Genomic DNA, 144,179 nt, shown 5'->3' with positions numbered 1-144,179 from the left:
CGGCAGGAACAACATAAGCATAAGGGTGCACCAGACGAATAGAGCACTCCGACACAATGGGCTACATGCAGATCATCTTCCGCCAGAGCCAGGACACAGCTGTGGAGACTGCCATAGAGCTGGACCGCACACACAGAGTGGGCTGTGAGGGATAAAAATCCAATTCCCCCTATATTAGCAGTATTAGCCATATCCATATATTGTGTTAGCATGATGTATCTATATATTGTGTTTTATATGCATAATGCCTAACCTATATCTGTTTTAGCTAGTTGATAAGGGTATATGCTGTTTGTGTGTTCTGGTTACATTGAGTAGGCAAAGAATCATACAGACGCCATCTTTTCTCTGCCTGTGCCAGGCCCGAGCAGTGATCACGTGCTACTCTCCAATAGTTGTCAGGCCCCAATTCAGTTGAGTTACTGAGAGCAGCTGAATGCACACCATTCTTCCTCTGTCCTGGGACTCAAGGTCGCATCTGGCTTTAGGTGTGATAAGCGCATTCCTGAAGGCGCCGTGCCTGCACTCCCGAGCACCGGGACGAAAGGGAGTCACCCCTCCTGACCTCCCCAATAATAACTAAGCAGAGCTTTGAACTAATCATGTGTGCCATATATGGTCCTTCCTCGAGGCCCAAGAGCCAAGTAGGGTTTTTCCATTCATGGTGACTTCATGTACTGTGCTCAAAGTATATATGTGCTGTTTTGAATGTAAGCCAGCAGTCTTCTCCGTGCACCTGATGGGTGAGGGTTGGAGAGGCTTCTCTATAGAGTATTTTGCATAATAAACGATTGAACTTTCTTCACTGCCAACTGACTGGTTATTTGGTAATTGGTATTGGGGCTAATGGTAGGTATAGCTCCTTATGTTATTTTTATGGTACTTCTGTTGGCGACTCTGGTGGGACTCCGCGTTGGGGTCGTCCTCCCGTAACCGGGTAAAAATGACAAAGAAAGGGGAGCCCTGTTCGAGTGGGTGGACTGACCAGAGATTCTGACTTACTCTGCTCTCTCGATCAGTGCCCAGCTGCTAGTGACCCTTTGCCGGAGTCCTACGGGCGTAACCCAGGAGCTGACCATGTTGGTCTTCAGGAGTTGGCAGTGGAGAATACGCAATTGTACCTGTGTGCACTAGGTGAGTGAATTGTTATTGGTGTTTTTGGGAACGCGCTGTTGAGTAGTGCTTTCAAGCAGTTAACTGTATTGGATTTAGTGGTCGGTGTACCACGAAGAACTTTGGGGGTCTGACACGGGCAGATGCTCCACTGACTTGTTTGGTGAATAATAGAGACACCGATCGGATGCCTTGGTGCGGCTTGTGTGGTACACACCCGGCCGGACTGCTCTCGGAAAAGCCTGTGGTTGTACCTGGGTAGACTTTTGGACACATCTGAAGCGACGCTAAGGCAGCGGGCTTAGTCAGAAAAGTCCTGAGGGTGAACCAGGAGGATTACGGATGGTCTGTAGGACGGTCTGTGGTTAACCCCTGTCCGACGGTCTCTTGGTAGTCTCTAGACTGCCTGATTTTGGTATCTGTTGGTCTGCAAAATCTGAATTGATTAGTTCTCCATGAACGGGAGTCGGCGGGCTCCGTTCTTCTGTTTTGAAAAAGACATGTCATTTTGAAACTTTCTTTTTGAATATACTTATGTATTGTCTTGTCTGTATTTTTGATCTCAAATGATGAATGGATTGTTGAGAATGTATGAACATGGCCATGTTTGAAAGATCGTTTTTCTGAATGAGATTGAACTGTCAGTGAATAAGGATGCCGTGTTTTAGTAAATTATGTTTTGGATGTTGTTGCCGTGAAAAGGCATGCGATTGTATGAAAGTCAGCCTGCCTGCCAGAGGGAGCCCGAGCTATGATATGTATGTTAAACATGGTATTTCACCTATTTTGTTTAATGCGCTGTGGCATGAATATACTAAAGACAATGTGGAACTGCAATGGCCCTTAACCGGGTCTTTTGATGAGAAAAAGATACATTACTTGCAGGATCGATTATTTTCCAAATGTAGTCGACAGGCAATGTTTGATTCTTTAAATATGTGGCAAAAAGAAGCAAGGCATAGACGCATTAGGGAGGAGAAGTTATGTAAGATGAAAGGAGGTCAGACGATTACACAGAAAGCTATAGCTTAATATAAAGATCCGACTGAGAAAAATATTGATTGCAGGAATAGACAATTCAGGTTGCAGGTGGATAAAAGCTATGTAACTAGGACTAGGCCAAAGGATAAAATAGAGGATTTATTAGATGTGCGTCCACCTCCCCCTTATGCCCCCAACGCATATATCCTGCAGTCCCTCTGACTCCAGCTTCGGCTCCAATGGCTTTGGTACCCATTGTATCCTCTTTCCCCGCCCCTTCGGGAACTTCTTCTGTTTTGTCTCCCTCAGCAATTGGATTGGCTACTTTAATGCCTGATGCATTGTCCTCTCACCAATATGTCCACAGTTGTTTTGTTTTCCCCAACTCCAGCTTGGGCTTCTCAGTCTTCGAGCACGACCCCCACCCTAGCTGACCCAACTCCCTCTCGTGTTCTGGGGAATATTGGCGCACGACGGTTGTATACTCGATCAGCAGTAGGGCTAGATGAGAAACAGATGGTTGCGGATCATGCGTCACAATGGATGCGGAATGCGGTATATACTATAACTGATATATGGAGTAGTCTTAGAGATTATGAGCCTGTTATGAAGCAACACACCCTGGAGCATATGGCTACACGTCTTATTTCCTTATAGGAACAGTGTTTCCCAGACGGATGAGCCCCTCAAGTGATGTATGATATTCTGGACCGGGCTCATAAATTTGAACTTGGATTGGAAGATGTGTACAGGAATGTCGAGACTTTAGTGAAATATCGAGGGCGGCTGCACTTGAAATGTCCAAATTGGGATTCCCAGCATCCTATGCGTGAAGTTTTTCCTATTTATCATCCCGAAATACCAGAATTAAGAAATGATCAGGATCAAGTAACTAGAGCTCGTGTGGAGGCACAATTTCAGGAGCAATGGGTCTACACCCCTTGGAAAAGGAGTGAGGTCCTTTCCCTGAAGTCGTTACCTACCTCACCCCCGTAAAAATCCTACTGCTTACTATAATGAGCTCACCGCGGGTGCCTCTTCGGCCGTTAAGACCCTGGCTGACATAGAGTTATTTTTGGGTTTACTAGTCCCTTTTGATGTGTGGCATCAGGTGCATGACCAGCATTGTGCCACAGAGTTGGGAGGGACTTGGGATCAGATTAAAGAATGGGACAAGGACCGAAAGTCTGGTGATGAACCTAAACCTGAAATATTGGCTTTGCCAGGTCGGATTATTACTTACATGCATTCCTTAATTCCGCCCCGTAAGGTGGATTGGGAAAAATTGACAGCATGTAAGCAGAAAAAGGACGAGAGTGTTTCGGATTTTTTCACCAGATTTGAAGGTGTGTTTATTGACTTTAGTGGACAGGACTTGTCAGTGGAAGGTGGTACACGATTATTTGTTAATCGTTTTATGACAAATCTGTTACCCGAGATCTCCGCGCGGCTACAAGCTGCTGAGAGTACTTGTACTACTTCCACACCTTTGGTTATACTGAGTATGGCTCAGTATTATGAACATAGGGAAAATGAGAGCAAGGATAAGCAAGTAAAGAAAGCAAAAGATCTTAAGACACGAGTATTGCTACAGCTAGTTATCAGGGTACGAGGCAGAGATAGAGGCAGTATACGGTTCGTCCCGAGGAGGGCGGGAACAGGACGAGGCGGTGGTCCAGCTGTTGCTTTGAGAATAAACCAATGCACGTACTGTAAACAGGAAGGACATTGGGGAGCTCAGTGTCCATTGTTGCTGGCTCAGAATGGGGCAGTAAGAGGGAGAGGGAGAGGCCGAGGTGGTGTCGATCGAAGTGATATGCGAAGAGAAGAAGCGACGCAAGGTGAGTCAGAAAATAATTACTTTGATAATCCGAGAGGAAGGCAGTATTACAATGAAGATTGTGTGATTGAGGGGGCCGATGGGTATGTTTAGACAGCCACGGACAGAGCGGGGGCCAGGCGTAGTACCCGTTATTCAGCGAGGGCCTTATTTGAGAGAGCGATTGATGGGGACTTCTGAAAACTTTCTAGTTGATACGGGTGCGATGAATAGCTCTATTGCTCGTTCGCTGGTCCCAGGGACTGCTCTATCCGGGCAGAATAATGTTTCGGTGGGATTTTCTGGAATCCCGGTGGTGAGCCCCATTTCTACACCTATAACGTTTACAATTGGTCCGGTCACAGTGGACTCTCCATTTTTGTTAACTTCGCATTGCGGAGAAAATCTATTAGGGTTGGATTTGCTAAAGCAACTGCATGCAAAGATTCATTGTTCGCCTGATGGTGTTTATTTGACCATACAATCTCCTGGTAAACATACACTGCAATGCTTCGCTAAAAATGAACCCCTCCCTCCGGAGCTCGCTGCTATCCCATCGACCCAGGGGGCGCCCGGGGATACGGATGTTGGTCTATTGAAGATTTCAAATGAAGTAGAGGTTACGCACTCCGCAGTTGGTGATGTGGTTAGGTTGTGGTGTGCACTAGAGCTATCACTCCCCGACAAGGTGTGGTAATCAAATAACAGGTTGCGACACTAGAGGTGAGTGTCGTCTCTCCGAGCACAACCAAATGGACGTAGGCACGTCTTGAAAAATATAATCAAACTTCAGAGGGTCATGATTTCCATCATATTTTATTCCATGTTTCTTCACAGGAAATGATAAATATCATATAGCTGATTGTTGGTTAAACATCTTTAAACTTCCCAAAATTTTCAGAAGACCATTGAGAAATCACCCAATGCATTTCAGACTATTTCAGTCCTTCTTCAGGGGTAGTCTGAAAATAATATAGAAAAAATATATGTAGGATCTTTTCAAGTGTCATATTCCACAAACATACTACACAAATTGAATCACTTCAGTAAATTAATCACATGCTGTCCTAACTCATTGTTGTAAAATAGTTACTAACTCAACCAAGTTTGTGTTCAAAAGTAAAGTTATACAACACCAAGATATGAAACCCCATGAAAGAGAGTAAGTCGATATTCCCTGGAAATCCTAAACAAGAGTAAACCATGAATGTATCACATTAACCAAAATTTTGGAAAGCAAATGTCAGAAAATACAAGTGACTCAAGATTAAAACGTGAATTAAGAACAAAAGAAACTGCGTGCCGTAATCATAATAGCCAGGTGGAATACTATGTCTAGAAAAGATATACCAAAAATAGTGCCAAGTTCAACACCCAAGAACGAGCGTGAGCCCAGATGAATTCAGACGGATATAGCATGTGAAACAGTGCAGTCAGTTAGCTGAACGCGCAAGCGGCGAGTGCATAAAACTTACTTGATTACTCAGAAACGAACAGCGTGTAGGCGCGGTTCGGCGATCTTTGCACCATGGCGTGTATTCGTGTGAAAGAAATAAAGAACGGTGAAAAGTATTAGAAGAGTGAATCTAGAAAGACGACACATATAATGGTGGCCATCTTGTAACGGTGTATCCAAGAAAGTGAATGACAAGTGACGAAAATTGATTAATAACATGCAGTAATGTAAAATGTTTATAAAGAAATAAAAAAAAGTCTGAAAACAGTAACTAAGAAGCAGATATGCAGAAATACAGATCAAGCATAATTTCATAAGTAGCACAAAAATTCCATCCTATCATTTAAACCCAAAGGTTTAGACGATTGCAAAAATGTTATCCAGTAGTTTTCCCTTTGCAAAAGAAAATTGTTATTGTCTCTATCATCGCGCTTAGGCACCACTTCAACAGCAGCAAATCTTAATTGACTAATGTTGTGTCTGAGTTCTTTAAAATGAGCTGCTAGAGAAGATTTAAGATTTTGAGGCCTGATGTTGCTTTTGTGTTCATTGATGCGTATCTTGAGTTTGCGAGAAGTTTTGCCTGTGTAAATCAATCCACAAGGACATTTTATAATGTACACCAGGTTTTCTGTGTCACAAGTGGCATTGAGTTTCAATTTAATGTCTGTGCCTTTCATGGGATGTTTCAAGATTGGCCCTCTGATAATGTTGTTGCAATTTTAACAATTAAAACAAGATTGATTGCCTTTGTAAGTAGAAGCAGTTTCTTGTTTCGGTTGGTGATGATTTCTTTGAGATTATGATCTCTTGTGTGGGCAAATAGTGGTGGACCTTGGAAAATCTGTTTGAAATCAGGTTCAGTACCTATGATAGACCAATGTTTGAGTATAGATGTTTTATATGATCTCGAGTTAACTGAATATTTCGATACCTGGCTCTTCGAGAGACCCCCTACTTGATGCAATAGAACCTGCACCCCCCCCCACCCCTAGCGCCTTGAGACCCTTACGGGTGAGTATTCGCGCTTTAACAAACCCCTGATTGATTGATTGATACGACTACAGGTCTCTTGCTGGTGTCTTTGTTTTTTACGGTCAATGTCTCCTGGCGACTCAATTTGTCGCAACGTTCTTTGGCATTTTGAAGAATGGTTTGTGGATAGCCTCTTTTCTCAAACCGTCTGATCATAGTGGTTGTCTGTTCTTCAAACTTGGTAGTCTCAGAGACTATTTGTTTAACCCGAAGCAATTGGGAAAATGGTACGTGGTTTTTCAGAGCCGTCTGGTAAAAAGATTTATAATGCAACGTGTTATTTTTATCAGTGGCTTTTCGGTATAGGTCAGTTTCCAGATGATCTTTAACACGAATAATTTTGACATCAAGGAAGGTGATGGTTTCCTGGTTGACTTCATGGGTGAATTGAATGCGATCATTGATCTGATTCAGTTGCAACAAATCATTATTCAAAGATTCATGGTCTCCTTGCCACAAGACAAAGATATCATCAATTGAAACTCAATGCCACTTGTGACACAGAAAACCTGGTGTACATTATAAAATGTCCTTGTGGATTGATTTACACAGGCAAAACTTCTCGCAAACTCAAGATACGCATCAATGAACACAAAAGCAACATCAGGACTCAAAATCTTAAATCTTCTGTAGCAGCTCATTTTAAAGAACTCAGACACAACATTAGTCAATTAAGATTTGCTGCTGTTGAAGTGGTGCCTAAGCGCGATGATAGAGACAATAACAATTTTCTTTTGCAAAGGGAAAACTACTGGATAACATTTTTGCAATCGTCTAAACCTTTGGGTTTAAATGATAGGATGGAATTTTTGTGCTACTTATGAAATTATGCTTGATCTGTATTTCTGCATATCTGCTTCTTAGTTACTGTTTTCAGACGTTTTTTTATTTCTTTATATACATTTTACATTACTGCATGTTATTAATCAATTTTCGTCACTTGTCATTCACTTTCTTGGATACACCGTTACAAGATGGCCGCCATTATATGTGTCCTCTTTCTAGATTCACTCTTCTAATACTTTTCACCGTTCTTTATTTCTTTCACACGAATACACTCCATGGTGCAAAGATATCCGAACCGCGCCTACACGCTGTTCGTTTCTGAGTATTCAAGTAAGTTTTATGCACTCGCCGCTTGGGCGTTCATCTAACTGACTGCACTGTTTCACACGCTATATCCGTCTGAATTCATCTGGGCTCACGCTCGTTCTTGCGTTTTGAACTTGGCACTATTTTTGGTATATCTTTTCTTGACATAGTATTCCACCTGGCTATTATGATTACGGCACACAGTTTCTTTTGTTCTTAATTCACGTTTTAATCTTGAGTCACTTGTATTTTCTGACATTTGCTTTCCAAAATTTTGGTTAATGTGATACATTCATGGTTTACTCTTGTTTAGGAGTTCCAGGGAATATCGACTTACTCTCTTTCATGGGGTTTCATATCTTGGTGTTGTATAACTTTACTTTTGAACACAAACTTGGTTGAGTTAGTAACTATTTTACAACAATGAGTTAGCACAGCATGTGATTAATTTACTGCAGTGATTCAATTTGTGTAGTATGTTTGTGGAATATGACACTTGAAAAGATCCTACATATATTTTTTCTATATTATTTTCAGACTACCCCTGAAGAAGGACTGAAATAGTCCGAAATGCATTGGGTGATTTCTCAATGGTCTTCTGAAAATTTTGGGAAGTTTAAAGATGTTTAACTAACAATCAGCTATATGATATTTATCATTTCCTGTGAAGAAACATGGAATAAAATATGATGGAAATCATGACCCTCTGAAGTTTGATTATATTTTTCAAGACGTGCCTACGTCCATTTGGTTGTGCTCGGAGAGACGACACTCACCTCTAGTGTCGCAACCTGCTATTGAAGATTTCGCCTGTTTCTATTACTCTGAAACCAAATGTTCGTTTACCACCTATACATCAGTGCAAAATTTCACAGGCTGGTGAAAGGGCTCTGCTCGCTATTATCCAGGACCTGATTGATAAGGGCGTAGTGGAAGAAACGGCTGCCAATGTATGTAATAGTCCTATATTGTCGATTTTGAAAAAGGCCCCTGTTGGAAGTGATCCTGCCCATGTTGATACTTACCGTTTTGTAATTGACCTGAGATAAATTAATAAAATAGTTGTGCTGCAGTACCCTGTGGTTTCTGACATCATTACTATTCTCGCTATGATTCCTCCCACTGCCAAGTATTTCTCAGTTATTGATCTAAAGAATGCTTTCTTTAGCATTCCGATCCATCCTGATAGCCGTCATATTTTCGGCTTCTCCTTATCTGGGCGCAGCTTCCGGTTGTGTCGCGCCCCCCAAGGGTACACTGAGAGTCCTAGCATTTATAGCCAAGCTTTGAAAGCAGTATTGGAAGATTTGATCCTGTCCCCTGGTAATGTACTTCTCCAGTAAGTAGACGATCTGTTGGTGGCTTCTGATACTGAGGAAGGTTGCAAGGAAGCCACTGTTAAATTGTTGTATGACTTGGCAGCCAATGGTAATAAGGTATCCCTCTCCAAATTCCAATATTGTCGACAGGAGGTGACTTATCTTGGTCATCTACTGTTGAAAGAGGGGAGGAGAGTAACCCCTGAACATGTGACTACCATCTCTAAAGTGTCTGTACCTTGTACTCAGCATGATGTTCGTGCATTTCTTGGTATAACCTCTTACTGTCGCCAATGGATTCCTAATTTTTCTCTTCTGACTAAACCTCTCTTGTGCTTAACCACTAAAGATGTGCATGAACCTCTACCCTGGACTGATGAATGCCAGGAAGCTTTTGACTCTTTAAAAGCTGCGCTTTGTTCTGCACCCGTCTTGGGTACTCCTGACTACCGAAAACCTTTTGTGCTTTATGTACACGAGGTGGACGGTTGTTCGCTTTCTGTGTTAACACAAGGATTTGGTGGTAAGCAAAAACCTTGTGCTTATTTCTCGGCGGTGTTGGATAACGTTGCCAGAGCACTTCCTAGCTGTTTAAGGGCTGCTGCTGCAGTTGCGGGGGCCATTCAACAGTCGGAAGGGCTCGTTCTGAATACTGACCTTACAGTGATGGTACCGCACGCTGTGGATACATTATTGAACAAAACGAAGACCCAGCACCTTACGAGTGCGCGTCTTACTGGATTCGAATTGACTTTGTTTGCTCCCCATATTACTATTAAGCGGTGTGCCACTCTGAAACCTGCCACGTTACTACCCCTCCCTTCGGACAAGAAAAATAATGATGTACATGATTGTATATTTCGGACCGAAGAAGAGACGAAGGGACGGGTAGATCTCACAGACATTCCTCTATCTGACCCCCAAGGGGAATTGTATGTGGATGGCTCTTGTTTCAAGTTACCAGATGGCACGACAACAGCTGCATATGCAATTACGACCCTCCACACTGTAGTTGAGGCTTCTCGAGTACCCTATCAGTCAGCACAGGCAGCTGAGTTAGTGGCATTGCTACGGGCCTGTGAGTTGAGTGAAGGATTGAGAGTAAACATTTCCACAGATAGCCAATACGCCTTCGGCATGGCTCATAGGTTCGGCCGGCTGTGGGCGGAGAGGGGTTTTCTCACTACCCTGGTCAAAGGATACAACATGGCCCTTTGATTTTACGATTACTAACAGCATTGACATTACCAGAGAAGTTGGCTGTAGTTAAATGGAGTGCACATAAGGCAGTAGTAGATGCAGTAGGTGAGGGAAATGCTTTTGCTGATCAGGTAGCGAAGGAAACTGCCAAATCCAAAATGTCTTCAATGTTTGTAACTACCTCTGCCAGGTGGGTTGCAGAAACAGAGATGTTTGACAATACTATGGAGAGTGTCCGAGAGATACAGAAAGAAGCTAGTCCCGCTGAACTGGTTCACTGGGAAAAGGAAGCGGGGAGTTTAGATGAAAACGATTGTTCTGTCGATTTGACGGAAAAACAGAGATGGTTGTTGCCCAATGCATTGCTTAATGCTGTAGTAACCATGGCACATGGTTCAGCACACATCGGGGCAAAAGGCATTTGTGCACTTTTGGATCCTGTGTGGAATAATCCTAATATCCCAAAGACTGCTGCCCATTTGGTTCAATATTGCATGGTTTGTTTACGACACAATCCTGGAGGCAGGGAACCTGTTCTCAGTGGGAACTTTACACCACCATCTTTGCCTTTTGAGGTGCTCCAAATCGATTATATCCAACTGGAGCGTGTGAATAATCTAAAGTATGTCCGGGTCGTGGTGTGCACCTTTAGTAAATGGGTGGAGGCCTACCCAACCAAAGAAAACACTGCTCTGGCAACAGCAAAAGCTTTGATAAAGGAGTTCTTCCCACGTTATGGATTACCTCGGGTGATCTGGACAGATAACGGGCGACACTTTAATGCAGATCTTATCTGTCATGTTTTTAAGGGGTTGCAAATTAAGCAGAAGTTTCATGCTGCACGACACCCCAGGTCTGCTAGATTGGTTGAGAAGTATAATGGAATACTGAAATTGAAATTGGCCAAAATTCAAGAGGGTACTGGGCTGAAGTGGCCCGATGCCCTACCATTAGCATTGATGTCTTTACGAGTTATCCCACATTTCCGATCTGGCTTGTCACCATCTGAGGTCGTCTTTGGACGACCAGCCAATGTTTGGGGTGTCCCGAGACCCAGAACGTTTTGTGATATTGATTATCCTATGATGACAGATTATCTGTATGCTTTGACTGAAGATCTCCGTTCATTCATCAACAGGTATCAGCAGTGTTACAGCCTCTGCCGGAGGGTCCCGGACATCATTTGGAGCCAGGACAGTGGGTCCTGGTCCGCAACTATCAGTGAAAATCCAGCTTGGACCCTCGGTGGTCCAAGCCATACCAGATTCTTTTGGCCACACGGACGGTAGTGAAGGTGGACGGCAAGAGACATTGGATCCATGTCGCCCACGTTAAAAAGTTGCCTCTCCCGCTTCCTCATGATCAGCGGAACCAGGAAGGAATTTTGACCCAGGAGAGTGAACAAGCCCCTCGCTTTGTCCCTTTTTCTGATGCCCTGGAAGTTGGAGAAGGGCAAGGAGAAGGAGCAGTGGGCTTGGAAGGGGATTTGTCATCTGCACCAGTAATTGCCCCGGATTCTGTTGCCCCTACAGTTGAAGGAAAGGTTCATGATATTCCTGTTGCAACGGATGTACCCTCCTCTGTTTTGTTCTCAGATCAGGAAACGCCTGGCCATGTTCAATACAATCTGCGGCCCAGAAAACAAAACGGTGCACCAGATGAAGATGGAAGAGATAGGGAAAGACTTGAGTAATAGGGTTTGTCAGAAACCTTCCTGGGGTACTGAGCGAGACACTGGACTGAACACGCTGAGAGCCTGGAACATTTTGTTTGCTCTGTTCAGAAAGAAAGACTGAATTTCTGGAAAAAGGGGCCCAGGTTGTGTTTTCTTCATGAGTTGTGTGAAAACCTAACTCCAACGCGAGGATCTGTTTTGGTTTCCTTTGTGATGAACAATAGGAGCCTACCTGTGAGGCTCTAGACGGACACAGGAAAGAAGAACCCTCTGGCAGGTTGGACTGCATTGCCCGAGTTTAGTTTTGGACTTTTAGCTAGCATGTACCCTTCTGCCCGTTTTGTTCCGAAGAGGAACGCCCTCTTGCACCCCGCTATTACCCTACATATATGCCTATTTTTCCTAGTTGGACCTTGCGTGTCAAAGTAGCCTTTGTGGTCACAATAGCGATTTTGTTAATAATATTAATGAGTGTGTTTGTATATTTGAACATCTATTTTATACTTTAGCCCCGCATAAAGAAAGGCACCGTCAGACTTATACTAAAAATGTATTTTTTGAAAAGCGTCATCAAACACATAGTGCTATGAATACAACAAACTGTTGGGTTTGCGGCCTTCTGCCCTCTGTAATGCACAAACATGATCTATTTATCTCTCTGACATTATCATATTTAGGAAGTTGTGAAGCTTGGTTTATGTTGTCATCTATGATGTACATGCATTATACTGTAGATACTAAACGATATTCCGAAAAAGACTATGAGATGATCCTAGCATACATAGAAGTACATCAAGGTTTTGACCCGCAGGGAAATGAAGGGGAAGGGTCATTAGATCCAAATGCCTGTATGAATTTATATACCGAACACTAAAATGTTACCTGGTTGAAAAATGAAATATTCGACTTTGAAGAGTTTAATTTTACCCAGTATTTTCAGCAATTCCTGGAAAGAAATGCTACAGATGAAAAAGCAATCCCAGTGCCCATTTTAAACAGTACTTCAGCATTCTGTGTTCAGGGAGCAGGATGCATTTCAGTAGAAGAAAGTCGCTGTAATTATACCTATCGGCTGCGCACCTTCAGTAGTCCTCCATTGTTGACTCCCCCTAATTTATATTTCGTCTGTGGAGAAAGTGCCAATACATGGCTTTCCCGTGGTTGGGCTGGCCGTTGTTATTTGTTTTTTTTGTATCCTCCAGTATACATAGCCCCCTCTAATTATCATAAGGATCATCGATTAGATAAACGGAGTCTGCCACTTGTCAGAGATAAGAGAGAGATTGATACCACCAGCATAGATCAGACAGATACTCCTGAGCAGCATTTTATTGACATTGCGAAGGGGGTGTTTCCTATTTGGGGTCCCATCATTACCAGTAAGGAAGTAAGGCGTCTGTCTAGAATAGTTGAAAGAATGATCAATACCACTGCAGGTACATTGACCAATCTACCCATAGAGCTTCAAGCGACGAGACTCGTCTCGCTTCAGAATCGAATGGTTTTAGATGTCATCCTGGCCGACCGAGGAGGAGCATACCGCGTGATCGGCAGCTCCTGTTGTGTATATATCCCTGACTCCACTCCCTCTGTTCATCTGGCCATTCAAAAATGGATGTATGATGTTACAACGCGGTTAAAATGATCGCGGTACATCATAACGCATCTTTTAAAACGCAAGTCGTTACCGCGACTTGCGCTGTAGGGTGCTGGACTTAAGAATAGTAAGATTTACTATTCCAACTCCAGCCTACGTACAGTAGGGAAGGTGTTGGAATAGTAAATCTACTATTCCTTAGTCTAGAGCGCCCTCCAGCGCAAGTCGTGGTAACGACTTGCGTTATAAAAGATGCGTCGTAATGGCACCGCGGTGTTTTGACCGCGTTGTGAAGGATGTTTACCGTCAGAAATTAATATTTGGCCTCCGAAGTGCATGCAGATACTGGTACCCGGTCCTTATTTGGTTGGTTTTGGGGTCTGATGGAAAATGTTGATGGTACTAGCCGGTATAGCTGGTATCATATTCACCTGCTGTCTCTGCATACATTATGGGCCTGCTTGTTGCTCTTACTGTGCTGCTAAGCTCGCCTCTTCTGTGACTAGTCCTTCTCCAGCAGCAGTAAAAGCTCAATTAGTTCAGCAGGAAATAAAGGATATCATGCAGATTGATGAAGGGATTTTTGAAGACTGACTTCCCTTTTAATTAGCTACATCATGCTAAAAGGGCGGTTCTGAGGGATAAACATACAATTCCCCCTATATTAGCAGTATTAGTCATATCCATATATTGTGTTAGCATGATGTATCTATATACTATTTGCGTTTTATATGCATAATGCCTAACCTATATCTGTTTTAGCTAGTTGATAAGGGTATATGCTGTTTGTGTATTCTGTTTACATCGAGTAGGCCGAGAACCATACAGACGCCATCTTTTCTCTGCCTTTGCCAGGCCCGAGCAGTTATCACGTGTTATTCTCCAATAGTTGTCAGGCCCAATTTCAGTTGAGTTACTGAGAGCAGCTAAATGCACACCATTCTTCCTCTGTCCTGGGACTCAAGGTCGCATCTGACTTTGGGTGTGATAAGCGCATTCCTGAAGGCGCCGTACTGGGACGAAAGGGAGTCACCCCTCCTGACCTCCCCAATAATAACTAAGCAGAGCTTTGAACTAATCATGTGTGCCATATATGGTCCTTCCTCGAGGCCCAAGAGCCCAGTAGTGTTTTTCCATTTACGGTGACTTCATGTACTGTGCTGAAAGTATATATGTGCTGTTTTGAATGCAAGCCAGCAGTCTTCTCCGCGCACCTGATGGGTGAGGGTTGGAGAGGCTCCTCTATAGAGTATTTTACATAATAAACAATTGAACTTTCTTCACTGCCAACTGATTGGTTATTTGGTAATTGGTATTGGGGCTATTGGTAGGTATAGCTCCTTATGTTATTTTTATGGTAGTTCAGCTGTGCAAATACCAGCGGGTGATGTCCCCCAGACATCCTCACATGCATCCATAACTTCCAACTCAAAGAAGCTATTCTCTTGAAACTGAGGGATGCTCATCTAGTCCAATTTCAAAGCCATGAGCTTGCTCTGTTCTCGGCTCTGACACTGCAGAAATCAAGGGAATTTCGACCCGTCACGGAACAATTCAGAAACAAAGGCATATCCTACAGCTGGAGCCACCCGTTCCGCATCATCTTCCGCTGGGACAACAAGCTTCACTAAATCAAAACCCTGGGTATCATAATCAACTATGGATCTGCACTGTCAGTGTTAATGAGGTTAACTATAATTACAATCACACTGCTAATTTACCATTCAGGTTGAGCGGCTGCTTGGAAAGTGTGGCAGAGTCATTACAGAATCATTGACAGCGCTAATGAATAAATAAATAAGCCTGGCATAAATGTCAATGTTTTGGCCAGTGCTCAACAGTATTACGGCAGCAGGGATGGGACCTTCCCTACCAGATGCGTTTGTCTCTGATTGGGAGAATGCCAACGTTCGCTTTGTCCCTACTGCCGTAAAGTGGTTGATCATGACACCCTACTTATACACACCACTTAATTCTGTCTATAGCACCAGTGCGCCTTTAAGTACCTGCTAATTGCCCTGTTTCAGAACTATAGCCTTCTCTATAGATTCATAAGCTCTATTCGGAGCACGCTCATATCCGCGCATCCTCGGATCCAGGGTAATTGGTGCTTTTTCTGCTTTAAAGCTCGCCCTTGCTCGTGTTCAGGTCTGCTACCTCTAATTATCACAGGTAAGCTCTCAAGCCACTCTCGTGGAGGGAGTGTAGTAGTGCGCCTCAGCCAGGCCTACCAGTGCTAGGGGTTCTCCCTTCTCTGCACAGAGTCCTCAGACCATAGAATAGAAGTTGACACAGAACCTGGAATAGAAAAAAAAGTATTTATTAAACCTCATGAGGTGGAATTACATTCACACAACATCCTTCGGTAATGCATGAAGTAGCACACTGACTGGAAGGAGCTGGGTCCTTTTATACCCACACAGGGGCTCAAAAGAAGGCGGTACAAGTACAAGCTGCTGTTCTTAGGCACATACAAGGTCATACAGATAATGCACAGTCGACAAGTGGGAGGAGCTAACAGTTAGCTAGTTGACATGCAAAGCGGGCCCCAAACCGCTCGCTATCGCCTACAAGCTGTCGCTAACTGCTGTTAGCGACAGCTTGCTAATAGGGCGATAGTATTATTGAAAATTGCCTATCGCCCCCCTTGATAATATGCCCCTAAGTTATAATTTCAAAGTGTATTTTAGGGTTTGTTTTTTGACCACATGGAAGAACGAATAAAAAAATTGACCTTTGTGGTTCAAAAGATATCCCAGTGATGAGTTAATCTAATAAGGGCGTGACCTTTTCAATGTCGAGTCCTACTGTGAATTCGTTTACAAAAGCAATGCAATTAATTTATGCGCTTGGTGAACTCCAGGTGAGAGCTGAAGGGGGTCCGGAGACCAATGTGTTTGAACAAGGTAGCAAACGAACACCACATTACCTGTTATAATACTGACAATTTAAACATTCACAACGAATACAACTGCAAACTGAATTAACTCGTGTACTAATTGTACCACTCCCAGCGAGATTAAGGGCTGAGGGCTGAGTTGGATGCCAGTATCTCAATGGCAATCTTGCCCGCAGGGGGGCAGATTGCACAGACATTCGTGCATTTGTGACATTTCAACATTGCTTTCAATACCATTGGACTTGTTCAAATAAACCAACAGAATAAAATTGATAGACAAAATCAACAACAAACAGAGGTTACCATTATAATGCTGCAATACAAATTGCAGTTGTACAGGTCTAAAAAAGAAACAGAACACAAGTAGGCCACTGATATATCTCTATAAATTAACAAAACTGAAAGAAATATGGTAGATTTCAACTTGGCAGCCATCAAGGGTACAAGGAAAGTTGTTCTTAACAAAGTTCAGCTGAAACTAATTGAGCTGTACACCATATAACACAAGTCTGTTAATATGCACACCTGATTTTCAGGACATTATTGTTCATTTTCTTGCACATTGTTGTCAGTGAGAGAAACACTTGTCGGGGCTTTTCTTCATCCTTTCCTGTCTCTCTCCATTCTCCGGTCCTATGGGGCCATGCCACTTTACACTCGTCCTTCCTTCAGCGCTGCAAGATTTCTCCCAAACAAGCTCCCTTTGGGCCTCATTTATGAGAAATGACGCATCGCTGCGTGAAAGCAGCGATGCGTCACTTCTCGGTGCGCACTTCTTGCGATATGATTGATACGTCATATTTATAATATGACGCATCATGTCGCAAGGAGTTACAGATAGGTCAGTATTTCTGACGCATCTGTAGGCGCAAAAGTGACCATTGCTGGAGTGTGTCACAAAAGTAACGCAACTCCAGCAATGTGCACTTTCACACGGGCAAGTCCCGTGTCGTTTGTGCCTGCGTCAGTCTTACGCCTGCCATGAAGCAGGCGTAAGATTTTGACGCATTAGCGGCCATGAAATGGCGCAGTGAAATCTTATAGATTTCACTGCGTCACTTCCATAAGTTCAAGTTCAAAGTTCAAGTTCGGGCATTTATATAGCGCACTACTCACCCAGAGGGTCTCAAGGCGCTAGAGGGAGGGGTTCACTATTTGTCGAATAGCCAGGTTTTCAGTTCTTTCCTGAAGGAAATGTGGTTCTGAGTAAGGCGAAGGTGGGTGGGGAGTGAGTTCCAGGTCTTGGCAGCCAGGAAGGAGAATGATCTGCCACTCATGGTGGTTTTACGGATGCGCGGGACTGCGGCGAGGGCTTAGTTGGCGGGTGGGAATGTAGAAGGACAGTCGGGTGTTGAGGCATTCGGGTCCCTGATTATAAAGGGCCTTGTGTGCGTGGGTAAGAAGGCGGAAAGTAATTCTCTTGTTGACGGGAAGCCAGTGGAGGTTTTTTAGGTGTCCGGTGATGTGCTCTTGGCGCGGGATGTCTAATATGAGTCTCGCTGACGCGTTTTGGATACGCTGGAGCTTTTTCTGCAATTTTGTTGTAATTCCGGCGTAAAGTGTGTTGCCATAGTCAAGTCGACTCGTGACCAGTGCATGGGTGACCGTCTTTCTTGTCTCGAGGGGGATCCAGCGGAAGATCTTTTTGAGAATGCGAAGGACGTTGAAGCAAGAGGACGATACGGCGTTGACTTGTCTGGACATTGAGAGAGAGGAGTCTAGAATGAAGCCAAGGTTACGTGCATGGTCTGTGGGTGTGGGTGCTGATCCCAAAGCGGAAGGCCACCAAGAGTCGTCCCAAGCTGAGGGGGAGGATCCTAGGATGAGCACCTCCGTTTTGTCTGAGTTGAGTTTTAGGCGGCTCTGTTTCATCCATTCGGCTACTTCTTTCATACCTTCGTGAAGATTGGTTTTGGCGGTGTTGGGGTCTTTGGTGAGGGAAAGGATTAACTGGGTATCGTCGGCGTAGGAGATGATGTTGAGGTTGTGTTGACGTGCGATGGAGGCGAGAGGACTCATGTAGACGTTGAAGAGGGTGGGACTGAGTGAGGAACCTTGAGGTACGCCGCAGATGACTTCGGTGGGCTCTGAGTAGAAAGGGGGGAGTCGGACTCTCTGTGTTCTCCCGGCTAGGAACAAGATGATCCAGTCCAAGGCTTTTCCTTGTATGCCGATGTTGTTGAGGCGTTGTATGAGGGTGCTGTGACAGACAGTGTCGAAGGCGACGGAGAGGTCGAGTAGGATGAGGGCAACTGTTTCTCCGTTGTCTAGGAGTGCTCGGATGTCGTCGGTCGCCGCAATGAGGGCGGTTTCGGTGCTGTGTTTGGCTCGAAAGCCGTTCTGTGAGGGATCCAGGGAGTTGTTGGATTCAAGGAAGGCGGCGAGTTGGCTGTTGACGGCTTTCTCGATGACTTTGGCCGGGAAAGGGAGGAGGGATATGGGTCGGTAGTTTTTCAGTTCGGAGGGGTCTGCTGTGGGTTTTTTCAGAAGGGCGCTGAGTTCGGCGTGTTTCCAGATATCTGGAAAGGTGGCAGAGTTGACATCGCGGAGTTGGGGAGCAATGATGGAGTCCATGACCCTTTCTTGCGTCACAACGCCCCCCTTGCATACATTATACCTGGCGCAGGTATAATGTGGCACAGGGGTTTATAAAGTGATGCATCTACCTAGATGTGTCACTTTGTAAATATGGCGCAACAAGACGCATTTTTTATGCCACCGGAGGCGTAAAAGTGAAGCATGGCCTCATAAATGAGGCCCTTTGTACTTAATGGCCACTGGGTCCCCCTACCATTACCTCAATGCCTTGCCTCATTGGGCTCCAGCTTTACCCATACTTTTTCACAACCGTTCTGGGTGTGAAAACACAGACAAATTCAACAGAACTCTGTTCATCTAGAACAGAGGCAGATGGGGTGGGGCGGGCAGAAAGTTCACTCAACTGTGAAAAAGTCAAAGTCCTGCTTTTTTTAAGTCTCGCTTAAGCCCCTCTGTGTGTATTATAGAACACTCATGTCCCATTTCATGACTCATGAGGATGCTTGTGTTTTCACAATGTTGATGTTTGATACTGCTGTCAGGTGTGAGGCCACCCTGGCTTTTTAGTCCTTTGCAATCTCCTTCTTTTATGCCTACATTTTAAATTAAAACCAGTTACGCATTCATAATGAGAACTACTAATATAGAAACATCAAATGTGCAATTCATACCTGTATTGATTCAGTTTTTTATTGCAGGGTGGTTTTTTTCTCCATTTTAATGTTATGTCTGTGTCCATTCTGGGTGTTTTTCATAGGCATTGTATAGCTCTATTGAGAAAGAGAATTGGGGGGTTCAGGATTTGGAATATGTGTAATTCTGAATGCCCAGTCCTGTGCCAAACATGAGCAGTTGATCCAGTCCTTGGCAATTTTTTGTCTTCCTGTGCTTGCAGTTTAGCTCATCTTTTATAAGCATGATACTTTGAGGGCTGATAGGGTGGGTTATGTATTGCACCTTGCAAAATATCTTTAGCCTTTTTGTAGGGTATTCTGTGAGTGTGACAAATACCTTGTATTTCAAGTATTCCAATAGAAAGTGGGTAATGTATGTGTATTAAATGCGCTGCTGAGGCCCCTGCCCAGAGATTCACCTTTTTTTAGACCTCGCAAGAATGCATCTTTTTATTTTCTTTACTGAGATTGTGTGCGTGTGTGTGTGTTTTTTAAACCCCTTTGCCGCAGCCGCGATTTAGCTGCAGTGCGGCACTTCCGCAAAATGGGCCGGGCCGCGTTGGGCAACGGCGAACGGCAGCACGCAAGGGGTTAAGAAACAGAGCGTCCCTTTTGTTGGTACAGTGACGGGCCATGTGGTGCTGGGTGGTCTGCAGGCTGTGCCCCCCGAACTCTACTAGGATGTCCCCACATAAGGTCAACGCCTCTCCCTCCACTGTGGGTATAAAGTCGAACCTCTCTGTAGTTGGGTGTACCGTGGTTCTATCCAGTATAATTAAGAATTGTTGTGCTACTGCGGTACCAGTAAATTGTTTTTCATTTAAGTACCATATTCCTAGAGCATTCTCACTATGTGTCAAACATCTATAATGTTTCTTAACTCACACAACTCTAAACAGTAGTATTGACTGAGCTGTTCTTCGCACCTTCTGGTTTGCTTAAAAATTAACCATTTGCCTGTTCTTTTTTTCAAAATTTTCACCGGGGGAAGAACTCACTCGCTCGCCGCAGTGAAGTACAATTGTTTTATGCCTCAGCACTTTGAAATGTCACCAGCCGCCACTGCTAAAGACAGACCTAAGATATCACAAACACACCAGGAATCTCCCCTGGTGTCTTTTGACTTTTGGTTTAACAGCATTATGGGAGCATTATGGGAGAAGTGGGGAAGACGAGAGGTTTTTAAATTGCACGGCAGGTACGCTAAGAAAATAGAATCTTTTGTGTGATAATTATCGGTGATAATATGGGGATTATAGTCAACGCTGATTTTCTGGGTGGATAGACAGCACTAGTTAAAACAAGCATTTACAATGCAATGGTTTCGCCTTTAGAAAAGTTAGAGCTATTGGCATTGTAAATGACAAAATTTGTATTTATGTGTTGGTTTTGAAAACAGATAAATAAATGGCATTGTCATTTACATTGCCATTAGCTTAATCTCTCGCAAATGTGAGACCTATTGTACCCTACGGACGAGCTCAGCAGACAGCAATTACTACCACACACACACACCCAAAGCCACACACACACACCCAGAGCCAGCCACACACACCCAGAGCCAGCCACACACACACCCAGAGCCACACACACACACCCAGAGCTACTTGGATAGGCCCCACCCCTTTAAGAGGTTTGCCCAGCCTCTTTTAGAGCACCCCCAGTTTTTTCCCCCCACTTAAAGCCCTGGATAGAGAGATGGGAACGCTGTCAGACAGACCATGGATGAACGACTGAAAGACAAACAAGCAAACATACTGGTTAGCAGGCAGAATGATATGCAGAATTACACAGACGGACAGAAAGACAGGCAGGCTAGATGACAGACAGAAATTCAGACTATTACCAGATTGGCATGTTGGAAGACGCTGACACGTGCGATGACAGGTTGATTGACAGGTGGATGGATTTACCTACCAGTAGAAAAGCAGACTTATAGAGAGACAGAGTGACGAGTAGACTGACATGTCGTGTGACAGAGAGACCAATAAGCAAACAGTCCTGCAAGTAGCGAAACAGGCCGCCCATGAGAAGGATGACCGAGTGACTGGCAGACAGGCGATTTGACAGGAGAGAGAACAGCATATTGGCGGACAGCGAGACAAGCATTCACGGGGGTGAGGGGACAGTCTGGCCGACATATAGAGAGAGGCCAGTGAACTGACAGACCGGCACGCACACAGACAAATAGCCAAGTAAAAATGTAGGTACATTTAGTTACTTACAGGCGGACAACTAGAGCCAAATTTCGGGGGCAGGGGGGTATAGGGGCTGAAAATGTTTTTGGGGGGAGGGGGGTATAGGGGCTGAAAAAGTTTTCGGGGGGGGAGATGGTAGTGGGGTACGCGTGATTAGCTGCACTGCTAGAGAGAGGGATGGATATTGGTAGCGTGAGCTGGGCAGGAGGCGCGGCAGGGTTCTGGGGTGGGTTATCTAAGAGAGGACAGGAGTCTGGAATGCTGAACCTAAATACCCCATTTGCCAGTTGGCCCGACAGACAGGGGAATGCAGGCCGACAATGGGCAGATTCCCTGGCCCGCTCCCGCCAGGTTAAGGGGAAGGAGGCCGCCCGGGGAGTGCAACCAACGGCCCGCTATTGCCAAAACAAACAGTGCTCTTTGGAGGAGAGAGAACAGCATGCCGGCCATACCTTTACTGTTTACACAACACACGTGGGCCGAGCCTAACTAGGACACGCGGTGACGGTTGACTGGGGCGCGTGTGCTCTGCTGGGACTCTTTTAGTGTGGAAATCCGTGCTGCTTTAAATAAGCATTCATCCTTAAGGAAAAAACTTCAAACAAACGACACTGTGGGACCAGGAATGTTGGTGTGGCAGTGAAAGAATCTCGTGGGCCCACATGCAAGCAAAGAACATTAGTTATATTGCATGGATTTGTAGTAAAAAATAAACAAGCGGCACTTCAAACGATCGGGAAAGCGATCACATTGTAAAACAAGAAACACGGACAGCTGGGGGGGGCGGGAACAGACAGCGGGAGGGGGGCGGGAAGGCAAAGAAAAACAAGCACTCACCTGGACTTCCTCCGGCGGCGGTCGGCCGCGGAATGGCCAAAACAAACCTGGAGGCAAAAACAAAATAAACCCCGCCCACCGCCGCACTGACGTCCTAAAAGGGGCTGGATGATAAAAACATCCCAGGAACGCCCACGAATCGCCTCGGTGAATGACGGACGCCTCTGTCTTCCAATGGCTAGCCTCCATTTATGGAGCTAGCCAATGGAAGAGAGAGGCTGAACTAAAGCACACAGTGTAAGACATAAGATTTCGCCCTGGGCGGAGCACTGCTTTGCAGTGTCCGGCCAGGGCGAAACCTAAACAAGGAGTGTTTGAATACTGAAAGCATGAGGGATATACAAGGTGCTCATGAATACAGGTTGTCACTAACATAGTAATAGTCTGAGGGGTTCTATCAGTGTTCGTACGGAGTCAGTGATTTAAATGTCATTATGAAGTGGGTCGAGGGGAAAGTGGTGAAGGATGGTAATGGGGAATGGAGGGAAATGCAGGTATAACGCTCAGAGCAAAGGTTGGATTAGAACCAGGTGAAACGATTGATGAATCTGGTCAATAGAGTTAAATGGGAATGTTTTTTTGATTAGCACGTGTCACATTGCATATATGGAACCCTGTTAAAATACCAATAGTAACTCATGTGATGATTGCTTCTTTTTATAAAATGTGCCATTTGAGATCAGATAAATAATTGGCAAATAATTTATAATTTCTAGTGACCCCCGAAGAAGGGCTCTGCGTAGCCCGAAATGCATTGGGTTTTGAACGAATAAACGCTGCCTGTGATGAGCCTTGCATCAATCGTATTTATTCAAGCGGTCCGGAGGGGCACAGTTTAAATATAAGAAATTTGAAAATAGGCGACATATTCCGCATGTTGATTTGAATAACAAGAAAAGGAGAAAAGGATTAAAGATGAATTAAGTGGATTGTTTAAAATGAACATTTGGACCAAATTGATATACCTTTGACGACGCTGTGCATTGGGTTGGGGCATAAACATGTCCCATTTACAGTAATCATCGTCTTTTGACTTTTACCAATATGCTGTTTTATTTACACATTGTGAATTCCTTTAATTTGTTTGGTTATAGTCCTTCTCATTTGAGGTTCTGTTGAACAACTCTCTCACTACTCACTTGACCATGTAGGAGTTTTCTGTTGTGTATATTACTAATGGTCTTTTGAAAAGTCAATTCAGACTTTTAAATTGATTAATATACTGGATGACTCAGTAATTTCATGCTAAGATTCACTCTTAATGCTTTTGTCAAGACTAAGGATTCTCCAATATTGATTAATTCAGCATAGGGGTTCCCTGTTGTACAATATTGTTCCTCTAAATGAGTTCCATGTGAATGCCTGTTACAAGTTTATACTTGATACCCATGTTCACATAGACATTTGGATTGCTCTTATCCCTTTAAAATGATAATAATAATAAAGGTCAAAGGAAAGTGCATTATACAGAACATGATCCAGCTCATACGGGCCCAACTATGGTGTGGTGGCGCCCTATGAATGCACCCCTATCCATACAGGGATGCCATTGTAGGAGCCAAAGGAAATCCCGCTGACATCAGGCATTGCTGCCGCTGTGCGGCCTACAAAATGGTGGCGTCCACAGTAGACAATTGAATACATCTTCCACCCATCAGAGACTACAGTGGGGGCCCAGAGAATACAGGACTGCTGTGTGACGAGCCTGCCCATCCCTCTTGCTGTTTGCTCATCAGTGAGTAGAAGATCGGGTGCAGCTGAATGGTGGGACCCCAATGACAGGGGCCGTGTTTGCAGCATTCAGGACTGAGCAGTGGCGCTGCCTGCTGCAGATGAGATGAGCTGAGTGCTGTGGATGTGCGGTTTTCAAAGCAGCAGGAGTGGCGCCACTGAAACCCTGCTGGCTGCAAAGGCCACTGGTACAGGAAATATTGTTGTCCCCTTGGGCCCCGGGCCTGGCGGTGAGTGGGTAACCACATAATGCTGTGGTATCATGGGGGAATAGCTGGCCGGCACCCCCTAGGTTCAAATTACAAGTAAGGGGCATTGCTGGAACACAATACGCCTGAGAGCACTGGGCAACTCTCCAATCACCCTGCTTTGGACCTTATCGCACCATCCTCCGTGCCTCCAGATTTGTGCACCTGGACCCACAAAATACCTGGCCTACCCTAGAGAGGTAGAGCAGCCCATAAAGGCCATTCTGGAGACTTCTGGGGTGCTCTGCATGCCGCTGTTTGTACTTTGTGGACCCCCCTGCAAGGGACTGTAACTGGCTGAGAAGGTCTCCATGCCTGTACCTGCCCCTTGAGAGACCACTAGGGTGTTGACTCCTTGTAGGACATTGGTCATCTGGATGTCACTGGCCTGGAGGGTGAAGTGAGGAGCCTTGTTCCTTGCCAACTAGACCTGCTGGTGCTGGAAGTATGTTCGCACTCCAGATACAAGGGGCCCTAGGGAGGTGTTCGGTCTCTGATGGGTCTATCTGCTACTACTGAGATGGATGACAGCTCAACCTACACTAAAAAAGACTCCTCGACTATGTTCGACTTCATTTTGGCAGCCATAAAAGACTCCAGGGAGGCCCTGGAACACAAATTGGATACTGTGGTGAAAGACTTGGGCATTCTTAGAGATGACCATCATAAGCTGTCTGAGTGCCTGGAGACAACGGAGTGCATTGTTGTTGGCATACAGCCTGTGGTGGGGGGCCTTACACACCAGATGTCCGAGGTGTTGGAGCAGATTTGAGTCCTGGAACCCAGAACCAAGGATGTGGAGTGTAGGACACACCAGAACAATATCTGTCTTGTGAGTCTCCAAGAAAGAATGGAGGGACATGACATGGTTTCCTTCCTGGAGGGTTGGCTCTGCTCAGAATTGGGGTCTGATGGCCTTTTTCCCCTTTTTTTTGCTGGAGCGTGCACATAGGGTGTCGACGAAATCCCAGCCACCAGGTGCCCCACCGCAAACTGTGGTAGACCGATGGATACACTATTGAGACAGAGACCATATCCTAGAAATTGTATGAGTCAGGGAGACATACTTGTGAGCAATAACAGAGTAGTGATATTCCCAGACTTCACAGTGGCAGCCCAGCGACAATGCTTCTCACTCTTGGATACCAAACCAAGGCTCCGACAGTTGGGGTGACATATGCTATGCTTTTCCTGGCTAACCGTAAAAATTTAGGGGACACTGCAGCGCGGTTTCTCACAGATCTGAAATATGTTTGGACATGGATCGAAGCTCACCCGAAGAACTCAGAAGTGCCTGGCACGATTAGGCGTTTTCCAAGATGACAGAAGAGGACTCGCCCTTCATCCCTCCACTGTCCCTCCCAGGAAAAGGCTCAAGAGGGTCGACTAAGTTCAGTAGCAGTGGTAGCAGACCTTGGGATCTCAACTTCATGGACGCTGGAGCAGGTTCACAGGCCTCATCCTCAGACACGCCTTTGGATTCCATATAGCACCTTACCTCTGAACTTGTGCTATTGAGAATCACCCCTTGTGTGGTTGACAACCTTGGCTGATGGTGTCAAATAGACTGTGGACACTGCTCTTTGGTAACTGCATGGGGAAGGGGGCTTGCATGAACAGCCTGGTTCTTTACTGACTGTGTGCTGGGCAAAATGTATCCTTTCCTAGGAGACCACCACAACCCCACAACTGTTCACTGTGTGATTCATGCACGGTTTCTCTGTTTTCTGTTCTAGTTTGATAGAGTTTGGATGATGAGACTGTTTATTATTTGTGCTGGGGAGGGGGGACAGGTTGCTTGCACCTGTGGGTGTTTTTGGATGCATGCTGGAGCGGGACACGGAAGCCATCGGACGCCCCCTTTTTGAGGCATGTCACCTGAGCTTGTAGCTTGTAATGGCCTGTATGCTGGATGTCTGTAAGGTTATCTCCTGGAATGTTCTGGGGCTTAACAGCATGACTAAATAGTATAAAACTCAGGCTTATCTTAAGAGACGGGGAACACTCATACTGCTGTCCTGCGGGGTGTGGCGTGGCACTGAAGAATTGCTGGTGGGGCACCTAGCATGCACTACATACTCAGCTTTCGCTTGGGGGTTCCTTATAAGGGTCAGCCTAAGAGTACAGTTCCAATTGCTGGAGGAGGTGGACAAACAGGGGCGCCATGCTGAGCTATGTGTAGATTACAACGCGGACGATGTAACATCCGCATTATAACCTAGCGAGTGGAATTTGCTCGCATTGTAAAGAGACATATTCCTGCCACATAGGTTAAAACGGCAAGAAGTTATTAACTAATAAATCCTGATCACACAATGATAGAAATAGCATTCAAAGACTTCCCAGAATGATATTAATAAATCCAACAATATGATATTGCTGAATTTCTACTAAAATGTACAGACAAAAAGTTATAAGTCTTTCTTGTCTGTAAGCCCAGATTCAGCCTTTTTAGTGGTCTGTCCTGATTGGTCAGAGTTAAGTGAATTAGCCAGGCTCCTTTGAAGAGGTGATAAAGAGCCCCTGGGGTTAACCAGCTGTGCTGGGAGGGCAGTGTTCTGTTACATAGGAATGCCGGAGCAGGGGTGAGGGGAAATCGTAAACAATGGACTTCAAGGGAAGGGGAAGACACCAGTGTCATTTACAACTCTACTCTTTTGCACCCAGCCAGATGCTAGGCTTAAGGAAGGAATGAGCAGATGCAAGGGGAGAGACTATGGAGATTAGCCATCCTAGGGTTATGTTTAGGCAGCTCTTCTTTCCCTGCTGGAAAATCAGATACAATGAATTTGGAAGAATTGGTGCACTCTGGAACAAAATAGTACCACACTTTGCAGGATGTGGTCATACCTTTGAGTGGTACCCTGCCTACCGTTGGACAGGAGCGCCCTCCTGCTTGACCCAGAGAACTTGGAATAAGTATCTGAGAGGGGCAGAGCCTCACAGATCTGCTGCTTGCGTCACTTTTATTGGGTTTGCTTGCGACGGAACGCCCACCCTGCATACATTATACCTAACGCAGATATAATGTAGCGCAGGGCTTTACAACGTGACACATCTCACTAGATGCATCACGTTGTAAATATGTTGCATAGTGGTGTATTGTTTACATTGCCGCTGCAGCATAAAAGTGTCAGAAGGGGCTTGTAAATCTGCCTTTAGATGAGCAAACACTAAGGCCTGCACTCTGAATATTGCGCCTTCTGCACCATCTGGAACTACAACCCTGTGGACTACCTTGCTATAAAAGGACTAAAGAGTGGACTCACTGCAAGCTACAGGTTAACAGAGCTCACCCAAAACATCCCCACCAAGAATCCTCAACCTGGAGCACTACCAGTGGATTTGTAAGGGTTTTGTACAAGTGAATTGTGCGAACTGAAGTCCTCAAATTTCAAGGACCATCTTAGAGCTTACAGACCCTTGGTACACTTTGGGACCTTTGGGGAACTTTAGGAAGAAGTTCCAGAAGTTTGGAGCAACTTTGGGAAAATGCTCCATAAGATGACAGACTTAACCTGGCCAGTCACGCCGCCTGCCTTCAACCGTGAGTTGTCCTGCCGAAGAGGTTCGTCCTGCTGAAAAGCTCCGTAGGTCCAACTTCCAGAATTTTGACCAGGAGTAGGAGAAATCTGAGGCCGGCAAACCCTCAATGAATCCTGCCTGGTGAAGAGCACCGAGGGACCGCGCAAGAAAAAGCTCTGTAAACGTTTCTCAGTTTGAATGAAGAAAAGGTGACCAGGAGCAACCCCGAGGGCCAAGCCGCCTGCCTTCAACAGCAAGTCGGCCTGGATCCTTGGTTCATCCTGCTGGAACTCTCCAGAGGTCAGACTTCCATAAGTTTGACAGGAAGCTCATCGCAAGGCAATCCAGCAAACCCTCACTCAATCCGGACTGGCTGAGAGCTTTGAGACACCACAGGAAGAAAAGCTCCAGAGAAGTTTCTAAGTCAGGAGGTAAAAACTTTGACCAAGACCTACCGAGAGGGGTAGTAGGGTGAACAACACTCACAACGCAATTTTTACATCGCAGAGCCTTTACAACGCAACCATTGCAACGCAAAATATTACAACGCATTGCTCTGGGGGGCGCTATAGGATAGGGAATAGGTTAATTTACTATCCAATAACCTTCCCTAGTGTCCACGGGGACTGGAGTTGGAATAGTAAATTAAACTATTCACTATCCAGCACCCCAAAGCACTATGCGTTTGTAATGGACTGCGTTGTAATACTTACGTTGTAAAGGCATGCGATGTAAATGCATGCGTTGTAATGTCATACATCCGGTAGTAGCATAGGGCTACATCGCGGATGGCCTGAAACTTTGACTGTGACCAGGTCAATCGTGACCAGATGTCCTGATAAGGCGCTTTAGGTTTCTATGTGCTAGATAATGCTAAATCTTAAAAAAATCATATCTCCGGTTCCCTACATTGGATTCTTGTGGTTTTGGTGTCATTTTTTTTTGTGTTGAAATTTTTTATTGGAAATTTTCAGATAAAAGTACAGATACAAAAGTTAAAGCAGGATAATATCTTTGACAAGTAAAATAATACAAATGAGGAAAGGTATTACACGAAGTATGATAAATATAAGGACATAAAAATATAGTATATTTCATAATCTTAACCCCTTCGGGGCTGATGACGAGCTGGGCTCGTCATGGCGTAGCCTCCTCGCACGCTCATGACGAGCCCAGCTCGTCATGAGCCCCACCCTCGGGGGAAGCGCCAGCGCTCCCCCCGAGTCAGCCCGATTTTTTTAGTTTCTGCGGGGATGGCAGGGGAAGACCTTCCCCTGCCTCCCCCCGCCCTCCCCGCCCGCGTCATCAATGACGTCAGCGCGCGAGGCGCGCTGACGTCACCGGAGGCTCCATTTGTTTACCGACGCGCAGGGAAGCCATTTGCTTCCTGCGCGTCGGATGGTAAACAGGTTAGTTTTGCGGCTGGGGCGGGGGAGATTTCAGTATTGGTTCTAAGGAGGGAAAGGAAAGGCTTTTCCTTTCCCTCGGTGGCATTTAGAGGTTTCCTGCTGCACGATCGTGCGATCGTGCAGCAGGAATGTTAGGGATTTTTTTTTTTTTTTCATGGATGATCAATTTCGTAGTTCGGGGAGCGGCCCCTTGGGGAAGGGTCGCTCCCCTTGTTGGGGGAACATTATCTATGAAGTCTTCTCTTTGCTGCAATGTTGTTGAAAGGCCGTTTTTTCTACAAAAATGCCGATGGGGGTCATTTATAAAGTAAAATAATAGTGCTCATTGTAATGAAGGATGCAAGTGCCTCTGTCCTTCATTACTTATACTGATGTGTGTTTCTGAAGTGGCTAAAAAACACACCTGTGCTGCCTAGGCAAAGCTCACTAGTGTTTTTGGCCTGATGAATGTTTTTTTTTTGTGTGCTGCTTTTCAAACACATGCTTTGTCTCCAGTGACCATGTGTGTGTTACTATGCCATGTGCGAAGGGGTCCCTTGAGTGAGCTGTCCATCATAGTGGGAAGCTCACAAATGTTTTTGGGCTGTTGATTGTTACCTGAATTTGTGCTGCAACTCTAGCGCCATCTTTGTCTCCATTGACCATGGGTGCGTTACTATGCAACTGCACAAATGTGCGCAGGGGTCCCTTGAGTGGGCTGTCCATCATAGTGGGAAGCTCACAAATTTTTTTGTGTTGATGATTGTTTTCCTGAGTTTGTGCCGCAACTCGAGCGCCATCTTTGTCTCCAGTGTCCATGTGTGCGTTACTATGCAATTGCACAGATGTGCGCAGGGGTCCCTTGTGTGAGCTGTCCATCATAGTGTTTGGGGTATGCACGAAACATGTCGACGATAGGAGTTGATAGGTACATCTGGACACATTACGTTTAGGGCAGCCTATCTTTCCACCCCGTTTATTACCACCTAGAGGCAAGAATAAAGTTTATTGTAAACCTACTGGGCAGGTATTTCACACATCACATAGTCCACTCCTCAAATACACATGCACCACACATAGTCTAATAAAGTGCTCCTACGTAACTTTCGCAAGTCGCAGCACGCCCCAGCCCGTAGAGGACTGGGATGGCCCCAATGATGAAGCATGTCACCGTGGGGCAACCCTGGTGAGTGAGGGGACACCTAAAAGAGGAGCATTTCTCCCCTTTTTTGTACACAATACCATATTTTCACAATCGACCCCAGTGTGTGTTGGTTGTTATCTGAATAAACTAGCAACGCTCTTAGGTATCTGGAAGCAGAGACCATTTGTTCATCATAGTGGGAAGTTCACAAATGTTTTTGGGCTGATGATTGCTTTCCTGAGTTTGTGCTGCAACTCGAGCCCCATCTTTGTCTCCAGTGTCCATGTGTGCGTTACTATGCAATTGCACAGATGTGCGCAGGGGTCCCTTGTGTGAGCTGTGAATCATAGTGGGAAGGTCACAAATGTTTTTGGGCTGATGAATGTTTTTCTGAATTTGTGCTGCAACTCGAGCGCTTGCTTTGTCTCCAGTGTCCGTGTGTGTTACTATGCCATCGCACCAATGTGTGCACAGGTCCCTTGAGTGAGCTGTCCATCATAGTGGGTAAATTTAGGAAAGATGGTGCACTCCGCTAGTTGGTGGGCGTTGCCAATAGGGGATCTTCTGTGTGAGTTCACATGCCTCTTATGTGTATAAATGGTCAGAGACTGTTGAGAGCAGCAGATGGGGAGAAAGAAGCTCCTGGTCATAGGAACTGTTTTAGGATTGCGCTTGTGAAAATCAAGGATGCAAGTGCCTCTGTCCAGCATCGCAGTTAACCACAGTAATTCTGTTGTCCCCCTCCCCATGAGAATCCCTGATGATGTCAGCGCGCACAGCACGCGCCAACATCTTCAGGGATTCCCAGGCGGTCGGGAAGCCATTTGCTTCCTGCGCCTGGAGGTGTTAGGTTGGTTTTGAGATATTTGGGGGGGTTTGCAAAGAGGCTTCAGGGGAGAGGTAAGTGATTTTCCTCTCTTCTGATGTCTCTTTGCAGGGCATTTCTGGCTCACGGTCGCGCACAGCATTGCGATTGTGCGGTGGAAATGCCCTCACTAGCACCAGGGATTTTATTTTAGATTGTAGGAAGTGACCCATTGTGCAAGGGTCGCTTTCAGGTGGGTCGGATTTTAAATTTAGATGTTCTGGCCCCCCCCCCCCGGTGGGCAAATCAACCCGTACTTTTGTCCGTTTTGCCCTTTTTGATGGCCCATCTGTGTGGATGTGATTTTGGGGGTACATTTGTGTATTGTTTATTCATTTGTTATGTTGTTTGTGAAATGTAGTATTAAATTATTTTTTTTCTTCTTTGTTTTTGATCCAGGCTTTTGCTGTTTGTATTGGTGTAGGTTGTGGTTCGGTTAATGCTGGTTTTGCAGCTTGTGTAGTTGCATGTGCTTGGTAAGTAAATGTTTTTTGTACTATTTTTCCTAGATAAATGTGTTGTTATGAAAAGTGAAGTTATTGCTGTTTGTGTGGCTTTGTGTTTCTTGATTGTTAACTTTTTTTTTGTATTGCTGCTTGATGTGTACTTTGTCTAATCTATACTTGTTTTTTTTTCTTTCCAGTGGGATTTCCTTTCTTTTTGCTGTGTTTCAGCAGAGTAGGTGCTGGTGAGTCTTCTTATATTTGGTTAGATTTGAATTGTTTTTGAGTGTATTGATTTTTGTGTGAAGACTCTACCTTGTTTACTTCTTCCTTTGCACAGTGTAGGTTGTTGTTCACTTGTGTGTGTAGTCTTCTTGATTTGTAAGGATAATGGCTGCTCGCAGGATTACTGCTAAGCAGGTTGTTAGTTTGCTTTTTGAGTCTTCCTCTGACCATGGTCCAGACACTGACTCCGATTCGGAGCTTGAGTTAGGTGCAGAAGATTCAGGCAGTGAGTTTTCTCTTCGCATGGTATCATCGGATGATGATTCTTCTTCTAGTGCTGATGAAGTGCCTGTGGTAGAGAGGGACATTGATGTGCCGGTAGAGAGGGAAGAGCCATGTGAGCGGCAGCCTAGGTCCTCAAGGTTTCCCTTTTTTTCTCGTCAGGAACAGGCAAGTGTGGTAAAGGCTGCGCCCAAAAGGTTTCACATTGCTGTGGTGCGCCAAAGGTTATCTGGTGCTGCTAGTCTTCCTGTTGTTGAGCAGCATGAGGCATCTGGTGCTGCTAGTCTTTCTGTTGTTGTTGAGCAGCAAGTGGCATCTGGGGATGCGAGTTCTTCTGTTGATGTTGAGATGCAAGAGGCAGCTGGGGATGTGAGTTCGTCTGTTGGTGAAGAGATGCAAAATGTATCTGGGGATGCTAGTATTCCTGTTGGTGTAGTGAGGCAAGAGGCATCTGGGGATGCTAGTGTTCCCATTGATGTAGTGCAGCAAGAGGCATCTGGCCTGCAGGCTAGGGTGGCTTCTTCTCCTCATGTTAGTGATGACGTCTGGGTTGCCCCTGGCATGGTGCAGCCGGAATTGCCAGACTTCACTGGTGGTCCAGGGTGTAGAGTGGATACTGACAATTTTTTGCCAATTCAATATTTTCAATTGTTTTTTGACGATGAGTTTTTGCAGGAGATTGTGGAGCAAACTAATTTGTATGCAGAGCAGTATTTGAGGGACCACAGTGCCAGCCTTAAGCCCCATTCCAGAGCTACCCATTGGTCTCCCACATATGTTGAAGAGATGAAGAAGTTTTTGGGATTAACTTTTTTGATGGGCTTGCTAAGGAAGCCATCAATGTCTTCTTATTGGTCCACTAGTCCCTTGATGGCAACATCTATATTTCCAGCACTTATGACTCGTGATCGATATATGCTTCTTCTTCGCATGATGCATTTTGTTGATAATGATTTAGCGTTGCCACGCGATCACCCTGATTGTGACCGTCTTTTTAAGATTCGGCCTGTCCTTGATCACTTTGTTGATCGTTTTCCTGAGATGTTTGCACCTGGAAGAGAAATAGCTGTGGACGAGTCTTTGGTGTTGTTCAAGGGCCGCTTGGTTTTTAGGCAATACATTCCTAGTAAGAGGGCACGCTATGGCATCAAACTGTATATGCTGTGTGACAGTGAGACTGGATATGTTTATAATTTCAGGGTGTACACCGGTAAGGATTCCAGCATTAACACTTCTGCTTGTCCGTCCACTTTTGGAGTGACTGAGAAAATTGTGTGGGAACTAGGTAGACGATTATTTAACAAAGGCCACCATTTATATGTAGATAACTTCTACACTAGTGTGCGTTTGTTCAAGGAGTTGGCCAAAGTGGGCACTGTTGCATGTGGCACGATGCGCAGTAACCGGAAAGGTTTTCCAATAGAACTTGTTTGCAAAAGGCTTGTGCGGGGACAGTCTACTGCATTGCGATGTGGGAAGCTTCTAGCTGTGAAGTTTTCAGACAGGAGAGATGTTTACATGCTGACTACTATCCATGACGAAAGCACTGAAGCTCTGCCAGTTCGGGGTGAGACTGCTGAAGTGCGTAAACCTGTGTGCATTTTAGACTATAATAGGCACATGGGTGGTGTTGACAGAGTAGATCAGAGGTTGGAACCTTATGCTGCTCTTCGAAAGGCTTACGTTTGGTACAAGAAGTTGGCTATCCATCTTTTCCACTTGGCATCCTTTAATGCTTTTGTTGTTTTCCAGAAATCTTGTCCTGAGTCAAAGATGCCTTTTGTTAAGTTTCAGGAGACTATAATAGGCAGCCTTGTACTAGTGGAACAGGCAAGTGTGCCAAGATTTGGAGTGGTGGAGGAAGTGGCTAGACTGAAAGATCGCCACTTTCCAGAATACATTCCTCCCACAACTGCAAAAGACAAACCCACTAAAAGATGTAGAGTCTGTTGGCGAAGAGAAGTGCGGAGGGAGTCTCGTATGCACTGTCCTGACTGTCCTTCAAATCCTGGATTGTGTGTGCCAGCTTGTTTTAAATCGTACCACACACAAAAGAAGTTTTGGGAGTTTCATTGAGCTTGTAAGTGTACTGTCTGGTTTGTTTTCTGTAATATTTTTTTGTTTGCTTTTAGGTTTGCATTAGTGCAAAGCATTTAGGTTTTGAATTTGTGTTAGCAGATTTGTAGGTTTCTACATTTGATTTGTGGTATTTCTTTAAAAAATTCTAATTTTGATGGTGGTGTGTGCAGGATTGTGCTTGGATTGTTGGTGTGCGTGGACAGGCGCTTGGCTGGTGGTGTGCGTGGTCTGGTGCTTGGCTGGAATAGTGCATGGATTGGAGTTGTGCTGGGGGGGTTAGTGGATTTTTGCTTGGCTGGCGGAGTGTATGGTTAGGTGCTTGGCTGGCGGTGTGAGTGGAGTGGTGCTTGGCTGGCGGTGTGTGTGGAGTGGTGCTTGGCTGGCGGCGTGTGTGGAGTGGTGCTTGGATGGTGTTGTGTTTGTGGAGTGGCGCTTGGCTGGTGGTGTGCGTGGAGTGATGCTTGGCTGGTGGTGTGTGTGGAGTGGTAGTTGGCTGTCGGTGTGCGCTGAGTGGTGTTTGGCTGGCAGTGTGCATGGTCTGGTGCTTGGATGGTGGTGTGGGTGGACTGGCGCTCGGCAGGCGGTGTGTGAGTAGTTACTTTCTGTTGGTCACTACACACACTGCTAGTTGAGTGACACTCCACACAGTCCATCATTTTGTGTAGTTGCAGTGTCAGAAATGTGGGCGTGTGAAAGTGATGGGCCCTTGAATGGCGCTGTTTGCTGGTGTGAGTGTTGAAATGTGATGGGTCCGCGGCTGGCGGTGTGAATGTTTTGTATGTGTCACGCGTACGAAAGGTGTATGAATGGCCTGTAAAGAGGTTGGTGCCTTGACGTGGCTTTACAGCTCACGAGCTGCGAGTCAGTGGTTCAGTTTATCATACTTTCAATTATACGCAGTGTATTTCATTTTTGATGAAATTACTTGCGTATCCAATTGTATGTACTGAATCATCACTCACCCTCGTGCCAAATCCAACCAGTATGTGTGTGTGCTTGCGGATTAGATGGGTGTGCAGTAATAATTGTTTTTTTTCTAATTTCTGCAGTAGGGTGTACCTTGCCCCTTATTGTGATTGTTGTTATGTGTTGCTTTTCCATTCGGATGGTGTCAATGGTCTGGTTTGTATCAGGTATGAAAGGTGCGTGAATGGCCTGTAAAACGGTTGGTGCCTTGTCGTGGCTTTACAGCTCACGAGTTGCGAGTCACTGGTTCAGTTTTTATGCATTTATTTATTGACAGAGCATTTCATTTTTTTGAAATATCTTGTTAATAAAATTTTATGTACTGAACCATCACTCGCCCTCGTGCCAAATCCAACCTGTATGTGTGTGTCTTTGAGGAATAGATAGCCGTGCTTGAATGTTTGACTTTTGAGTAACTCTGTTAAGGTGTGGTATCCTTTTACTTGGGAGAACAAGGGGAGCGCAGGGTGGTAGGACTTTTTTGCCGGCACGGCGATCCCACGCCAAAATGTTTGGAAAAGTGCTATTTTTACCTATTTTTAAGGTTTGCAAGGAGTTCTGGGTAGGAAAACATTGGTGGACCCACACATGCCATACCTCCCTGGACTCTCCCGGGTGTCTAGTTTTCAGAACTGTTTGGGTTTGCTACTTTCCAAAGAATACCACCCATCCCGGGCCAAAAACTCAGGTGCCTCCCCCCCAAAAAATCAAAGTTATATTGCTTCAGGGTATTTTATATTCACCACTGTTAGATTTGGACCTTTTCCTGTTGCAGCCACTATGGCTACCCACGCAAGTGAGGTACCGTTTTTATCGGGAGACCTGGGGGAATGCTGGGTGGGAGGTAATTTGTGTGAGCCCAGTGATGCCACGCTTTCCCAGACTACAACGTGTGAAAAAATTGATTTTTTTCTGCTAAAATTGAGGTTTGCAAGGGATTCTGGGTAAAGGAACGTTGGCGGATCCACGCAAGCCATACCTCCTTGGAAGCGCCCGGGTGTCTACTTTTCAGAAATGTGTGGGTTTCGTAGGTTTCCATAGATGGCTGTCTCGCACGGGGCCAGAAACCCAGGTAACCCCTAAGTCCACCAGCTTTTGCAAGAGGGGTTACCTGGGTTTTTGGCCCCGTGCGAGACAGCCATCTAGGGAAACCTACCAATCCCACACATTTCTGAAAAGTAGACAACCGGGGGCTTCCAAGGAGGTATGGCTTGCGTGGATCCTCCAACGTTCCTTTACCCAGAATCCCTTGCAAACCTCATTTTTTGCATGGTAAAAAATCAGTTTTTTCACACGTTTTAGTGTGGGAAAGCGTGGCATCACTGGGCACACACAAATTACCTCCCACCCAGCGTTCCCCAAGGTCTCCCGATAAAAATGGTACCTCACTTGCGTGGGTAGGCATAGCGGCTGCTTTAGGAAAAGGCCCAATTCATACTGTGGAGACAAAAACTTTACCTTTAGCCAAATAATCTTATTTTTTGAGGGGGTCACCTGAGCTTTTGGCCCGGGGCTTGGCAGGCATCTTTGGAAACTACCAAACCCAAACAGTTCTGAGAACTAGACACCCAGGGGAGTCCAGGGTGGTATGGCATGCGTGGGTCCCCCAATGTTTTCCTACCCAGAAACCCCTGCAAACCTGAAATTTTGGTCAAAAAACCCACTTTTCCATACTTTTTTGGGTGGGATCTCGCTGCCGGAACAAATGTCCTACCACCCAGTGTTTCCCTTGTTCTCCTGAGTAAAATGATACCTCACTTGTGTGGGTGGGCCAAAGGCATGTGACTTAGGCTGGGGTGCTTAATTTGTAAAACGTAAATATGAGTAAAAACTACTTTTTTCAAAATTCATTTTTGGCGTATTCTGCTTTGGGGCACCCACACAAGTGAGGTATCCTTTTACTCGGGAGAACAAGGGGAACGCAGGGTGGTATGACTTTTTTGCCGACCCGGCGATCCCACGCCAAAAAGTTTGGAAAAGTGCAATTTTTACCTAATTTTAAGGTTTGCAGAGAGTTCTGGGTAGGAAAACATTGGGGGACCCATGCATGCCATACCTCCCTGGAGTCCCCCGGGTGTCTAGTTTTCAGAACTGTTTGGGTTTGCTACTTTGCAAAGAATACCACCGAGCCCCGGGCCACAAACTCAGATGCCCCCCCCCCAAAATCAAGGTAGTTTTGCAATAAGGTAATGTAAATTCACCACCGTACAATTTGAACCGTTTCCTGTTGCAGCCACTATGTTTACCCACGCAAGTGAGGTACCGTTTTTTTCGGGAGACCTGGGGGCACGCTGGGTGGGTGGAAATTTGTTGATCCACGCAGATTCCAGAACTTTCCACCACAGAAATGTGAGGAAAATGTGTTTTTTTGGTCAAATTTTTATGTTTGCAAGGGATTCTGGGTAACAAAACCTGGGGGTAGGCAGGCGAGTCACCCCATCCTGAATTCCCCTGGGTGTCTAGTTTTCAAAAATGTATAGGTTTGCTAGGTTTCCCTAGGTGCTGGCAGAGCTACGGCGCAAAAACAAAAGGTAGTCTTTTTGTCCGAATCGTGCTAAATTTCACTGGGAAATTGAGGTGCGACCATGCTGCGTTTTGCGCTGTTTCATGTCGCAGCCACTATGCCTACCCACGCAAGTGAGGTACCGTTTTTTTCGGGAGACCTGGGGGCACGCTGGGTGGGTGGAAATTTGTTGATCCACGCAGATTCCAGAACTTTCCACCATAGAAATGTGAGGAAAATGTGTTTTTTGGGTCAAATTTTTATGTTTGCAAGGGATTCTGGGTAACAAAACCTGGGGGTAGGCAGGCGAGTCACCCCATCCTGAATTCCCCTGGGTGTCTAGTTTTCAAAAATGTATAGGTTTGCTAGGTTTCCCTAGGTGCTGGCAGAGCTACGGCGCAAAAACAAAAGGTAGTCTTTTTGTCCGAATCGTGCTAAATTTCACTGGGAAATTGAGGTGCGACCATGCTGCGTTTTGCGCTGTTTCATGTCGCAGCCACTATGCCTACCCACGCAAGTGAGGTACCGTTTTTTTCGGGAGACCTGGGGGCACGCTGGGTGGGTGGAAATTTGTTGATCCACGCAGATTCCAGAACTTTCCACCACAGAAATGTGAGGAAAATGTGTTTTTTTGGTCAAATTTTTATGTTTGCAAGGGATTCTGGGTAACAAAACCTGGGGGTAGGCAGGCGAGTCACCCCATCCTGAATTCCCCTGGGTGTCTAGTTTTCAAAAATGTATAGGTTTGCTAGGTTTCCCTAGGTGCTGGCAGAGCTACGGCGCAAAAACAAAAGGTAGTCTTTTTGTCCGAATCGTGCTAAATTTCACTGGGAAATTGAGGTGCGACCATGCTGCGTTTTGCGCTGTTTCATGTCGCAGCCACTATGCCTACCCACGCAAGTGAGGTACCGTTTTTTTCGGGAGACCTGGGGGCACGCTGGGTGGGTGGAAATTTGTTGATCCACGCAGATTCCAGAACTTTCCACCACAGAAATGTGAGGAAAATGTGTTTTTTTGGTCAAATTTTTATGTTTGCAAGGGATTCTGGGTAACAAAACCTGGGGGTAGGCAGGCGAGTCACCCCATCCTGAATTCCCCTGGGTGTCTAGTTTTCAAAAATGTATAGGTTTGCTAGGTTTCCCTAGGTGCTGGCAGAGCTACGGCGCAAAAACAAAAGGTAGTCTTTTTGTCCGAATCGTGCTAAATTTCACTGGGAAATTGAGGTGCGACCATGCTGCGTTTTGCGCTGATTCATGTCGCAGCCACTATGCCTACCCACGCAAGTGAGGTACCGTTTTTTTCGGGAGACCTGGGGGCACGCTGGGTGGGTGGAAATTTGTTGATCCACGCAGATTCCAGAACTTTCCACCACAGAAATGTGAGGAAAATGTGTTTTTTTGGTCAAATTTTTATGTTTGCAAGGGATTCTGGGTAACAAAACCTGGGGGTAGGCAGGCGAGTCACCCCATCCTGAATTCCCCTGGGTGTCTAGTTTTCAAAAATGTATAGGTTTGCTAGGTTTCCCTAGGTGCTGGCAGAGCTACGGCGCAAAAACAAAAGGTAGTCTTTTTGTCCGAATCGTGCTAAATTTCACTGGGAAATTGAGGTGCGACCATGCTGCGTTTTGCGCTGTTTCATGTCGCAGCCACTATGCCTACCCACGCAAGTGAGGTACCGTTTTTTTCGGGAGACCTGGGGGCACGCTGGGTGGGTGGAAATTTGTTGATCCACGCAGATTCCAGAACTTTCCACCACAGAAATGTGAGGAAAATGTGTTTTTTTTGTCAAATTTTTATGTTTGCAAGGGATTCTGGGTAACAAAACCTGGGGGTAGGCAGGCGAGTCACCCCATCCTGAATTCCCCTGGGTGTCTAGTTTTCAAAAATGTATAGGTTTGCTAGGTTTCCCTAGGTGCTGGCAGAGCTACGGCGCAAAAACAAAAGGTAGTCTTTTTGTCCGAATCGTGCTAAATTTCACTGGGAAATTGAGGTGCGACTATGCTGCGTTTTGCGCTGTTTCATGTCGCAGCCACTATGCCTACCCACGCAAGTGAGGTACCGTTTTTTTCGGGAGACCTAGGGGCACGCTGGGTGGGTGGAAATTTGTTGATCCACGCAGATTCCAGAACTTTCCACCACAGAAATGTGAGGAAAATGTGTTTTTTTGGTCAAATTTTTATGTTTGCAAGGGATTCTGGGTAACAAAACCTGGGGGTAGGCAGGCGAGTCACCACATCCTGAATTCCCCTGGGTGTCTAGTTTTCAAAAATGTATAGGTTTGCTAGGTTTCCCTAGGTGCTGGCAGAGCTACGGCGCAAAAACAAAAGGTAGTCTTTTTGTCCGAATCGTGCTAAATTTCACTGGGAAATTGAGGTGCGACCATGCTGCGTTTTGCGCTGTTTCATGTCGCAGCCACTATGCCTACCCACGCAAGTGAGGTACCGTTTTTTTCGGGAGACCTGGGGGCACGCTGGGTGGGTGGAAATTTGTTGATCCACGCAGATTCCAGAACTTTCCACCACAGAAATGTGAGGAAAATGTGTTTTTTTGGTCAAATTTTTATGTTTGCAAGGGATTCTGGGTAACAAAACCTGGGGGTAGGCAGGCGAGTCACCCCATCCTGAATTCCCCTGGGTGTCTAGTTTTCAAAAATGTATAGGTTTGCTAGGTTTCCCTAGGTGCTGGCAGAGCTACGGCGCAAAAACAAAAGGTAGTCTTTTTGTCCGAATCGTGCTAAATTTCACTGGGAAATTGAGGTGCGACCATGCTGCGTTTTGCGCTGTTTCATGTCGCAGCCACTATGCCTACCCACGCAAGTGAGGTACCGTTTTTTTCGGGAGACCTGGGGGCACGCTGGGTGGGTGGAAATTTGTTGATCCACGCAGATTCCAGAACTTTCCACCACAGAAATGTGAGGAAAATGTGTTTTTTTGGTCAAATGTTTATGTTTGCAAGGGATTCTGGGTAACAAAACCTGGGGGTAGGCAGGCGAGTCACCCAATCCTGAATTCCCCTGGGTGTCTAGTTTTCAAAAATGTATAGGTTTGCTAGGTTTCCCTAGGTGCTGGCAGAGCTACGGCGCAAAAACAAAAGGTAGTCTTTTTGTCCGAATCGTGCTAAATTTCACTGGGAAATTGAGGTGCGACCATGCTGCGTTTTGCGCTGTTTCATGTCGCAGCCACTATGCCTACCCACGCAAGTGAGGTACCGTTTTTTTCGGGAGACCTGGGGGCACGCTGGGTGGGTGGAAATTTGTTGATCCACGCAGATTCCAGAACTTTCCACCACAGAAATGTGAGGAAAATGTGTTTTTTTGGTCAAATTTTTATGTTTGCAAGGGATTCTGGGTAACAAAACCTGGGGGTAGGCAGGCGAGTCACCCCATCCTGAATTTCCCTGGGTGTCTAGTTTTCAAAAATGTATAGGTTTGCTAGGTTTCCCTAGGTGCTGGCAGAGCTACGGCGCAAAAACAAAAGGTAGTCTTTTTGTCCGAATCGTGCTAAATTTCACTGGGAAATTGAGGTGCAACCATGCTGCGTTTTGCGCTGTTTCATGTCGCAGCCACTATGCCTACCCACGCAAGTGAGGTACCGTTTTTTTTGGGAGACCTGGGGGCACGCTAGGTGAGTGGAAATTTGTTGATCCACGCAGATTCCAGAACTTTCCACCACAGAAATGTGAGGAAAATGTGTTTTTTTGGTCAAATTTTTATGTTTGCAAGGGATTCTGGGTAACAAAACCTGGGGGTAGGCAGGCGAGTCACCCCATCCTGAATTCCCCTGGGTGTCTAGTTTTCAAAAATGTATAGGTTTGCTAGGTTTCCCTAGATGCTGGCAGAGCTACGGCGCAAAAACAAAAGGTAGTCTTTTTGTCCGAATCGTGCTAAATTTCACTGGGAAATTGAGGTGCGACCATGCTGCGTTTTGCGCTGTTTCATGTCGCAGCCACTATGCCTACCCACGCAAGTGAGGTACCGTTTTTTTCGGGAGACCTGGGGGCACGCTGGGTGGGTGGAAATTTGTTGATCCACGCAGATTCCAGAACTTTCCACCACAGAAATGTGAGGAAAATGTGTTTTTTTGGTCAAATTTTTATGTTTGCAAGGGATTCTGGGTAACAAAACCTGGGGGTAGGCAGGCGAGTCACCCCATCCTGAATTCCCCTGGGTGTCTAGTTTTCAAAAATGTATAGGTTTGCTAGGTTTCCCTAGGTGCTGGCAGAGCTACGGCGCAAAAACAAAAGGTAGTCTTTTTGTCCGAATCGTGCTAAATTTCACTGGGAAATTGAGGTGCGACCATGCTGCGTTTTGCGCTGTTTCATGTCGCAGCCACTATGCCTACCCACGCAAGTGAGGTACCGTTTTTTTCGGGAGACCTGGGGGCACGCTGGGTGGGTGGAAATTTGTTGATCCACGCAGATTCCAGAACTTACCACCACAGAAATGTGAGGAAAATGTGTTTTTTTGGTCAAATTTGTATGTTTGCAAGGGATTCTGGGTAACAAAACCTGGGGATAGGCAGGCGAGTCACCCCATCCTGAATTTCCCTGGGTGTCTAGTTTTCAAAAATGTATAGGTTTGCTAGGTTTCCCTAGGTGCTGGCAGAGCTACGGCGCAAAAACAAAAGGTAGTCTTTTTGTCCGAATCGTGCTAAATTTCACTGGGAAATTGAGGTGCGACCATGCTGCGTTTTGCGCTGTTTCATGTCGCAGCCACTATGCCTACCCACGCAAGTGAGGTACCGTTTTTTTCGGGAGACCTGGGGGCACGCTGGGTGGGTGGAAATTTGTTGATCCACGCAGATTCCAGAACTTTCCACCACAGAAATGTGAGGAAAATGTGTTTATTTTGTGAAAAACTTAGCTTTGCAAGGGATTCTGGGTAACAAAACCTGGTGGTAGGCAGTCGAGTCACCCCATCCTGAATTCCCCTGGGTGTCTACTTTTCAAAAATGTATAGGTTTGCAAGGTTTCCCTAGGTGCCGGCAGAGCTAGGGTGCAAAAACTACAGGTAGGCACTTTGCCAAAAAAGGGTCAATTTGTAACTGCTAAATTTAGGTGTGACCACGTTGCATTTTCCGCCGTTTCCTGTCGCAGGCACAAGGCCGACCCACACAAGTGAGGTACCGTTTTTATCGGGACACTTGGGGTAATTCAGATTTGTAAATCAACTGTTATTACCAATTGAGCTTTCATGCATTTCTCCCTTTGAATGAAAGACATTGAGTAAAAAAAAAATCTTTATGAAAAATGACCAATAATTCTCATGCTAGTATGAGTATTCCCAACTTTGAAAATGTGCAATTATATACTGTTTCTGAAGTCTATAATTTGTACCCAATTCAGAAATACATAGGTGTCTTTCATACAGATTATTCCATGTATACATTTTCCAAGACAAAGTGCACTATACCCAGTAAATGAAAAAATACCATTGCAAGTTGCTGCTTAGTTTTTGGATCTGGGTTCGTCGGGTTCTTGGTGAAACTACAAGTCCTATATATCCCCACAACCAGGAAGGTCTAACGGATGTAACGGTATATTGCTTTCCAAGAGCTGTCAAAATTAGAAAAAGTTATAGGTGAAAACGTTGAGACAAAAGGCTGTTTTTTTCAACAAAATTTCAAATATTCCAATATCTAACTGTTAGTTTCTATAACGAAACCTTCATGGATTTAGACAAATGACCCCTTTCTGAATTCAGAATTTTGTCTACTTTTCGAAAATGTAAAGCTTTCCAGGATCCATTATTGCTTTCAAACTCATTTCTACCATTAACTGGAAGGAGGTGGAAAGCTCTAAAAATAGCAAAAATAGGCTATGTCCCAGAAAAATGCCAAAACTGAGTGAAAAATTTCGGTTCTCTGACAAAAGTCTGTCATTCCCTGAAAGCTGAGAAAATGGAGATTTCAGCCCCACAAACCTTTTTGTGATACCATTTTCAGGGAAACACCCAGAGGCTTTCATTTGCAGCCCGTTTTTCCCATTTTTCTGAAAAAAACAAAAAAATCACTATATTTTGCTAAATTTCTGGGCCCCCTCCAAGGGAATCCACAAACCCAGGGCGCCTTTAGAATCCACATGATGTTGGAAGAAAAGGACGCAAATTTGGCGTGGATACCTTATGTGGTCAAAAAGTTACAAGGGCCTAAGCGCGCACTACTCCAAAACGCCAAAAAAAGCCTCAGCACAGGAGGGGAAAAGGCCTAGCAGCGAAGGGGTTAAATACAATAATAATGAGAAGATAGTAAAATAAGTACATTATAGAAGAAGAATAAAGAAAAGGAAACAGGAGGAAAAGGAAGAAAATGAATAAAAGGAAAAGGAAGAGAAAAAGAAAAGGAAAAGAATAAGCAAGAATCCCAGAGCAACATGAGTAAGCACAAGAGGTAAAGGAGAAAAAATGTAAAACTGAGCAGTACGAAAAAAGAGAACCTAAAAGAAGAGAATTAAGAAGGTGGAACAGTCAAAGGGGAAGGAGGAGTGGAAACAGAGTCACTTTGCACAGTGGCTTCCAAAAAAGGAGACCAGACCTGGAGAAAAATGGAAGTTTGATCCTGCAAATTATAAATTGTACGTTCATGTAGAGCTGTTTGCATCATAGCCACCAACCACTCTTCCTGCGAAGGAGGCAGAGGCGATTTCCAGTGCCGCAGTATACAAATTTTTGCCGTGGCCAAAGCTGTGTGGAGAAGACGAGTTTGCGGCCTAGAAAACTTCGGAAGGCTACGAAAATCATGCAAAATAATATTCAGAGGAGTAAGGGGCAGAGGGAGTGACATGGTATTGCCCAATGTCTCCCGTACAAAACGCCAAAAAGGTGTCGTATGAGGACATTCACAAACAATATGCGTAATATCACAACCAGAAGCTGAACACCTCCAACACAAAGTATGTGATAACAATTTAGCATGATGCAATTTGACTGGAGACCAATGCCATTCATGTATAATTTTGAAAATGCAAAATTTAAGACGGGCTTCACGGACTCCCTTATGCAACCCTTCCAAGATTTGGTCCCATTGAATATTGGAATATGCAACCGATAGGCGAGATTGCCATTTTAACTGGAGAGCTTGCGAGAGAGGCTGTGAAAATAAGGGATGCAAAAAAGTTTTATAAAGACCAGAAGTCACACCTTTAAGATTCCCCCAAGATTGTAGGTAAGACAAAATAGGAGATATAGATATTAAGTCAGGCGGAGAATCTAAATGTTTTGTGAGAACTTGTTGAAGCTGAGTGTATTTGCAGGATTGTGTGGATGGCAGATGAAATTCCTCACAGAGTTGAGAAAAAGATTTAAAAGAGTTATTATGAAATAATTGATCTATAGTCTGAATACCAGCGTCCTGCCATACAGATCAGGACAGAATGCGACCCCCAATACGAACGGCAGAGTTAGTCCATAAAGGGGCTTTAAAATGGATACGTGAATTAGATTTAAGTATACGATGACTTCTCTGCCAGGATTTGTGCATTGCAGATAAGATAGGGTTTTTAGGATCAGAAGAACTGACCCCTTTACCATATAAAAGGGACAAACCAAGACCAGAAGTTAATAAGTGACGTTCAAGGGGGACCCATTGAGGTATGTCTTTAGATTTGGGTAGAAAAAAAACAAGTTGTGAAAGATGAAGAGCGAGCGAGTAATGCTCGATAGAAGGAAGACCCAAACCCCCTTGTAACTGATGGGATTTTAGTTTTGGTGTCATTTTAAAGATAAAAATATTTCCTATTTTTATAAATTGGTGTTGGATTTTTATTGTGCATTGTGTCTTAACTATTTACTGAATTGGTGTTTTTAAATGCTTTACATAACTATATTTGAAGTTAAGCCTGACTGCTCGCAACCAAGCTACCAAGGGTTGAACATAGGAATAATTTTCTAAGACCTATTCTGAGCCCTATGCTGTGTCCATGGCTTTATTGCTAGTGGCAGATTTGCATTTACCCCTACTAGTAATCCACTTTCCAAAACCGTTTCTTTAGAGAACCCATGGCTCAAACATTTTGAGACAACCCTCAAATTACTGGTGTTCCCTTTGAGGAAAACGCGCACACCATAATCCTGTATGTGGATGGTGTTCTAGGGGTGCTTGACAATCCTTTGCATTAATTGCTGGCCTTCATCAAAGAGCTGCGAGGAGGTGTCTGGCTTCAGCATCAACCTCCAGAAGTCACAGGCCCTTAAGCTCTCAACCAGACCTTCTAGCCAGGCACAGCTGGTGGCTCGCTAACACCTGAAGTGTGCCCCATCCTTCATCTCCTGCCTCTGATTGCAGATTACCTCCACCTTTACTGATATGGGGGCACTTAACTAACGTAAACACACAAATAGGACCGGAGGAAATGTAAAGGCCAACAGAGGCCAGTTCCCCACTCATATAACTGAAGCACAAAAGAGGGCCTCTTGGTCTGTTAAATCAATGATGGGGGAGAGCTCAGGGATGTTTTAGTGGATGTCAGAATAAAATGGCCCAGCATACCACTGATTCAGTTTTAATCACTTTCACATATCCTTTACACACCTGTCTCACCACATCCACCACATCTAGAGGTTTAGTACACCTCAATATCTCCACTAAAACATCCCTGAGCTCCTCCCTCTCAGAGAGGGGATAGTAGCCTGCACTACGACTAGGTTCGTAGTGCGAGGAGATCCCCTAGGATGAAGCATGCCACCTTTGGGAGGGTGAGGGGATTCCTCCTAAGGAAGGGACATTCTAAGACCCCTTCATTGGCTTAACAGACCAAGAGGCCCTATTTTGTGTTTCGGCATTTAATTATCACCTGTGAAAGATCCCCTGACTGCACCATGAGCCTATATTCGCCCCCTATCACTAGTGATTTCCTAGTAGCCTTGGACAGCGTTGCCCTTCAAAGTGATCTAATGTCGTTCCGCTCACAGATGACGTCCATATTTAGCAACCCAGACTTTACACCGTGCCAATATCCCACAATCTTTACCTTATGGCAACAGAAGGGCTGTAAGTCAGAAGGGCATTTCTATGATGCAGAGGAAATCATTCCTTTGACCAATTGAAATCTGACTATGGGCTTCCCAAAACCTCCATTATCTTCAGAGCCGACATTGGATTGCACACCCCGATGTCAGCCGGGCGGAGTGCTGATGTGGCACCTCACTGGACCTTGGCCTACTGACAAAGGACAGAGACAAACACATCATCACAGAACTCTACACCCTCCTTACAAAACCCCACTCTGATGAGAAAACCCCAGCACAAATGCGAAGGGAACAAGAAATTGTTATTTTCAAATAATACAGTAATATGTAATGTCTTTGTTTATTGATGACACCAAGAAATGCAACTGTTAAAATCGTTAAATAGTGTTTTCATGTCTACGGCCATCTTCTTGTAAACCCTGGAGTCAAGGGAAAAGGCAGTGGATTGACTATGGGACATTGTTTAGCTATGTGTGACGCTACTACAGTCCTCATTACCAGCTCCAATAGTGGGAATCCATTTGAAGGTCCCCTCCTTTCAGCACCGCTATGTATTACTGGTACAGTTCACTGAGTGTTATGATTATCTTGACCAATCCGTCTACTCAGAAAAAGGGCAATAACTGGTGATATACGCCTGCTTTCCACACTTTTAAAGGTTTTAATCCAATAACGGCCCACTGCTGATGGAGAATGTGACACTCGCAGTTTGTTCAGCTACTCCCATTGAGCTGTTTTCATGGTGCTCTTTGCGATGTCACACAACAATGTGTCAATTGACAACTCCTCAGAGGTTTACACATTTTAGAATGCACTAACAGTGAGACATTTATCTTTAACTCGTTAATTCCCCCTGTTATGTCCCCTGGCCTTAGGCTGAGAAGCATAACCTAAGTTCATTAATGCATTCATTTATTGACTACATCTGAAGTTGAATTCACTGTGGATAACATTCCACTCACCAGGGCCGGCATTCTGCTAATCCTAGAAATGCTTGCAATGTTTAACATGTTGACCTGATGGGATACGGGTTTCAGAAGCTGAAATGATCACCACTATTTACAAATCTTTCTAAATCAATGCCTGAAAAACATTGATGAATGCCAGCACGCTACTATCCACTGCCGCCAATGTAATGCCCAATTCTACTACCCTACGTTTAACTGATCCCTGTCCTTCTTTTGATCACTGATAGACACCATGACTCTGGCATCCAGCATCACTCTAGCACAGAGCTTAACCTCTGCAGATGTCTCTAGAGTTTATCTAACTAACTTCAGTACAAAATAACCCTAAGGTAAGGGTGTGTGTGTGTGAGTGCATCTCACTAAGTATACACTTCAAAGTGCACATCTTTTATTCTCTCGTTGCAACCCTTATACTCTGTCTCTATCTCTCAGCAGTTTTACACTCACAAATCGCCCAGCATACTTGCTCTCTAATCACCGTCCGCTCTCTTATCTTAGCGCCAACTCCATTCCCTTCATATTCTCATGGTCATCTAATTTTCCTAATTTCTCTCTACCACGTTTAGGTCTCTCACCTGCATTGCTCACCTATCGATTTACTGTTCTCCATGCTGCACCTGCTTTCCTACTGTTTACTATAATTCTCCCTCGCATCTCCTTATAATCGTACACTCTTGCCCACAAGCTTTCTTTATTTACCCTTATTTCTTATTTCCAACATTCTCCAACCTATTCGGATTGGTGAGAGTGAATTTGCAGAATTTGCAAATGTTCCCTCAAGTAAGAAGATCATGCAATGGAACAGAAACACTTCTACTCGGTGGAATTGCGAACCCTGACTCTTCGGCTGCTCACAGGAATTGTCTGAAAAGTCTGTGGCGCCTTCGCCTGATAGCGCCCATTCTTGCTTAGCTGATTCAGATCGCTGATGGACCTCCGCGCCCACTGCGAGAGCTCCTGGAGGACCTTGTAACCTTTCAGCTTCTTCTGAAATAAGGTCCCAGCCTCCGCCCCAGAGTTTCCCGGCTCCTTCTCAGGAACCGTGTGCTCCAGAGCCACCATCAGCTCCTCCAGGTGGTTCGAGAAGGTCTCAACGTGAATGATGGCGGTACGGATGTCCTCATGGAAGTCTGTGGAGGCTGGAGTAAAGTGCTGCTTCTGGTCCTCCAGCACCTCAATGAGAAGGTCTTGAAAGGAGCGGTAGGCTTTTACATTCAATTCCAGTCGCTCGGCCTCTGCCAGGTTGCCCCACTGCTCAGTGCCAGCGGAGGGGATGCCATCCACGTAGTCCAAATCCAATTCAATATTCAAGCCTTGGCTTTCAACCTGAAGAATAGAGAGATGGACCGACAACGTTAACATGCAGAACACAGTAACGTAGGGCAGTTCAACAACTTTTCTTCCAGTTGCATCATTCTTATCTATCTTTTGTAACCCATGCAAAGTAAACTTGAGACTATAGCATATTTAAAATAGGGAAAGAATAGGCCAGTTACTTACCTGTACCTAGGGCCGGACTGGGATCGCAAATCAGCCCTAGCAGTTACGTCCGACCTGCCCCAGAGTGGCGGCGGGCACACTGCTGCTGCACTTTTGTTACAAGAGGCCAATTTTGCAGCACTGCTACAAAACCGCCACCCAGTAACAACAAGCATTGAAAATGCAATAGGTCTCGCCCTCGTTTAAGTTAAAGCAATTCTGTTTGTAATTAAGTGACTTTTCAGCTTTGCTTTTATTAGTGTTTTTCAAACTTTCATGTACATAACATGCATATGTATGCATATAAGTATATGTGTATGTATGCATGCATTTATATCTCTATTTATTTAGATATGCAGATGTATATATATGTTTATATATGTATATATATTTATTTATTTATTTATTTTAGTGTTTTATAGAGCGCGAACTTGACCCGTGAGGGTATCAGAGCGCTTTACATGGTATACAAGGTCTACAAACCAACATAAAATGCAGAGAAATAATAACACATCTTATCCTTACTCCCACATGTAAATGATTACAATCATAGTTAGAAACAGTAAAAAACAGCTGCCCTCATATTCTTTGCGGGATAATTGTTGATATGGGGAGGAGGCAATTAGCTTCTTTCTGGAGTGATAGCTTAGATTCGTCAGGCGAAATGTGGTGGGTGAGGGCAGGGATTAAACGAGGAATTTACCTATGAGGAAGGTTTTCGCCTCCTTCTTGAAGCGTGCAAGGGAAGTGATTTTTCTGATGTCGGGTGGGAAAGCGTTCCAAATTCTTGGTGCGGCCCCAGTGAACGCCCTATTGTAGATTCTTTTTTTCTGAAAAAAGGCAGGTTGGAGTAAGAGGTTTGTGGCGGACCGGGAATTTCTGCTTCCTCCAGATACCACTAGTTTCTGTGCCAGATAGGCAGGGGAGTTTGTGTGTTATGCATGCTAGTTTCAACTGGATTCTGGCTTCTATCGGGAGCCAATTCAACGCTTTCATGTGTGGAGAGATGCGGTCGAATTTTCTGGTGCCAGTGAGTAGTCTGGCTGCTGCGTTGAGGCAGGCTTTTAGAGGTGCTAAAGAGATCTTGGGTAGACCGGTAAGGGTGGAACACCCATATTCCAATCTAGAGACGACTAGAGCTTGAACTGTCATTTTTAGGTCAGGAGCATCGATGAAAGGTTTCAGCTTCCATAGGTAACTCAGGTGGAATCTGGCTGCTTTGGCCATCGCGTTGATGTGGTCTTGCATATTCAGGTTACAGTCAAGGATTATGCCCAGGGATTTGGCAGAGTCCACAATGGTTGGCGGGCAGTTTAGGGCGGTGATGGCCTTGATCCACTTCTGAATCTCCGGGTTGGCTTTTGAAGGGGAGATAAGGAGAAATTCAGTTTTCTTTGCATTGAGTTTGAGTTGGTTAGCGGCTAGCCATTGGACAGTCAGTTTCAGGGTCTCATTCAGAGAGAGGATCTCATCGAGAGAAGAGCTATTGATGTATATTTGGGTATCATCTGCGTAGATATGGTAAGAGATGTTGGCGGTGCGAAGAACTTTGGTAAGTGGCTCTAAGTAAAGATTAAAGAGGGTGGGGGACAGGGTTGAGCCTTGGGGGAATCCAACCAAGACCGGGGTGGGAGCTGATAGGTTGCCATTGATGAGTAATCTCTCAGAACGGTTATGGAGGAACCATTCTAGGACCACACCATCCAGGCCCATTTTGAGTTTAAGGCGTTCAATTAGTTTGTCATAGTTGACCGTATCGAAGGCGGAGGATAGATCTAAGAGTATAAGAAGGCAGGTTTTGCCTTGGTCTAGGGCTTGGAGCGCATCCTCAACAATGTGGAGCATAGTGGTTTCAGTGCTGTGTCCCGGCCTGAATCCAGATTGAAAGTCATCGAGTAGGTGGAAGTTGTTGATGTGGCGGCTTAGTTGGTGTTGTACACATTTCTCCAATACTTTAGCTAATAGCGGGATATTGGAGATAGGTATGAAATTGTCAGGAGAGGCTGGGTCCAGTGAAGGTTTTTTTAGGATAGGGAGGACTTGGTCGGCTTTCATCCTTCCTTGAAATCAGTAAAGTGGATTTAATAGAGTTACTGACAAAGGCTAAATCAGGCTCAAAAACAACAGCTGTCCTCCAAGAGTTTTAAAAATGTTATTTACCGGTTTTCCAGACTTGAATTTGAATTGGATTTTAATTTTATTTTATTGTACAGTTAATAAAAACTCACAATATTGAACAATAGATAAAAGGTCTTTAAAAAGAGTGTTGCACATTAGTAAAATCACAAAGAGTCATTAGTGAGTCTTTTTCCTGTTGGCCATGGGCTTACTTGTTGTTCTTATGGGTGTAAGGCCGTTGGAGAAGTCACTATTCTCCTGATATAATTAATTGTTGCACCCAACTGTCTTTTCATTTAGGTCTTGTATGTGATTTCATATTTCATTATGATTGCCGTGGCTTTGGTACTTGTAGGCCTTGTAGTTTTTAAAGCCATTAGGGAAGACTGCTATTCTCCTGATGCGATTGGGTTTTCCACCCAAGTGTTGTTTCATTTAGTTTTTTGGCCACTATGTCGAAGTATTTGACTGTTCTACAGTTTAACTGGGTCTCTTCAGGGATGAAACAGAGCATCACTGCTTGCCTGCAGGTTTTTACGCCCTTCTGATTCCATATGGGCCGAAGCATAGACCGCCTTGTGTCCACAAGAGCTTCGCAGATACAAATGATATGTATAAGATCCTCCTTCGCAGATTGGCAAAGGCGGCATGCGTTTGATGGATTAGGCCTTTTCCATGGTGCCAAATGACGTGCTATGGGTATGTTGCCTAAGCGCATGTTTAGGAACTTATTTTTTGTTTTTTGTGTGAGGCCCGTTGATAGATACTCTTGTGGCTTTGTGGTTCTGTACCCTTCGAGCACAACCCATCCATGCGCTCTCTTGGACAGGGTGGCTCTATCCTCAAGTGAAGAGACCAATTTGATGACTTTCGACACTGCTTTTTTAAAGGTCCCAAAATATATATATATATATATATATATATATATATATATATATATATATATTTCACGCTTCTTCGCTATCACACGAAAAAATTGGGCGCACTCCCTCTGAATTCCACAGTTGGTTTATTACAATCCCTTTAGCATGAAAGCAAACGATTGTTTGCTTTCATGCTAAAAGGATTGTAATAAACCAACTGTGGAATTCAGAGGGAGTGCGCCCAATTTTTTCGTGTGATAGCGAAGAAGCGTGAAATATATAACAGCGTGGTTCTGCCGTAGGGTCACGCACCCACAACGAGCGCTCCAGGGCCGGGTAACTTGGAACCAGTGTGAGGAGATATATATATATATATATATCTATGTAAGTATATATATATATATATATATATATATATATATATATATATATATATATATACACATACATATAAATGCATATATATATATATATATATATATATATATATATATATATATATCCCAGCGTCGAGTTGAGCCCTCGATAGGAAGTCGCCACTTGATCGGAAATTTTCATCCATTTCTTAAGAGGAGAAGCTGCAGCAGGAGACGCAGAAGAAAGTCATCGTCTTTCCTGAGCCAGACCGGTTTCGGGAATGTAATCCCTTTCTCAATGGCTTCTGCATACCGTGAAGGTTCTGCATGCACTGAAATTTAAAGGGCCTGCCCTAGTGGGCGTATCTGCAACCTGCAGCATTCTGGATTCTGTAGTGCATGAGCGTTAGTCTGTAGTGAATTCTTCAAAGTAGCAGTGAAATTAAAACATAATAAAACCCCTGTGGGCTTATGCGCTGTAATGCTGGGTGTCCTGTTGTCATTATTCAACTGCTCCTGGACCCCGGTCTCCCGTGGGAGAATAGCGTAGTGTGGCGCCATCACGGGTCGCACTGAAGCGGCTGGCTTGCTTCCTGCGGCTGGGCTCGTGCCGCAAAATATCCCAACGTAGAGTTGAGTCCTCGATAGGAAGCCGCCACTTGATCGGAAATTTGCATCCATTTCTTAAGAGGAGAAGCTGCAACAGGAGACGCAGAAGAAACAGTCTTCGTCTTTCCTGAGCCAGACCGGTTTCGGGAATGTAATCCCTTTCTCAATGGCTTCTGCATACCGTGAAGGTTCTTTATGTACTGAAATTGTTTGAAACACATGGCCCCATAAAGATAAGAATCCTTTTGCGACGCACACGGAAGTCAGACGAGCCCGTCCAAGTGGGCCGTCTGACAAAAGTGTACATCACACAAACCTCTTTCCCAATGGCTGGCCACCGTTTAGCATAAACTTTGACGCTGGCCAATGGGAAAGAGGGGCGGGTCTTGAAGCCCGTTACTGAAAAGCCATCTAAATCATAAAATCTCACCAGCAAGACTGCGCATGTGTGCAGCCCACGCAGATGAGACCTAAAAATGGCCCCCACTGGTCCCAAACCGGCCCCACCCTTGCGGCTCCCTGGGGAAACGCACAAAGCCCGCCATGGCCAGTCCGGCCCTGCCTATAACATAGTCTCTACAACTCTTCACTCTCAAGTGATTACTTCAATGGCACTGTTGGCAGGATATTGAGGATGATTGTGTAGAATTGTCTCTCTACTATTGATATCATCCAACATCACATTGACATCAATCTTGTCTTACCTTGATTACTGCAATTGTGTCTACATCTGATGCCCACCTAAAACCCTAGATAAGCTGCAGGAAGTTAAACAACAACACTGCTTTACTCACATTTGTTTAAATTTGTCAGACTGCAGCACCTCAGCCCTTAAGACATGCCCATGAAAAAGTGCATCAAATTCAAGGCTCGTCGCTCAGCCGATCAAAACTCAAGATCTGGTGTCATATTATACTTAGGGTGCACTGTCCCTTTTTGTGTCATGGCTCACTTTTAAACATTGGGCCCTAGGCTTATAATGGGACAATGTGCCCTATGACATTTAATGTGCACCACTAGAGTAGCCGAAAATGTGTGGTTTCCCATTAGTGAAAGGTGGAGCACTATTTGAAGATGCCGCTTTATCTTCCATTGTACAGGCGGCATGACTCTGCACCGCAAAGGGAGGACGGAGAGCTCCCTGCAGTCACTCACTGCAACCACCTGCAGGAGGATGCCTGGAGGGGTACATGAGATCCCCTTTCAGAGGTCACCCTTGGGAGTGTACTGACTGTGTGCCCTCTCTTTGTGGTAAACAGTCCTGAATTCTGTGAGAAGTTGGCCTGGAATATGATGTCCACTATTCTAGTGGGCACCTTGCACCAGTTCAAATGACCCTTATTGATTTTAGGTTATAAAGTCAACCTTATAGAAAGCTATCCCAGTAGTAGCTGTGGAGAGCAGCCTTCAGGCTAAGACTTAGAGATGAGTTAAGCTAGTTGTTTTACCAAATATAATATCTTGAATGATCAAATGAAAGCACACCACACAAGGTATATATCAAATATATATGTATTTATTCGAAACACAACCCCTCTGGACTCTTTATGAGGTCAGAGGTAAAAGTACAATACAAGGAACTTAATTAGCATACGATAAGTTGCACAGTATACGTTATGCCCTAGGGGCCTCACAAACCATATACTAAAATAGCGGTATAAGAACCACAAATGAGTTAGAAAGCAGGCCTAGGGCCTGTGGAATCACTGGGGCTACCTAGAACCACCAAAGGTTAGGATGTAGGAGGCCCAAGGGAGACGCGTGCAGTGTCTAAACACAGCCGCGGGTTACCATTGACTTTCTATGGAGAACGAACAAGTTACAATTTTACAGTTTACGGGCACTTCTAGGTGAACTACGATGGGACCCTTTTAGACTAGGACACTTCGAGAGTCAAGACCCACGGGAACACTGGAGAACTTGTGTTACCTCACCCAGGGAAGCCGGGTGCATAGGTATCTTTTGGTGTCGGGTTTCGTCGTCGATTCCAATGGAGAGCTGGGAAGAAGTGCTGCAGGTGACCAGAGGAAAAGTGTCCGGGTGGATCCAAGGGTGGATCAGAGATGTTAAGAACCTGAAAGCAGAGGAGACAGAGTCTGGGTCACTAGCCAGTGACCAGGATGGCGATAGGAAGATGCTAGCTGATGTCGGGGATTTCAGGTAAAAAGGTGAATCTTATCTCTTCAGCCAAGAGGACCAGGAGGCGTCGACGATGACCAGGAGCTGGATTCGAGCTGTCCCACAAAGGATCTTGTTGACTGCGGTGCTTGAATCCAAATTGGACCCAACAAGCCTTGGCAAACGCAATCCACGCAAGATGTCGAGATGGGCTTCGGTGCAGACCAGCAAGGTCTGAGGAGCCCCTCTTTGGAGAGGAGTGGGAGCAAGTCTGGAGCAACAAGGAAAGCTCAAGAAAGAGAAGATTGGTCTTCGTGGGGGCTCACTAGTCAACAGAATAGGAACCGCAAAGACGCGTCGAGCTGAAATGCACAAAGCGGACCCACGGGACACTCGAGAAGTGTGGGCCTCTGAGCTTCGGTGCAAAAGGTGCTCGGGGCAGGGGCTTCAAATACCCCTATGCACAACTTCGAGATTCTTCGGGAAGTAGATGCAGTAGCAAAAATGCAGGATGTCCAGGAGTTCCGGTCCCACGTCTCTCGTGTCCGCCACAGGTCTCAACTTTGCTAGGAGCACAGGTCAGCATTAGAGGTGTCTGGAAGTCTGTGTCCTGTGTCGCAGATTCTTCGGAATCCGGCGGGAGCCTCAAAAATGAATACCGGTAAAAGATGCTGTTGGTGCATGTTTGGACAGGGTGGTCACTCCTTGACCACAAGGGAGATTCTTCTGCCTTCTAGTCAAAATGGCATGTCGAAGGTCCAGGAATTATGTATCAGAGTTTCGTCCAGGGTAATCTAAAGTCCTAGAGACTGGGGCTCTATACTTATAGCAAGTTTAGGGGTTGAACTAACTCTATGGGTAGTCCTGGGAGGGGGTGGTTACACCCCTTCCCCTTTGTCCAGTTTCTCACCAGAGCTGGGGCTGAGTGCCCCAGCAAACGGTTTGAACTGGCAAATGCATGGAGCACCTTGTGTGCCCCAGGCAGTGTCTGAAAAGCATTCACTGAATGCAACCCTCCCTGCCGCAATACACTAAAGCCTCTCTGGGGAGGTGCTGGCACCTCCCTGGACAGGAAACCTATTGTCCAGGCCTCCCCTGCCGGAGTTCCGTCCAGCAGCAGGAGGGCAGACTCAGGTCTGTGGCAGCAGCATCCATTTTGTGATGCTGGGGCTCTGTTTAACTTTAACCGGGTTTACCAGTAACTACATGTCTTCTCCCTCTAGAAGGGTGGAATGCTACCCCCGCCACCAGAACTGGCGGGGGGTAGTATTCCAAAGTGTTTGACACCTTACACAACATGTTTTGATAAAGCCAAACCAAAGTTAGCATTAACCGCGAGGATTATAATTAGGGGTGGGCGGAATTTGCGTAATCGCGTTACGCAAATCTCCGCGAAACGGTAAAAAATCTCCGCGAACACGCAGAAATTCAGTGAACTCACAGAATGGCTTGTTTGCGGTGCTTTTTTACTGTTCGCAATCGCTGTTTGCGTGCTCTGGGGTAAATATCTTGCCCACACGCATTTGAGAACGCAAACAAGCAAATAATTTCGCTAAGTCGCGGAACGCAGAATTTTGGGCAATTTCGCGTTCTCCGTGGAACGCAAAATTACCAAATTCCGCGAGTGGAATGGAATCTACCGCCCGGGACTAATTCTAATGCACTTAAGAGTATATGGTATGGCTATATCATAGAACAGCTATAAAGAGATGGTTCCGATATCTGCAGAGTGGCTCAGCTCATGCAAGGGCGCCCTCTCACACAAAACCAAGCACTCTGCCTCCAGGATTGTCAAGGCCTGACATAGGAGTGACTTATAGGTTAATACGTGTATATATATATATATATATAGATATAGGTATACTATATCTAAGTAAGGGGTGATTACACCACCGTCCCAGGTGGAAAGTACAAACCTGTGGTGTCAGTTTGGAAGGCTAACCAGGGGTGGCACAATACATGCTGCAGCCCATGGTATGCCTAGGGTGCACCTATGCCTTGGGTACCTAAGGACCCAGTAACCAATCTGGTATGTACCTTAAGTACAATTTAGAGAGAGTACAGCTAGGCTGTGGGCCTGATTAACAGGGCCACAGCCATACTAAAGTTGAGAAACCAGTGAAACACAGCAAAAAGTGGGGGTAACCATAGGAAGCAGACCCTACTCTACTACAAAGGGATCTATGCCTCTGCTCCTACATCCATAATATGGCACGGGTGAAGAGGCAAATTGTTTCACTCATTTGTATGGGGCCACGTTCCCACACAAATAAGGGAATGCAAACTTAAGATATTAGTGGCACTTTGGGCCTCATTTACAAGGAATTAATGCAGCGCAGTGCCCCAAGCCATTTAACTGCGCCACGCTATGTTAATTATGAAGCACAGGGATACATCATATCTACAATGATATAACAGATACCTTTGCTCTTCCCTGCGCTGGCGCACAATTTGTTGCCATACGGAAGAATGACTGTGTATGTGCAGGAAGGTGTCCCTTTCTGCATATAATATAAAATTATGTTTTTGAACTTCTTCTATGTCTTTTGCTTAATGCAGCACACATAGAAGTTGAAAAACTGAATTTTTTATAATGAATGTTTTTGTGCAGGAAGGGGCGTCTTCTTGCACAAACACAGGCATTACCCCGTACTGCAGCAAGTTGTGAAACTGTGAAAAAAATTGTGAAAACATTTCTCCGTGTTGCGCCTGGTTTCTCCCCCCCTGTGAAGGCATATAATTCAGATGCATTCCCAGGTTTACGATTTCTTGTAAATCTGGGAATGTGTCAGGTTCCATGGGTGTTGCGTGGGAACACCCACCGCAACACCCATCGAATGCCCCTTTTACATAAAGTGCTGCATGTAAAGGGCCTGCCAGCTCCTGAGGCGGAAAGCCGGGAGACACTTTGATAGAATTGAGCACTGAATATTTTTTTTTAAAAATACTACTTTTAACTTGTGTTTCGCTCACCTTCTGAGCACTTGTCCCCCCTCCTCGAGCACCAAAACGCCTCTCCGCACAGCCGATCTGAACGCTGCCGCGGCGCTTTGGGGGAATCACTTTGCCGCCATCACAGGGGAGCGAGGACACGCCCATCTGCAGAGGCCACGCCCACTTCCCTCCCTGCTAAATAAACCGCGCCACGCCCTTCGCTTGCATTAACCTGACAGCTCCTGAGGCGGAAAGCCGGGAGACACTTTGATAGAATTGAGCACTGAATATTTTTTAAAAAATACTACTTTTAACTTGTGTTTCGCTCACCTTCTGAGCACTTGTCCCCCCTCCTCGAGCACCAAAACGCCTCTCCGCGCAGCCGATCTGAACGCTGCCGCGGCGCTTTGGGGAATCACTTTGCCGCCATCACAGGGGAGCGAGGCCACGCCCATCTACAGAGGCCATGCCCACTTCCCTCCCTGCTATATCAGCCGCGCCACGCCCTTCGCTCGCATTAGCCTGACAGCTCCTGAGGCGGAAAGCCGGGAGACACTTTGATAGAATTGAGCACTGAATATTTTTTAAAAAATACTACTTTTAACTTGTGTTTCGCTCACCTTCTGAGCACTTGTCCCCCCTCCTCGAGCACCAAAACGCCTCTGCGTGCAGCCGATCTTAACGCTGCGGCGGCGCTTTGGGGGAATCACTTTGCCGCCATCACAGGGGAGCGAGGCCACGCCCATCTACAGAGGCCACGCCCACTTCCCTCCATAAATGTGCCTCACCCGGACGTGCAGCCGGCCCTTGGCCCCGTCTCTATGCCCAAATCCATCACAACACATCTCACCTACACCCAAGGTGACCTCCTCGCACTCAACCCTCTGAAAAATGAAAACTGCAATTATATTTACGAAGGAGAGAAACCCTTCACCAATTGCGATCTCTGCTATCCAGCCCACACCACGGTAGAGCACCACGGCTTGCAGCTCGGCCTCCTCAACTGTAGGTCCCTCCCAAAACACTCCCTAGAGATAAACCTCCTCATACAGGACCTCACTATCGACATTCTGTTCCTCACGGAAACTTGGCTTACCACCAGCGCAGAATTCGATATCGTCAATGCCCTTCCTCCAGGCTATCCAATCCACTCTCAGAATAGGCCTCTCGGCAGAGGTGGTGGCCTTGCAATTATTCATAGGGATCATTTCACGTGCAGAGCGAACAATAGCACTATCAAAGACTGTGAAAACTGCCATTTCACCTTACAAATATCACCCACAGTCTCCCTCTCCGGACTACTCATATACCGCCCTCCGGGAGCCCCTACCAAGTTTTCTAGTGCTCTTGTCGAAACTGTCACCTCCATGGCGACGTCATCCCCCAACTTAATAATCCTGGGAGACCTCCATCTCCACTTCCTTGACCCCAAGGACCTGACAGCTTCCGACCTCCTTCTTGACCTCGCCTCTTATGACTTAAGACTAGCGAACTCTGAGGCCACCCATGACAAAGGCCACCTCCTTGACCCCATTTTTACAAATATCAACGACCTCAAAACCGCCCTCCCCCTCCCACTGCCGTGGACAGACCACTTTTTGGTCCCCATTGACTGGTACCAGAACGTCCCGCCACCTCAACCCCCCAGAATCCCGGTCACTGATAAACGATGGTCTAAACTCTCACCCGAAGAAGGGGCCAGCAGACTCACTGAGTCTCCCCCCCTCCTGCTCGAAACCCAGATACCGCTGATGCACAATTTAATGCCTGGCTCACCCACTCACTTGACTCGCTTCTCCCCAAAACAAGCACCCTTAAACGAACCAAAAGAGTCAACCCCGCTCCGTGGTACACCTCTGAGCTTAAAATTCTACGGAAAGAATGTAAAAAGTTAGAGCGTGCCTGGAGGAAAGACAGTTCCACATCTGGAAAAGATGCTTACCGTTCCTCCATGAGAACTTATAAAACCGCCGTACGCACGACCAAAAGCCAATTCTTTGATGAAAGAATAAAAAAGGCCGCCAGCTCTGCTAAAGAAACTTTTATCATCATGAAAGAACTGCTTAAAGTCCCCGAACCTCCCCCTGTGCCCAACACCTCCGAAGACAAATGCCACAAGCTGGCAAAATACTTCGACGAAAAAATCCACAAGATCCTCGCCACACTGCCCCACGACAACCTCAGAGTCGACGGAAACGTTCTCCTCAAACCCGGTCCAGACTCCAACCCACAGCCGAAAAACCTAGACTTCTCCCTAGACACACTCGGCCCGATATCGGAAGAAGAAGTCCTTACAACTCTTGCCACCATTAAAAGTGGATCCCCCAGCGACCCAGTGCCCATTCGCATCCTTAAAAAAGTGGCATACTCAATCGCCCTCCCTCTAGCAAACCTCATCAACTCCTCGCTATGTCAGGGAATAGTCCCTTCCAGCTGGAAGGCGGCCGTCGTCAAAGCCCTTCTCAAAAAGCCACTTCTGGACCCGTCGGACCTCGCCAACTACAGGCCCATCTCCCTCCTCCCCGGAATCAGCAAAATTACGGAAAAAATTGTGAATAAAAAACTCTCTCACTTCTTGGAGTCGAACAAGCTCCTTAAAAACTCTCAAACTGGTTTCCGCCCTGGTCAGGGCACGGACACCGCCCTCCTTGCGGTGGTGGAGGAGACAAGAGGTATCTTGGATACTGGAGGATCAGTGGCAGTGATCCTCCTGGACCTCAGCGCGGCCTTTGACACGGTCAACCACCAGGTCCTCATCCAACGACTCAAAGACATCAGGGTGGAAGGAACTGCGCTAGCATGGCTCACGTCATTCCTTAACAACCACTCCTTCCAGGTCTGGGAGAATAACACCCGTTCCACAGCGATCCCCCTCCAGTGTGGAGTACCGCAGGGCTCCTCCCTGAGTCCCACATTATTTAATGTTTACATGTCCCCACTGGAGGGAGTGGTCACCCCGTTTGGAGTAAAAATCATTAGCTACGCCGATGATACCCAACTAGTGGTATCACTTTCCCACCCCAACCAAGATGAAGAGCCTAGGGATCTGGATAGAGAAGGACTTGTCCTTCAAAACCCAAGCAAAAAAAACTGCTGGGACCTGCTTCGGTCTTCTAAGATCAGTCAGGAAAATTCTGCCCCTGCTCCCACAAACCTCCCATATACTTCTCATCCAAGGTCTGATTCTTTCCAGGTTAGACTATAGCAACGCCATCTACCTGGGAGCACCCAAAGCCACCCTCAATAAGTTACAGCGTATCCAGAACGCCGCAGCCCGGCTTCTGACGAACACCCCGGCCCGAACTTCGGCCAAGCCAGCGCTGAAGCTCCTACACTGACTCCCCATTGGAGAAAGAGTCAAATTCAAGGCCCTCTGTCTGGCACATAAACTTCTTCAGGATAAGGGCCCCCCTATCCTCAAAAACTTTATCACGCCCTATAAAGCCACAAGACCCCTCCGCTCAGACCACGAACACCTTATCACTGTTCACAGAGTAAAAAAGACACGCACAGGAGGCCGGCGATTCTCGGTGAACACGGCTAAACTATGGAACGCCCTACCTCTCAAACTTAGGAATGAACCCAATCATCTCCGCTTCAGGAAACTACTGAAAACTCACCTCTTCCCCTGAACCTCCCTTTCTTTTCCCCTCCTTGGTCCCCCCACCTTATCAGCTGCCTTGGCTTTTTCCTAGCGCTGGGATGCTCCCGGGTTACTACGCGCTCTATAAAACCCACATAATATTAATAATAATAATCTTTACACGGACAGGAAAAGCCACGCAGAGTGGCTTTTCGTGTCCTTATGAATTTGGAGCAGGGAAATGCACTCACCGTGTGTCACAAAACAGTGACGTACCGGTGCCGCAATGGGCTTGTAAATAAGCCTTTATATTTGTACTATCACAATCTGTATTACAGAAAGGGCCACCCAAGCAGCTGCCAGGGGCACAGAAAGCAGGCTCACAAATCCGTGACGCAGCCAAACCACTTTATGTAATATGACCCTGGTGGTTAATTACATTATTATGTTGCACTTTTCTAATCAGGTGACCAGGCACCTGAGGTCAGATTCCCAAAATCTTCGTGCCACTTTTTAGTTGAGTGATAAAATACTTGGAGCACTATTAGGACTATCCTCTCTACCTTGAGCTCACACTTCTGAAATTCACGAGAAATTCCCCAGGCAAGGACTAACGATTCTCCTATTCTTCTATGTCTTGTGATACTAGACTGCTGAACTACAGTTTGGACTATCCCACTCTGACCACATCAGCCCCTCAGTCTGAAGAGCTGGATTTAAGTAAGATGTCTGTATCTGAACCCCAAAATCAGATGATTGCTGGTGTATGTGAAGTCATTTTGTGCAGCCCTGAGTGAAGCCACAAATTGACTGTATGACCTAGACTCTGGCATTTAGGGATAAATGGTAGGTAATTTATTGAGTTGATGTAACTGAAAAAACAAACAGACTTTTGCTGCAGTTTGAGTAGCAAACGACGGGACAGATTTAGTTAGAAATGATGAAGGCAGTTCAGCAGCCAAAGTTTCTGAGCAAGGTTGCAGGAAAGGGAGACAGCAGGACAGCAGCACATCTACAAAACTATGGTAGCAATGCTGCTGCTGTCATTACCGGGTGCACTGTCTTGTGCCTCACACACACCACTGCACAATGTGCAAGGGCGTGTCTATGATGTCCAGCATAGGTTTTGTACTGGAAGGGTATCAAGCTTGAGATGTGTCTTTTCCACCACATCAAACACTGTGGTCAGGGGTGTAGTGTCCTGCTAGGACACAGTCTAGTTGTTATAGATGTAACCCTACACTAAACACCCACCCACCACAGACGTCACTGGGTCAGGTGACGCTGCCAATAAAAGAGCCAGAGCGCACGTGCTCGTGGCCAGATCTGCTATCCCCTAACTGGTGTCCGTGTGTCTCATTTCCTACACCATGTGGGCCTAAGGCCCAACACCACATTGGCGACGAGGCCGGTAGTGAAGCCACGCGTGCCACTGCCACATCATCCTGAGAAAAGGGGGAGAGAGCTGCCCGCCTGCAGGGCACCCCCCGTAGCAGGGCGCAGCAGCGCCGAGAAGCCGGTGGGCACGTCGGAGCCCTGCAGCGACCGTGAGGCCCACCGCACCTGCCTTCAAGGACGAGCCGACCGGAGCCCACCCGCGTCGGCCGCCACCATCCAGCGCCACCAGGCAACAGCGAACCGCCCAGAGCCCACCTGCGACGGCCGCGAGCCTGAAGACCCCACCGGAGAGGTGCACCGGACGGACGGAGCCCACCCGCCACGACCGCAGCCCAGGACCTGGCCCGTCGGCCGAAGGTGAGCCGGGAGCGGGAGGTGACTCCCCCCGGAAGACTGTGCACCAAAGCGGAGCCCACCCGCGTGGCCTGCGTGGAACGCGGCCGAAGATAAACTCACATTACGGCAAGGCCAGCGGAGCCCACCCGCGGCCTGCCTGCAGCGCCCCCCTCCCCGCCGCGTGTGTGAAGTGCGGCGGAGGGGTGAAAGACTGTGCCGAAGAGCGCCTAGACGGGCACAATGCTGCCGTAAATAAACTGACACTAAAGCAGAGCCAGCGGAGCCCACCCGCGGCCTGCCTGGGATGCCTCCTGCCCCCCGCCGCGAGGGTGAATGAACATAATTCATGCAGGACTCGCGGAGCCCACCCGCGGCCTGCCTGTGGCATCCCCACTGAAGAAAGACACTGCAGAGCCAGCGGAGCCCACCCGCGGCCTGCGACAAGCAAGGCAGGTCTCCGCCGCGCAGCGTGTGCAGAGTGAAGCTGCTGCGGCGGGAGACCGGGGAGAGTGAAAGCATCAAGCGGAGCCCACCCGCAGTTGCCGGGAGAGACTACCGTGCTCTCACCCGCCCCTAGGAGGAACAGCAAGTGTGTCCCGAACGAAGGCAGGCAGCCTCTGGAGTAGCGCGACTCTCCCCGCCCTCGGGGTAGGAGGTAAACTGCGGCGGCGGAGTGAAAAGAAAAGCCGACAGCGGAGCCCACCCGCTGCAGCCAAGGACAGAGCAAAGAGTAGGAAAGCGACCGGCGCTGGTGTGCAACGCGGAGACCACCCGCGGCAAGAGCCCCAATCCACACTCGGAGCGAGGATTAGTGCCTACATTCCTCCCCAGCCGTGCCGCGTGTGGAGTGCGAGGCTGCAGCGGGGAAGAAAGTGACAGCGGGCACCCGATGGCCGTCCAGAGCGGCCGAGGCAAACGGAGGCTAGCCAAACCCCCCCCTCCACTCCCAACTAAAGCGCTAAGCTTGCGCGACAGAACACTCACTGCAAGATTTTAGAGCATACCTGAGGAGGTGCGGCAGGACTCACAGCATTGTGCAAGGACCGGGAGGAAACCAGCCATGCCCCCGCGAGTCTCCATGCCACGCTGCACGGAGGTCATTTGCAGCTCCTAACCAGCGGAGACATGAGGAGTCTGGTCACCCGGCACACTGGACTGGTCCCGAGAAGTACGCGAGGCCTGCAGCGCTGGGAGGCTGCTAGAGCCTCGATATAGAAAAATCAACACTGCCACCTGGTGGACATTATCAAATATTGCAGCAAATGGCGAAAAACAAGCTTTTATCAAACCAAGAAACTGACGCCAGTGCACAACAAGCCTAGGACAAGACAAGGTAACGCAAAGGCAGTACCGAGCAGGCTACACACCCAACAGCATTGGATTGGCACAGAAAACACCACGCAGCAGCACAAGACTGTAGCAGCAAGTAAGTGCGCAACAGCACAGGTGACACCCACACACACCAGCAAGGAGTCGGCAGCTGCCACCCCCAACGCGACGTGGGAAAGAGGCACGAACGCCTCACCAAGCATCCAAGCACTGACAGAACGTCTGGAGGGAAACGCCTGCCAAGCACTGGAAGAACGTCCAGGGAAAACGAGTGCCGAGATCAAACGACGGAGAGAGCAGCGACGCCTTGTGGCCACAGGTGTTCACCGCAGCCTCAACTACTCCCGCCAACGGTCCAAAGCAGCAAGTCCCTGACAACAGCCAAAGCAGCAAGTACCCAACGACTCGCAACAAGCGTCCAAGAATTCCACACCCGCACGCCAGGACTGCGCAGCACTGCGCCGGAACGTGCCAGGAATCAAGAGCGCCAAAGTGACACTACACAGCAACACGCCAACGCCACGGGACAGCACACAAAGGTCCCCAACAGAGACAGCGATGTCTCGCAGCAACCGGAGCACCATCGTCAGCACGCATGGCAGCATGCACCAGAGTTGCACCAGGAGCGGTGACGCAACCCTCCTCCGCGCAGACAAAGCGCGCCAACACACCGTGACGGTGAATAGCGACCACAAAGAAAATAGCACAGCATGACAACTCATGCCCAAGATGAAAACCGACCACCCAGTCTGGTCACCAAGGAAAGGAAGGCAACAACAGAGAAGATACGACGCCAGGTCTAGTCACCAAGCCAAGTGAAGACAGTGTCCTACCACATGGACAAGACCACGGAGACGACATGTAGAGGGCCCGCTATATGGAGAATACTGGTTAGCATGAGAAAGCAAGAAAGAAGACCGGACCGCGTCGAGGAAGTGAACGAAGAGGAAGAATGGAGAATCACATCACTCCACAGAGGAGGAGAGAGAACTACAGCACACAGGAACATCGGTGCTGTCCAAGGAGCATCGTAACAATCAGCACACAGGAACATCGGTGCTGTCCAAGGAACATCGCAACATCCGTGTGGATCCCAGTAATCCCTACAACCTGCATTCGAAGAGACCAGCCACTGATGAACTGCATGGGTGCCCCGTGAACCTGAAGCTTACCGAAGCAGAGCATACCTGAGCACTAGACAATCCACTCTTGTGGACTACACAAGACTCGACTGTGGCCATGTCCGAAGTTCGGCAGCGACCCGTACAGCCCACGCGATCAAGTGGCGGTCCAGGGGACAAGGGCCTCGGCCGCATATCCTGTGAGAGAGGAATCCGGATGGGAGAGGTGCAGCAGCGGCAGCTCCACGACAGGCAACAGGAAGCATGAAGGCCCCAGGTAATCACCTGGCACCGAGAAACGGTCTGTTGAAGACACTGAACCCATGTCCTAACGGCAAGACCATCCTGGCGGATGACATCAAAACCCCCGAGGACATCATGAGAGACTTGGCGGTGAGTCCGTTGGCAGTTCGGCAGCGACGCCTTTGCGCGGCTCATGCGAAGCCCGCACGGCCCACCCGGTCCCGTTGTGTCCGGCAAGAGGGTCCTCCCAGCGTCTCTAGTGAGAGAAGAGTCCAAGCAGGAGAGGCCAGTCTTCGAGGCTCCAGTGAGAGAGGAGTCTGGCAAGGAAGGCAAGTCGGAAGTTACTTGGCCGGACGGAGATGTGAAGGCATCAAGATCAGCAAATCCAAAGAAAGACCCCTCGTGACATAGTCGTCTCCAACAACCAACAAGCGTTGTCATCCACTGGACTTGGAACACCTGCGAGACCCCTCAAGGGTCACACCCATCCTGCTCCCAATGCTCCAAGTGATGAACACTGTATATAAGCGTCAACACAGCAAGACACGGATGATCTGAAGTTCACCGCCGAGGTGAAGCTCATCTGACTGACTTTGTAGTCCTGGAACTTTCAACATTCTCCCAGCTGATCGCCTGAAGAAGATCTGTTGGGGCTATCAACTGTTATTGTTGTTTTCTTGCAGGTTGGACATTCGCTTTTCCTTTCATTAAAGTTGGGGAGGAATGTAGTGTCCTGCTAGGACACAGTCTAGTTGTTATAGATGTAACCCTACACTAAACACCCACCCACCACAGACGTCACTGGGACTGCCTAAAGTTGAACGGGGACAAGACAGAGGTCCTGGTCTTTGGTAAGGACCAGGACATATGGTCAGATGACTGGTGGCCCCCTTCTTTAGGCAGCTGCCCTATACCTACTAAATCTGCTAGAAACCTAGGTGTCATCTTTGACACCCAGCTCTCCATGGAGCTACAGGTGAATAGAACGGTGGCGACCTGTTGGGGCGTCATCAAGACCCTGAAAAGGATTGTGCACTATCTGTCCCCACAGGCGCGGAAACAGGTGGTGATTGCCCTTGTTGGCTCAAGGCTCGATTACTGTAACTCAGTGTACGCCGGAGCCAACAAGGGCTTGCTCCAGCGTCTACAGGTCATACAGAACGCTGCAGCGCGGTTTGCTCTCGCTTTGCCCTGGTTGTCATCTATGACCTTAGCGAGGAAGAACCTTCACTGGCTCCCCATTCCGTCAAGGATCACCTTCAAACTTCTTTGCCTCACTTATAAGGCTCTAACTGCAGGCTCGGCTGATGCCCTTGGTTCATTACTTATCAGATATGTTCCGAGCAGATGTTTACGATCCAGCGAGCAACACCAACTGGTAATCCCCAGAGCCAAGAAGGCCAGATGGGGGTCCAAAGCTTTTTCCATACTGGCACCTCTGATGTGGAACTCACTCCCCCTTGAAATCAAACGACTTCCCTCCCTTGATCTCTTTAGGAAGTCTGTGAAAACTTGGCTCTTTATTAAGGCATACCAGTAGGCTCTGTTTCTGTCTGTTAACAGCTTTATATTTTGGTGTAGGCGCCTTGACGCCCACTGGGCATAGCTGCGCGTTACAAATAAAATTTCATTCATTCAATAAAAGAGCCAGAGCGCACGTGCTCGTGGCCAGATCTGCTATCCCCTAACTGGTGTCCGTGTGTCTCATTTCCTACACCATGTGGGCCTAAGGCCCAACACCACAAGGGGCACGAGCCTGCAGCTGTCCACACTGTTTAAAATGATGACAGGCCGCGCCATGGCTTGCTTGCATCACCGTAATCTAATCGGCCCTGGGCTTTACAGGCCCACTGACAGGCTGCACAGATTTTGCAGCCTGGCAAACTGAATGTGCTTGAATTTGCAGAAACAATACCGTGTGAAATCCTCTCTGAGAGCTCTGCTGACTCACAGGAGAGCCGGGCATCAATTCAAAGCTTCTTTTTGCACGAAAGGCCTTCTGTTTCCAGAATGTATCACTATAAACTCTGGCGGTGTTTTTCCGCTTTTTTCCCCTATCAACACTTGAATATCACTGTTCACAGACCACAACACATAAACAAGCATTTGCAATGCAATAGGTCTCGCATTTACGAGAGTTTAAGCTATTGGCATTGTAAATGACATTGCCTTTTATTGATCTGTTTTGCTAATTAACACATAAATAAAAGGCATTGTCATTTACAATGCCAATAGCTCAAACTCTTGTAAATGCGAGACCTATTTAAAGAAGCTACCGCCATTGTCCCCGTCTGCTCGGAAAGTGAAAGCACACATGGCGCGCTGAGTGTTACAGGAAAGCATGTCAGGCCTGCAGTAGGAGAAACTTATTAAAGAAAATTGTGCTTACAGACTAAAAAAGAGGTACTGTGCAACAACTGAAGTAAAAGAGCCAGTCCTCATGGGAGGGTAGAAATGACAACATGGCAGTACTAAGGAGAGACTTACAAGCCTATTAATGAATCAGAAGCCAGCATTTACGAAGGACAATGACACAAGCCAATGACTAATAAGGGCAGAGATTGGGCAGGGCTTCTATTCCATACTCTAATCCAGCATGCCACAGAGCAGCGCATGCACTGCCCAGGCTCGACCTAATAATCAGGCGCGCAGTTTCCTTCGGGTGCCTGAAACTTTGTGGTGCATAACTGCCTTTATTATTGCATTCCTAAGTATATTCATTTATGTTTTGAGCTCAAATGACATACATTGTACAGAAATTAATGACTACATCCCACAACACTCACACCTGGCAAACTGCCATCCCTTACTTCACAAACACAGCAGCACTGCCATTGTCCTGCCAGCCTCTCCCACCCACATAGCTGGCATGGCACATTCAGAACACTGCACGTCAAAGCAGGTGGAACTCGTCATCATTCAGTGCAAGTTTACAATCCATTTGGCCTCGTGATATGTCTGGGCCCTCCCCCCCCCCCCCCCCCCCCCCCGCTCCCCAAATATGGAGGAATCAAGACCTGCCCGCTGGATCAATGTGAATTTTAGCCTGCACAGAACAGATTGCAAACTGAATTGCCTCAAGTTACCTCCACAGTTTGGGCAAGCAATGGAATTAAGCCAAAGTGGCAGAAGGTGTTTTGCCTGGTGTTATGATGTGTGGAAATTGTGTCTCCTTGTTTCCTAGATAAATATATTTGCAGCAAAACTCCAACTACCCCTGTGTATCTCCAAGCAAAGCACCCAGCAAGTCACCAATGCCAGAGCTTTTAAAATGTTGTTGCCAGATTCTATCAATCAACATTTCAATAATAGCATTTTTACAGGCAGAGCATTTAATATTGTATATACCCGTGTGAAACACACGCGAAATCACAGGATGACAGAAATGGTATGTGCACTCACTTTTAATATTCTTAGCTTGCAAAATAGTAGGCAGCTCCAGAGAGAATATTTTTTGCAAATTCCCTATCTATTTCAAGAGTAAATATGAATCTAACATTATTTTGCCTAATGTTTACCTCGTTAACAAGTGATCCCTGATATAGATAAACAATAGCGATCAACTGAAACACACACACAATAAAAGTTATATATCTTATTCTGAAATAGAGGGGCTATTTATCTGAATTAAAGCATTGTACACTTCTGCTACTAACTTGTTGCAGTATGTCACTGAAGTGAGACGGCTAAGTTGTTAAAGAAGGTTAGCAACAGATTAGTTTCCCAGCCAAACATATCTCTTATAACGGGTACTGGAATCAACTTAGAGGAAACAATCGTTACAGAGAGTGACTGTAACTACTGAGCATTGCCTCAGGAGGGCGCCAAAGCTTTTCTAATAAAGTTAAAATATGTAGTGCATTAGTTTGTCACTGCATTTCTATAGCACTTGCTGCTCCTGAAGTTCATTGCAGTAAGCAGCACACACCTACAGAACTCAAGGTTATTGATTAGTCCAGTGGGTGCTGGCTATTGTTGGTTACTGGGAAAAGCCTTGTGCTCTCAAGGAAACTATTCAAATGCTTTTGCTCCAGTTTCTTTCTGGTAGAATACATTATTAGGAGTTAGGTGTGACCATTAGTGGGGGGAGATGAGTCCAGGCAAATGGCTGCTGGGATGAATAGCTAGGCTGGAGCTGATTAGGTATTGGGATGTTCCAGGACTGTAGTTTCAATGAAGGAGAAGTTGTGATCTATGAAATGACTTGTGGGCAATTTACAGAAAGACAATAATAGAGAACAGGCAGTCTTCAATAGACTTAGAGTAGGCTACACACAGAGCGGTGGCATACAGAGGAAGGAGTGTAAGGCAGGCTCATTAATTAGAAAGACAGGCGAGAGAAACAATCATTAGTTTTAAGCCAAAGTACATTTCCATGTAGTGTTTTAGGAATATGATGGAAGAAGTAGTGCTTAATTTGTAAAATAATAAGTGCCAGAGTCCTGATCAGGAGGCCACTGCAGCTTGCACCGCCCATCGCCCCTGTCATCGCTGCCAAAGCAACTACTAACCATCTCTCTCACCAGCAAGTGCGACAGTTCAGATTATTCCAGGTCCCCAAAGCTAAAGGAATGGCTAGGGAGGCAGGTATTAGTAATCATTTTAATGTAGATTGTATTCATAAACAACCATTGTTCTGCTCATCTCGAAATTAGATGAGCAGTGCCACCATGTGGAAGACTGTCCTAAGTGCAGTGCTGACCATTAAGTGCTGGTGCTGAGAACCGGAAACCATCTGCTTAAATTAAGAAGTAGGAATGAGGCTTTTTAAGACAGCATGCAATCTGATGAATGATGTAATGCTGTGCTGAAAAACAGTATTATTTGTAGGTTAGATAGTAAATTTCTTTCCAGTCGGGCTTTTAGCAGTTTTCAATTCAAAACTTAAACCTGGAAGGCCTAGTCACACAAGGCCTGTGGGTAATGAATCCACCAACAAACATACAAGGACTTAAAACACAGCAGATGCAGATAATTGGCCTTTCAGGGTCCTAGACCCTCAATCATATTGAACCCATGGTAGAGGACAGAGCCAAACTACCTGCGTTTCAAGAAACTGAAAACCCAAAGCTACGGACTGGCCTTCCTGGTTACTGAGCATTCTAAAGTGGCTGAAATCCCAAGTGCAGTACTTTGTAAATATACTACCTCAATATGTGGACTATAGTGCCCCCAACTGCACATGTTAAGCATACAGTCAGTCACCCATGAGTTCTGCGACCATAATAGTGCACATTTTGCAACATCCTTTTAAATTCAGTAATTATGATGTGTGCTGCAGTCTGTTTCCTCTGCCTGTCTAGGATTAAAGCAAAAAGAACAGACGATGGACGGTATGCTGAGCAAATCAAAAATTCACTCCCAATCACTGATCTGGGTTAAATCCAGCGTATTTTTGCTCCTCATGCCATTCCAGTTTAGACCCAGCCACATACAAATCAGGTGGGACCCTGGTCCCCAAAGAAAGCATCCTGGGACAGCATCTTTTTGCTGCCCATACCATTCCAGTTTGGGCCCAGCCATAAACAAATCAGTCGTGATCCTGCTCCCCATGGGAACAGTCCATCCCGAACTGCCAGGCCAGGTCCTCCCTGGACCGGAAACAAGCATCATGGGACTGGTTTCAGGGTATCACCCCAGATCAACCAGGCTAGCTTAAGTTCAGCAAAGCCCCATGTCTGGGCATACCCTTCCTACTCAGGGCGACAAATGCGAAAGGAAAAAATCGATGGATTTAGGCCCAGATTTCTGTACTGGGATGAAGGTATGACTTTGTTCTGCATTCTGTCCGTCAATGTTCTTTTTGCATTTGTCACCCTGAGTGGGAAGGGTATGCCCAGACGTTGGTGCTATGCTCTCTGTGCCACTAGTCAGGCTAGCCTGGCTGGTTAGGGGTTAAACCCCGAAACCGGTCCCAGGATGCTGGTTTCCAGTCAAGGGAGGACCTAGCCTGGCAGTTCGGGCTGGACTGATCCCATAGGGAGCAGGGTCAAGACTGATTTGCAAATGGCTTGGTTCAAACTGGAGTGGCATCGGGAGCAAAAAACAATGGATTTAGGCCTGATCCCTGTACTTGGGTGAATGTATGGCATTGTTCTGCGCTCTGTCCATCAACTGTTCTTTTTGCATAACTATTTGGTGCCTGCAGCCTGTTCCTGGGTCACATGACTTGCTGTGGTTGACAGTAGGAGTTTGTTTATTTCCACCAGACAGCCACACAATAGAGAGCTTAGGTGAGCTTGGATGGGCCATGAACTGACAGGACTGGGGGGGGGGGACATAGCTGGGCACAGCCCCACTTGCAACTGAATAGTCTGTATTCTGCCCTCACACAAAGGACTTGTCACCATTACATTGGTCACGTAGCCAGTTTGGGGCTAGGGCAGGGAAGGCATGAAACCTTAAGGATTTTAAAGCGAATTCTCTAGAAACATCTCCTAAATCAAAGAAGGCATCATGTATAAATAGTGGACTCTCACATCCAACTCCCTAGTGTGGTGACAGCAGAATTCCAATTGTGCGTCCAATAATTAAGTAGCTAAGTCCATATCCCAGTGGTTTCTAAGTTGGGGGTCTACTCTGGGATTTCTCTTAATATAGTGGCATACATCAGAGTAATGGTTTTGGTGTTCAATGAGCTGGTGGCAACAAGACTCAGCAGTCTCCAATCTGCTGGTTCCGGAGGGTAAGGAGGGAACACCCTTCTCATTGCCTACTGCAATTCGGTAAATGAGAATATCGCCAGTGGTGTAGAGCTGCCGTTTTTTAGATATTTATCAAGGGTAAGAAATCTCCCTTATTCATATAAGTTCCCCAGCGTGAGGAGTTGTTTGTCCCATAAGTCCCAAGTAAGAGATAATTTGGGGTTGTCTATCAGATTTATGTGTAGGGAGTACATGCCATCCATGCCTGAGACCCGAGCCAGACATGTGCATGCCCTTTTTGTGCAGTCCACTACCTGCTCAGATCTCGGTCTTGTTGAGGTTTTCATGATGACCCTAGTAAGCTTATGGGGGACTGATAGGCCCACTTCAAGATCTCGGTGTGGTACCTGTCGATGGTTATGAAATTAATGTGTGGCAAATTGTGCTTGTACAATGTAGTAACACAACTCTAAGTGTGACAGAGTGAAGCCACCCTGCATGTAAATTCTCTGCAGTAACCTCCAAGCACCATGTGGCTGCTTTCCTGTCCGTGTGAGTTTGATTAAAGAGGACTGTAGTCGGTTCAATAATCCACTGGTCAGTGGGATCAGGATATTTTGGAAAAAATATAGGATGTGGAAGTATCACCATCTTTATGCCCGCCATTGTTATCAATCAATCAATCATGCATTTGTAAAGCGCACTACTCACCTGTGAGGGTCTCTAGGCGCTAGGGGGCGGGTGGGGGTGCTGCTACTGCTCGATCAGCCAGGTCTTGAGAAGTCTCCTGAAGGTCAGCAGGTCCTGGGTCTGCCGCAGGTGGGTGGGGAGGGTGTTCCATGTCTTGGCGGCGAGGTGGGAGAATGATCTGGCGCCGGTGGTTGCTCTTCGGATGTGGGGGACGGTGGCGAGGGCTAGGTCAGCAGAGCAAAGCTGGCGGTTCGGGGTGTAGAAGGTGAGTCGTTTGTTGAGGTATGCTGGTCCAGCATTGTGGAGTGCTTTGTGGGCGTGGGTAAGGAGCTTGACGATGATCCTCTTGTTGACCGGGAGCCAGTGCAGGTCTCTCTGGTGGGCGGTGATGTGGCTGTGGCGAGGGATTCCTAGAAAGAGGCGTGCAGAGGCATTTTGTATGCATTGGAATCTTTTCTGGAGTTTGGCCGTCGTTCCCGCGTAGAGGGATTTGCCGTAGTCTAGCCTACTGCTTACGAGGGCTTGGGTGACCGTCCTTCTGATTTCAGTGGGGATCTATCTGTAGATCTTGCGGAGCATGCAGAGGGTGCTGAAGCAGGAGGAGGAGACAGCGTTGACTTGTTGGGTCATGGAGAGTGTTGAGTCCAGAATGAAGCCCAGGTTGCGTGCGTGGTTGGGGGGTGTCGGGGCAGCTTCCAAAGTTGCTGGCCACCAGGAGTAGTCCCATACAGAGGGTGTGGAGTTTAGGATGCGGACCTCCGTCTTTTCGAGTTCAGTTTCAGACAACTGGCCTTCATCCACTGTGCGACGGCCTTCATTCCCTTGTGGCGGTTGGATTTGGCGGTGGCCGGATTCTTGGTGAAGGAGAGGATCAGTTGGGTGTCGTCGGCGTACGAGATGATGTTGCGGTGGTGCGCTCGGACAATGTTGGCGAGTGGTGCCATGTAGATGTTGAAAAGGGTCGGGCTGAGGGAAGATTCTTGGGGTACGCCGCAGGTGATCGTGGTGGCTTTGGATCTTAATGAGGGAGACAGACTTTCTGGGTTCTGCCGGTGAGGAAGGAGGTGATCCAGCTCAGGGTTTTGTTGCAGATCCCTGACTCGTGGAGGCGTGTGCATAGGGTGTGGTGGCAGACATGTCGAAGGCAGCCGAGAGGTCCAGGAGGATGGGGCTGCGGTTTCGCCGTTGTCCAGCAGGGTCCTGATATCGTCGGTGACGGCAATGTGGGCGGTTTCGGTGCTGTGATTGCTGCGGAAGCCAGATTGGGAGGAGTCCAGGATGTTGTTCTCCTCCAGGAAGTGGGTTAGTTGTCTGTTGGCGGTCTTCTCAATGACTTTCGCGGGGAACAGGAGCAGGGAGATGGGTCGAAAGTTCTTGAGGTCCTTTGCGTCCACCTTAGGTTTCTCGAGAAGGGCGTTGATCTCGGTATGTTTCCAGCTCTGCGGGAAGGTGGCTGTCTCGAAGGAGCTGTTGATGATCTTTCGGAGTTGGGGTGCGATGATGGTGCTTGCTTTGTTGAAGATGTGGTGGGGGCAGGGGTCAGAAGGGGAGCCGGAGTGGATGGTGTTCATGTTTTGATGGTGTCTTCGTCGTTGACGTGGTTCCAGGAGAGCAGGAGGTCAGTGTGTTTGGTGGGTGTTGAGTTGGGGGTGTTGGCGTCTGTCGTTGGTGTATGGGTGTCAAAGCTGTCGTGGGTGTCAGCGATCTTGCGGTGGAAGAAGGTGGCCAAGGAGTCAGAGAGTTCTTGTGACGGCAGGTTGTCATACGTCCTGGAGCTGGGGGAGGCGAGTTCTTTCAGGATGTTGAAGAGCTCTTTGCTGTCGATGCGTTCCTTGAAGGAGGTCCTTTTGGCGGAACGGATGAGTTGGTGGTGCTTGTGGCTGGCGTTCTTGAGGGCTGTGTGGTTGTCTGGAGTCCGGTCTTGGTGCCACTGGTTTTCGAATCTTCGGCAGGTTTGCTTGGAGGACGGCGTTGAACCAGATGGCTATCGGGTCGGTGCGCCTGTTAGCGGGTTTCCTGATTGGGGCGAGGGTGTTGGCGCAGTCGTCGATCCATTGTCTGAAGTTGTGGCCCGCTGCGTTGGTGTCAGAGGGCTCAGTTGGAGGGTCTCGGGCGAGGGTGGTGAGGAGCTGGTCTTCGGTGACTTTGTTCCAGCTGCCGTGTGGGATTTGTTGCATTTGGATACGCGCAGTGCATTTCTCAAAGGAGAAGTGGATGCAGTGGTGGTTGGTCCAGTGGAGTTCGGTGTGTGGCTGAAGGTGACGTGGTTGCTGGCGGAGAAAATGGGGTCGAGCATGTGTCCGGCGGAGTGGGTGGGTGTTGTGACGAGCTGTTTGAGTCCAAGGTTGGCTAGGTTGTCGATCAGGGTTGTGGAGTTGCTGTTGTTGGAGTTCTCGAGGTGGAAATTCAGGTCTCTGAGGAGGATGTAGTCTGTGGAGGTGAGGGCGTACACGCTGATGAGGTCGGCGATGGAGTCGCTGAACTGTGGTCGGGGTCCCAGAGGTCTGTAAGTAAGGGTTCCTCAGAGGGTGGTGTTGTGATCGACATGGATCTGGGAGTGTAGGTGTTCGGCCATGCTGAGGGTGCCTTCGATGTTGTTCAAAATTCTGATGGTGTTCCTGTGGACGATGGCGATTCCTCCTCCTGGTTTGTTGGTGCGGGCCCTGCGGGTGATCTTGTAGCCGTCCGGGATGGCAATGGCTATGTCAGGTGCCGAGGAGGTGTACATTGAGGTCTCCATCAGGAAGATGACATCTGGGGAGGAAAAATCGAGAAGGTCCCAGAGTTCGACGGAGTTGTGGACTGAGCGGGTGTTGAGTAGTATGTATCTGAGACTGTTGTGGCCTGCTTTGGTGGGATGGGCAGGACGTGCCAGTGTGCGCTGGCTGTTGAAGGCTCCGTGGGTGAGCTCCGAGGTGGCCTGGAAGTAAGTGGAGGATCAGTCGGCGTTGAGTGCATGGAAGGTGTTGGAGTCATAGCGGTGTTGGGTGTCGTGGCACTCACGGGGGCCAAGGGGTCTGGCACCGAGGCACAGTTCAGGCGCGGATGGGCGCAGACGGGCTTGCGAGGCGCGCGAGCGGTGTGACCGTGCAGCAGTCTGCATTAAGTAGGTGAGGGGAGGGAGGCTCAGCTGGGAGGTGGGAAAACAGGCGCAGGTGGTGGGGAGGGGCCTGGGCTGCAGTAGCGGGAACGGCGGGAATGGTGGAGAAGCGCGAGGGGGTGGCACAGAAATTAGCAGTGAAACACAGCGAGCACAGTTACCCAAATAGAAAAATATCACAATTTGACTAATGACAACAGCAAAGCGAACAGAAGCCGTGGAGAGAGCCCAGTTATTCAATTATACAAATATCACAATGTTAGAAATGGAGTCGGAAGAAAAACCTCGGAGGCAGCAGCCTCGAACACCCAGGGCAAGGCACTCCGCAGGCAGCGGCGAAGAACAGGAGCTGTGGGGAGAGTGCAGGCCTGTGACGGGAGTCAAGGTCTTGCCAGCGCTCCCCTGCAGCGGTAAGCATTAAGTTGGGGTGGGAAGCTCAGCTGGGAGGCTGGAAAACGGGCGCGGGTGGAGGGGAGGGGCCGGGGCTGCAGTGGCGGGAACGGTGGAGAAGCGCGAGTGGGCAGCACAGAAATTAGCAGTGACACACAGCCAGCACAGTTACCCAAATAGAAGAATATCACAATTTGACCAATGACAACAGCAAAATGAACAGAAGCGGTGGAGAGAGCTCAGTTACACAATTATAAAAAGATCACAATGTGACCAATGGAGTCGGAAGAACAGCAGCAGCCTCGAACACCCAGGGCAGGGGGCTCCGCAGGCAGTGGCACAGAGGAGGAGCTGTGGGGAGAGTCCAGGCCTGTGACTGGAGTCAAGGTCTTACTTATGAGTAATTTGATCCATTTATCAATATTAGTTTTGATTCTGTCCATTAATGTGCCATAATTCGCTTGTATTATGACCATCGAAACCCTATGGATCTGTATCCCAAGATAGTGGATAGAGTCCACTTGCTACTGCAGCTGATATAAAAGTTGTGGTGCGGCCGTGCCATCCGTGAGCAGTATTATAAGTGAATTGGACCAACTTATGGTAAGGTCTGTCCAATGACCAAAGTCAGTGATAACAGCTAGGATGGGATCAAAGTTATCGTTGGGGTCTGTGACAAGAAGTAATAAGTCACTGGTGTAGGGTGACACCAACACTCTGCAAGTCCCAAACTGAATGCCCCTGTGACCGTACACTTCGTGGAGCACACGAACCAGAGGCTCCACTGCAAGAGCAAATATTATTGGCAATAGGGGACATCCCTGCCTTGTCCCACTTTGTATTGCAATTGGAGCAGAGATGCAGTAATTCACACGTATTCATGCTGTCAGTTTGGTATAAAGCCAAATGCCTTGACAGCACCTAAGAACACCGCCACTGCTCTTAACTCTGGAATGATCTGGTGAAGGACTGTAACTGTAATTGCATTTATATAGCACCTGCTACCCCTGACGAGGCATCAAAGCGCTTTTTCGGCGAGTAACCATAAAGGATTCGTGTTAAATTAGTATAGTGAAATATGAAAGTATTTTGAGTAGTGTATATTAGTCAGTTATTTGGATTTGAGAAGGATAGCGGAGGGACAGAAGTGGGAAAAATATAATTTATGACATTTATAGTTAAGAACCAATAGGACTATGCAATAACTAGCCCCTAGAAAAACCCACAAAACTCTCTTTTACAAGTAACATGACAACAGCTTAAGCAGGTCCTGCGGAGTAGCTCTATAGATTGCCTTTGCTAGAATTGTACCACTGTACATTCTTACAGGGTCTCAGAGGAACAGCCTCACACATAATGATAAAAAGCATAAAATGCTGAGTTTGTTCAAGACAAATAGGAAGAGTAAAACTCTGGATATGATCTTCGCAGGAGTGCCTCACCAAAATCAAACCCTCAAATCACCATAGCTTTATAACTGCTGACCCTTCACCCTTTCATGGTGCTCATGGTTTATGAGAAACATTATGCACTGGGTTCCTCCATTTCACAATAATTCTATGTCAGGACCGGAGGTGAGAAATTAGGCTTACCCCTCTACCTGCAAAGGGGGTACGAAGGTTGTCAGTTGTAGAGCATTGCAGAAGGAATTTCGATTGCTCTGGCAAAACTAGGCCATGCAGCAGCGGTGATAGCAGGGCCACTAAGATTTTCAGAAAGATCTTTTTGTCAAAATTTATTTAGGATAGTTGTCTATATCACTCTCAGTCATGCACAGGTTTCCCAGGTGCAAGTAGAGTGATGATCACCGGATCCCGCTCAGTGGGCCCGATTCACAGAATGAACTTAAGACTCAATCCTAAACTTACTACTATTTTGGTATTCACAGAATGCACTTACTACTTTTGGCATACACAGAATGAACTTACTACTTTTGGTATTCACAGAAGTTAGGATTTTGTCTTAAGTTTGTCTTAAGACGTACCAGGAAAAGACCCTCAGCCCCGTGGTTCTCAGAACACCTGAGACTCCTGAGACAGGAGGTCAGGAGACAGGAGCGCCTCTGGCACACAGGATGGAACCTAAAAGATAAGGAAGCACATAAGATCTTGCTCAGAAAATACAAGGCCGAAATTATTAAAGCCAAACAAGAGCACTTCACGACTCTGACCACTTCTATGTCTTCCCCTAAAGAGCTCTTTAGGGTTGTGGACTCTCTCATAACCCTTCAATCCCCGGATCCTGTAGTAGCGTCCCAAGAGCTGTGCAACAACATCGCCTCTTTCTTTCAGACAAAAATATCTGATATATACACTGCCCTAGAGCTACAAAAATCGCTCATGAGCGGGCCCCCCACTTTAGGGCCCATGGACCCCACCCCGGTAGAACTAACCCCCCCGGGAACTCTAGACTCCTTTCCCCCTCTCTCCGTGGACGCTCTTGACTGTCTACTCAACAAAACCAAATCAGGCTCTCCTCTGGATGTATGTCCCCTAAGGATTCTTAAACAATGCAGAGAAACCCTCCTGCCTCCTTTGGTAGACATCATGAACAGAGCCATGAGAGATGGGGTTTTTCCCATTCAATGGAAAAGCGCAGTTGTAAAACCTCTCCTGAAAAAGCCCTCTCTGGATCCGTCGGTCTTAAAAACTTTCCGGCCCATTTCCCTACTCCCTGCCCCAGCTAAAATGCTAGAGGCGCACCTTAACTCGCACCTTGCCGCTTTCATCGAGAGCTCGGAATGCCTCGACTTCTCCCAACACGGTTTCAGGAGGGATCACAGCACTGAGTCAGCCCTCACCATAGTGTTGGATAACATACGCACACGGGTTGATGAGGGCCAGACCACCCTCCTGATCCTTCTAGATCTGACTGCGGCTTTCGATACCCTCTCTCCCTCAGTTTTAACAATTTGACTGAGGGAGATAGGGGTGCGTGGAGCAGCCCTGGATCTTCTCACGTCTTTTCTCACCCATCGAGTACAAAGAGTGAAGTTGGGGGAGTTCCTATCTCCATCCCTCCCTGTGCAATGTGGGGTCCCTCAGGGGTCGGCTCTTAGTCCGACCCTATTTAACATCTACGTGACCCCACTTGCCAGGCTTATTAGATCTTATGGGATGGAGATAGTTTCCTATGCAGATGACACCCAGATCCTAGTCTCTCTCTCCCACGCCAGCGTCCCGACTGCCTCCAATTTTAGATCTTGCATGAAGGCTGTCGGTAAATGGATGATCACAAACTCGCTCAAATTAAATGGAGAGAAGACTGAGGTGATGGTGTTCGGAGGGAAAGAGGAAATATGGTCTTCCAGCTGGTGGCCAGATTCACTTGGAGCCTGTCCCTCCCCCACCTCCTCCGCAAAAAATCTGGGAGTTATGATAGACCCTGCCCTTGACATGAGCAAGCAGGTCAGTCGAACCATCTCCACCTGCTGGGGCATTATCCATATCCTGAGAAGGATCAGGAACTACCTCTCCCTTCAGGCAAGGAAACAGCTAGCTGTTGCCCTTATAGGCTCCAGAATGGACTACTAACGAAAAAAACATGAGAAGGGTGTTCCCTAGATACCATGAGAACAAATTTCTGTTTTCACTTTTGACTTGCCCACATAATCACAGCAGAAACAAAATTATTCAAAAAAGTTTTTTTAGATATATTTTTTATATATGTATATAAATCATTTTCATAGAAAAATAATTTCATTTAAACAATGTAATAGCATCTGGAAGACATTTCTCAATCATATACAAAATGGCAAGATAAAAAACTAGGACACACAATCATATTTAAAGGAGGCACACAGTACATTCACTCGTCTATTCAAGCATACCTATTATACCATCAGATACATGCACAAACATTCCCATACATATCACAACACACAAAAAAGCGCTGACGCGCGTTTCGGACAAGTGCCAATACAGGCTTCCTTCATCAGGGCGCACTTGAAATAGAGAATTCAGACACAGTGAATGTCGTCTGATAAGGGGTCCTGGGAAGCGGTCCTAGCAGCAGCAAAAGTGGATATTCAAATTAGCCCTCAAAAACGGGACCAGTTATTGGAAATCCGATGTTTAAATGAACTTGAAAGGCAACCAGTGTCCTGGTCATCAGAGTTTGCAGAGTTGTTTGACCATCCGGAAAAGACTCAGGGAGGGAACTGAAGTGCCCAATGCAGGTCAAGTACTTGAATGGAGCAATAAAGAGCCTAAAGGATGAACTCTCAGCTGTTCCGATGAAGCCTGAAGACCAGGCTTTAAGGAGGCCAAATTAACACATGGATAATCAGGAAACAATTTTAGGTAACCTTGTGATAAAAATTCCGAGTCATCCCTCTGAGTGCGGGGAAAATAAATAATACCGGTGTGAACGAACTCTGGAAGGCAGCTTCAGCCAGAAGGGGCGGCAAAATGCCTTAAGAAACGAAACAATTCGCCTGGTCTGGACTCGATCAAAACGGCGACGTGACCCCCTCTCCCTGTAGCGGTGAAATACGCCGATCAGAATGGACTACTGCAACGCGCTGTATGCGGACTTGAAAAAGAGCCTACTGCAGCGCTTGCAAGTAGTCCAGAATGCTGCTGCCAGGTTCGTCCTGGATCTTCCCAGGCGCACCTCAGCCACAGCGGCTAGAAAGCTGCTACATTGGCTTCCTGTTGAGGCGCGGATCCACTTTAAGACCGTATGCTTGACATACAGGGCTCTGGCCAGGAATAGCCCCACCGGTCTAGGATCTATCCTGTCCCGCTATTCCCCCACCAGGAATCTACGGTCCTCCGGCAGACTCCTGTTATCGACCCCCCGCTTCACAAGAGCGAAATGGGGTGGCAGGGCTTTCTCCACCCTGGTCCCTAAGTGGTGGAATGCTCTTCCTCTGGAAATAAGATCACTGTCCACTTTTCAGGCATTCAAAAGGGCTTTGAAGATTCACCTTTTTGTACAAGCGTATCTGTAGCACTGTAGTGAATCTTATTTTTGACCTGTTCTGTTAGGCGCCTTGATACCTTCGGGTTATTGTCTGCGCGGTATAAATTTTATTAAAAAATACATTTAAAAAAAGACAGACTTAAGACAGACTTAAGACAAAGTCCTAACTTCTGTGAATACCAAAAGTAGTAAGTTCATTCTGTGAATGCCAAAAGTAGTAAGTGCATTCTGTGAATACCAAAATAGTAGTAAGTTTAGGATTGAGTCTTAAGTTCATTCTGTGAATCGGGCCCAGTGTGCGGGATCTCTCCCTTCCGGAGGACCTCATTATACATGTCTAGCAGAACGGGGGCCAGGAGATCAGTGTATTCTTTATAGAATTCTCCGGTTATACCACCACTGCCAGGTGATTTATCATTCGTTATGTACGTTAGAACACTTCGCCCTACAAGAGCACTAAGGGCTCTGACGCAACTTTGTACGTCTCAGTTCTCTGTTCGCACAGTGCGGGGAGACTGTGGGTCATGGTCTAAAAAAAGCACAGGCCCAGTGTTTCAGCACTGGATCTAACCGGATCACTGACATAATATCGAGGTACAAAATATAGAGTACTAAAAATATCGATGCCAAAATATCGAAAGACAAAATATCGAAGTCCTATCTACATACAGGTAAGTACAAAAATATCGACTCCAAAATATTGTTTAAACATATGTACTTTGTAAAAATATCGACTTTATTAAAATGAATGTAAAATTTAAAAAATATTAAAAATAAATAACTAAAATATACTTACAAATACTTAAATAACCTTAAAATTATTAAATAATTAATTTAAGTTATAAAAACAAATAATACAATTTAATTTGTTAAAACATATATATATATATATGAACATAATATTATTTAAAAATATACAATATTATTACCGTAGGATAGCGGGAGTGTTAAAATTACTATTCCCACTCCAATGAGTGCAACAGTAGGGAAAGCGTTGGACAGCGTAGCGGTAAAAATTACTATTCCCACTCCAGAGAGTGCAACAGTAGGGAAAGCGTTGGATAGTGTAGGGGTAAAAATTACTATTCCCACTTCAGAGAGTGCAATAGTAGGGAAAGCACGGGATAGCGTAGGGGTAAAAATTACTATTCCCACTTCAGAGAGTGCAACAGTAGGGAAAGCACGGGATAGCGTAGGGGTAAAAATTACTATTCCCACTTCAGAGAGTGCAATAGTAGGGAAAGCGTTGGATAGCGTAGGGGTAAAAATTACTATTCCCACTCCAGTGGGTGCAACAGTAGGGAAAGCGTTGGATAGCGTAGGGGTAAAAATTACTATTCCCACTCCAGTGAGTGCAACACTAGGGAAAGCGTTGGATAGCGTAGGGGTAGAAATTACTATTCCCCCTCCAGAGAGTGCAACAGTAGGTAAAGCGTTGGATAGCGTAGGGGTAAAAATTACTATTCCGGCTCCAGGGAGTGAAACAGTAGGGAAAGTAAATACTTCATATATTATTTAAAAATATATATATATTAATATCTATAAAACATTTATTATAAGTAATTACCAATTTAATATAATATAATAATTAATCAATTAAAATTACAAATTAAAATTAATTATTACAATTGGTTACTTATTAATACAAATTAATACAAATTAATAATTAATTAATTAGCAATTAAAAATTAATTAACAATTAATTCAAATTAAATACAAAGAAATACATTTAATTATTTAATTAATTATAATTAAATTACTTCCCACCCTATTCCCCTATAAACCCACAACCCGCTACAGAAAATAAATTAGTAAATATAGTAAACATAAATACACACTTTTCACACATATAATAACATAAAAAACACTATAAAAAATTCGATAATATTAACAATTCGATAATTTTAATAACCTATATTATATACTTCGATATTTCGACTTTCTATATTTTTAAAATTCGATATTACATTACTTACCTTAAAAACGATATTTTTGATGACTATATTCTGTTCATTCGATATTTTGTTCATTCTATATTTTGAAGTCGATATTATGTCCATTCGATATTTTGTAGTCGATATTTTGACTGTTTACCGGTCTAACCCTCCTGCGTTCAAATAGGAGGAAGACTAGGACAGATGGCCCTTCACCCTCTGGTCAGTGTTCCTAATATTTTCCACTTGGCTACACTGGGAGGTGGTACCTGGGAAAATACCATATTCAGCTCAGGCACTTGGGGTTCACTAGAACTAGGAAAACCACATATCTCAGACTCAGTTCTCTTGAGAATACAAGCGCTTGCTTTTGGTGTGCTACTCACAATAAGTCACGTCTTGGAATACTGTCCTTTCTCTCAGGTAAGTTGGTGCAATGTCCCTTCAGTGGCTAGTTAGCCATCTTGACACTCCTGAGTCTTCTACAACAATGATAAAGCCCAAGTTTGAATGCCCACACATTGATGATACTCCTTTGCCCCCCTGGCTTGTCTTCAAGAGAACTTTCAAAGCTCTGCGAGCTTGCAGATGGTTTCTGGGTAGGGAACCCAGCTTCTGGCTGCAGGAATCATTGACACAAGCCAACCTAAAGCTGGGCAGGCTTTGCTTTTCATGCAAAAACCTTCCTTTTAGGGACTTGCTTCTCTTTCCATCACAGACAGGCCCTCTGCTCAGCTACAAGGTGTATCTCTGCTTGCTAGCTAACCCAGTGACTACAGTGAAACATCTCGGCCTGGGGAAGGTACAGTTTACCCCAGTCTGTTAAAGACTGCTTTGCAAGGAGCTCCTATCTGCACTTCAAGAGCAGAGGATAGGGATTTCTCCCCATTTCAAGAGTCGCTCCCCCAGGCTAGTCTGTCCTGGAGTGGAGCTACCCGCTGTAGAAGCAATATGCCTTTAACCACCACCACCCTTCACATTCTGGAATATTATGTCACCAATCCTACTATCTGTGTTCTCCTTTACCAAAGTCTAGCTACTTCCTGAATCCCAAAGTGCAGTATCACTGACCTGTTAACCAAATTCACCTCTGGGTATTCACTGGGACTCTAACCAGGACTTTAGGATTTGTCTATAAACATTCTAGCTATATTGGTGAGCCCCCAGTCTCCAATAATCCAACCTATTAACAAAATGCTAGGAAATAAAAACTACTTAACCCACTGCCTTTGTTGGGATAAGGGCAGGTCTTGGCCTCTTTCATGTAAAAACAGACCTGGTAGACCTCCAACACCCCAACCCTTGGTCTTGTGAGATGTGGGCTGCTTCCCTCCATTCAATTAACACTCTTGTCCGCTAGAAGTACTTTGGTTTTAATCCGGCAGTGAACATTATTTGACGACCGGTGAATTCATTCCTTTGTTTTCTATTCAGGGTAGGCTGCTGTTGACCTCACATGGCCTTCCTCTGCTCTCTAGGATATACTCCTGCACTCTGCTGCTGACACATGTATCAATTCAAATGAAACCTCGCTAGAAACCATCACATTTAAATAAACCAAATGCTGACAGAACTACAAAAATCAAATACACATATGTGCTCTGTAGTAATGAATCCAGCCATCCAGGTATTTTAGGGACACATCCACAGACGTCCCCCATGTCTTATTCTTATTCTTACTGCTGTCCCTAAAGTTCAAACTAAACTTCTGTAAGTAAATAAACAGTATACGTTCCTATCACTAATGATTAATGAGGCAAGCACTATGTTCAAGTATTCTTTCCATCAGGACCACCTCCCACACTCTTTCCTTAGTAATGCAAGATGCAACTCCTAAGTGACTGGAAACTGCTAAGTGATGACATACATTTCTATCACTCAACTCTCTAAAACTTCTTTAGCAATGTGTAGCAAAGCCAAGGTGGCTACTTACTGCATCTGTTGCAATCCAATTGCCTCCAGTACTGCTCTTGTGTTGAACCTGAGGGGCCTATAAACTGACTCTCTTCCTCCTGTCTGTATGAGACAAGGTCTCCAGGACTGTTCTCAATTCTCTTTCTAGCTTTTGGCCTTGAAAAGCTTAGTGCTCTTTGAGGTCATGATCCCTTCACTCTCCAGAGGCTATCCTACTCTCTCAGTGTTGGACTGGCTGTTCGGGCAGTCTGACACTCTATATGCTCCACTATGAGGCGGCCAGTGTGAGGACCAATTTATTTTTTGCTTCAATTTGTCATGATGGGACCAAACGAAAATCCCCACACAGTGACCATTACAACTTAGACCCACACATTTTATCATGGTGTCCAGACGTTTTGCTCTATTATGACCACTTGATTGATGGTTCCCCAGGAGTAAAAAAATAGGTGGTGCCACAATGTTTTGCATGGTACTAATATTAACACCTTAAGCACAAGGTAACAATGTTTAAATTGCTTCACTTTGATTTGGTTTTATATTGGGATCTATGGGGCATATTTAGAAGGGGACTGCACCACCGAAACATTATTTTTTCTGACGTTCCGGAAGCTTAATGCCTTGCTCCATATTTTCAAAGTGGCATTGAGCCACTTTGCTTGGCTTTACGACGCTTTGTAAACATGGTACACTTTCACGCAGATACCTGTGTGAAAGGGGCGTGCAATGGGTGTTGCTGTGGCCGTTCCTCCGCAATACCCATTGCTTTTTGACGCCACCCCAGATTTACAAGGAAGTGTAAATCTGAGGCAGCACCAAAAACTATTGCCATTCAAAAACAGGCGTCGGATTTTTCTACTTGTTTTTGCTCTTTCTATGTTTGCTGCTTTCTGAAGCACACAAAGAAAGAGCATACAGGGCCCGATTCACAGAATGAACTTAAGACTCAATCCTAAACTTACTACTATTTTGGCATTCACAGAATGAACTTACTGCTTTTGGTATTCACAGAATGAACTTAATACTTTTGGTATTCACAGAAGTTAGGATTTTGTCTTAAGTTTGTCTTAAGACAAACTTAAGACAGACTTAAGACAGACTTAAGACAAAATCCTAACTTAAGTCTGTCTTAAGTTTGTCTTAAGACAAACTTAAGACAAAATCCTAACTTCTGTAAATACCAAAAGTAGTAAGTTCATTCTGTGAATACCAAAACTAGTAAGTGCATTCTGTGAATGCCAAAAGTAGTAAGTGCATTCTGTGAATACCAAAATAGTAGTAAGTTTAGGATTGAGTCTTAAGTTCATTCTGTGAATCGGGCCCACTTTCTTTATAGATTGTTTATTCCTGCACATAAAAAATCATTCTGTGCAACACAGATACCCTTGCACCGTAGTGCAGGGGTTATAATTCAGATTGCCTAAGATAACACTTCAACAGGACGGGGCGCTCTCTACCCCCTATATTGTGCCAGATCTTAGTTATGTATGGCAAACCATCTCCTAAATCTAGGTCCACAAATGTCTAAATGCTGCAGCAGTGTGAAATGTATGAGTTACTATAATGGGAATATGAGAGGACATTTGTCCATTTTTAGCTACGTATCTATCTATATAGTGCAACATTTGTATTGCACATACACATGGGTTACTTCCCAAAGGTCTCCTTCCACATGAGACCACAAACCCATTGAATGGTCTATATACAAAATGACTGACCTCTGACACAAGCTTGTCAATGATGATGGGACATCAGGGTGACATTGGCATCAGTCACTGATAATGTTCACATGCCATTGAAAGGCACCATCACTTCATGCCATTTTCATTATTTGAATGACACCAAAGCCACAAGCATGGACAGGGCAAATAACATCAATGTATTTGTAAAGATTAAATCATAAATACTGATGCAGAAAAGCAGGGGTATGGAAAGCTGAGCTGAAACGTCACAGAGCCAGGAGAGCGGCAGGAGATTACTTGATGGCAGATGATAAGCAGTTCAAGGCATTGGGGCTCACAATGGCTTTGACCCTATGTTTTGGCCTCTGACTGTAATGTCAGGTCGCACCTTAACAAGAAGTTACGGACACGGCAGGTACTTTGTAGGTTCCTTCATTATTGGAGGGATAGGGCGGGGCGTACACTTCTCTCAGTGCCCCCATCTGCAATGGCCGCTGCCTGTCCCATCAGCCCATCAAGTGGTGGTTGGGTAACTAGACCATAACACCACATATCTCCCCCCTTAACAACACCAAATAAGTTGCTTAGCTATGCGTATACAAAAGCACACTATAAGTGGTGCCTTAACAATAATTACGCAAGAACAACAGATAACCAAGTTTTCACAGCAATGGGGGGCAGGGAAGCTAGGTGGGAGGAACAAGGGAGAAGGACAGAAGCAGAAATCATCGTAGTGTGAACGACATGAGGTAATTGAGCCGTTACATATCAAATTCGCTATATCTCTTGGGTAATACAACCGCTCTACCCGTGCGGGTGCGTCTGACGGGTACCCGTGACTCATGAGCTTTTCTTGTGTGGAAACTAGCATCCGCAGTACTCCCTTCCAGTCCCTGTCATTGGAGTTGAGAGTGCCCTGTGTGGTGCCTGGGTTGCGGCTGTGATTGGTATCTTGGGATGTAGTCTGTAGTGTAACCCCTGAGTTAGTCTTTTCCCCTGTGGTCCCAACGTCACTCCTCATCTCCCTCATCGTGCCACTTTTTGGTGTGTTTGTGGCCAATCCATCTTCATCATTATCAAGCTCCCATCCTATATGTCCGGTGCTTTTAGAGAAATAGTGAAATCATATGTGTTCCATCTGATCACTTTGTTGCACTTGGCCTTCCTACTCTGTGACCATACTTTGCCCTCTAGATCAACAGGGCGGAGTGTGAGTACGTTTCCCTGACTTGTAAAGGCTTGCTGAACTTGCTGTCTCCCTTCTTACCTAGGTGGCCTAGCTTCACCCGGACCCAGTCGCCCGTTGCTAAGGAGACTTCTCGCACTCCGTGCTTCTTGTTATAGTTGTCCATGTAGATTCTCTGTGCCTTCTCCAAGTTGCTTCTGACCACTGCTGGGGACCATTTGCTCTGTAGTTTGAGGTTCATCCAAACAGTGTTGTCCCATGTGAATGGTTCCTGGCCTCGTAGGATCTTGAATGGACTGTAACCAGTCAGGGTGGGTGTGATGCGGTATGCCCATATTGTGTTCCTGATTTCTGTTTCCCAGTTCTTACCCACACTGATGGCTGCTTGAACGGTCCCCATGAGCACTCGGATGAACTGTTCTGCTAAGCCTTTACCTGCAGGGTGATACACTGGAGTGTGTTTGATCATGACTCCGTTTCTTTTGATGTAGGCATTCCATTTCTCTGATGTAAATTGGGGACTGTTGTCACACGTAATGACTCTCGGAATCCCTTCTCTCAAAAATGGCCGTGGTGAGAAAGGCAATGATGGCGTCCGTGTACACTTTCTCGCATACTTCTACCTTCTGGAGTGTAGTTCCTATATTCCCAATAGGCTCTGCGCATTGGAATAATAAATCCTGTAGTTTAGACGTAGGACTGAGGTCGACTAGGTCTCTACCGAATCTATTAGACTTAATTGTGAGTGCCAGCTAGCTCAGAGGTCACTAGAAACTTTCTCGAATTCACAAGAAGGGATTAGTTTCTGATAACCGCATAAACATGACAACTTTGTTTCCCAAGAATAAGAAATCAATCTCTAGAGTCGTGGAAACAATAGATAGCTATTTTACTTAGTCATTCGTGCATGCTTCGTTTCACCAGAGGTGCTGAGAAAATAGAGAGACGGGCGTTTTCAATAAAAGTATTTATTGAACAGTCTTCTTTCTCAAGCATAAGAAATGTACTGCTAGAATCGTAATACTGGTAATAAAGTACAGAGTATATAATACGAACAGTATTATAAAGTAGTACTGTAAAAGCATGATATGGTTTCTAAGCCATAAATTGCCTTAAAATGGATAAAATACATACAGTGTTAAAATGATGGCTAAAAGTACTCAACTGGTGCTTCTAAAATACGCCTACCCCGGTGTACCTGACCTAAGCCTAGCGCGAGGGAAGAAGTAAGTGAGGAGTAGTTTAAGTTTAGTATTTTCTGCCAAGTATCTAATCAAGAATTCTCTAAGGGTCTAATCAGCTCCGTACCTTGGTTTAGAATGAAGGAGGTCTTGTATCTCTCTCTCAGGACTCGATTTCCCAGTAACCCGCAAGGGTAGCCTGGAAACACTAGAGCTGGATTTCTCGGCAGGAGAAAAGACAGAGTTTCTCAGTGCGTCAGCTGGAGGGTCGGCCTCCTTCGGCACTTGCTGCTGCAGGGTGTCAGGCAAGTAGTTAGTCGATCAGCTCCAAACCACCGTGTGTCTGCTTGGGCAAATCTAGGCATATTTATACTATGAAGGTGCCCAGTTTACGTGTGATTGGACTTGATACCGTCATAGAAGACTCAGTTCTTTGAAAACTCCATGATTTCCTAGATAAATTAGTATTCAGGCAAGGGGGTGTCCCTAGCTGCTGAAGATGGGTTTTTCTAAGAAATCGTTGCTGATTCTTGGAACATAGTGGAAGTAGCCATGCCGTGTTTGGGCTGCATAGGCTCAGTCTAAATATGGTAATGATTTCTATGCCTATATAAGGATAGGATAATCCGTACCTATATAAGGGCATGAATCGGGAAAATTTACACTAGGGTCCTAGATTCATTTACAACAGGAGTATCTGTCAATAAGGACAATGGCGTAATTGGGTACATCCCATGAGTCCAGAATGGGGCCCAAGATGTTGATAGACAACTCCTCCCAGGGGTTCTCAGGGGTGGTGAATTTCCCCAGAGGCGGTCTTAGCATGGTCAGTGACTTGTCCGCATTGCTGCAATGCTTGCATGCTCTCACATACTTCTAAAGTTGGTTGTCGGTGGCAGGCCACCAGTAAGACTGTTTAATTCTTCTCTTCAACTTCACAATTCCCAAGTAACCTTCATGCATGATGTTGAGTAGGCAATCCGTTAACTGTTGTGGAGGAATGACTTTGTCTCCTCGTAGCAAAAATATGGCATCATCGCTAATGGAGAGTTCAACCCGCACTTCCCAAAATTTCCTGAGGTCATCGTTCATATGCCTCTTCTCAGGCTATCCTTGTGTAACTAACGTTTTGATGAAGGAGAGTTGGGGATCTGTATTGTATGTTGTCTCCCAGTATTGTGCACTAATCACATTCTCTTGGTCCATTGTAAAAGCTATAGTGTACTCATCCCATTCTGTGTGTATTGGTGCTCACTCCATTGCAACTGACCAGCTTAGGTAATCTGCCACCTTGTTCTTTCTCCCTGGTAAGTACTCTACATCGTAGACGAAGTCCAGCAGTCTGAGGTTCATCTTTATGATGCGCTGGGTGGTACTGGCATGGCCACTGGACATGAGGACTTTAACCAACGGCTTGTGGTCCATTCTGAGGGTAAACCGGGAGCCCCAGAGATACTGTTGAAATGTCTCCATGGCCATATGGCTGCCAGCATCTCCTTCTCAATGACGCTGAACTTCTCTTCTCTTCATTTGGGGGCGAGGCAACAGGAGGCGAAACTGATGGTGGTTTCCATGCCATCTGTGGCCTACTGCGGCAGGACAGCCCCTAAGCCATTTTCACTGGCGTCTGTGGTCAATGTGCGGGCGCAGAGCTGTCGAATCCATGCAGGGGAACAGCATTGCAAATATCCCTCTTGACCTTCTCGAATTCTTCATTAGACTCTTGCGACCAGCTGAAGGCATTCTTCTCCTTCAAGATTTGATGTAGATGGTGCATCTTGGTGGCAAAGTTGCATACTAGTTTGCAATAGAACTCAGCTAATCCTAGGAATGTGCGGACCTCTTCCTTGTTCTGAGGTGTGGGAGCGGACTGGATAGCTTCTACGTTGGGTTGCTTTGGAGAAATCCCACAATCACTTATTTCGTGCCCCAAGTATGTGACGGAGCATAGTCCAAACCTGCATTTCTCCAATTCCGTCGTGAGGCTGATGGATGACAGTGTATGTACCACCGCTGTCAGCTTTGTGTCGTGGTCCGCTTTAGTTTTCTCCATGACGAGTATGTTGTCTTGGAAATACAAGACTCCGCTGATGTTTTTGAACAGTTTGTGCATCAATTTTTGAAAAACAGCAGCTGCAGACGCCAGACCAAATGGCATACGCCAAAATCTGTAGCATCCGAATGAAGTAATGAAGGACGTTAATTTTCTGCAGGAGGGATGAAGCGATATCTGGTGGTACGCCGCTGTGAGTTCTATCGTGGAGAACCATTTGATCCCCTTGGTCTGAGCTAACATTTAACGGATTTTTTGGTAACAGAAATGTATCCACGATTATATTTTTGTTCCATTACCTGAGGTCTATGCAGAGACGCACCTTCCCACTTGGTTTACGCGCCACCACCAATGCCGCCAGCCATTCTGCGCTGTCGATGGGTTTGATTATGCCGTTGTCTTCTAGGTGCTTCAGTTCCATCTGCACAGCTTCTCTGCAGTTAAACAGGATATTCTGGACTTCATGGCATACTGGTGTGGTGCCGTCCTTCAGGAGGATTCTGTGCATGAATTTGGATAGTTTTCCCATGGTACCGCCAAAGACTGAGGGGAATTCTTCTTTAAGTTTGGCTTCTACGGATGCTGGTGGGTTGTCTGGCATGAGCACTTGTGTCGCTCTGCCAGGGTTGAGCTGGATTCCTCACGCCCCTTGATCGGCCCACCCCAGGATGGAGGGCCCTTTTTCAGCAACGTACAGTTTACCTACGGAGCTCCTCCCTTTGAGTTCAAATGTGAGTTGACGGAAGCCTACCGTGGGAATTTTCTCTCCCGTGAAGGTGACTGAGCGTACATCGGTGGGATGTAGCTGGCTCCTTATGGTGTAACTAATTTCTATTTCCCAGATACTACGTTGAGTTATGGTGTATGAGGACCCTGAGTCTGCTACGATGGATACCTGGACACCCCCAATGGTCAACATACAAGTGGGCTTCCTATTGTTATTGCAATCCTTCCCCATGATTTGGTCATCAATGCATAAAATACAGTCATCATCAGCATCGCCCTCTGCCCCCTCAGTTTCAGAATCGTACATAACACATTTGACTGTAGCATTGCTGGATTTCTGCCTGCAGTCTTTACCAAAATGACCCATCACCCACAAAAGGAACATTTGACTCGAAAAGCAGGGCACCGCCTGTCATTGGCCATATGCATTTGACTCCCATATCTGTAGCGACTGCCTTGTTGGTCACTAGGGAATTTGTTGGGTCCAGTATATTTTTTAATCTGCATCCTGCTGTTTCTGGTCCCAGCATTGGGCAGAGGTTTATCATTAGGTGATCTCATGTCGCTCACTCTGCACACGCTGGGTTTGCTGTCACTGTCTTTCTTTGCGGCTACTGCGCATCTTTTGGACAGTTCTGCCTTCTTTACAATCGCAATAATCTCCTTAAGGAGGCATCAACACTAACCCTCAACTTCTCCTGTACATTCATTTTGACTGCGTGCATTATTATCTAGTCTCGCACTAGATCATCATGGGAGCCAAATTTGCAATTAACTACCAGTCTTCTCAGCACAGCCACGTAGTCTTCCACCCTCTCCGTATCATTTTGCTTCCTTTGAAAGAAATTGTAAATGTCTATGGCAGTGCAAACAACTGGTTGACAATGACAGTCCAAATTTTCCAATGCATGCTGGAATACATCAGTGTCATTGGGAACCCTAGTCTTTTTACCATACTCTCATAGACTCGCAACCCCTCTGGCCCTAGATTATGTAACAGAATTTTCTTCCAGCATTTACTTGTAAAGGCCGCTTCCCCTTCATTCTCCAGGGCATACAGATAGTTTAGGAAGTAGCCCTTCCAATCAGCCCATTTCATGGCTGGCTCACCTGGCTTCGGCAGGAACAGGACGGGGTTAGTGAGTGAGAAGGTCTGTGCACACATATTGGCAGACCGGTGGATGTCGGACTGAGGACCCCCGTAGATTGAAGGAGTAGCGGTGGGTAGATTGCCCTTTCATACAGGGGTGGCACTGTGCAAGTGGGAGTAGTCCAAGCATGCCCCTTAACTGAGTGTATTAGGGGTAGTTACTTGCGTGGTCCAGGCTGCCCCACACACCAAACTGGGGCAACTTGGCATTGAGGGCCTTGGAGCTGCAGAGTGTGTGTATGGCATGGGAAGAACTACCAGGCCCGCAACAATAAGCCAGTACTTGTAGCAGCCTCTCAGGGAAGCAAGGTGTGGGTGCTTGACTGTGTGTTGTGTCCTTGTGGGTGTTGGAGAAAGTTTTACTGCCTTTTGTTAGCGCAGGGACGTATTGCAGGAACTTACTGCTTAATCGCTGACACCTGGTGCTCTCTGTCTCTGGCCTCGGAATTGGGTGTGTACGTGTACCGGAGCATGAACTTGCCTTTTGAATGCGGCGGGCACTGAGGCCTGTTTGTACATGCAGGAAAGATTTAGAAGACGCAACTCACTGGTGCGCGTAGCACTGTTGCAGTCCCCCTCCGATGGCCATGACGCAGGTCCGTGGTGGCTCGGTGCACACGAGCAGGTGCAGAGCGTCGTGGCTGCAGATCGAGGTTCGTCCACCTCGTCGCCACTTTGTAACATCAGGTCGCACCTTAACAAGAAGTTACGGACACTGCAGGTACTTTGTAGGTTCCTTAATTATCGGAGGGAGAGCGCGGGGCGTACGCTTCTCTCAGTGCCCCCGTCTGCAAAGGCCGCTGCCTGTCCCATCAGCACTTGCGCACATCACAGGTTGGTTGGGTAACTAGACCACAACACCACACTGACCTAATACACCCCTCTATTCCGATACCACGCGGGCTTCGATGGTCTCTGAACGGCTTATGTGACTTTGCCTATTGCATAGCTCTGACAATGGTTTTGATTTTGGCAGCACATCTGTATGTCTTATTGATGTTATCAGCAAATCACTTCAGACAGGTGGACTGTTTGGGTTCTCAAGATCCCCACTGCGTCATTGATAAAATGCTAGTGAGGTGGGACGTGAAAAAATAAGTAAAGGTACTCATCATGCTGAGGGGGTGAGAGGGACTCATGGTTTGTCAATGGGCAAGGGAGGAGAGGTATGGCTTGCAGACAGATCTCTAACGGGTTTTATCTCTTCTCTACTTTGGGTTGGATGTCCCACCCCAGTCTGAATTTCCAACATGCACATAAACATGGCAGGCCATGGGGATCTCCCCTTTCCAATGATATCTCTCCCTTGTGTATACCTAATTGGGGATTGCCGAAGAAGGGCGATCCCCATGCAGGGATCCACCCACTAGACACCCGGACTATTTAATAGGAGTGAGAAATCACCTTGTAAAAGGTGTAGTGCTCTCCGCACTAGTCCAAAAGTCCACAGGGGGCAGATTTTAATTTTTATTTAATTTAATTGCGGGTTTCTAATGCGCTAGAATCGACTCCCGAAGAAGTATCTCTGCGCTATAGACCGCTGGTGAACCCGTCCTGGCTTTCCCTGTGAGATGGTCCCTACTGGGTATCTCCAAGGTGAAACCAGGCATCCCCGGCGTATGTGGGGGGCCGTTGTGGAGATGAGGCAAGCTAATGCCCAGAGTTGCCGAGTGTGATCCCTAGTTAGAGTAGGCACCGAGGCGAGAATTATCGAGTCCGCTGACCCTGGTCCAAGACCCTGCCGCGTCGGGAATTGAACCCTGGTCCTGGGCCGTCCTCTGCTCCCAGGTCTGCCGCCTCTAACCAGTGAGCCACACCACTCCACTAGTTTGTTAGATTGCAGTTTGTTGCTTCCAATCTGGCCCGGGGGAGGGGGTAGAAAGCCCACTAGACACCAGGGATTTTTTTTGGTGCCAAACTTGGTGGGAGAAGGCCCTCTCAGGCCTCGGGCCTAGCCCCCACCTTCCAAAATAAGTCCAGGTAGGTGGCAGAAAGCTGACTAGATCACGGGGAGAAGGTTCTGAAGGTGGAAGTACCCCGCTCGCAATGGGCTAGTGCTTTCCCCTCCCCCCTCACAGGCCCAGAAGTCTTTCTGTTTCCATACCTCCAATATGCCCCCCGGGGTCCAGAAAGCCCACTAGACACCAGTTAATTTAGGTGTATAAATGGGTGGGGGTGGCCTACCCAGGCATCTGGCCTAATGCCCACCCCTCCTAAATTACCCTCTGCAGTCTTTCTGCCCATATAGGTGGTGTTGTCCTCCAATCTGCCCCCAGCAGTAGGCAGGATACCTATTAGACCACCAGGGTGTGCAGTTAGAGGGGGGAGTGGCCCCACTGGCATAGGCTCCTGCTCACTCCCACCCCAACCCCTACAGTCTTTCTGCTGCCCCTGGGAGAGATCAGATGCAATTACATCCAGTTTGACCCTGGTGGGGTCGGAAAGTCCACTAGACATCGTGGTTCGTTTTTTACTGTAAACTGGGAGGGGGTGCTTTCAACAGGGGTGACCCGACAGGCACAAATCAAAAGTGTGTCAATGAGAGTTGCTCTGCTTGTCGATGGCACTACGCCCAGCCACACGTGTAGAGTAACATTTTTATTGGGACATACAAGTGAGGTGCCATTTTGATTGGGAGCCTTGGGGAATGGTAGGTGGTAGGAAATGTGTAGCTATCTGCAGATTCCAGAACTTTCTCTCACAGAAATGGTAGGAAATGTATTAAAGTCAATGTTTGAGGTTTGCAAAGACTTCTGGGTAGGAAACTCTGGTGGGAGCCACACAAGTCACCCCAGCCTGGATTCCTCTAGGTATCTAATTTCCAGAAATGTGTAGGTTTGCTAGGCATCCCTACTTGTCGGAGGAGATAGGGCACAAAATCCACAATTAGTCAAATTACAAAAAACAGAGGGTGAATTTTCATGGAAAAATGTGATGTGTCCGTGTCGTATTTTGGGGCCTTTGCTATCACGGGCACTAGTCCTACCCACACAAGTGAGGTACCATTTTTATCTGAAGACTTAAGGGAATTATAGGTGGTAGGAAATGAGTGACTCCCTGTAGATTCCAGAAGTTTTCATCACAGAAATTAGGAAACTGTGTGTTTTAGGCAAGCTTTGAGGTTTTCAAAGGCTTATGGATAGGAAATCCTGGTGGGAGCCACAGAGGTCCCCCACACTGGATTCCCCTAGGTGTCTAGTTTTTAAAAATGTACAGGTTTGCTAGGTTTCCTTAGGTGCCAGCTGAGCTAGGGTCCAAAGTGCACAGCTACGCATATTGAAAAAAAAGGGTCAGTTTTCAGTGGACCAGAATTGTAGGGCCCGATTCACAGAATGAACTTAGGACTCAATCCTAAACTTACTACTATTTTGGTATTCACAGAATGCACTTACTACTTTTGGTATTCACAGAATGCACTTACTACTTTTGATATTCACAAAATTAACTTACTACTTTTGGTATTCACAGAAGTTAGGATTTTGTCTTAAGTTTGACTTAAGACAAACTTAAGACAGACTTAACACAAATTTAAGACAGACTTAAGTTAGGATTTTGTCTTAAGTCTGTCTTAAGTCTGTCTTAAGACTAACTTAAGACAAAATCCTAACTTCTGTGAATACCAAAAGTAGTAAATTAATTCTGTGAATGCCAAAAGTAGTAAGTTCATTCTGAGAATGCCAAAATAGTAGTAAGTTTAGGACTGAGTCTTAAGTTCATTCTGTGAATCGGGCACGATGTGTCCATGTTGTGTTGTAAGCCCTTTCATGTTCCAGACACTAGGCCTACCCACACAAGTGAGGCTTCATTTCTATTAGGAGATATGTGGGAATACAGAATAGTACAACTTTGGTATTACCAATCTTATTTTTTTTCATTTGTGCCTTCCAAATATAAGCCAGTCTGTAAGAAAGAAGACATTATGGAGAATGCTCTCTGAATCACGTTAGTATTGGTACCCACAAATTCAGAAATGTACAAATAACCACTGTTCCTAAACTCCATATTTGGTGTCTATTTCAGAAATACATGTTTACTTAATACCCAGTTTTCTTTCTTCATATTTTATCATATGAGTTGCTCTATACCCCGTACCCAATGAAAAACTATTGTACGGCGCAGTTGAATTGTTGGCTCTGGGTACCTCAGGTTCTTAGGAAATCTACAAACCCTATATATCACCACAACCAGAAGGGTCAAGTGGGCATAATGGTACATTGCTTTTGTAAACCACCCATTCTGACAAGAATTTACAAATTAAAATGTTGCCACAAATAGCTGTGATTTTCCTGCTCATTTTAAAATATTTTTTGTTTCAACGGTTAGTTTCTTTGCGAAAACATTGAGGTATCAACACAAATTATCCCTTGCTGAATTCAGACTGGTGTCAACTTTTCTGTAATTTATAGTTTTCTGAGATCACCCATAGGTTTCACAGTGATTTCCATCACAAACTGCAAGTAGGTTGTAAGCTATAAAAAATTACGAAAAGTAGGCCACCTCTTTGAATGAATGGCAAAACTGTGGTATAAAATAGTTTTTTTATTCAGCTCTGCATGCGCCTGAAATCCAGGAAGATGATGAGTTTAGCACAGCAATCCTTTTTTTGATGCAATTTTTAGGCTGGGGGAAGGGGAGGGATGAACAGACACTTTTTGTGGTGAACGTTTTTCCTATTTTTATCCAAAAACTGTAACCATATTTTGACTATTTTCTCAGTTCCATCCATGGGAATCTACAAATTCTGGGCAGCTTTAGAATTCCCAGGATGTTAGAAAAAATTACACAAATTTGCCATGGATACCTTGTGTGGGAAAAAGTTATTGAGGCCTGAATGCAAACGGCCCCAAATAGCCACAAAATGCCATAGCATTCTAGGGTGGAAAAGCCTAGCACAGAAAGGGTTAACGCACAGATGGGTGAAGCAGGTTCATCCCTTGACAGCCCAGGAGCACATTGGAAACTATCAACTATCTTCTCTGCCTGTAGAACACTTAAAACAACATAACTATTTTTTCTCTGGCTAATGACAGATATTACAAATGAGGAAAGAGGTGGGCATGTGGCTTGAAGAATGAGAGATGCTCAGCAGGGCACAGTGTGTGCATCTTTTATGTCATTGTCCTCTCACAATTAGCCACGTATGTTCAGATGTTCAATCATTGTTTGGAGAGTCTGTTCTATCTATACCATCCGACAGGCTATAGGAAGATCTACACATCTTAAAAGAGACAGCAAAGCCTGAACTAAACCCAATAATTGAAGGAGACTACCTCCTACTCATACCAGGATACAGAATGGGGGTTGGTGATGGCTAGATACAGTTCTAGTGCATATCCCTCCCATTGGAGCCGGCCTACTGGCCCATGCCTGTAAAATCTACATAATCGCCCATTACCACGTTCCTCCCATTCAAATGACTTTGTTGTGTGTGGGGCTTGGAGTGGCTCTGTGTGGGGGAGCGTGTCTCCATAAGATGGTGGTTTCCTTGCTGGCTGTCTCCATCTTTAGTTGCACAGTCTGCAGTTCATGTGTTCCCTGAGGAACATTGCTGAAACGACAGCTTATGGTCTACAGAAGCATCACACTTCATTCTTTATAGAACCTGTTCCCATCTGCTTTAAATCTTCTGTACATCTACTTTGATCTCCCGATTAACCCTGCATCGGTCAAGGCCACAAACAGGAACCAACATCTGGTCTGGGTTAGTGAATCAATGAGAGACAGAAACAATTACTAAATAGAGAACATACATGATTGAGGAAACAAGCTGCCAACTCTGAACAATTATGAAGATGTAGACATTTAAGCAATCTCACAAAGAAGGGACTATGGTTCACTAAGTAGGTACACGTGGCATTGAGCTCTGTAACGGGGTGACTAGAAAAACTATTGAAAACTTTGATGATAACCCTGCAAATAGTCGCTGCAATAATTTGACTGAAACCTGCAGTATGAACTCCAGATGAAAATATGCTGCCTAAAAAAACTCCACAAACATCAAGCTTATTGGTGAACCCAAAGAAAGGAATCCCCAGACTCCAACAGAACACCAATAGACCTCTTGAAATCGTTGCATCCAGAATACTGTTACAATTGCCAATTTCTATAATTTAATTCATCTTTACAATTACAAGTAATCCTACAGGTTGGGACCACCGCTCTTTGACCTTAAAAAGGGCAGTTCAGATATTGCATTTAACTTAAGGCCCATTGCCTTGTTCGATGTAGAAGGAGTGATCTATGCTTGGAGCATAACAAAAACCAACAAAAGGTAGATTATTCCCCACATTTTACCTGGGTTTAGGCCCGAGTGTAAATTAGATTATACTTGAGGACAGGCCCCTTGACAGTACAGCATACAAAGAGCACATATGGACCCTTCTAAAAACAAAGTTCATGGATTTTTGCTGAAGTTAGAACTGTACAAAAACAACAAAAGAGTGGGGCCTGGGATAATGACAAAATGGCAGGAAAGGTCACTCTTATTTGTAGAAAATAACCCTCACTCACCAACCTAGTTGGTGACATGCTTCATCATTGGGTTCCCATCAGAGAGGCTGAGTGCCTCTCTGGTGTGCAACACCTGGTTACAGCGGAGCAGGTTTTTTTTGATGATAGTGACAGTGCAAGATGTGAAAATGTGATAAGCTAAAATTGTCTTCACCAATCCTAAAATTTTTAATTAGTGTAGTGGTAAGCCAAAGTTAAAAAGTGAGGTGGATGCTAGCGCGGGTAGATTGGCAAGTAACATCACTACATGGTAGGTAGAAATGGTCTGCATATTTCAGGCTCTAAAATGCCAGTAGCCAGGCTTTCTTCAGGACCTTGTGCCACGGCGGTATGCACTCGCTAAGGAGCACCCTAACCTGTGGCATGAAAATGACCGCACAACTTACGGTTACCTAATCCACCTTCAGAATTGCTGAAAGCGTTCTTACTCTGTAAAAATAAAGCACACATAGCGACAAATTTGCCAACACACAGAGTACATCTAAACAACAATTTAAATAAACTGTAGTGCAAGTGACACTCTTCATGCCGCTATTAAGTGCTAATAACTATATACCCATAGGAATTAACTTGCTATCCTGAGGTTTATACTGCTCAGTAATACGTGCAAATGGTTACTTGGAATGCATATATCGTCACGATGTTTTAGAAAAAGGGCAAATGTTGCCGCTACATTAGCATCTTATCGCGTAAAGATAACAAAATTGAACATGACTATTAAAATAAACACAAGTAAGCGTGTGATTAGTGGCATCTGAATCAAATTGCGAAAAAAAAGGACTGCCATTGGAGAGCAGCTGAACTTACATGCTGAGTGGAATGAACTCACGCCATGAATCCTGGTGGAGGGCGGTGGCTTATAGTCACACACTAAAATAAGAAGTGATAGTCTATTAGGGATAAGGCACAAGATTGAGGTATTACCAAAACATCGGCCCTATTCCCCCAAGTACTTACTACTCTAAAGTCAACCCCCTGTGTGGCACCTGACTAAACCCAATGACAGGATCCAGAGGATACCTCTGTCCTGTTCCAGGCTGCTTAAGAAGCAACGCTCATCGTAACAAGGATGCGGAACCCGTGGCGCCGGGTAGATGATGTCACGGCGTTCTCTTCTGTGCCCTCGGCGAGCACTCCAAAAGCTGAACTGCTAACCGCAGTGGCGCCGTGGCTGGTAGTTGTCAAAAGAAAAATGTATGTGTCCGGATGGGACCGAGCACACAAGTATACATGCTGGCTACCTGACCATGGCCACAGAAAATGGATTACTTCTTCAGCAATATATGGGAAGAAGATTGTATGTTAAAGAAAAGGTTTGTTACAAAAAATCAGACACCCAAGTTCAGACGATGAGCAACCTGGAAAATCTACCATCGGATTGTGCAGAGAACTACCCATCTGTCTCACAGAGCCTAGAAAAAGGGGGACATGGATGTGCCACATTGTATTAGCTATAGCTGAAAATAGGGACTGATCCTGGAAAGGGTTTCCCTATTGTACCTTCGATCTCTACCACTCCCATCGCTCAACGGGCATTAAGAAGTGGCACAGTGAAAAAGTACATATGCTGTTTGAGAAAAATCCCACTTAAATCACAAGGTTATTGGAAAGTCACTGTCACCGAGAAAAGGGACTGATTGGGGTGGAATAATCAGCTCCCCCAACGTTCATCATTTTAATACAGACCCATGGGGCTGTTATCATTAAGGCCATGTCTATGTGTAGAGAGGCGGTAGAGCCACTGCTGCTCTTTCTCAAACAGCACTCTTTGGGTGTTGCTGCTTGTTTTTATTTGTTCACTGACTGTCCAATGCAAATCATTAGTTGTATGACTCATCTGAAGGAAGAGCTCTGTCATCTTGGTGATACTTTTCTTGCACCGGATGGTGCTCCTATGTTCACATATGCGCTGTTTAATCTTCCAGGTAGTCATTCCCAAACAGCACAATCCACATTATTCCACCCCAATCAGTCCCTTTTCTCGGTGACAGTGACTTTCCAATAACAGACTACTCACCTTGTGATTTAAGTGGGATTTTAATTTCCTCAAACAGCATATATATTGTTTCACTGTGTCACTTCTTAATGCCCCTTGAGCGATGGGAGTGGTAGAGATCAAAGGTACACTAGGGACACCCTTTGCAGGATCAGCTCCTATTTTCAGCTATAGCTAATACGATGTGGCACATGCTTGTCCTCTTTTTTGTAGGCTCTGTGAGACAGATGGGTAGTTCTCTGTTCCATGCGATGGTAGAATTTCAAGGTAGCTCACCATCTGAACTTGGATGTCTGAATAAATTAGAATACACATATACGTTTTGTAACAAACATTTTCTTTCACATACAATCTGCTTCCCATATGTTGCTAAAGAAATAATCAATTTTATGTGGCCATGGTGATGTAGGCGGCATGTATACTTGTGTGCTCGGTCCCATCTGGACACATAGTTTTCTTTTGACAACTACCAGCCGCGGCGACACTGCGGTTAGCAGTTCAGCTTTGCAGTGCTCGCCGAGGGCGCAGATGAGAATGCTGTGACGTCATCTACCCGGTGCCACGTGTTCTGCGTCCTCATTGTGGTGAGCGTTGCTTCTTAAGCAGCCCGGACCAGGACCAAGGTATTTTCGGGATCCAGTCTTTGGGTTTAGTCAGGTGCCACACAGGCGTTTGACTTTGGAGTAGTAAGTACTTGGGGGAATAGGGGGCGATGTTTTGGTTATACCTCAATCTTGTGCCTTGTCCCTAATAGACTATCACTTCTTATTTTAGTTTGTAACTATAAGCCACCGGCCCCCACCAGGATCCATGGCGTGAGTTCATTCCACTCAGCTGCTCTCCAGCGGCAGTCCTTTTTTTGCACTTTGATTCTGATGACGTTTACGTGTGTTTATTTTAATAGTCCTGTTCAATTTTGTTACCTTTACACGATAAAACGCTAATATACCAGCAAAATGTGCTGCTTTTCTAAAACATTGTTAAAATATATGCGTTCCAAGTAACCATTTGCACGTATTACTGAGCAAAATAAACCACAGGATACCAAGTTAATTCCTGTGGTTATATAGTGAACAGCACTTAATAGCAGCATGAAGAGTGTCACTCGCACTACAGTTTATTCAAATTGTTGTCTAGATGTACTCTGTATGTTGGCAAATTTGTCTCTATGTGTGTTTTGTTTTTCAGAGTAACGACGCTTTCAGCAATTCTGAAGGTGGTCCGGTATCCGTAAGTTGTGCGGTAATTTTCACGCCACAGGTTAGGGTGCACCTTAGCGAGTGCATACCGCCGTGGCACAAGGTCCTGAAGAACGCTTCGCTGCTGGCATTTTAGAGGCAGAAACATGTAGACCATTTCTACCTTCCATGTAGGGATGTAACTGGCCAATCTACCCGGTCTAGCATCCACCTCACTTTTTAACTTTTTCTTACCACTCCACTAATTAAAATCTTTAGAATTGGTAAAGACAATTTTAGCTTATCGCATTTTCACAGCTTGCACTGTCACTATCATCAAAGAAACCTGCTCCAATGTTACCAGGCATTGAAGCACACCAGAAAGGCACTCGGCCTCTCTGGTGGGAACCCAATGAGGAAGCATGTCACCAACTAGGTTCTTTTTTACAAATAAGTGTGACCTTTCCTGCCATTTTGTCATTATCTCGGTCCCCACTCTTTTGTTGTTTTTGTACTATTTACCAGGGGGTCTATGAGTGGCTCCAGTTCCGCACCCTAGCTCTCGTGTTGTTTATTGAAGTTAGAACTGTGACATCTTCCCATCCTACGATATGCTGACGATGCGGTTCTATTAGCCATTACCCTAACTGAACTACAGCACCTTTTGAGAGCTCTAGACTCATACAACCAAGCAAATAGGTTGGTTAGTTAAGCAAAACGGAGATGGAGGTGACCCATGACAAATTTATTAGGGGTTGTGTTGAAGGAGAGCGCAATCGGTGCTACCGATTCAGCCTAAAACCAAAGCCATCTATGCAATTTATGAATTAAGACAACTTTATGAGAAGCTGTCAGCTCTCATTATGTCACCTCTCTCGATAATGGCAAGAGCTGAACGTATGGTTGCCCGATTCCATGGTCCAGCTCAATTTTCGAGAAAATAGTTCAACTTGTACAACCAAGCGCACGCTCGACATTATGGACAATTGTCATCTGCCCAAGTCACCTCTTCGTTATACAAAAACAAGGGTCCAAGACCTCTATACTTTTTTTCTGAATTTATCAGTGTGTCATCATTAATTTAACTTAGTAGAAAGCAGTATAAATCAGCTCAAAGAACACAAATGCACATATTACAAGGACCAAGGTGTGGGCATAGACTGGACAACAGTAGTAGGTTCAGGCAATCCTTTATTGAATTGCTACATAGTTGTATCTAACCAATAGTAATTCATTAACATGACTCAAATGAGTACCAAAGTGGTTGCCCCACAAGAGCGTGCAACACAGCAAAGAGTGCAATAAAGAGAAGGGGTTGTGAATAAGAGAGAAAAGAAATAATCAATAGAAAAGTGACAAAATAAACATTATAAACAATTTATCGAGTACAGTAGAGGGTCATTAATCACCCAACCTGTAAAACCTGACCGCTAAATCAATCAAAACACAAAATCTCATACATTGTAAATGAATCAAGCACTACATTTTGCACAACAATGTAGAGAATATGGCTAGGGTCCAGGTTGTATATATTTCTAGTGTCAACGTTTCGACTCGTCTTATGGCCATGCGGAATCTTATGCCTGGGCCGTGCGAGTCTTCATCAGGACCAAGGGGCAACCAGGGGATTAGTGATGTCCCTACAACGAAGAGTAAATATACTTATTACTGTAGTCCCTATATAATAATTCCAAAATAGCCCACTGGGTACATGGAACTCACCCTGACTGGTCTCAGGTTAACAACCATCCACCGCTGATAGCTGGCGACACTATATCCTATAAGATGGATAAGGAGACCTAAGTTTCATCCTGGTCAATAAAAACAAACTGCATTTTTTTTTTTTTAAATATATTAAGGAGATAAAACCGTTCAATTACCTTAACAATTCCAGTTAGGCACCAAAGGGTTCTGAGGAGGGTAGTGACGGGTCCTATAAGGATATATATGGGACTAATTAATTATGTTTACAGCGTATAAAACAGTTTGTACCCATCCTAATACAAAGAACAAACAAGCGGAGTCTCAAAGTTACCTGCTGATTTAATGCAGTAACTGTTCCTCCAAATTTAGCTGTCACAAGAAAGTTTGAAAATCCATTTTGTTGCCAAAAGTCTGAAAGAATCCCTTTGCGTCGTCTCAATGCACTGCAAGGGAAGGAATACCGTAATTAAAACGGACACCCCATTATCGAATAACATTATCTTAACTGGCCAGGACCCAGGTATAAACACTCACCGTCGAGCGTCTTGGAAAGTAAGTATCCACCGGAGCCACACGTTGTGACCGGGCATCTGCAGTGTAGACGCCGATCCAGATAGAGGATATAGAAAGGGGACCAACGTAACCAAGAATATGCAAGGTTGACGGTGCACGAGAAAATTAATAAAATTATTCCCCGTGTTCATATTATTGGTGTTCCAGTGTTTGAGTGTTACGATCACCGGAGATAACCTCATTACTAGAATTATTACGGGTAACGACGCTATAAAAACACTTTTAATTTCGGACCGAATTAACGCGGCCATCTTGGAGTGGGTGCATCTTCAAGAACTAATAATTCTAATTTTATACCACCACTTCATTAGTTAGGGAGTATATATACAAAGTAATAGTCCGGATATCTTGAAACTCAAACCTGTTGTTAGGGTATTTGAGCCAGTATCTGAGCATAGTCCCTATACAACTTATTTAACAGAACTGTGGCAGACATCTTGGAATGGTTCATGATGCACAGCGAATCAGAGGACTATGTTTGTAGACCATTAGCATCACATTCCAATTGCTATGCGGCGCAATTGAGATTATTTACCTATATACAAAAGTATTTACACAAAATCATTTGACCCAGAATACAAAATGTAAACCATTTGCCACAACATTTTGAATTGTTATGCGATGCAACTAAAATTATATACATATATACAAGACATATTAAACAAAAACATTACATACTGCAATTATATTTACACAGAATCATTGGACACAGAGTATAAAGCATTTGATCTGATACTTTTATAGACTCATAGTATATGGTTAGAGTTGTGCCACCTGTCTATTTGTCTCTTCCAGTTCATTCAAACCATTCTTAATGGTATCCAACAGGTGTATCCATTTGCATTCTCTGAGGTTGAGAGTCTGTCTAAAATCACCGCCCCTGGGATTGACCATAACCTTTTCGATCACCCACCATTGGAAATCAGTTGGTGCATGTTGCAAAGACGTAAAATGCTCAACTAGAGGGGCACCAACCGTCTTACAACGTATCCTACTGGTGTGTTGCAGGATACGGCATTTAACCCTTTGGATTGTTTGTCCCACATATAGGGAGCCACAGGGGCATATGATGGCATAAATCACCCCTGTCGAATTACAGTTACTGTGTTCCTTCAGGTTGACTATTCGGTTGTTATAGGTGAATGTAGTACATTCCCTGGTAAGTCCACATGCCTTACAGGTACCACATCTCTTATGGCCCCACACTGGGGGAAACCCCCGTAGTGTAGTTTGGGTCTCCTTCAACGTTGTTGGTAAAAGACTTTATTAAGTGGTCTCTGATGTTTCTCCCTTTGCGAAATGCATGTAGAGGTGCTTCTAAACCGCCCACTGCTTCCCTTACCAGATGCCAGTGGCGATTAATCACTTTCTTGATAGCTCCGCTCTTAGTGTTGAAAGTGGTAACGCATACCAATCTCTCTTCCTTCGGGGCTTTTTCTGGAATCGCTAGAAGATTCTCACGGTGATTGTGCCACGCACGTTTCCGTGCCTTTTTCAGCAGGCGAATAGGATACCCACGTTCACTCAATCTTGCAATTAGTAGAGCTGCTTCATCAAATAAATCCTCTTTTTTTGTGCAATTCCTCCGCAACCTCAGAAATTGACCAAATGGTAAGTTATCCCTGAGGTTGCGGGGGTGATGGCTTGAGTACCTCAGAAGCGTATTTCGTTCACTACTTTTCCTATAGAGACTAGTGAACGGCGTATCAGACTCTGACTTAATCTGAATGTCCAAGAAATCTATCATCATATTGTCAGACTTCATTGTGAATTGGATGTCAGTCGTGCAGCAATTGAGCCATTCGTAAAATTCAGATAGACTGTCTTTACTACCCTGCCAGATCAAGAGCACATCATCCCCATTTTCATAATGGTTACCATGAGCAGTTCGACTGCGAGGGTTGTTTTGTTTTGGTTGAATGTATAATTTGTTTTGTTATTTAATTTGTTAAGAATCATTACTGCATTTGGTACCTGTACAGAGAATGTCCCCCATTTTCATAATGGTTACCTTGAGCAGTTCGACTGCGAGGGTTGTTTTGTTTTGGTTGAATGTATAATTTGTTTTGTTATTTAATTTGTTAAGAATCATTACTGCATTTGGTACCTGTACAGAGAATGTCACCCCATTTTCATAATGGTTACCTTGAGCAGTTCGACTGCGAGGGTTGTTTTGTTTTGGTTGAATGTATAATTTGTTTTGTTATTTAATTTGTTAAGAATCATTACTGCATTTGGTACCTGTACAGAGAATGTCACCCCATTTTCAAGTCACCTCTTCGGGCTGAATTCATTTCCAATTTTGCCCACAAAAACATTCACTTGTGTGGTGGAGCATATATAAATAATCAACATAATGAGATGCTTCAAAAGACACCTTTTGTTCGCAGATCCTCAGGCATCTTATTGAAATATTTCACAAATACTGCAACTTATAAAATCTGCTTATGGATAAAAAGCAAGGAAATTGATAAATGTATTGTGCTGTGATGTATTTACTATGGGTACTGTATCGATCCCCCTATTTCTGACCCTTGTCTGGTTAATAATTAACTAGCAGCCATTCAACTGCACAGAAACCCGTTATCTGATTAGCCACACAACGGCACAGAAGCCCGTTATCTGATTAGGTCATAGCGCATGCCATCTCATTAGGCAAGCACTATTTCTCCAGCCCCCTAATAGGCATACGGTGTTCTCAAAACAAATCAAACCTACCACGACCTGGGAAATCCCCACAGCCATTGTTTTGATTTAGCCGAGAAATTCAGTAAAGAATGTGCGAACGACCAGTTCGTATGACATCCTTATTGACGTATTTATGTCCATCCTTACGTCAATCTCGGCACCTTTCAGGTATAAATAATACCGACATTGCCTTAAGCAAACACACGAGGTGGTGACAAGATTGGAGCAGCGAGACTTGCCGAGGAGCCCAGCTGACAGCGAAGCCCACAGATGCTGCCCCTCCTTTCTGACGCGCTGAGAGAGAGACGCTGCCTTTTCTCCTGCCGAGAAAATCCAGCTCCGGCGCTTCCAAGCCGCCCTCGCAGGCAGCTGGGATATCAAGACCTGAGATAGAGATACCAGCCCTCCAGCCTTCTAAATCCCAGGTACTGAACTGAATAACCCCTTGCAGAGAATTCTTGAAGCAGACCCTTGGCAAAGCAAACTTAACTTAAACTGCTACTTATCTACTCCCGCCCACGTATTAGGCTTAGGTCAGGTACATTGGGGTAGGCGTAGTTAGAAGTACCAGTTGACTACGATTAGTCAATGTATATATGTATGTATCTATTTTATCCATTTTAAGTATCATATGGCTAAGAAACCATATCAATGCTTTTACAGTATTATTTTATAATTCTGTTATTACTGTATGCACTTTACTTAACTATAAGTATTGCAACAATAGCGATTCATTTCTCTTGTATGAGAAAAGAGACTGATCAATAAATAACATCTTTTTATTGAACACGCCCGTCTCTTCCTTTTCTCTACAATCTGGTGAAACTAAGAATGCACTGAACTGACTGAGTAAAATAAGTTGTCTTTTGTTTTCACACGACTCTAGAGATACACTCTTGATTAGGGGAGAGCAAAGTTGTCATGTTCTATGGTTGTCAGAAACTAAATCCCTTCTTGTCTATCCAGGGAGGTTAAACTCCTCCTTGTCTATTCGAGAAAGTTTCTAGTGAACTCTGAGCTAGCTGGCAAACATTAAACTTTAAGTCTAATATCGACAGTAGAAGACCTAGTTAACCTCTGTCCTATGTCTATACTACTGAAGATATTATTCCAATGCGCAGAGCCTATTGGGATAAGAGGAACTACACTACATGGCGCCCAACGGTTTGGATAGGCGATAAATCTAACGTAAGACATTAGAGTAAATCAGTCGTGCTTTTTCACACAGACCCCTTTTCCCCATAATACTCCAAAGACGTCTGGAGTGGGTGAAAGGTTAAATCCGCCAAACTTAGTAGGAGGAGACTCCTATGTATGGTTCTTGGTTTATTCAACGTTGAAGGATACACTGTTCCAAAATATTGTGCATCTAATCTTTGTTTCCATAGAAACCTGATCTGCAAATAAATAAAATAACTTTCTTGACATTAGAATGTCACAAGCTGAAGAAGAAGAAAGGGAGACAGTTAGAATAGCAGCTCAACTCCTAGCGGCTGACAATAGTCTCCTACAGCAAGATCCGGAAGCAATACTCATCCCGGTCAACATAAGGAAATCTATAACTTTAAAACTTATAGAAAATGGGCTGACACCGAGAGGTGGTACAGTCATATTCGTAATTGAGGCACACGAATATCGGCAGACAGAGGTATTCTATTCATGGATAAACTTTCCAGCAGCAAACGCTGTAACAAAGGACTTCCACTATTACAAAATAGAGGAACCTCCTAATGAGTACACTCCTTTCGAGTAGGTGGAAATACCACTCAAATACCAAGAGCACCTGCTCTGGTTTAATGGCGCCCTAAAACATAACAATCACATCACCAGGCTCGGTCCACTAGGTAGACCAGGAGCAACGTGGCCGGTCCGAGCCGGATACACACCGCATCCAGACATTGAAGAAATGTCTGCACCAGATCTTTTAGCACAGCTAAAACAATTAATCAAAATACATAGACAATTAGTCCAATATATAACGCGGACTTCAACAGTCCTACCAGCTATTAAAATTCCACAGCTGATCCCTCACCAGGGGAACACAAATAAAATTACACCACAGAACATACAGTCCTGTCTAGGTAAAGTACCCGCAAAACGGGAACAAATTCCATTCTGGTTAGCACAAAAAATCACTCAAATAGAGGCGGTATTTCCAGATACCACCCCGGTTGAGAAACACAGGATTCTGACTATCTGTCTTCCAATGGGAATCGCACCACATGTGGAGGACTGTGACACTTGGGGTACAGTCTTTGCTTCCATTTACACAAAAACACATGGTGTTCCATCCATGTCAGTAATACCAGATATGCTAAAACAAATTCAAGATGAATACGGTCCAGAACCTGCTTTAACTCTTGGTATGAAACTACTAAAAGACTTCAAACAGGTCTCGGCAATATTATTAGCCAATATAAAGGGAGAAGCAGCAAATGTGGCGATCCGCCAGAGGTTGAAAGAGACAGATATAGCAGACCAACCATTTGAAATTGCCAGAATCATAGAAAAATCCTATGAAGAACTAGGAAGAGATAGTTTGGGTGGAAAACCGGTGAAACCCCAACTTATTGAAAAACCTGAAAAAGTATTTATTAAAAATAATCTAAACACTCACAAAAAGAGCTGGGATGGAAATAAACAATCCACTCCTAAAGAAAAAAGATTCCAGTCCAGAGGAAGGTCTCCTCGGCGGAGAGAAAGATCTCCGGACCAAGGACACAAGTCTCCCCAGAGGGAGCCCTCTGAGAAAAAATACAACCTTAGAAATAGGGATAATCTGAAAAAACCTGATAGATATCAAGATATTGATACACGTCCCTCTCAATCTTTTCAGACTTCCTCGCAGAAATCAGAAAGAAGAGGACGATCAGAGCACAGGGAAGAGCACGTCAAGTCCAAAGACAAGGAACCTGCTCATCAAAATAAAAAATTACAGTTTCCAAAAAAGAAGGTAGCCAGTATTAAAGTAATCAACCATGCCGAGAATACTGAGGACACAGCTGAAAAACGGAGAATGGGCTCAGACAATGCTAGACAGTGCAGCAGAAGTGAGCATAGCTCGCAAGATCCTTATGAATCATCTGGAGACAGTGGACACGAATGAATACATTCAGGTGGAAACTGCAGATACCAGAGTTAGCAAACCTCATAAAATATATGAAATAACATTGCGTATAGAGGGGGATAAGACTAGGAAAATAAGGGGTCTCTTTTGGGATAATCTCTCCAAGGGCTATGATATCCTTCTAGCTGAAAGAGACTGGCCACCAGAGTTTGTCAGGGAGTGCCCTCATGGCAAAGAAATAATTATGCCTGCCTTCTCAAATCATATTCCAATTCATAAAAAATATACACTTGCAAGACAGTGGGCAGTAGCCCAAGCTCCTGCATTATATAAAAATCATGTGGGATGGGATGAGGACTCTCCTCCTCACAAAATCCAGTTAAAATCACAACCTACTGCTCAGAGGCAGTACCCAATTAAGCAAGAAGCAAAAAAACGGGTAAAAGAGATCCTAGATCAACTGGAATACCAGGGGGTGATTGAAACTTGCACCTCACAAATGAATAATCCTTTGTTTCCTGTCTCCAAACCAGACAATTCATATCGTCTTGTTTTGGACTACAGACACCTTAACTCATGTTGCAAAACCTTTGCAGTACAAAATTCGCATAGTGCTGCACTAATGAATAACATAGTGCGCAAAAAATACAAAACAACATTAGACATCTCTAATGGATTCTTCTGTCAAAATATAGCACCAGAGAGCAGATATTTGACCGCGTTCTCAATAAATGGCGCGCAAAAAATGTTCTGTCGTTTGCCCCAGGGGTTCAAGAACAGCCCAGGATTATTCTCAGCAAGAGTAACAGAGTTACTACAAATATATGATGATGAGGCATTATCTTATGTCGATGACATCTATCTAACAGATGATGACTTGGATACTCACTTGGAGAGTGAACACCATAATACTTGGGTTCGCAGCAGAGGGTTACAAATTCAACTTTAAAAAGTCAAGAATTGGCCATCTAACTGTCCTGTTTTTAGGATATGAACTATCAAGTGAAGGCAAAAGCCTGGCTGACAATTTCCTAGAGAAATGTGCTGTAATCCAAGCACCTAGAACACTAAAAAACTTACAATCAATTCTAGGTTTCTTAAATTTCGGAAGAACTTACATTATAAATTATGCAGAGAGAATTAAACCTCTCTATGATCTCATGAAACCAGATTTTAAAAGAATCAATTGGACTCAAAAACACACAGAAATTTTGAGATCTTTACAAACAGATATGTTAGTTAAAACAAAATTACAAACACGTGACAACACACGCAACCTTGTGAATCGAGTCATCGCAGGAAGATGCGGATTCACATACCTGACCTCTAATGAAGGAGAGAAGGTACCAATAGCATACAAATCACATTTGTACACAGAAGCTGAAAAAAGGTTCAGCATTAAGGAAAACATTGTTCATGCGGTTCAAACAGCTGTAGCAAAAGAAAAATACCAAGCCGACGGTAGACAGGTTACAGTCAGAACAGCAGAATCAGCTTTTGAGGCATTAACAACACCATGTAATTAACCGACAACTGCACTGAATCCAGAATGGATACAATGGGTAAATTCTGTTGCTACAGACAAAGTAAAATACTATTTTGACCCGGAAATGAAAGAATTAAAATATCTAGAATATGAGAGAGAATACCCTCTGCCAATCGACATTCTGCCTTTACGCCTGTGTAATATATACAGAAGGTCATGCTCAACCCTCAGTTTGGGGAGAGCTGGCTTACAACACCACATGCGAAATTGTAAAAGAAGTGTGGCGCGGAGGTAAATTAAGACCTCTACTTACAAAAACACACTCAGTGGAAAATAATTCAGAACAACAAACTGAAATAATAGCGTTAAAAATGGTGCTAGATAATGCCGATCGCGAATTCCCGACACTTATTGTGTGCGATTCGTATTACTGCGTCAAATCATACAATAACGATTTACAGAAATGGATTCAAAATGGTTACAAAGATGACACAGGTGCAACAATAAAGCAAAAAGTGCTTTGGGAACAAGTAGTTCTTTTACAGAAAGAACTACCAAAAACTCACGTGATACACTCACTAAGTCATCAGCGTGATGGCGTTCACGTTACAGGGAATTCATTGGCTGAGACAGCCACAGCGGTAGCAACAAAATCGGCTTCCGTAGCTACAAAGAAGCTTGCAGTAAAATACATTGACGGTGAAACTGTGCTGGCAGTAAAAACGTCATCGAAAGGCGACTGCTCAGCATTACCGATCAACTATCCACTCAATTATACATACATAATCGATGCAAACTCAGTCCCTTTTGCTCGAATCCCTGGAGTGGGGGATAGAGTAATTCCAAACACGGACAGGAGAGGCTTGTTAATAGCAGACGCACATATGGGTGAGGGTCTCAGACACCTTAAACTAAAAGATTCTCTGGAAGAATTACAATCAGTGTACTGGTGGCCAGGCATGAGCCTGCATCACCACATTTTTGTAAAAAACTGCCCAGACTGCAATAGAGATCGCAGTGGCGAGAGAAACGGTTTAATATCATGGCGTTTCACTCCAGAAAGTATCAAATCAACAAAAATAATAAAAACCCAGTATAAATAATGCGTCACATTAACATGTAAAGACTATTTTCACTTATAATGTAGACCCCAACTTTCGGCTGACGTCGGAACTGTTATACAAAGATTTGCGAGTCTATAATGGCATATACACTAGAAGCATGTTACGTTCTGACCAAAATCTTTCCTTTAGCTCTAAAACAGCTTATGGGGGGTGCCTGGCCAGAATGAACATTGCATTGCGGGACTCTTCTCACTTCCTTCCTGAGGGAAACGGGATGGTGTAAAGAAAAAACCAAGGCATAAAGCAATCTATAACAGCAAAGATATTAGGTTCAGGAGTTGGGTGGGTCAAACATTTAATAAGTGTCCAACGTAGTCTAAATAACCTGCCAAGAAATTCTCTGAAAGGACTCAGTCCGTACGAACTATTGTTTGGGACTAGAATGTTAATCCAGGACTTAGATAGTCAGACTTCAGTGGTTAAAGAAAAATGCTTTGACATCAAAGATCGCTTGGCTATTTTACAGGACTTAAATGAAACAAGAAAAAACCTGAGCAACATAAAGTTGAAACAGCAGCCAACAACCACTGAAGAAAAACCACCTGTCCCAGCAAGGCCTGTCTGGATTCCAAAAGTCGGGGATCTGGTCAGAGAGAAGATCGCGGTAAAGAAGGAATTGGGGCCTTCTTACAGAAAAGCAGTTCCTGTCTTGTCTATCAACGGGACAAGATCAGTAGTACTACCGCCCCTTGCTGGTAAAAAGGAGAACCGAGTCATATCCATCGACCTGGTTAAACCACAATCATGTGGCCGATAACAAATAGTAGGCCAAGTGGACTCCCAAGAAGTAGCATAACACCAAAGTTTGCTACACCCACAGAGGTTCAAAATGAAAGACTGATCACATTTGGAAAATCGACAGTGAAACAACAAGGACTATGCAACAAAGCAATGGAACTTGAACCTCTTAAAACCCAAATAAAAGTTTTCATCAAGAAACAACAACCTACGATGATGTAACTACAGACTTTTCTAATGAAACAAAGCAAAAGCCAAAAGCAAGAAGTAATCCAGAAGCAATTGGAACAATTGACAGAACGGCATCCGGCTACTTCATCAACTTCGATGATTATTCTTCAGAAGAACAAAGCGAACCAGAAGTACAGCCATCAACAAAAACTTTTAAAGACAAAGCAAAGGAACTTTTTCATCAACTAAAGAGAACCTATCTGACTTCTCCATGGATTGAAATTTGGGTGACATTAGGTGCATTTAACCACATACTTTGGCTCATCATGGTACTATGCTTGGGACATTTCATTGAGGGAAAATATGCTAAAATGGACACAGCAAGCCAGAAAATCAACTTGGTCCTTAAACCACACACATCTTCACACGTCAAGAAGAGAGAACTTTCTTCAGTGAACTTCACAGCCAATCCTATACCAGGCGGTGTAGCATGGGACAATACTGATTATGAAATCTATGGCCCGGTTGAAATCCTGAAGTATCCACACCAATTTGAGATCTCGTTAAGTGACTTTGTAAAACCAAGCACATTTGCTGATGATTGGGACTTTGAAAGTATTAATGATATGATGTCTGACCTAGTAATGTCTGCAAAATTTACAGAACATGATTATTTGCAGGGTTCGTCTAATTATGATCAAATGTTCTGCTATAACCACTATGGTAACCATTATCTCCATAAATCTGCACAACCTAGAAATGTTTTAAATTACAACCAATGGGAACATTGTGCTACTCCTCCAAAGGGTAGTTCTAAAACATTTTATGATAAATATTCATACTTTTCAGGGTGTAACACAAGTAATGCAGAAACATTTTAGTTCAAATTGGCAAATAAGACAGGTATGAAGACCATGCTTACAAACACAAAATTGATATATTCAGATTCATTTTTTGAGCAAATGAATACATTTGGTTTTGAATTCTGGAATAATAACATTGAAACAAAAACTGTTTGGGGTACAAAAGATTGGCAAGTACAAGGTATAGAATCATTGTTCAGAGCCTGTATGATCCCAGAACAAATTATATTTTTGAATGACACTATTCAACAAACTACCTGTCTTGGCTTAGCCAAAATCAAAGACTTAAACAAACCGTCTATTCCAAAGCCAACAACGAACAGTAATAACTCTATAGATGTTGAGATAGACGTGAACCATATTTTAAACCAAAACAGAACACATCCTGATTGGAAACAATGGTTGATCTGTCCCACAAACACTAATAACTGCAAGACAGATTCCTGAACAAAATACAGGGGTTCAAATTGACCAGGCCAGACCCTAGATATTCCCAAAGACAACATCCAGGGATAGTAACTACTTACAGTGTGGGCAAGCTCTGCCTTCAATGGCTACAAACATCCACACCGGCAGAAATTAAGCAACACCTAACTTTACTTCAAGAAGGTGCTGACTTGCGTGATTTCATTATGGGACCACGCAAACGGCGTCAAAAACGTTTCATAGCGGCCTCTATATATGCAGCTTACAATGAAGCTTGGAAAGTATCTCAAATTGAGACAGCAGAAAAAATACGGGAAATTGACCGTATTCATTTGGAAAAATCACTTTCTGTTGTGGACAATGGGTTAATGACTCTGTCCTCCAGAATATATTCACTGGACAGTATTGTGTCTTCAGCAATCGATATAATATCGCAAGACTTACTGATGTTACAACACGGTCAGTCCCAATTGAGTTCTATTGTACAACTTGGCTGGACGTTACAAAATCTGCGTTCAGGCTATGTGCCTTGGCGTTTAATCAACATAACGTCACTATTTAATATCTTTAACCTTACTGATAAACAAATCAGTTTGGCACAGAAGGGTGCTGACTATACAATTCTGAGCATTGAAAAATTTGAGAGATTACCATTGACAATGTCAGAACGACCTGTCATTGAATGGATAATACATGGGATAATAAATATTCCGATAACAACTTTCCAGTTTCAATACTGCCAAAAATATATACAGGCAGGCCAGTATGAAAGGTTGGGTAAAGGATACATTAAGTCAACATGGAACTTGCCCTATACACACGCATGTGTTAGTAATAAAGGACAAAGTGTGTTCCTTAGTGGCAATAATTGTGAAAGGTCACTAAGTGGTACACTTCTGTATCAGGGTATTAGTTTGCATGGAGCATGTGAAGGGACTTCAAATAACCTTTCATGTCACCAGCTAGGCACACCTGCAACACAAATAGAACCATTCTTTAGGAGACTCTCGAACGGGAGTTACATTCTAATTGTAGATCGCAGATGTTGCAGTCCGCTGCCCGGAAAATCTTATCTCATAACCGTGACTACGAAGGTCATGTGCTGTGAACGAGTATTGTTCCCAGACGATGCACGAGACAGGGAGGCACGGTTATGGCCCAGTTTGAAAATTTCTTCTATTCGAATTGATACTTTAAGCAGAATGAAGACTGTGCTCCTACAGACGCCAACCCAGTTAACGTCATCAAAAGAAACGGATGATCTCCAAGTTGCAAGGACAACGGCTGAGATTCATTCACTGTTATCAACCAATTCCCCCATACATTTCGCAGAAATACTGAGCGAAATCTTAAATATTTCTGATACAAGTGGAATCGCGAGTGTATTTAAGACAGTGTTTTCGGGAGCTTTAACCCCATTCAAAGCCATCATGGGTATTTTTCCTGATTTTGTCCATTCCATCTTTGGCTGACTTCCTCTCCTTTTGGGACTAGTGGCAGGCATCCTATTTTTGATCCTGTTACTTCGCTATGGCACACCACGTCACAGACAAGACACCAGCGACAATGGAAGAAACAATCCGAGCTATTGGCTACCGGGACCGCATAACTAAAGTCCTTGGACTAGCAAGGCTACGAGATTTAAACATGACTTGGTTTCTTTCATTTAGACCGATGTGGCAAAGTTGTGTTATGCCTGTATTAAGGTGCTTGCTATGCGGCGAAGAATGCGTGTTGGACACCTGTCTGACACTACAATCGGATGTGCCAATGGACGCAGAGACTTTGTTGGGTCCGGTAACGGCTCATGCATTGTGCTGTCCCCAGCGGCTACCAATCCTGATGACGGCATTCGTGGAGACTTCACCACTACGATTGAAGAGTTGTGAAGTACAATATGAAAGCAGCATCAATCAGGTACGACCTTCTGTCAGCTATGCTGATCGAAACATCAATGAAGGCAATCATGCTCATGAATGCATGTTACAAAATTTTTGCGAGTTAGTGGAACTTTCACAAGAAGCAGTTGACAGTTTTTTCGAAAGTCTCAACAATATGATGTTTTCACCAGAGCAGAAAGAATGACTTTGAACAAACTAGCACACGTCGTTCCATACACCCTGTATTTGGCCTTCAACTAAGAAATTTTCTCACCAGTTTTTACGGAGAGCGAGACATTTTTTCCCCATCCATTTCCAAAAATATTTACCAATTTTTGGGACACTTATCTTCTGCTTAAAGTAAAACTATTCTTAGAGAACAAAATTTCTATTTTTAGCTACTCTAGAGACATTAGCTACCCTCTAGCATGTTCACAAGTATTATGATTTTTGTGATGAGATGGTCTCGACTTTTTCTTCTGTATTAAGAGCCATTTCATGTGTAATTTCCGCATTTTATTTATGCTGATTTCAAAATATGCGTTTAGATTTAGCATTATTATACTGCTTGAAGTGCATATAGTAACTATACTCCTCTTTTCGTGTATTTCACATTTCCAATTTCAAAATGCATTTGATTGTATTTTGGGGTGGTTCGGTATACACATGCACTACTAGTTTTGTTTACTATGCCTAGATTTGTAAATATGGACATAGATTACGTGGAGTGGGTGTGATGTATTTACTATGGGTACTGTATCAATCCCCCTATTTCTGACCCTTGTCTGGTTAATAATTAACTAGCAGCCATTCAACTGCACAGAAACCCGTTATCTGATTAGCCACACAACGGCACAGAAGCCCGTTATCTGATTAGGTCATAGCGCATGCCATCTCATTAGGCAAGCACTATTTCTCCAGCCCCCTAATAGGCATAAGGTGTTCTCAAAACAAATCAAACCTACCACGACCTGGGAATTCCCCACAGCCATTGTTTTGATTTAGCCGAGAACTTCAGTAAAGAATGTGCGAACGACCAGTTCGTATGACATCCTTATTGACGTATTTATGTCCATCCTTACGTCAATCTCGGCACCTTTCAGGTATAAATAATACCGACATTGCCTTAAGCAAACACACGAGGTGGTGACAAGATTGGAGCAGCGAGACTTGCCGAGGAGCCCAGCTGACAGCGAAGCCCACAGACGCTGCCCCTCCTTTCTGACGCGCTGAGAGAGAGACGCTGCCTTTTCTCCTGCCGAGAAAATCCAGCTCCGGAGCTTCCAAGCCGCCCTCGCAGGCAGCTGGGATATCAAGACCTGAGATAGAGATACCAGCCCTCCAGCCTTCTAAATCCCAGGTACTGAACTGAATAACCCCTTGCAGAGAATTCTTGAAGCAGACCCTTGGCAAAGCAAACTTAACTTAAACTGCTACTTATCTACTCCCGCCCACGTATTAGGCTTAGGTCAGGTACATTGGGGTAGGCGTAGTTAGAAGCACCAGTTGAGTACGATTAGTCAATATATATATGTATGTATCTATTTTATCCATTTTAAGTATCATATGGCTAAGAAACCATATCAATGCTTTTACAGTATTATTTTATAATTCTGTTATTACTGTATGCACTTTACTTAACTATAAGTATTGCAACAATAGCGATTCATTTCTCTTGTATGAGAAAAGAGACTGATCAATAAATAACATCTTTTTATTGAACACGCCCGTCTCTTCCTTTTCTCTACAATCTGGTGAAACTAAGAATGCACTGAACTGACTGAGTAAAATAAGTTGTCTTTTGTTTTCACACGACTCTAGAGATACACTCTTGATTAGGGGAGAGCAAAGTTGTCATGTTCTATGGTTGTCAGAAACTAAATCCCTTCTTGTCTATCCAGGGAGGTTAAACTCCTCCTTGTCTATTCGAGAAAGTTTCTAGTGAACTCTGAGCTAGCTGGCAAACATTAAACTTTAAGTCTAATATCGACAGTAGAAGACCTAGTTAACCTCTGTCCTACGTCTATACTACTGAAGATATTATTCCAATGCGCAGAGCCTATTGGGATAATAGGAACTACAGTACAGTGCGTCAATCAACTGTTAGGTAACAGAAGATGGATACAGCACTGTACTGCTGACATTTCTCATTTGAAATGAGCCAGAGAAATGGAAATTGCGTAGGTATTCAGAAATTGAAGATGCCATCCCCATACATACAGTAACATAGACTCTAGATCTGGTAATCTTACCACTGAGATCAATGTGAGCACAAAATAAGTGATAAGCAGGGTGCACCCTATACGGAAGCACAGACTAGCAGAAAGTGGTTTGTTTCTACAAACACGCCATGGTAAATATTTGCCACAAATTCTAATGATGGGAACCACATATATCTGTATCCTCAGTGAGATATATTCACTTTTTCTGATACCAGAAACATAAAAACTTCCTATTGTGAGAGAGACCTGTAATTCCTCCCTCTCATGAAGCATGGTAAATCATCATATCTTTTTCTTATTAGAGACGATCTATACATCTTCTTACTCTACCTGGTGCCTCAATAATCAGATAAATGTAAATGTCCAGTATTTGTAAAGCGCGAACAATTACCCGAAGGTGTCAAGGCGCTGGGGGCCTTCGGGAAGATTAAGCAAGCTATTGCCCAGAGTCACATGGTGCTGGGCAGACCTCTGCCTGCCAGAGCCAGGGATCGAACCGTAATCCCCAGCATCTAGCGTCAGTCGCCCTGGCCGCTGCACCACACCTCTTCCAAATATACAAATATCCCTTCTGGGTATCCAGGCAACGGATGCAGGCTGTGCAGTTCCTTTAGGCACAGCGTGGATGGAAACATGGCACGCCCCAGTGCACCACATAATCCCAATGGGCACATAATCCCAATGGGAGAGCAGATTGCTTTCACATAACACTTGTAAAGCAGTAAAAAGACAACTACCTTTGCAGCAGCAGAACCCATCTGAGTCTCCTGAATCCTAGATCAAACTTTTGGATTATTGAAAAATATGCTAATATGGATCGTTAAACACATATATTTAAGCAATCTTTATTGTGACAACAGAGCGCACAGTGTTTTAACCTAGACTCTGAAGAGTGGACAGTTAACTGCAGAAGCAGTACACTGAATGGCAAAAAAGCATGGGACTACGTCATTCAAAGCAGGTCTTTGTTCTGATTTTGGGCTGGATTGGTGTTTTAAATAGCTGAAGATCTGGAATAGTGGTATTTTACCACATTTGCCTGGGGCAAATTGGTACTTTTTAAGGGTACATTGATGGAATATGTTTGTTTTGGATGGAAATGACATTGAGCTGAATAAAACAAATGTTGCCCAGTCGCATTAGGAGCACAATAACATAACAAAATGCACAACACGAAAACAACACAACTGTTCAGAAAGCAACACAACACCAAAGCAACAAAATGTATCATAACCACCCTTAACGGGAACACGCAAGTCTGACACCAGACGAGAGTACACCACAAAGGAACACGGAAGGAACACACTATGATCTCTGATTCAAATTGAAGTCCTTAGCCGAGGGCTTATCACCATATCAGAGGTTGGGCATGGGATAAACCCTAAGATGACCATTGTGCCATCTCTGCAATGTTGAAACATGTAAAAAGTGTTTTTTAAGGTGATCTCTCGATTGATAATGGACACAGATTAATGTGTTTTCATGATGAAATGATTATCGTTGGTATACTCGAAGTATTGAAATACAAAATCCCAATAAAAATGTTTTAAACAAAAATAAAAAATTTAACATAACCACTACACAGTGTTGTGTAGTTTCGACTTTTCTGTAGAAACTGCGCATCTGCTGGGCAACATAAACGTTGGGAGGGTGCCAGACTGATACTGAGCAATGTGCTGTAATGATCAATAGACAGGATCAGATAAAAGTAATTAGCAGTATAAGGACAGTGAACAAAATTAATAGTTCTACCATCTTGCTAAAACAATGCATATATGAAAGCATATAGCACAGTATAAATAGAAATATGTGTTCCCTAACCTATATGTCTAGATTGTATGTATGTATTCTGCCAAGAATCCCCTACTGGATGATCCAACCAACCTCGTGTAATCAATCCTGTATCCAAACCGGCGTGAGTAACACACGCCGGTTTGGATACAGGATTGATTACACGAGGTTGCTGGGAATACCCGAGATATTTATGATGGTTCCATAGTGTGAAGGCGGACTCTGCCTGGTGTCAATTACCGAATTATAATAGAATGGCATTGTCTCTGGAACAGTTGAGAGCGTTTTAAGGAGTTCCAAAACAAAAAGGTTTTTTGATATGATCGGGACTTTATAAGGCTAGAAGTGAGAACTACCAAGGCCCTGAAGAAGTCATTGGGTAAACTTCCTGTTGGACTTGGGCCTTAGGGCAGGTTCACCCCTAACCTTTTTGCTTTTAGTTGTGACCCAGTGTAGGAATTTTTGGGTCTCTGCGCACTTTTTCCCTGTGTCCCAGAGTAAAGTGCGTGCGTGTAGTATGGCTGGCCTGCCCTCCCATAGGAATGCATGGGGAATGTGAGTGTCCATGTTAGTTCCTGATGTGTGGGGAGTGCAGGCTCGAGTTTAGTATGTATGAACTCGTGAGAATGAATGCTGCGCAATGGTATGTGTGACTTGTATGTGTCTAGAAGGGAAGTGCTACTTCTGGACATTGATGTATGTGTGCAGTGAGGATACTGGAGCGTGATTGGCTGGAGCTGGCTGGCATGCCAGGCTCCAGGAAGTCTGGATGGGTCTGCCCGGTGGTGAGTGTGAGATCAGCATGAGTGATGTGTGTGAGGAGTGCACCTGGGTCCTTGATGGGCTGGGTTTTCCCCACACAATGCTGGCTCCGCCCCCCTGTGGTTTGTCTAATGACCCAAGCCTCCCCAGTGAATGAAAGGGGTGGTTGGGCCATCAAGGGTACTCCCAAGCCAGCTGCAACTGGTTTCCCCCCACCCTGCACCCTGAAGACAAAGGATTTCGCTGTATAAAAATGGGGCTGTGTCCCCACAGAAATTGTTCTCTGTTCTGCTTTGGACCTTGCCAGAGGGGGCTGTTGCTGCTGCTGGGGCCAGTAGGACCGCCACTTGGCTTGTCTCCCTGCCTGGAGACCCAGTGTGCTGGCTCTGGCCCTGCCTTGCCCCTTTGCCTGCCTCCAGACCCTGCTGGAGCTTTGCTGTGCCTGGAGGCACTCCGATTTTGATTTATAGCGCTAGGCGCGCTTTTATTTCCTTGAAGCGCTGAGCGCGCTTCTCCTTTGCTCCCAGAGCGCTTGGGAGCGCTTTATTGACATTGCCGGTGCCCACCCGGCATTGGAGCCGATTTGCCGATTTTTGGCGAGCGAGTGCCCACCTCGCTTTCTATTTTAATTAGAGGCCGGTGCCCACCCGGAATTGCCCCGTTGAGATTTTATTAATTAAATCCGGTGCCCACCCGGCATTGCCCAGGAGATCACCGCCGCAGCCCGGGAGCACTGTAAATCGTTGCCGGGCCGCGGCCCCAGCGGAAGTCAGGCAGAGTACGGCGAGACAAGGCCAGGCGGGAGACGGAGCAAGCAGCCGGCCGTGTCCGCGAGGCTCCCCGTGTGGAGAGGAGCCCCGCGCTGCTAGGAGGCTCCCCGTGTGAAGAGGAGCCCCGCCCAGATTGCCATTTACACTGTCATCCTTTCATCCACCCATCCATTCATTGTCCTCTCAGATTACACTGCCATTGACCCATTCTCTCACCCACTCATCCTTTCACCCACCCTTCCTTTTACCCATTCATTAATCAATCCTTTCATCCATCCACACGTTCACTCATCAATTCATTGTGTCACCCACCCATCCACTGACCAACTCACCCATCCACCCTTTCACCCATCAATCCATCCTTTCACCCATCAATCCATCCTTTCACCCAACAATCCATCCTTTCACCCATCAATCAATTCTTTCACTCATCAATCCATCCTTTCACCCACTCGTGCCTCCTTTTACCCACACATACATTTATCGACCCATCCATCCTTTTACCCACCCATCCTTTTACCCGTCATCCATCCATCCTTTCATCCACTCATTCATCCAGCCTTTCACCCACCATCCATCCTTTTACCCACCCATCCATCCTTTTACCCACCCTTCCATCCTTTTACCCACCCATCCTTTACCTGTCATCCATCCATCCTTTCACCCACTCATTCATCCATCCTTTCATCTAACGATTCCTTCACCCACTCGTCCATCCTTTCGTTCACCCACTCGTGAAATTCACCCAGCCGCCCATCCTTCTTTCCCTTTTCTATCAGCCTATCTTCAGTTCTTCCTTTTAGAATTATTTATGAGCGATTAAACTGCAGGTAAAGGAACCTACGCCCCCCACCCTCAAGCTGTAGCTGATAAAAACAGGAGGTTCACGACGCCCATGCTAAGCAGACCCAAATAAAGTCCATCGCCGTATGATACCAAGTAAAAACACACAGATGAACCGGGCAGCACGGCCAAGCAATTGCCTACATATATTATCCTTCTACCTGTGTTTGGTACTCTTTTGTAACATGCACACGTCACTTTTCTCTTGTAACACACTGTTTGCTACCTCTTACATTTTGTTTGTTTTAAATACTTGCACAAGTGCCACCATTGCCTACGTAACGTTTGTTCTTGTGTTTGAGTGTCTGCCATTTATTGCAGTATTATACCTCTACGTGTACTTTGTATGCCTTTGTAACTTGCACACGTCACTTTTTCCTCCTGTAATGTACCGTTTGCTACCTCTTGTATTTTGTTAGCTCACATTTGTCACTTTTGTCTCATGTAACTTAACGATTGCTTTTGTAATTTGTTCACTTGTAATTTTCTCCTCATGTATCATTACTGTTCCTATTGTGAAGCGCTCTGACACCTTCGGGTAAAGTCCGCGCTATATAAAAACGCACACATAAATAAATTAATAAATGTGAAACAGGTGCTAATAAAAATCGTTTTGAAGGGGACAGGTGCCCACCAGCGACCCCATAATTAACTTATTCCATACATGTAATCATTACAGTAGGGCAGTGTGGCCCAGGGCCACTGTGTCTGTGTGTATGCAAAGATTACACGCGTTCATTCCTACATGCATTTCAAATAGGCAATTACCTAATAGATATGAAAATGAGCACTGACTCTACACAGGAAAAGACAAGGGAATGCCCAGAGCAAGAGGACTGCTGGAAAGGGACCTCGCGACAGGAAGCCCTAGCAGAACCCCCACTGCCTCTCCCACCTGCGGCTCTGGAGCCCTCCACCCCCTCCCCCCCCGCGGCGACGTGAACAGGATCCCTGGGTAACCGCCCCTTTATCGACATCCACTGGTAAAGCCCCACAGTGCCCCGCGCTCTGTTGCCTCCCATTCATACATTCAGGTATCGTTAATAAATCTTACATTTATTAAATGGCCAATAACCGTGGGCGTGATAATGTTTCTCAACATTCTCATTCTGTTTGCGGTGTCTCAGACAGGGTGTGACATTGCCCATCAAGAGCGCACAGTGGGCACCGCCGAGGGCCCCCGGAGGATGCCAGCACGTCGAGCGAGCACCCCAATGCCCGCAGGGTGCCAGGAAGCAGCGGGTGCCCTGCCATGAGTCACCTGTGCGCCGGACGCCTGTCGCCATTTTCTCCAGGGGCCTGTTGCCGTGAGCTACGTGCGTCATCGCATCTCCAGCACGCTATACCTATGTGAAGGCAATGCACATTTTGCCCCGAATGCATTTATTTTATTTATAAGCACTCTATTGGGGCCCCCTGCAGCACATCACCAGGGGAATGCGACAAGAAGGCGTGGCTGCAGAGGACATGCAAGGGATTTGCATAGCCCAGGGGTACTTAAATGCATATGTTTAGCCTTCCCTCCGTGACCTTTCTTTGAACACACTAATCGAAATGTCAGTGCAGGGTTAGGTAAACAGCGTGTGACGTAGATCTGAAAACAACCCGCGGCGGATCTCTCGCCAGCCTGTGCCGTACTTCCATGTTTACCCAAAGTGTCATTCTTCAGTCAGTAAAGGAATACATTTCTGAATGGCCCCTTAGTAACGGGAGTCTGTAGGCAGAGGCGGGCCAAGATCACACAACGCGCCCAGTGTCTGCGCAGGGACGTAAACACACAAGTCGGTGCAAACTAACACAGCAGTGCCTTCAGTGCCTGGGCCTCTAAGCACGGGGTGCATGTCAATTCATCACATTTGAGCCACATTTTGGGTCATCGCCTTTTGAAAGTAATTTTGTGGGACATTTTAGAACAAACATGGATACTCTGAGGCAAAAAACTTAAATGAGGCGGAGATTAAAAAGATGTGCTGAGAAAACAATGCAGAAGGGAGTGTTCTGGAGCATCCAGGGCTGCTCCTAACATCGTATTAGGTCCATTTACATCACTTTTTGAACCACATAGAGCTTTATTCGTTATTTTGTTTTGTTGCAAATGGGGACCTCCGATTTGTATAAGATTACACGGTGAAATCGCAAATCAGGGGAGCGGGCGTGACTGGGATTCCAGTACTGTGCATATACTGGACGTCCTGTGAACTGACTAAAATATCCAGGAGCCCCAGATTGTAATTCTAGCTGTCCAAATCGACTACACTGTGTGATCCTAGGCAAATCATGATCTCATTTTGTTTCAGTTGAAACTGGTGAAACGGATATTTTACTTATCTGCCTGGAATGTGCAGAAATACCCCTCGCGTGGAAAGAGAGAAGCTGCAGATGTGGGGCAAAGGTCAGGGAACGTACGTTTTCCATTAACCAACATCGGCGTGTGCGTGGGGATACTGTTAAATAAGAGACGAGTTAAAAGACGGCACTTTGGCGCACGTTGTCGGCAGTGTCCCAAATGAATCGTCAGTGTTGCCATGTACGCCCCTCCCCATCACACCTCCCCCTCCCCCGAGGCACACACAAGCATCTGCAATCTAAAGGGAGATAGATAGATTTAAAGCAGTTACATTCATGCAGGGCTTTAAGTGGGATGAAAAAATCAGGGGGAGGGGGGTCTCTCAAAGGGACGCGGCCGATGTCATTAAGGGCGTGGCTTATAAATATGTAAGCTAACAATCTTTGCTTAGCATTAAGAACTGCTAGTGCTTTCTTCTTTTTCTCATCTTTCTTTCTCTTCTCTTTATTTCCTTTTCTCTTTTCCTCTTTTCTTTCATGAACATTTTCCAAAATGCATTTTTACTTAGTATAATTATATTTAAAAGGATGCTTCTGTTTTTTGTTTCTTATACATCTATCAGGCTCTTACGCTTCCTGTTTATTTCGATCTTTGTAATGATGTTTCACTTAGTTTTTTCTTCTCAATAAAGCATTTTAAACTTTAAAAAAAAAGAACTGCCAGTGCTCAGACCCGGCCCACTTAAAGCCCTGCATCTAGGTCAGAAGTGTTATCAAGGTGAATGGGGGATCTGAATGAGTTGAGGCAGACCTGAGCAACAGATCCCAGCACACACACTATGCATAGACTAGGGGGAGACCCCAGGGAGCCGAGGCAGACCCGTGGCACCCGGATCCCAGGGCACACACTGCACAGACTGGTGGAGATCCCATTGCGTCCGGGCAGAACCGGGACACCTCAACCCCTGACGCCCACCCCCTCATACAGACTGCACACACACTAGGCGCACACAGAATGGGCAGATCCCCTGGCGTCCGGGCAGACCCGGGACCCCTGACGCCCACCCCCTCATACAGACTGCGCACACAGAATGGGCAGATCCCCTGGCGTCCGGGCAGACCCGGGACACCTCGACCCCTCACAGCCTGACACGCGGGATGCGCGCTACTCACATAGGTGTCCAGGAGGCGGGCCAGGTGGGCGCGCATGTTCCGTGCGTGCTGGATGGCTCGCTGGCACAGCTCCCGGCGGCTGGCGGTGGGCGTCTGTCCAGCGGAGGCCATGCTGTCCTTCGCCCCGGCGGCCCCGGGCTCCCTGGGCACTCTGGAGGGGGAGAGAGCCGGCCGGCGCATTCCTGCGCTCTTTATAGCGGGGGCGCGCACTGCCTGCCCGCCGCAGCCCTCCCCCCGCACTGTGGATTCCCGCATCTGACGAGAGCTGACCTGGGATTAATAGAGGCGGCTCTGGCTGCGGCGCCGGGGCCTGACAGACGGGTCCCGAGTGTGTCTGTGAGGCCGCCAGGAGCACACGCCGTGTGCGTGTGAGCGCCGGGATCAGGCAGGAACAGTAGTGCGCGTGTATGTGACAGTCAGGCTCACCCAGCGTGTGCGTGACAGACAGGGCCATCGTGTCCCTGACTGGCACAGAGCGCACGCCAATGGCATGTGTGAATACGTGACACAGCCAGGCTCAAGCGGTGCGTGTGTCTGACAGACGGCCCAGTGTGTCTGTGAGGCCGCCAGGAGCACATGCTGTGTGCGTGTGAGCGCCGGGATCAGGCAGGCACAGTAGTGCGCGGGTATGTGACAGTCAGGCTCACCCAGCGTGTGCGTGACAGACAGGGCCATCGTGTCCCTTACTGGCACAGAGCGCACGCCACTGGCATGCGTGAATACGTGACACAGCCAGGCTCAAGCGGTGCGTGTGTCTGACAGACGTGTAGAGTGGTAAGGTAAGGCCTACCACGTGTGCTCACAATCAGCTAATGATGACACGGACAGTAGAGTATAGTTAGCCGGAAAGACCACGAGCGGTCTTCCGCTTGTTTATTTATACCTAGGGGCGAGCCCGCCCCGAGGCTGCGTGTGCGTGCGTGCTTAGAAAAGATACATTGTAGGTGAGAGCCCGGGTGGCTCTCTACATCCCTCCTTTATTTTAGTCCCTTTCGGCATGCACCTTTGGAGACTCTTGCTCAGGGAGACGAACAGGCAAAGTCCAGCAACCGTTGACTCGGCCTTGGATTGGGCCGCAAGTTGTAGCGACGATCCTGGGTCCGAGGTAGTTCGACAACCCCGGCCGGGGTTATCCTCGGACCTTCTCTCACATCCTCGACCCTTGGCTGACTCCGCCCGACCTCGGGGCCTGGTGACGCTGGCCTTGGCGGAGTGACCATTCTTGGCGGAGTAGGTGCTGGACTAGGATAGTCGTCTAAGTCCATGTTTTCTTGGTCTCCAAGTTCTGTTCTCTCAGTTCTCTGACGCCCGTCGACGTGGTCCATTATCTTCCTGAAACATGAGACATTCCTCGTCACGGTTTGGCCATTTCTTTTAGCTGTAATCATAGTCCCTTGCACTCGCTCCACTATCCACACTTCGGGCTCGAATGGAGTCCGAAACTTCCACCCAGGATGGCGATCCTTGACAACGACTGCATCCCCCTGCCGGAGGGTTGGTTCTTTGGCATGCCGGTGTACACTCGCTTTGATGTTGGTGGCCTGTCGCCGGGCTTGTATGGCCTCAGCGTCCCTTTCTCCCGGCACCCACGTGCTTGCAGTGGGGATGCCATCCCTTGGAGCTCGCTTGAACAGTACATGGGAGGGAGCACACTTTGTTGTTGAGTGAGGCGTCTGACGATAGGCTCCGAGGAAATCGTCCAGGGCGGTCTCCGGGTCTTCACCATTATCAACCGCTATCCTAAGTGCTCTGTTCAATGTCCGCATCAGCCTCTCGACTTCCCCATTAGCTTGGGGCCACAGGGGTGTGATTTTCCGATGTTTGATCCGGAGAGCCTCCAAGTAGGCCTGGAACTCCCTCCCTTGGAAGGGGGGTCCGTTGTCGGACTTGATTTCTTCGGGGAGCCCCATCGTGGCAAACACTCGGTTTAGGACCTTCTTTACTTGCGGGAATGCAGTGGACGCGATGACTTCCACGACTGGGAATTTTGAAAAAGAATCTACCAGCACCAGCATGTGCCGACCGTCCGGAAAGCTGCCAAAGTCAATGCTGAGTTGAGCCCACGGGGCCTGGGGTGCTTCTTCCGTGAGCACGGGTGCTGGGGCAGGGTCTCCGCCCGTGATCGTGCATGCGTGGCAGGACCGTATCATAGCTTCCACCTGGCTGTCCATCGCGGGAAACCACACTTTACTCCTCAAGCGGGCCTTGGTTTTTGCAATACCTTGGTGTCCCACGTGGGCCAGGCTCAGGGCTCGTTGCTGAAGGCCTTCGGGCATGACGATGAGGTGCCCGCGCAGCACCACTCCCTCATCTCCGATGCTAAGTTCACTCCGTATTTGCCACAGCTGCTGTCTGGCATGACTCACCTCCGGCCGGAGGCACGATGCGCCATCAAGAAAATGGGCCCAGCGATTTCCCTCGAGTGCCTCTCTGACTTTCACCAGGGTTTCGTCCGTCGCCGTGGCGTCGCTAATTTCCTGGAGCGACATATTCTCGGGGCACGCCGCTTGGGTGATCATGTGTACTATCTCCTCCACCTCTTCCCCGTCGTCAGCGAGGGCCGGTGGCGGGGTGACATCCGGATGACGCGACAAGTAGTCGGCGGGATTGTGTGCTCCTGGCCTGAACACCACCTTGAACCGGTAACCCTGCAGCTGGACAGCCCACCGTTCGATGCGTGGGGGAGCAAGCCGTGACGTTCCCGCAAAGAGGGGCAAAAGGGGCTTGTGGTCTGTGACCACCGTGAATTCCTGCCCGCAGAGGTAGAGGTGAAAATGCTGGCATGCCCATTTGATGGCTAACGCTTCTCTTTCAATTTGGGCATACCTGGTCTCAGTGTCGGACAGGGCCTTGCTGGCATAGGCAACGGGCTTCCACTCTTCCGGTCCGTACTCTTGCAGCAGAACGGCTCCTAACCCTACTGGGCTGGCATCGACAATCAATTCGGTCCGCCTTCGAGGCTGGAAGTAGGCCATGGTGGTGTTGTCGAGCAGACTGGCCTTGATGGTCTGGAACGCCTTGTTGGCGGCCGCAGTCCAGTCCCATTTCTGATCAGCACGGGTGAGGGCTCGGAGGGGTTCCGCTATGTCAGCTAGGTTCGGGATGAACCGGCCACAGTATGTGGCCATGCCCAGAAAGCTTCGGACCTCGGTTTGACTCCGTGGAGTGCTGGCTGCTTTGATGGCCCGACACTTTCTCGATCACTCCCAACTCTTCAAGCTTGCGAAGCTCTTCCTCCACTTGAGGCCTGAGGTTGAAAGGCACTCGCCGGTGTCTGAGAGCGACAGGTTTCACAGTCGCATCGATGTGTAGCTTAAACTTCTTCCCCTTGAGCTTGCCGAGGCCCTTGAACAGTTCCGGGAATTCTTTTAGCATGAAGTCCGCGTGAGCTTGGTGTACTTGGTTGGCGAAAAACACCAGTCCCAGATCCTCTGCTGTGTGGCAGCTCAGGAGGGTGCCCTTCTTGCCCTCAGTGATGTGGAACTTGGTTACGGTGGAGTATTCTCCGTTGACCACGGTGGTTTGAATCACTCCACGAAGAGGCATGGGTTCCGTCCCTCCATAGGTGTAGATGCGTGCCGCGGACGGTGCCAGCGTTGGTTTCGGGGACATGCGCTCATACTGGTCCGAGTCCATGACGTTCACGGACGCCCCTGTATCTATCAGCGCATTGACACTCGTCCCATCAACTGAGACGGAACACATGGGAGGCGGTCGTCTTTTCGTGGATGCTCGGCTCACGTAGGAGATGACATACACCTCATCGTCTTCGTCGTCCTCGTATCTGGGCCGGCGGTCTTGAGCCTCTGTGTCGGGAGGGGGTCTCTCCTGGTCGAGAGACAGCTGCCGGACACGCTGTGTCACAGTTCTGGCGCGCGGGCCTGCTGCTCTGAATTTCCCTCCCCGGCAGACAGCCGCGAAATGATTCATGCGTCCACACTTGAGGCACGTCTTGCCTTTGGCGCCACACGTGGCCGTGGCAGGGTGGTCTTCACCGCAGTACCCGCATTGGCTACTTCTTGGCGGGCCACCTCGCGGCCTTGCGGGCGGGAATCGTCTGTGGATCGCGTCCACCCGTTCTTCCTTGATGGCCGGGGCCCTTGCCGCAGACGAGGCGATCACCGGGGTGCGCAGCGCAACCTCCATCTCCTCTGCACGGGCATCAGACAATTCGTGTGACCTCGCCAGGATGAGGATCTCGTCCAGAGTGATTCCTGGTTGTCTGAGGATCAGCTTCCTCAGTAGCTTTGATTTGCAGCCAACGATGATCTGATCCCTGATTTCGTCACGAGGGTTGGTGAAGGGACACGTGCTCGCGAGCCGTCGGAGTGGAGTGTAGTACATGTCGACCGACTCGGAGTCCATCTGCCATGCGCGTTTGAACTTGAATTTTTCGAAATCGTTATTCAGCTGAGGATCAAAATGTGCGTTGAGGGCCGCGACAGCGGCATCATAGTTATCCTCAGCTCCGGTGTTAGGGAGCGACTCGAATAAGTCATAGATCTCCTGACCCCCATAGAGAATGAGGAGCGACCTTTTCACCGTACCGTCGGTTTCCCTCGTGCCCTTGAAGTACAGATTGAGGCGTCCGACCCATGCCTTCCAGCGGATAGCCGCCGTTGCCGGGTCCGCAGATTCGCTGAACGGTGGTATGGGTGCTGCACCGGCGTGCTGATGCGCGTGGGGCGCGGGCGCGGGGGGTCCTGCCGGGGCACCCGCTCCGGCTTGGGCTTGAGCCTGTGGTTGAGCTGCGGGCGCAACTGGTGGCTGCTGGAGTGCTTGCTGGGGGGGCTGGCCAGCCCCATCTTGGGCCGCTCCTGTCGCGTCTTGGTTCATGGTGTGGCGTCACTCCGGCCGTGCTGGTGCTTTCCGGGATGGTGGCGGCGTGAGGCGCAAGGCAGAGGCGCAGGCCGCGCTGCGTGTCGAGGCGCTGTAGGGCGTGACGCAGGAAGAGGCAGCAGTGGCGAGGGTAAGGACCTCAGGGACCAGCAGTGGTGGCAGGGTCTTTGATGCAAGGCCTTGTATGTGCCAATGCTTATTGAGCTGCTTTCATGTATGTGCCAATGCTTGTTTCTTTTTTTTTTTTTCTTCTCCCCTTTGTTGGACGTGAGGGCAGGTGCAATGCAGGAGGGGGCCTGGCGCTGTGCTCAGCGCGCGCCTCAGCACGGGCGCCTCATGCGCGTCCTCTCCGGGAGTGAGGGCGGGCCCAGGGCGGGCCGTCACGTGGTGCTTGCCGGGCCTCTCCGAGGGCCTGCAGCTGGCAGGCGCACCTCCTCCGCGGTGGCAGGCGGAAGGCGGCAGGGCAGGGGCCGCGCAGGCGGGGCAGACGATCACTCACCCGCAGGATCTTCACCGCACGTCGGCTCCCGCCGGTCCCGAGTCCCGCCGGCTGAAGGCGCTCCCTCACGGGAGATGCGTGGGCGGGTCTCAGGCGCACGGGGAGCCGGGACACCACAGCGGGCAGGCACCGCAGCGTGAGGCAGGCGGCAGAGCGACCCAGGGCACCAGGCACACGTGGATACAAACACCGGCCTCGTCGCCAATGTAAAATGGTAAGGTAAGGCCTACCACGTGTGCTCACAATCAGCTAATGATGACACGGACAGTAGAGTATAGTTAGCCGGAAAGACCACGAGCGGTCTTCCGCTTGTTTATTTATACCTAGGGGCGAGCCCGCCCCGAGGCTGCGTGTGCGTGCGTGCTTAGAAAAGATACATTGTAGGTGAGAGCCCGGGTGGCTCTCTACAAGACGGACAGATTGTGGTCTGCCTGTGTTCTGTGAGTGATAGAGCGCACGGCAGCAGCACCGGGACGGACATGGAACTGAAAATAAATGTGATAATTTAGCACGGTCCCAGGGCGATAGAGCGCTTTACACGGTTACAGAAAAGCGATAATGGATAACATAACAATCGTCATGAATAAACACTTAAGCATCGAAGCAAGACAGTTGTAAAACCGTAGCTCAGTCCTTGGTAGCTGTGGCCCGGATCAGAGCACTTTATCAAAGGAACAAGTGTAAAGCGTCAAGAAGCACCAAACAGAAAATAAGCAGAAAGCACAATACAATAAAACACAACACCAATTTATAAAAGTGGGTCATATTTTTATCTTTCAAGAGGCACCTGAACGACAAAACTCCACAGGAGGGATCTGGAGATATCTTTGTTAAAGTAAAAAATAAATCATTGCCTTTCACTCAAAGTAATAAATCATTGTGGTCGATTGTCATAGCGGTTTAGAGTTTCCCACGACAATCAAGTTGTACTCATGGATTGGCCAGCTCCACTAGGGGACCACCCATAGAGACAAACGAGGCCCAGGGGGACAGTCAGCTGCCGCTTTTAGCAGTCTCCAGTCCAGTTCCGAATCCTTAGGCAGGACCACTAATGACGTCAATGAAGTGGTCCTGATGCAAGGGATACAGGGTGCTGAAGGATGCTCAAGATGCTCTGGATGCTGGGCTGATGTGGTGGACCTGCCTGTGGCACTTCTTGGTCCTCAAGCTTGGATGGATCGTCTTTGCCCTCAGGGGTAGATCTTTTTTTTAAAACTCTTTTTATTGATTACAGCACAAGTTAATGACACAGTACAAGCAATATCGGCGACATTTCAACCAAATATCTGGAATAGGAATATGTCCATCCCTTCATTGTTCACATGGCGTTGCAAAGTGCAATTATGGCATTGACATGATATGTTCTTCAGCTCTCCTATAGCGATAGGCCCCTTGCAGGCGGGGTACATCATGGTAGATCTTTGATGGGGTCCACGCCAGGACCAGCACAGGTCCAGTTGCCACTGGTATACTGGTTTCCAGTTACAGCAAACCCAGCAGTTTCATGGAACCAGCAATAACTTTTTTGTGGAGTGACCAAACAGCACTTTGACGGCCTTCACGGGACCAGTGAACCTGGGGGTAACCCTGGGCGTAATGTGCGTAGCTGGGCTACGCGGAGTGCCACGGAGCAGGAAACAAACTCCGTGAAACTCCGCTATGCCACCCGTCTCCCCCCCCTATTAACAATTGAAAAACAATTACATTAAATATCTTTAAAGTACATAAAAACCACTTACCTCGGCTGCGGCGTTCCCGTGCTTCCCTCCTTGCCCTTATGGCCGCTTCTGGAAAAATTGCGCGGGCGCGCATGCATGCGCAGTTTTTCCAGAAACGGCCATGAAGAGGAGGAGGGCAGCCTTCTCCGGGGTCGCCGCAGCCCAGGTAAGTGGTTTGTATGTACTTTAAAGTTATTTAATTTAATTGTTTTCCTATTGTCAGTAGGGGGGTGGGAGGAGGGCGATGGCCAACTCCGCTCCGCAGCGGAGTGTGCGGAGAGTTGCCTACTCTGCGTTCTCAGCGGAACGTGGAGTAGGCAAATCTCTGCACACTCCACGGGCCGAGTGGAGTTCTCCACCCATGGTTACACAGGGGCACCTCATGAGTGTCCGAACTTGGTTTCCCAGGCAGCACCTCGGCGTCTTGTAGCGGTCACGGTTCTTGCCGCTGGGTTCTGAAGGGTGCTTGCTTCTCAGCTTTTATGGCCCTGTGGCTGTAACAGGGAGACAGACAACTGACTCTTGGTGTCACTTCTTTTGTCTGGCACCCATGGGCAACTTCTAAACAAGTAGGGCCCGCAGGCATAGTCCTCACTTTGCCAATTATTAGGTGCATTCTTTGGTGCAGCCTCTGGTTGCTGGGTCCAGTGAGCTGCAGGGCAGTCTTTCTTCAGCCTTGTGGGAAATTGGGTTACTGGTTGAGGTGGGTAAAACCCTACTCAAGCAGCAAGCGCAATTCTTGTCAGAGTGAAGCTCAATCAACCTTCTGACAGCTTGGCACAGAAGCAACCAGGCTTAACTTAGAGGCAATATCTACATTATTTATGCAACAGTTTAAAGGGTAACAAAGTAAAAACAGAAGAATTTTTTGCAGCAGTTCAAACAGTAACAAAGTAAAAACACAACACAAAAAAATCCCACACAAATATAAAAATTAGAGTTAAATTGAATACATTATTTGATACTAAAACGACAAACATCCAATTTGTAGAGCCGAAGTTATACAATTTTAAAGGTTTTGTGAAAATCAAGCACTAAGAAGGAAAAACGCACCAACCACCATTATCTGCTCACAGTAGACCCAGTCCAAACCACAATTCCAGGCTGACCGTAGTGGAGAGCGGCTGGATCCAATTCCAGACCTGAGTTCAGTCTGCTGAGAAAATACCTTGCGGGCTTGGGCGTTGAGATGCAAAGAACTTGTGTTGAGATGCGTGGGACGGGATGGAGCCGTCGATGAGGAGTTGCCATTGAAGGTCCTGCATTGAGAGTGTTGCACAGTGGCAGAGTCAATGGCTCTGATGAGGAGCTGCTATGTTAAGTCCTGCGTTGTCATCGAGGAAATCCGGTGGGGTTTGCGGAGACTTGCGCTGTGATGCTTTGGCGTCAAGGGCAAGCTGCGTCCCACTGGGCCAAACTGAATAGTGGGTTATGTCGCACTGCTTCCAAATGCGTGGGGCTGCACCTACATAGGAGAAACCTGTTATGTCCCTATAACTTGGAACAGAGGGCAAGCCAACGTATCCATGGAGATTTATTGGTGTTCTGTGTCAACACGGGCAGGCTGGATACAACAGAGCAGCCCACAGCATCAGAAGAGTCCTGGTGCAGCCATATCAGACCTAGGGAGCAAAGCATTTCTTGGTCAGCACAGTAATCCTTGGTCAGGAAGCAGGTCAGCAGGGCAGACTTTACAGCTGGGCAGTCTTTCTTCCTGGCAGAATCCACAGGTTGCAAGTGATCTGAAGAGTTGGTTCTGGGGTAAAATGTTATATTTGGTGCCAGCTTTCAAGCAGAAGTTTCAAGAGTTTTCAGCCCGAGAAGTGTTCAAAATGTTCCTGCCTCCCTGCCTGGCCTCAGCCTGTCTGTGGTCTCAAAATACTAGTATGAAATCTTTTTTGAGTGCGCTGAGGCAGAGGATTTATAATAAGCAAGTGTGGTAAATGACATCTCCTCTCCTTATCAAGTCAGCGATGGCCCACCCTGCCAACTCCTATTCCTCCTTTGTCTCACTGTCTGGGAGCAATACACAATCACTGCCAGCTATTCCTAGTCATATGACCCAGTATAGAGGCAGCAGGCACCAAATCGTTGGGAGAAGAAATGCCAACTATCTTAAAGAAAGGCTTTGGGATTAATCTGGCTTGGCAATATGTCTTTCATATATGGAATCTTTTGCTGTTAGAAGGTGGTTCTGACCATCTGAGCTGCCCAGATTTTTCGCTTTTTGAACACCTATGTGTTAAGCTTGTACTGTGGGAGAACCTCATAAGTTGGGACTCGCGCATGGTAAACTCATGATGAAAGGGACTGCATGTGTATTTTACCGGTGTCCTCCTGGCACGAGTAGGCCACTGTGCTGCAGCCAGAGTAAGGGGCACTGGGCTGGTTACATGCGGACACCTGTGTATATGCGTGTGCACAGGTGTAAGGGCTGCGCAGGGGAGGTTCCTAGTGTGCTCAGCCCAGGAGCACCTACAAATTGAATGGTGTGGCAGGACTTATGCAGAACTGGGTGGTGACATGGAATAGGCTTTCTATAATGGGAAGAAACATTTGAGGGAAAGTCAATGTGCTTTACTGTTTTTCACTCCATTACTCTCCTATGAGGATGGGGAGCGCATGGGCTAGCTTTACTTTCCTAGGGCCTACTGTAGGAAGGTGGAATCTGATTACATGGTTGCCCCCACTTTTTTCTGGTGTTTAGATGGTTTTTGAGTTAGTTCGGCTGGAATCCTGCTATTCAGGGCCCCAGCCTATCTGCTTTCCTCTCTAAATTGATTCCATGTACTATAGGTACACTCCAGTTTGGTTACTGGGGTGCCCTTGTGAGTCCCTTGTATATGGTACACTAGGTACTAAGGGCATAGGTACCCCAGAGGCCTACCAGGGGCCACAGCATGTATTATGCCACCCCTGGGAAGCCTTCCAAAATGACATCGCAGGACTGCTACTGCAGCCTGGGTAAGGCAGTGCATGCACCCCTTACTAAGATATAGGTTACCTATATCTACCTTAAATCACTGCACATAGAAACCTATCAGTCACCCCTATGGCAGGCCTTATCAATCCTGAAGGCAAGGTGCTTGGTTTCGTGTGAGAGGGTGCCCATGCATGAGCAGGGCCCCTCTAGAGCCTTCGAAACCTATTCTCTGGGGCTGTTCTGTGATGCAGCCTGACCATATACTCTTCAGTGCATTATAACTTTGCGGTAAATGCTAACTTCGGGATGGCTGCACGGAAACATTTCGTGTTTGGTGTCAAACACTTTGGAATCCTACCCTCCGCCAGTCTGGCGGCGGGGGTAGAATTCCACCCTTCTAGAGGGAGAGACATGTACACACTGGTATACCCGGTAACAGTTTTAAAGAGCCCTGCCATCACAAAATGGATGCTGCAGCCACAGAAAGAGTCTTTCCTCCTGCTGCTGACCGAAACTCCGGCAGGGGAGGCCTAGACAATAGGTTTCCTGTCACAAGGAGGTGTAACCACCTCCCAGATAGGCCTAAGTGGATTGGGGCTGGGTGGGTGCACTCTAAGAGTGCTTTGAAGTCTGCACTTGAGGCACATTTGGTGTCACTGTGCATAGCCCAGTTCAAACTGGTTGCAGGGGTTAGCCCCTGCTCTGGCGCGAAACTGGACAAAGGAAATGGGCGTAGCAAACCCTCTTTCCAAACCCTCCCATAGGTGGGTCCCCAGAGTTAGTCCAACCCCTTCCTTGGGTATAAGAAAGCAACCCCTGACTACAGGACTTTAGATTAGACCTGGACGAAACTCTGCAACCGAAATCCCAGAACATGACTGAAGAATCTCCCTTGGAGTAAAGGAGGTACTCCCCTGCTTGGCAGGCACCAATGAAGCATTTGCCGGTCTGCATCTCCGAAGCTCCTGCCAGACTCCGAAGTAATTGCAGCCCAGGAGGTGGTTTTGCAGACTTCTCAGAGGCAAAGCTGAGACCCGCAGCCATCGTGAGTGACGTGGAACCGGAACTCCTGGACACCGTACACATTTGCAAGTGCATCAGCTTCTCAATGTTTTTTGAGGCTGTGCTTGGGGTTACTTGTAGCCCAAGCCCCTAGCATCTTTTGCACCGAAGATTGCTGGCCTACACTCCACAAGTGTTCCGTGAGCCAGTTCTGTGTGCTTCCGCTCAAGACCTTCGCGATACGTTGGTCCATCGACTGGTGGGTTCCTGCGAAGGCAACTCTGATTTTCCTCGAGCTTCCCTGGTTGCTCAAGATGTGCCCTGACTCCCCACCGCGTGGTGATTCCCTCGGACCTTGTTGGTCCACACCGAAGCATCTTTCTCGGTTCTGTGTGGGTTGCTGTTGCCAAGGCTTGTTGGGTCCAAAAAGGGTACCGACACCGCAGCACTCAATATCTTTCGTGGGACAGCTCGATTCCAGATCCTGGTCATCTTCGACGCCTCCTGGTCTTCATGGCTGAAGAGTCAAGCTTTACCTCTTTCACCTGAAACACCTGACATCTGTAGGCATCCGTCTATCGTGCCCCCTGGTCACTGGCTAGTGAACCAGACTCTGTCCCCTCTGCTTTCAGGCTCTTCTCATCTTCAATCCAGGCTTGGATCACACCGGACACTTTCCTCTTTGACGGCAGCAGCATTTTGCAGCATATCGCCATTGAAATCAATGACGATTCCCGATACCTATGCACCCGGCATCCCTGGGTGAGGTAACTCGAGTACTCCAGTGCTCCCGTGGGTGTTGACCCTAGAACCCCTTGAGTCTAAAGGGGTTTGCTCAAAGTCCTCTTCCAAGTGTCCTTTATCTTTAAATTTCCAACCGTGACTTTCCCCATTGAAGTTAACAGCGATTTGCGGCTGTGTTCCAACACCGCAAGTGTCCCCTGTGGGTCCCCTGTGTCACTACCTTGGGTGGTTCCTTGTGGCCCCAGCACTTCTACAGGTTTTAGGCCTTGTGTCTAGTCAAGTCGTGGTTCTTATACCACTTTCTTAATATATGGTTTGGTACGCCCCTAGGGCTCAATGTATATTGTGCTAATTTACTGTGTGCTATTAAGTATAACTTATGTGCTTTGACCTCTAGCCTCATAAAGAGACTAGTAGGGTGTGTTTAGAATAAATACATATATTTTATATATATACCTGGTGTTAGAACTGGGGGTCTCTAGTTGGCAGAGGTAAGTACCTTAGACCAAATAGGGACCCTTGCTTCTAGTCAGGGTGAAGGAATAACCCTCTGAGATAACCCCTGCTCACCCTCTAGGTAGCTTGGCACGAGCAGTCTAGGCTAAACAGAGGCAATGTGGATAACATTTGCACTTAACACAACAATAATCCCCAATCCACCACAAACTGAGACCACACAGGTAAGTATATTTTATAAAAATATATAACTTTATCTTTATCTAGTTTCAGCAAGGTAAATCAAGCAGTTGCACGATAATTACTTCATTATAAAAATGTTGCACTTCTTCTTAATGGTTGCAGTTAGATTGTTAGGAAGTTCTTATGAAAAATGTCTCAAGTCTCTTTAATCAGTAATTAAAAATAATGCCACTGATTTATATTCAATTAGCTCTAAAAACGAGCATATTGCGCAATGCCAGAATTATTCCCAGCCCGCAAAGCAATGGGCCTCAAGTGCTGTGAAAACAATGCCAGCTTCGTAAAGTCGCCAAAAGAATCAGCCCCTAACGACAGGGGCCCTATGCGCTATAAGCGCGGCTCACCGGAATGCTGGGGGGGGGTTTCCCTTCCCCTTGTCCGGCACTTCGTCAGGCCTCAGACTGGGGAAGACTGACCGGGACCGGGGAAGACTGACCCGACCTCGCCGAGGGAATCCAGCGAGTGCTCCCAGCCCCGGCCTGCCGTCTCTGCTCCCCGCTGCTCCCTGAAGGACTGAGAGCGGGCGGAGAGCTTCCTGAGACCGGCCGGGCCAGAGCGCGAGTGAGCGCTGGAAGGCGGGGAGCCCGCCTTCCAGCGCTCACTCGCGCTCTGGCCCGGCCGGTCTCAGGAAGCTCTCCGCCCGCTCTCAGTCCTTCAGGGAGCAGCGGGGAGCAGAGACGGCAGGCCGGGGCTGGGAGCACTCGCTGGATTCCCTCGGCGAGGTCGGGTCAGTCTTCCCCGGTCCCGGCGGTGATCAGACGGCACTCGAAAAGGGCCCGATGACGGGGACCAATCCTGTCGCGGCAAATGGGGCGAGCCTCCAGCAGCACCTGGGAGTCAGCCAATGGCAGTGCGGCTCCCGGGACAGGCAAGCAATGACGCTCCGCTCCTCCGGCCAATCACGGCCCAACAACACTGATGACGCTGCGCCGCACGGGCCTATCCCGTCGCGGCGTTGGTGAGGGGGCTCGGCTCCTCCAACCAATGGGAGCGCGGCGGCTTCGTTCTTCGGCCCCGCAGCTCCGATCAGGACGGCACTTCGGGAAGAGGTTTTTCTGGTCCCGGGCAGCGGCGGTGATCAGGCGGCAGATGATTTTAGAGGGCGCGGGTCACGGACAGACCGCCCTCTTAGCCTCACAACCGCTCTTGAGTGAATTCCGCGAGGGGAGGCACCACAGACCTCCGACCCTCGCCGGGAATGTGCCGATGAGCACAACGATCCCTTCTTACACTCAGCAGTTGAGCACCACACGCTCCAGGTCCAAAACAACACGATCTTGCAGTAATTCTTGGCAAAGCTTTAGGAACCTTTAACCCTGGGTTCCCAACAGGAGGCCAGCTCTTCTCAGGCCCTTGGAGATTCAAGTTGCGGACACAGCACACAGCAAAGTCCTGGCAGTTTCAAGTAGGCAGGGTCACAGCACACAGCAAAGTCCCTTTCTCCTCCTCAGCTTTCAGTTGCACAGCAGAACAGGTCAGCCCTGAGAGCACACAGCAAGGCAATCTTCCTTTAGTTCTCCAGCAGTCCTTCTTCCAGCAGAGGTTCCTTCTTGAGTGTAGAATCTTGGAATCTAACTTCTGTAGTCAGGGGTCCTTTCCTTATACCCCTCAATGTCTTTGAAGCCTTTGTGCAAGGGGGCCCTGGGCCCGGTCTAAACCAGTTCTGGGGGTTGCGGAGCACTGAGGTGTTTCTGGTTTTCTTCTTCCTGTCAGCTTCAGGGTCAGAGGTGTCAGTTGGTCGGCAGGAGGGAGAGCCAGCATGGTGGGCAGGCAAGCACAGCCCGGCACTGTCAGGCGCTATATCCTCCCACCTCCCTGGCAGCAGATGTGGCCTTTGATCCCCGGGCTGACTCCGATCCCCTCCTCCGGGGGTTCTGCAGCCCCCGTCACACCCAGACCAGACAGGCATTCCACAAACCCAGGCACACAGAAAGGTTTAGACAAGAGAACAGCCACTTTCTAAAAGTGCTATTCTCCACCACAGGATTTAAAAACAACCTTCACTAAAAGATGTGTTATTAAATTCTGAGTTCAGGGATATCTTTCACTCATGTCCCATCTTGTTCCTATGGGGAGATAGGCTGGTATCCCATGGGACCAGCCTCCTCCATGTTACTCTATGGAGCAAGATAGCCTTACAGCAATGAGCTCACAAAATGGCTGCTGCCCACTACCAGAGCATGTGACCTGCACTAGTACATGCTCTACCTTATCCATACACTGCACCCTGCCCAGGGGGGTACCTTGAGCCTTCCATAGGGGTGACTGATGTGCACAGACAGGGAAGGGTTAGGCCCAGCCAGTGGGGACACTGGCCAGGCGGACATGGCAGTCACTGACTGCACACAGGCCCTGCGCTGGCAGGCCTGAGTCACCACTTTAGGGCTACTCATGTGGGTGGCGCAATCTGCGCTGCAGGCCCACTAGTAGCATCTGTCATCACCAGCCCTGGCACACATAGTGCACTTTACTAGGGACTTCAGGGTGATGCAAATATGCCAATAAGGTATATTTAATCAATATGGCAATTTACAGAGGGAGCACTTACACTCTGGCACTGATCAGCAGTGGCAGAGTGTCCAAAACATCTAAACCAGCAAAAACGAAATCCAGCACAGCATCAAAAATATATGAGTCAGAGGCAAAAAGATGGGGGAAGAACCACGCCAAAGGTGTCAGGTCTAACATGTGTCCCCTCCAGCTGAAAGTGGGGAGAACTACCCAACATCTTGGGAGTCCTCATCACTAAGGCGGAAGAATCTGGGCAGACCGTCAGCATTGGCGTGTTCTGTACCAGGGCGGTGCTCCACCGTAAAGTCCATCCCCTGTAGGGAAATGGACCACCTCAACAATTTTGGATTCTCACCCCTCATCTGCATTAACCATCTGAGGGGCCTGTGGTCGGTCTGAACACGGAAGTGAGTCCCAAACAGGTAGGGCCTCAGCTTCTTCAGAGCCCAGACCACAGCGAAAGCTTCTCTTTCAATGGCACTCCATTTCTGTTCCCTGGGGATTAGCCTCCTGCTAATGAAAGCCACTGGTTGGTCTCCGCCCTCATCATTGATCTGTGAGAGTACTGCTCCCACGCCTTGCTCTGAAGCGTCAGTTTGCACAATGAACTCACTGGAAAAGTCAGGTGCCTTAAGCACCGGTGCTGTGCACATGGCAGTTTTGAGGGTGTCAAAAGCAGTTTGACAGGCCTCAGTCCAATTCACTTTCCTGGGCTGATTTCTAGATGTCAGCTCTGTCAAGGGGGCTACAATGGTGCCATAACCTTTGACAAACCGTCTGTAATACCCGGTGAGACCTAGAAAGGCTCTCACCTCAGTCTGGGTCTTGGGAGGCTCCCAAGCCAGAATGGTATCAATCTTTGCCTGTAGGGGCGCCACCTGGCCGCTCCCCACCTGGTGTCCCAAGTACACCACAGATCCCTGCCCTATCTGGTATTTACTGGCCTTGATAGTGAGGCCTGCCTTCTGCAGAGCCTTCAACACTTCAGTGAGGTTTTGCAAGTGTTCCTCCCAAGTGGAGCTGAACACAGCAATGTCATCAAGGTAGGCTGCGCTGAATTGCTCCAGCCCCGCCAGTACCTGGTTGACCAATCTCTGAAATGTGGCAGGGGCATTTTTCAACCCATAGGGCATGACACGGAACTGGAAGTGCCCCTCTGGCGTTGAAAA

General features: G+C 46.3%; 1 protein-coding gene across 1 annotated transcript; it reads right to left on the bottom strand.

Annotated features, from left to right (window-relative positions):
* Positions 1 to 47,109: 47,109 nt before the first annotated feature.
* On the bottom strand, positions 47,110 to 128,399 carry CNTF (ciliary neurotrophic factor). The gene is made up of 2 exons (XM_078665339.1): positions 128,076 to 128,399; positions 47,110 to 49,087 (listed from the first exon to the last, which is right to left on the bottom strand). Exons 1-2 carry the CDS (start codon positions 128,328 to 128,330, stop codon positions 48,575 to 48,577), a joined length of 768 nt encoding a protein of 255 aa, XP_078521465.1. The 5' UTR covers positions 128,331 to 128,399; the 3' UTR covers positions 47,110 to 48,574.
* Between the last annotated feature and the right edge of the window lie 15,780 nt (positions 128,400 to 144,179).

Source organism: Lissotriton helveticus, chromosome 1_1 (assembly GCF_964261635.1).
Source record: "Lissotriton helveticus chromosome 1_1, aLisHel1.1, whole genome shotgun sequence".
In the NCBI taxonomy this organism is placed as follows: domain Eukaryota; kingdom Metazoa; phylum Chordata; class Amphibia; order Caudata; family Salamandridae; genus Lissotriton; species Lissotriton helveticus.
Note: the sequence above shows the minus strand (reverse complement) of the source record. Positions and strands in the feature narration are given on the sequence as shown.

What these genes read in the sequence shown, in the direction of transcription:
- CNTF (XM_078665339.1), bottom strand. Translation starts at nt 128,330, where the DNA reads ATGCGGGAATCCACAGTGCGGGGGGAGGGCTGCGGCGGGCAGGCAGTG. An exon ending in CCCGCCTCCTGGACACCTAT is followed by an intron (nt 49,088 to 128,075) that starts GTGAGTAGCGCG and finishes TCTATTCTTCAG; the next exon opens with GTTGAAAGCCAAGGCTTGAA.